At 45.1% G+C, this 144,179-nt stretch overlaps 5 protein-coding genes and 2 pseudogenes across 7 annotated transcripts; 4 read left to right on the plus strand and 3 right to left on the minus strand.

Annotated features, from left to right (window-relative positions):
• Window positions 1–31,673: 31,673 nt before the first annotated feature.
• Window positions 31,674–32,758, minus strand: LOC136470070 (rab GTPase-activating protein 22-like; annotated as a pseudogene).
• A 312-nt stretch (window positions 32,759–33,070) lies between these two features.
• On the plus strand, window positions 33,071–35,712 carry LOC136473823 (PLASMODESMATA CALLOSE-BINDING PROTEIN 1-like). 2 transcript variants are annotated; one of them, XM_066471464.1, is made up of 3 exons: window positions 33,071–33,483; window positions 34,810–34,843; window positions 35,443–35,712. In XM_066471464.1, exons 1-3 carry the CDS (start codon window positions 33,144–33,146, stop codon window positions 35,639–35,641), a joined length of 573 nt encoding a protein of 190 aa, XP_066327561.1. In that variant the 5' UTR covers window positions 33,071–33,143; the 3' UTR covers window positions 35,642–35,712. The 2 variants fall into 2 exon arrangements, with proteins under 2 accessions (XP_066327561.1, XP_066327562.1); XM_066471465.1 differs by having other exon boundaries at window positions 33,071–33,487; window positions 35,443–35,680.
• Window positions 35,713–58,087: 22,375 nt separating this feature from the next.
• On the plus strand, window positions 58,088–59,976 carry LOC136473824 (large ribosomal subunit protein uL29w). The gene is made up of 4 exons (XM_066471466.1): window positions 58,088–58,235; window positions 58,332–58,467; window positions 58,563–58,719; window positions 59,718–59,976. Exons 1-4 carry the CDS (start codon window positions 58,232–58,234, stop codon window positions 59,790–59,792), a joined length of 372 nt encoding a protein of 123 aa, XP_066327563.1. The 5' UTR covers window positions 58,088–58,231; the 3' UTR covers window positions 59,793–59,976.
• A 925-nt stretch (window positions 59,977–60,901) lies between these two features.
• Window positions 60,902–66,310, minus strand: LOC136473825 (3-oxoacyl-[acyl-carrier-protein] reductase 4-like; annotated as a pseudogene).
• A 5,342-nt stretch (window positions 66,311–71,652) lies between these two features.
• LOC136473826 (leucine aminopeptidase 2, chloroplastic-like) lies at window positions 71,653–75,440 on the minus strand. Its single transcript, XM_066471467.1, has 10 exons — window positions 75,282–75,440; window positions 74,680–75,112; window positions 74,354–74,533; window positions 73,998–74,226; window positions 73,745–73,871; window positions 73,560–73,655; window positions 73,022–73,099; window positions 72,571–72,631; window positions 72,166–72,359; window positions 71,653–72,040 (listed from the first exon to the last, which is right to left on the minus strand). The coding sequence occupies exons 1-10, from the start codon at window positions 75,351–75,353 to the stop codon at window positions 71,909–71,911; spliced, it is 1,602 nt and encodes a 533-aa protein (XP_066327564.1). The 5' UTR covers window positions 75,354–75,440; the 3' UTR covers window positions 71,653–71,908.
• A 23,105-nt stretch (window positions 75,441–98,545) lies between these two features.
• Window positions 98,546–101,900, plus strand: LOC136473829 (uncharacterized). 2 transcript variants are annotated; one of them, XM_066471469.1, is made up of 6 exons: window positions 98,546–99,153; window positions 99,270–99,459; window positions 99,561–99,641; window positions 100,708–100,815; window positions 100,897–101,172; window positions 101,508–101,900. In XM_066471469.1, the coding sequence occupies exons 1-6, from the start codon at window positions 98,642–98,644 to the stop codon at window positions 101,601–101,603; spliced, it is 1,263 nt and encodes a 420-aa protein (XP_066327566.1). In that variant the 5' UTR covers window positions 98,546–98,641; the 3' UTR covers window positions 101,604–101,900. The 2 variants fall into 2 exon arrangements, with proteins under 2 accessions (XP_066327566.1, XP_066327567.1); XM_066471470.1 differs by having other exon boundaries at window positions 98,548–99,153; window positions 100,903–101,172.
• Window positions 101,901–102,001: 101 nt separating this feature from the next.
• LOC136473827 (putative disease resistance RPP13-like protein 1) lies at window positions 102,002–105,589 on the plus strand. The gene is made up of 2 exons (XM_066471468.1): window positions 102,002–103,802; window positions 103,835–105,589. Exons 1-2 carry the CDS (start codon window positions 102,512–102,514, stop codon window positions 105,373–105,375), a joined length of 2,832 nt encoding a protein of 943 aa, XP_066327565.1. The 5' UTR covers window positions 102,002–102,511; the 3' UTR covers window positions 105,376–105,589.
• Window positions 105,590–144,179: the final 38,590 nt, after the last annotated feature.

Genomic DNA, 144,179 nt, shown 5'->3' on the forward strand with positions numbered 1-144,179 from the left:
TATGCTATTCTCCTGTAAGAACCTTGCAAAAGATCCAGGAACTTGGCCATATGGGGTATACCGACCGTAGTACTCCCCCCATGGTCGAACCTGACTATCTTAATCTTTAAATCATGTTGGTTTTCAACTTCTGCCTTAAATATCTTAAATTTATCCAATACTTCTGTTCTTTCTTTGATTGGATAAATGTAGCCATAATGGGAGTAATCATCTGTGAATGTTATGAATGAATCATAACCATCTACACTCTTTACAGGAAACGGACCACAGATGTCTATTTGAATAATCTGTAGAATTCCTACGTTTCGTTTGGCATCTTTCTTAATTTTCTTTATATACTTTCCTTTTATGCATTCTCTGCATTGTTCTAAATCTGAGAGCTCTAATGGAGGAAGAATATCATTTTTAACTAGTCTTTCTATTCTTTCCCTCGAAATATGGCCTAAACGACAGTGCTATAATTTCGACAACGCATCGTGAGCTCTCTTTCATTTTCTGTTTACATCCGCAGACGAGGATACATTCTCTTGTCGCACGCAACGTTCCCATCATCGCATACAACATTCACATCATCACGTAGTGATAACAAATAAAGCTCATTTTGTAAGATAGCAAGACCAACCACATGCATTTTATAATGTTTCTTACATTTGCCATTTCCAAAATGGCAATCATATCCATCATTGTCCAAGCATGAAACACTAATCAAGTTTCTCTGTAGGGAGGGAACAAATAGTACATCTTTGAGTAAAAGTGTGAAGCCATCAGCAAGCTCTAGAGAAAGATCGCCAACGACTTCGACATCTGCTCGGACTCCATTTGCATCTTTAACGTGTTTTTCGCTTCTTTGCGTAGTCCTCATTGAACGGAATCCCTATAAAGAATCAGCAACATGAACAGTTGCACCTAAGTCAATCCACCAAGTAGATTTTGAATACTGTACATATAGGGATCCATTTATGAACATAATAATATTATCACCTTTCTTTGCCATGATTATCTTTAAGTAATCAGAGCAATCTTTCTTATAATGTCCCGTCTTCTTGCAATAGAGACACTGATCTTTCTCTACCATGAACTTGTTCTACTAAGCCTGATGCAGTATGGGACCCTTTCCCTTTGACTTTGAGGAGGGGTTAGCATTATTATTTTTTTTCTTGTTATCTTTCACATAATTGATAGTGCCACCATTAGCAGCTTTCATTCTCTCCTTCTCTTACACATATATAGCCATGAGCCTCTCTAAGTCCCACTTCTTGGGCTGTATATTGTAGTTGACAATAAAAATGTCAAACTCCTTTGGCAAGAAAGCAAAAATCAGATGGATAAGGAACTCTTCCTTGAGAGCCAGATTCATTGGTTTTAGCTTAGATACCAAATTGCTCATCTTTAGTATGTGCTCTCTTATGCCACCATTTCCAGAGTACCTCTCTGTCACCAGCTACTTTATCGGCTGTGTAGCATATGTCTTTGAAGAGCTAGTGAATTGACTCTTTATTCTATCGAGGTACTCGGTAACAGTGTCACACTCTAGAATTGAGCCTACAAGGCTCAATCGTGTTCTTTATCACAGCCATATATTTTTTGTTGGCAGTGATCCATTTTCTATGCTCAAGGTCATAGGACATCTTTTCAGATGTAAAATTCCTCTCTCTGATTGCTCAAGCGGCATTAGCCTCGTTTGTCTCCCTCACCGGTGCCATAGGCTCAGTGGGACACGGTGAGGTGACTACCCAGTCCACCTCAGCCAAAATGAAGGCCAGGTCAATCTTTTTCTTCCACTCCGTGTAGTTATCACCTTTGAGAGTGGGAATCTCTTTGATACAACCCATCAAGTTGTATCCGCCTGAAAACACAATTCATATTGAGTGAGAACATAAATAATAACAATAACAATTGCATGCCTTAGTTCCAACGTTGGTTAAAATTAAAACATACAATCGTCCTCTACACTAATTCTATATCACCGTTGGGCAGAAATAGAATTAATGCATGACAAAACTCATCATAATATTGCCATTAATCAACGTTGGTTAGAATAACAACAATATTATAATAAGCTAAAAACATATCCATTTTTCAAAATTAAATTCTCTCATTGGTTTGAATTTAATAATGAAAATAATAACTTTAAATACGCAGCGGAAAAATAATCTCAATTTAGTGAATTTTACCCACAGGAAAATTCTCTTTTCTATTTTCTTTAAGTCATTTAACCATTTTCCAGAAAATAAATATTTACTGGAAAAAGAAAAACAAAAAATGACTCATTTTAGCACTGTTCATTGGCCCAGCAAGGAAAACTAGCTCAGCCCACTTCTCTACGCGCGCACTGCCCGCACCCAGGCCGCAACATGGGCCAGGGCCGGCAAAACCACGCGGCACGCTCGCCCACCTGGGTCGCGATGCGGCCCGTGCATCCGACGCCGTTGGATTCAATCGGACGGCCGAGCAGTGAGATCGGGTGAACAAAACCACCGACGCCGGCCTCCTCCCAAACCCTAACCCTCATTCGCGCCTCTCCTTCTCTCTCACACTCTCTCAGCCACAGCGAGCGCACCGAGCGAGTGAAGCAGTGGAGCAGGCAGCCATGGCGCCGTCGCCGGCCCCCTCACCGGCGTGCGTGCTCCCCAGCGGGTGAGCGCGCCGCCGTCGATCGGCCTGGCCGCGGCTCCCCCTTGGCCAAGCCCGGTGAGCAGCTCCCCGGCTCGACCCTTTCTTCTCCTCGCGCGCCGGTGAGGCAGCAGCACTACGCAGCGGCGAGATAAGCCAAAACGGCTCTTCCTCTTCTCCCTTTCCCCTTCTTTCTTCTGGGATTAACCTGATTTGGGGATGGGGTCAAAAATTAGGGTTAGGTTTTGGGATGGGGACTATTCTTCTTCCCCAAAGGGATTCTACGGATTTTAGGGTTCGGCATCGCGTGCCGGGCCCTCCTCTTCTTTCTTTCACCCAATTAGGGTTACGGTTACACCGAACCCTCTGTTCTTCTTAGACCCGCACTAGATCTAACCTTCTACTTCCTTTTCTAATCGGTTTCTAGCCTCTGCCGTGATCTACACCTTGCAAACCGGCTCCGATACCATTGTTAAAAATCTAAATCGTACTAGGGGTAGATCCAAGGGGCTACTCGCTATAGTGAGAACCAAAACCTAGGACACGTTCTAGACAGAGAGACATGGACACAGAGAGGATGAACAAAGGCTATTGAACCTGACACTCCAGAGGGGGAGGGTTCAGAGGACGCCATCACATTCGTTGGTGTAGTCTGCGCACGGGCAGCGACGGTCGGTGAAGAGGGCGATGAAGACGTCGATATCGATGGAGCGAGCGGCGCCGGCTGGTGGCTTCCCGTCACTGGTTGCGCCCCTCTCTGATCGGATTAGGGTTTAGGTGTCGGTGGGGAGCACGGCTCCGGTCAACCTCGTGATCCGTCGGCCCCACCTCTTTTTATAGCGCAGTGTGATAGGGGCCCTCCAGCCATGGTGGGCTGGGCGCCCCCGATCAGGGCGCGAATCAAAGACCCAACTGGACCGTTGGGTCCAGTTAGGATTAGAGATCAATCTAACACCGCCCTCTTCCTACAGCATGTGACCCCCGCTTCCTCCCGGAGGCACTGTACCCTCCACCTCCCTACCGTCGTCCCTTCTCCGTACTTTCATAAATTGGCCAACAATTCTTGCTTGTTGCTTAATTTACAGTCGTCGCTTCAGATTTGCAGCGGACCAAAATAAAAGAACTGATTTATATAATACTTCCGTGTATAATACTTCCGAACAAGCTTGAGGATATAAACTAGCGATTTGCGAGTTTAGGGATACAATACTTCCAAACAAGCTTGAGGATGCATTTTCGGTTGTGTAGTCCTCAACTCTATCATTTTCGGTTGTGTAGTACTAAATAGATCTGTCTTGTATAATACTTCCGTGTTCTACACACTACCTGTACTAATAATACTTCCCTGTTCTATACATGCACCAATGATGCTTTGTCTTTACATTCTTGTGTGTGTTAGCTGTTACATGCACCAACTCAGGTGTGGGCACTCTATTAACCAACTATAACTATTCCACCCTAAACATTACAACTTGAGTATACTGTTCTACAAGATTATTCTATTAACATGTAATTCTTTGTGCTTCTCGAGCACATGACTTACTCATATGATGTAGCTGCTGTTTTGGTTTGAAAACAAATAAAGAAAAGCTGAAAAACATCTAGTAATGTGTGCTGAGATTTCAGTTTGCAGTTCTGTTTTGGATAATGTATTCAGGTATTAAATGGACTTTCCTTCACAACTTAATAATACAAAAGTTATAGGGAATTCAGATATCCTTACTGCCATAAAATTTCATGGTCTTAGTCCTTAAGGTTTAGGAGATATGAATCTTAGAAGTAAACTGTCAGGTTTTGACCATGTTTGCGCAGCAATAGGTCTTTTTGGGAAGTTGTATGTCTGAAATTCTCTACATTATCCAACATTGTGTTGGTACATGTTGAAGCAAATATCTGATTTAATAAATTTAATTTAATTTAATTTCAGTGCAGCTAACTAGCGACCGATTTAACACTGAAAAACAGCCCCATGAAATTGTTCAAAGAGGAGCAGGAGCCGGATTTGAGGTCAGCTCTTATGATGCTTCTATCTCCTAGCCAATTGATTTTCTTTGAGGCAAGTTCTAAATTTCAGGAAACTGTTCTACTATTAGGCAACGAATATTTGAACATGCGCATGTCATTTCTAGAATCAAATGTTCCCAGAAATCTTACGACATCTTTTGACTGTGTCAAGATCATGACCAACCTTTGCACTGGATTCTTTGTTTGCTGGTAGGTTCATACTCCTAATTTTGTCCTCAGTAACCTGCAGTATTTTGTCCTGCTTCTGTACTAGCTGCTTTATTTATTGTTATAGTTTTGCTTTCAACACTGACTATTTATACTATGTCAACACTGCTATGCATGCCTCTGGTTATGACCGATTTATACTTCTATTCCTAACAATTTTCCTACTCTGAAACATTTATTTGTTCATCACTACAATGTACAACATGGTGCTTTATTAGAATCTGCACTTATCCATTTTGATGTTTGCTGATGTAAAATCTTACCATATTTTTGCTAATGTTGTCAATGTATTATTCATAAACAACTTTCACTTTTGACTTTGTTGAGGTGGGAGTTTGGGAGGAGGAAGATTTAACTTAGAGGAGGTGTGAGGATCTGAGGCATGAGGCAGGAGCATGAGGTGGTAGTGTGAAGCTTGATCCTGCCAACAACAAATAGATCACTAAGTGTGCTCAGCGATGCTATTTTGTTATTGAAGATTAGACATTTTTAGTGAACTTAATTAGATTGTATAAAGCAATATATGACTTGTGGTTGCTATTTGCTGACTATTTGTTTTTTCCTTTTGTAATAAAGTTGTACATTACACAGAAAATAAAGATGTACATTACAAATGTTGGCTTCATTGAAAATTTGAGATATGTTAATCTAGTTATATAGTTGATGTGTAATGTGAGCTTGTATGAATGTTGAATGGGCTTGAGATTATGTGGTGTGAAATTAATTGTATAAAGAGTAAAGTCCACTAGTGGTCCTTGAACTCCCTAAACTCGCAAATCGACCGTTTATGTCCTCAAACTTATTCATATGTGTCATCTAGGTCCCTAACCTCACAAATCGCTCGTTTATATCCTCAAATTTGTTCGGTTGTGTCATCCAGGTCCCTAAACATGCAAATCAGCTGTTTATGTCCTTAAACTTGTTCAGTTGTGTCATCTTAGTCCCTAAATGTTGTAAACTTGTAAATTCAATATATATTTACAGGACTGTCCAAATATTGTAAATCCAATTTTGTTAGACACATGGTACCATGTACATTTTTATGTGTTGTTCTGTGCTGTAAATAAATCTCATAAAATTACAGAAGTGTTGATTTCTTTTATTCTAATTTAAAGTACATGTTACCGGGAGTCTAACAAAATTGGATTTATAATTTTTGGACAGATCTATAAATATATATTGGATTTACAAGTTTAAAGCATTTATGGACTGAGATGACACAACCAAACAAGTTTAATTAAGGACCTAAACAACTAATTTGCAAGTTTAGGGACCTAGATGACACAAACCGAATAAGCTTGAGGATATAAACTAGCGATTTGTGAGTTTAGGGACCTAGATGACACAGATGAACAAGTTTGAGGACCTAAACGGTCGATTTGAGAGTTTAGGGACCGGGATAACACAGCTGAACAACTTCGAGGACTGCTAGCGGACTTTACTCTTATATAAATAACATAGCGATGGATTGTTGGTTGGTAAAAAGTTTCATATCCTCAAACAATTGGTTGCTAAAACTTGTAATAGATGATTGGTCGTCATAAATATCAGAATGCAAGTATCGGTTACTGTTACATCGGTCGGTATAACGTTATTGCGACTCTTTTACGGTCGCTACAGATTGCTTGTGCCATAGTGTAAGTGGTTGCAGGCATGTTGCTGCCTGTTGTGACAGTGGTGGTGTGGCGTTGGGCGACTGCATGTTGGTGTGGTCGCGTGGTCTTTGTCTTTGCCACCGCGGGGGGGGGGGGGGGGGGGGGTGTGGAACGACATACATACATATGTGGCTGGTTACCGTGGATAAAGGTATATCACGATGGCTTATTGGTCTAATCTCTTTGCTTTTGGCCCATGTGCATAATACGTAATGCCCACGAACAAGTTTTAATGGCAATATAACTCTTCTTGGAACCGCATATACTCCAATATAGCCACATATGAAGTTGGTGACAATATAACCTCAACGGATGCAACGAATGACTTTTTCGATGCAATATAATAAGATCTTTCGCAACACAGGGCAACACTCAGGCAACAAAGTTTCATCATGGCTATATCCTTAACTACATGCAACTAATCATTTTTTGGATGCAATATAGATCTGATCTATCGCAACGTACGTCAAAATTAAGACAACATAATCACTTTGTGGCCATATATGCAATTATTATCAACAAACTTTAAAATGGTGGCAACAACACCTAGCTATCGCAACGCAACATCAATATTATCACAACTCAACACTAGTTGTGGCAATAGGCACCCATACTCGCAACCACCTTTTCCACAGTGTCATTAGCACCTACCTCTTGCAACGGAGGTTATGACTAACGCAACACATAATTTTGGTAGATATAAGGCTGTAACACCATAAAATTTGAATTTCTGGAAATAGACCAAAAGAGATTTAATTTGGAATTTTTGTGCACATGAAATATAGGAAAATAAATTTTTTTCATTAAATTAAAATTCATCATAAGGTAGCAACATGTTTGAGCATACATGTCATTGCATTTGATTTATTCGGTTGAGTGGTTTTGATTGAAAATTCAAAATGGTTAAAATTGCTTTTGCAAATGAAATTAAAAATGGCTTTGAAACAAAAGAAAAGAAAATTAGAAAATGAAAGAATTTAAAAAGTTATTCTCGGAAAACTTACCCAAAATTTGTTCATTTATGTTTGAATTAAAAAGTGTATTTTAAATCATATTTATACTCGATTCGGTTCATATTTGAATTTGTTTTGAATTAAGAAAAGAAAAAGGATTTGGAAAAAAATAAAAAAGAAGAAAGATCTCCTCCCTCATTTTGGCCCGAAGGACCACGCTTCCTCTGGCCCGGCCCAGCCTCTTCTTCCCTTCCCTTCCTCCCGTGCACGGCCTTCCCGCTCATGGCCCGCTGCTCGCGCCCTTCCTCCGCTTCGCGTCGCCCGCGCGGCCTAGCTCGGCACCATGGCCTGCATCGGCCTGCCGCCAGCGCCCACGCCCGCATGTGCTTCGCCCTCCTCTCCCTCACTGCGTCGCTGGCCCCACCCATCAGCCGACCCCACTCCCTTCCTTCCCCTTCCTTTCCTTCCCCGCGCCTCCTTTCTTTTCTCACTGCCGGTGATGGCGCTGCCACCTACGGCAAGCCGCTGAGTCACCGCGCCCGTATGGCAGGCGTCCAAATCGCCCGAGTGCCCCACTTCCCTTCCATCTACCGCAGCACCGCTGGCCTATAAAGCCCCGAACCGAGCGCCTCCCTCTCCTTTTCCCCGTCCGCGCTCAAGCTCGCCACCGCCGTCGGCAATCCACCGCTCCCGCGCCTCAATCGCCGATGCCGACGCCTCTCAGAGCTCCACCGTGACCCACCGGTGCCGTAGGTATCTCCAATTCTTCGATTTGGATTTCAATTACTCGGATTCCACTCAACCGCGCCGTGGTTTCTCTCTCCAGCCACCGTCATAGTCGACCCACCCCTTTAGAGCCTTCTCGGACGCCGCAACCGTCGCCGTTGGACTCACGATGAGCTCTCGAACCTCCTCATCCCCTTCTTATCGCATTTGATGCCCTGGAGCACCATATCGGCAAGCTCCGGAGCCACCAAGCATGGCGCCGCCGCAGGGCTGTTGTCCCGATGCGCTTCCCTACCACTCCTTTGGGTCATATCAGACTCGCGTAGATGCACTCGTTGTTCTCGTGCCCTCGTCTTGGTCTGGGGTGGCCATAATCACCCGTACCAGCGTCATCGGTGAGCTCAGGCCACCAGCACCCATGGCGCCGCCGTTGTGAGCTTCTTCCTCGATGGCCCGCTACCCCCATCACGCCAGTGCCGTTGGATGCATGGTGGATGGTCGAGATCGCATGCCCCTTCGGGCTTACGTAATCGGTCCACCGTGGACCGTGGACACGGTGCACCGCGCTGATGTCAGTGAGTCCACCACACGCGTGGTGCACCGCGCCACTCACACGTTGGCGCGTGGTGGTCCAATCTGCAGCCACGGTCAACCCGCAGTCAAGCCATGCACATTTTGCATAAAAGCCCCTCGGTTTTCAGTAAATCAACCCGCAGTCCAAATCAGTTCAAATGAATTGTTTTTCAGTCCTGTTTTTATTCATTTTAGCCCCTATAGTTTTGAGTATTAGTACCCATAGTCCGGTTAGCATTTAAAATTCAGAATCAATTAGTTTAAATTCAAATTTGAGTTCATTTAATTACAGAAATGCCATCGAACTTGTTTAGGCCATAACTTTATCATTTTAACTCCGATTTGACTCGTTTGAATTGTGTTAGGACCGTATTTATGTTTTCTACATGTTTATACTACTGTTAGGCATGTTTTTAATGTTTAAAATTCATGGGTAGATTTAATCTATTATTTAACTAAAGGAAAACTTGTTTAAATCATGACTTATTCATTTTAACTCCGAAATAGTCCATTCAAGTTGCGTTGGATCCATAACGATGTGACCTACACATTAGTATCAATGTTTTCTATGTCAAAATCCCTGGAATTTCATGGTTTAAATCCCAACTTGAATAATAATTATGTCACTAGATTTATAAATAAAATGTAATATATTCCACTTCGATTTTTAAAACCAAATATAAGTTTGACTTAATTCAACTTAAGTATTTTCTCTAAAATATCATATACATGCTTTTATATAATAAAATAAATAAAGCTTATGGTTTTCCGTTTTATAAGCAAAATCTTCCGGTAGATGTATCTTTTCAACCGTAGCTCCGATTGGCGTACTTTCCGTGTCTGTGTGTTCGTAGCAATACGTAGATCTATTTCAAATACTTTTTCCACCAGTTGGTGTAATATTCTAATATAGCTATGTATGTATGTTATGTATGTCTGTTTGGATGCTTGTGTGGTGTTCTATGATCAAGTCCAGTCGGTGAGCTATACGTGGTGAGTCCAGAAGCAACTCTTGGAAGATTTGGACTAGAAGAAGATCTGATATGAGTTTAAGGCATGTATAGCATGGGACCATCCTTGATACCTATTCACCTTTAATCATTTAATTTAAGTTGCATGTGTCTCCTTGGTAACTGTAGTAATTTTCCTAGCTAATTGATATCCTGGATTCCTTGATACCTTTGGGTTATTGCATTGGGTAGTTTTTGCTAGTGCACAACCAAAACCATTATCTTGTAACTTGACTAATGGTATATGCAATAAACATTAAAACATGACTTTTTAGCAACATGGAAATAGGGGGGCTGGAGTGTTTAGCTACTTTCTAAATGCTCTAGATTTCTCTCCCTAAGGACTTATCTGTAAGTGATCATCCAGGACTTACAATACAACTATGAGGGCTATATGGATCTAGCTTTAGCATAGTATGAGGACCTTTTCTAGCTTGTTAGTGGTTACCTTTATAGTTCAAGAGGGGCTCCGACAGGTATGATCTCGGCCTACCAAGAGGGTGCATTTTGTTAGTCACTCCTTGGAGGGGGTTTTATGCTTATTGATGGGGAAACCTTAGCGGCCCTAACTTGTCAGACAAACCTTTGAAAGGCTTCATAGTGAACCCTGCCAACCTTCCTTGGTAGTGGGTCAAGCGGCTGATCACCTCAGGTGAAAGGGTAAATCACGACTCATAGTGAAAGTGTACAACCTCTGTAGAGTGTAAAACTATTATAACAGTCGTGCTCATGGACACGAGCAGCCTTGGAACCCTTATGGAATAGAGATGATCACTAATGATTAATTGTTTATGCTATTCATTATTCATGTTTACCTGATCATGTGTTTATGGGCTTATGATAAATTTGTTGCTACTCAATTGCTTAAAAAGATGACCTATTAAAAGCTAATCATAGTAAACCAGTGTCAACCTTTTGAGCCTCATGAACCCCATGTTATATTGCTGAGTACGATATGTACTTATGCTTGCTTTACTTTTCTATACTTTGGATAAAAATCTTGGATGGGTACCAGATTGCTAGTATGGAGGAGATTGGCTTGTGGTCAACTAGTCAGTTGTCCCTGTGGATTTGGAGTCTTTGCTTGAAGATTGGAGTTGTCTTTCCACTGTCTATACTCTGAGGTTATATTCCTTATACTAATATGTTATGTAATAAGTATTGTCTTTTGATATTACCCTTACTTGTGGCTATATGTGAGATTTGACTTCCTAGGCTCACATATAATGTATATCTAGTTTTGTCTTTAAAATCGAGTGCTACAAAGTGGTATCAGAGCAATGCTGACTGTAGGACGCAAGCCTAGTTAGAATTGGATGTCTTAGCATGCTTTCATCTCTGCTTAGTTCTTGCTTTCTCTCTAACCTTGTTATTTACTAAAAGTTATGCTCACTTCAGCCTCTGTTCTGTTATGAAAACCTTGTCTCTATTCTGAATCCTCTCTTTTCATCTAAATAGATGGGTCATAATGAAGAAACCACTAGCATTAGAGATCAGGAGGATCAAGCTATGTTGTCCTTGACTGCATTCGATAAGGAGAAGCTTGTAGCTATGCAACAATAAGTTCTTGAAGGAATGGCTCAACATGGGAGTTCTCAATAGTGCTTGCCACAAGGTCAAATCAACATACCAAAGGGGCCAGTGAAGAGACAAGTGGCAGAAGCTTGGAAGAAAATGAAGTCCAATGAAGGTGCTGGTAGCAAGACTCTTGGAAGACAGTATCGATGTCAATGTTGCATGCACTATGGTTTTCCCTATCTTCGAAACAAACCAAATCAAGGAAAAGTCGAGGTGAACCCAAGCTGTGAGACCAATGTAGATAAAAAGAGGAAAGCAAATTCACTAGAGCAAGTATTGGGAAGCAATCAACATTTGGATTTGTCACATCTAGCTCTAATCCCTAGTCAGATGAATCTAAACTGTAAAGAGTTAGAAGCTTCTCAAGCTAAAACTACTTCACATGAGGTATGCATAGATGGGTGGACTATCACCTATAAGGATTTTCAACCTTGAAAGACCAAGCAAGCTAGAAAATAGATCAGTCAAACCAAGATGAATCTTTAGAGTCAGAAAGCTAACAAAACACCAAGCAACAATTTCGTTGAGTATGACATCACAAAAAATCTAGCTAAGAGAAGGTGTCATCATTGCCAACAGGAAGGACATTATGTTAAATCTTGCCCATAGAAGAATCAGCAATTACACCATGGAAGTAGCCAGAGTCAGATCACTACCGGACTGCCACTAGGAAGTGTCAGTGATACCCAACCCGAAAGAAGCATTTGATGAAATTGATGTAGTGGATGACGTGTCACTCCCATGCAAGAGATGTTACCCCAATGTCCCTGTAATCATGCCATTCTTAAGAATTAGGAGTTTGTGTTCCTATGGAATAAAAGCGCTAGTATCGAAGTCGAGTCAAGTCAATAGTCCTTACGTGCGGCTTGTGAACCTTTAGTGCTAGATTGAATTGTCTTTATGATAATGCTTGAGTTGAATCTTTGTAATGAGTGCAATGATCTTGTGGGTTTTTTCCCATAGTTTTATTTAGTTTATAGGCCTAAGGTATAAGGATCAGTGCAATAAATAGTTGGGTTATGGTATTCTTCTGTTTCCTCTATCCTATCTTTTCAGAGCAGCCTGCACTCTTTGGCTTATATCTCTAATCTTAGATGACCAAAAATCATGAGAAAATTCTGGACAATATTAGACTTTAATATCTTTCTGTAAGCGCAAGAATCAGCCTAATATCTATTTTGGTTATGGAGATATGAAAATCTCAAGGCAACGCATCTGTGCTGTTTGGAACTTGGAGCTGTTTCTCTTGTGCACTTTTTTCGACCAACTGAACTGCGAAATATAGAAAAATGTTCTACATGGAAGTTGTAGAGGAATTGATGAGCTTTCCAATGGTATAAGCTAAAACTCTATTGGATTAACGGAATGTGAGTTACAACTATTTTATTGCACTACTATTTTCCTACTCTCGAGAATTCTCACACTAGATGTCCTTGCTTATGTAGAGGAGTTTCTCTAGAATGTCAGAACATCTTTATGTTAGTTAGCTCATTTTTAAGGAAGTGCAAGATATCCTTTTGTGTGCCCTAGTTGACTTTTGTTAAGGGGGTAGCCAAGTTGAAGGGTTTGCAAGATGAAGTGTTCTTGCATTCTAGTGTTTCATGTGGAAGAATTGGATATTTTGATGGTTGGGGTTTTCTCTAGTCTTTCATACTATCAATCCTATCTCATCATCTCTTGAAACTACAGTAAAGAATGCTATTAATGACTGAATCCTAATACATATATGTTGGAAACAGATGGCCTCTACTAGGAGAAGTGCTCCACAAGATGTTGGAAGGAATGTTCCCACTTCTAATCCATCGCCATCAAGTCCCCCAACTATAGAGCAAGCTTTGATGATGCAGACTCAGCTATTACAGACCACTGCTCAGAGTGTGTTGAACAATCCACAAGAAACACCACCTATTGATAAGCGTGGTGAATTTCTAATGGGACACCCACCGACATTCTCTCATGCAAGCGACCCACTAGAAGCTGATGGCTGGCTTAGAGCTGTGGAGCGACAACTAGACATAGCCCATTGTGATGACTAGGAGAAGGTGCTTTTTGCATCTAGCCAACTCCAGGGTGCATCACAAGACTGGTGGGAGTCCTACCAGTACAGACATCCCAACAATGCTGGACAGATCACCTGGTAGGAATTCATGGAGAATTTCAAGATGTACCACATTTCCGCAGGTGAGGTAGAACTCAAGCAAGATAAGTTTTAGGCTCTCAAGCAAGGATCCATATCAGTGTGTGAGTATCATAATCGGTTCACTCAATTGTCATGCTATGCTCCAGGAGAGGTAGATAGTGATGCTAAGAAATAGAAATGCTTTTTGAAAGGATTGAATGGTGATTTGCAACTACGTCGAGAGAGGGAAGAGAAGAAGAGAAAACATGATCTTCAATGCCAGTTAAGAAACACTCATCCTCAGTTTGCTACGCAACTAGAATATCAGTCACATCCTATGAATCTACTTGTGAGTATAGATCTAAATCAGTATTAGCAACCTGATGATGAAGTGCAACAAGTTAGCTCTCAAGAGCCATGTTTGTCATCTCCTACTATCACCTTCATGAAGACAAATACACCTACTAGTGAGAAAGGTTATGATTGTGGTGAGATTGAACATTATGAGAACAATTATCTTGAGAACTTTGTCAAAAACAATCAAGGCCAGAATCAACCGCAATAAGAGCCAGAACAGAATATCCATAGGAAGCAGGTGCATGGAAATAAGTTAAAGCAAAATTACATCCTTGGAAGTTTGAACAATGTGGATATGATTACCACTCATGGAGCTAAGGAGGTCATTTATGGATTGATTGCAGTAAGCTCAGCCACTGCTATGGTGATGTTTGACCTTAGTGTGTCACAATCGTTTATCTCTAGTGCATACGTAAAAGAACATAAGATAACTATGCTTTCAATAAGGAAACCAGTGATAGTTAAGTCCCCAGGAGGAGAAATGAAGGCAAACCGCATATGCCCAAGAGTTAGTCTCGACATAAAGGGGGTAAAATTTGAAGCAAACCCTATTTTATTAGAGTTAGTGGACATTGATGTTATTCTTGGAATGGGATGGATGTCTACATGTAAAGGAGTGATCAAGTATGCCCAGCGTTCGGTGCTTCTAACCACACCGTCAGAAGAAAGAATTGAGTATGAGGGTATTCAACCTTCACCTGAGGAATATGACAATGGGAATGATCTATTAGAAGGTGTGAACACTGAGGATAGTAAAGTGGACTATGAGTTTCTAGATGATGGTGTAGAGGAACAAACACCCTTAGAGGAGCTCTATCCAATAGATGATTATACTTATGATGATTATCCAGTTAGGATCTTAGAGAGAGCCTAGGGAACTCTTATGGGAAGAGTGTTTAAAGTGTGTGAAGTTTAAAGGAGTAACCAATCAGAGGATGATGCAACTTGGGAAAATAAGGATCAAGTGAAGATAGAATTTCCTCATCTCTTTCAGGTGTAACACAATCACATTAGAAGTCACCCACGGTGTCATATGAAGTTTGGTTATGCCCTTGAGTTTAAAGTTTCTATATTCAAGACAGTTGTATCCCTCAACTTAAGGGGGTAGTCCGTGCAGCCAAAACTTTTTGTTCTTGAGCTTTGGAGATGAGACATGTGTAACTTGTTAAGCTGGTTTGTAATGCAAGTTGAGATGTTGGAATGTTTATCTAAGTTCTATTCCTAGTTCTATCTCCCTTCCTTGTCCCTAGCCTTTTTTGAATCTCGGGACGAGATTCATCTTAAGGGGCTAAAATTTGAATTTCTAGAAATGGACCTAAAAAGATTTAATTTGGAATTTTTGTGCACATGAAATATAGGAAAATATATTTTTTCATTAAATTAAAATTCATCATAACGTAGCAACATGTTTGAGCATACATGCCATTGCATTTGATTTATTCGGTTGAGTGGTTTTGATTGAAAATTCAAAATGGTTAAAATTGCTTTTGCAAATGAAATTAAAAATGGCTTTGAAATAAAAGAAAAGAAAATTAGAAAATGAAAGAATTTAAAAAGTTATTCTCGGAAAACTTACCCAAAATTTGTTCATTTATGTTTGAATTAAAAAGTCTATTTTAAATCATATTTATACTCGATTCGGTTCATATTTGAATTTGTTTTGAATTAAGAAAAGAAAAAGGATTTGGAAAAAAATAAAAAGAAGAAAGATCTCCCTCATTTTGGCCCGAAGGCCCACGCTTCCTCTGGCCCGGCCTGCTCCTTTCCTCCTCTCCGCTGACCTAGCCTCTTCTTCCCTTCCCTTCCTCCCATGCACGGCCTTCCCGCTCATGGCCTATTGCTCGCGCCCTTCCTCCGCTTTGCGTCGCCCACGCGGCCAAGCTCGGCACCGCGGCCCACATCGGCTTGCCCCCAGCACCCATGCCCGCACGCACTTCGCCCTCCTCTCCCTCACTACATCGCCGGCCCCACCCATCAGCTAGCCCTACTCCCTTCCTTCCCCTTCCTTTCCTTCCCCGCGCCTCCTTTCTTTTCTCGCTGTCGGTGAGGGCGCTGCCACCACGGCAAGCCGCCGAGTCACCGTGCCCGTATGATAGGTGTCCAAATCGCCCGAGCACCCCACTTCCCTTCCATCTACCGTAGCACCGTTGGCCTATAAAGCCCTGAACCGAGTGCCTCCCTCTCCTTTTTCCCATCCACGCTCAAGCTCACCACCGCCGGCGGCAATCCACTGCTCTCGCGTCTCAATCGTTGATGCCGACGCCTCCCGGAGCTCCGTCGTGACCCGCCGGTGTCGTAGGTATCTCCAATTCTTCGATTAGACCTTCAATTGCTTGGATTCCACTCACCCACGCCGTGGTTTCTCTCTCCATCCACCATCGTCGTTGACCCGCCCCTTCAAAGCCTTCCCAGACGCCACGACCGTCGCCGTTGGACTCACGGTGAGCTCCTAAACCTCCTCATCCCCTTTTTGTCGTGTTTGATGCCCTGGAATGCCATATCGACAAGCTCTCGAGCTACCAAGCATGGCGCCGCCACGGGGCCATCGTCTCGATGTGCTTCCCCACCACTCCTTTGGGTCGTATTAGACTCGCGTAGATGCACTCGTTGTTCTCGTGCCCTCGTCTTGGTCTGGGGTGGCCGGAATCACCCGTACCAGCATCATCGGTGAGCTCGGGACACCGACACCCATGGCTCCACCATCGTGAGCTTCTTCCCCGGTGGCCCGCTGCCCCCATCACGCCAGCGCCGTCAGATGCGTGGTGGATGGCCGAGATCACGTGCCCCTTTGGGGTTACGTAATCGGTCCACCATGGACTGTGGACACGGTGCACCGCGCTGATGTCAGTGAGTCCACCGCACGCGTGGTGCACCGCGCCACTCACACGCTGGCGCGTGGTGGTCCAGTCAGCAACCATGGTCAACCCGCAGTCAAGCCGTGCACATTTTGCATAATAGCCCCTCGGTTTTCAGTAAATCAACCCACAGTCCAAATCAGTTCAAATGAATTGTTTTTTAGTCATGTTTTTATTCATTTTAGCCCCTATAGTTTTGAGTATTAGTACCCACAGTCCAGTTAGCATTTAAAATTCAGAATCAATTAGTTTAAATTCAAATTTGAGTTCATTTAATTACAGAAATGCCATCAAACTTGTTTAGGCCATAACTTTATCATTTTAACTCCGATTTGACCCGTTCGAATTGCGTTAGGACCGTATTTACATTTTCTATGTGTTTATACTACTGTTAGGCATGTTTTCAATATTTAAAATTCATAGGTAGATTTAATCTATTATTTAACTAAAGGAAAACTTGTTTAAATCATGACTTATTCATTTTAACTCTGAAATAGTCTGTTCAAGTTGCGTTGGATCCATAACAACGTGACCTACGCATTAGTATCAATGTTTTCTATGTCAAAATCCCTGAAATTTCATGGTTTAAATCCCAACTTGAATAATAATTATGTCACTAGATTTATAAATAAAATGTAATAAATTCCACTTCGATTTTTAAAACCAAATATAAGTTTGACTTAATTCAACTTAAGTATTTTCTCTAAAATATCATATACATGCTTTTAGATAATAAAATAAATAAAGCTTATGGTTTTCCGTTTTATAAGCAAAATCTTTCGGTAGATTATCTTTTCAATCGTAGCTCCGATTAGCGTGCTTTCCACGTCTGTGTGTTCGTAGCAATACGTAGATCTGTTTCAAATCCTTTTTCCACTAGTTGGTGTAATGTTCTAATATAGCTATGTATGTATGTTATGCATGTCTGTTTGGATGCTTGTGTGGTGTTCTATGATCAAGTCCAGTCGGTGAGCTATACGTGGTGAGTCCAGAGGCAATTCTTGGAAGATTTGGACCAAAAGAAGATCTGGTCTGAGTTTAAGGCAAGTATACCATGGGACCATCCTTGATACCTATTCACCTTTAATCATTTAATTCATGTTGCATGTGTCTACCTTGGTAATTGTAGTAATTTCCCTAGCTAATTGATATCCTAGATTCCTTGATACCTTTGGGTTATTGCATTGAGTAGTTTTTGCTAGTGCACAACCAAAACCATGATCTTGTAACTTGACTAATGGTATATGCAATAAACATTAAAACATGACTTTTTAGCAATATGGAAACAGGGGGCTAGAGTGTTTAGCTACTTTCTAAATGCTCTAGATTTCTCTCCCTAAGGACTTATCTATAAGTGATCATCCGAGACTTACAGTACAGCTGTGTGGGCTATATGGCTCTGGCTTTAGCTCAGTATGAGGACCTTTTCTAGCTTGTTAGTGGTTACCTTTATGGCGCAAGAGGGGCTCCGACAGGTATGATCTCGGCCTGCCAAGAGGGTGCACTTTGTTAGTCACTCCTTGGAGGGTGGTTTATGCTTATTGATGGGGAAACCTTTGCGGCCCTAACTTGTTAGATGAACCTTTGAAAGTCTTCATAGTGAACCCTGCCGACCTTCCTTAGTAGTGGGTCAAGAGGCTAATCACCTCAGGCGAAAGGGTAAATCATGACTCACAGTGAAAGTGTACAACCTCTGCAGAGTGTAAAACTATTATAACAACCGTGCTCACCGACACGAGCGGCCTTGGAACCCTTATGGAATAGAGATGATCACTAATGATTAATTGTTTATGCTATTCATTATTCATGTTTACCTGATCATGTGTTTATGGGCTTATGATAAATTCATTGCTACTCAATTGCTTAAAAAGATGACCTATTAAAAGCTAATCGCAGTAAATCAGTGTCAACCTTTTGAGCCTCATGAACCCCATGTTACATTGCTGAGTACGATATGTACTTACGCTTGCTTTACTTTTCTATACTTTGGATAAAAATCCCGGATGGGTACCAGATTGCTAGTATGGAAGAGATAGGCTTGTGGTCAACCAGTCAGTTATCCCTATGGATTTGGAGTCTTTGCCTGAAGATCGGAGTTGTCTTTCTGCTATCTATCCTCTGAGGTTACATTCCTTATACTAATACATTATGTAATAAGTATTGTCTTTTGATATTAACCTTATTTGTGGCTATATGTGAGATTTGACTTCCTGGGCTCACATATAGTGTGTATCTAGTTTTGTCTTTAAAACTTGGTGCTACAAAGGCCCATATATCGCTACCAATTATGACGTTGGTTGCCATAGAACCAAATATTACAACCAAATGTGTGGTGTTGTGAAAATCAGTGGTGTTATAAGGGTAAAATCCTTGTAGTAATTCTCCTTTATGCGGGTCCCATCGATGCTGTAGATGGTGACAGGGATGGCTCCACCATGTCAGGCTCCTATTCACCACTGGTGCCATGCCCTGGCGTCATTAGTTGGTCGTGGCATCCCATCCATCCCGATGGACAGCGTGGTGAACCGACGTGCTTGTTAGGGGCCCTACGGGGAGTGGGCAGCATAGTGACCATGCACCCATCATTGTTGGTGATGTGAACCCCCAAGCATGGGCTGGCATGGCCATGGGTCATGTCGAGATGTGCCCGCTTCCCTCCCGGTGTCAAAAGTTTAACCCTGGGGTCGTACACTTAGACCCATAGTGGTTGGAGGCAGTACAGGTCCCCATCGAGCGAGACGGAGCCCACACCCTAGGGGTCAGGCAACACGGAGCCCATGCCCTTAGGGTTAGGCGAGATGGCCCCTGTACCCCTAGGGTCAAGCGAGATGGAGCTTGTGCCCTCAGGGTCAGGCGAGACGGCTCCCGTACCCTTGGGGTCGGGCGACACGGGGCCCGTGCTCAAGGGGTCGGGCGAGACTGAAATATGTCCTTGATTATCTAGGCGAGTCATTATTCGTGGTCCTCAAATCTCTTCTTTGGGTATCTCTAATACTAATACCCGACAGTAGCCCCCGAGCCTGCGGAGGAGTAGGATACTCCTTCATAGGTTTTTTTGGATGGAGGGACTTCAAGGGCTTTGATCTTCTGCTATCCGCAGGATGCCTTGGTGGGTTGCAATTCCCTTCTGTCATGATTAGACTCCTTGGGAACATGTAGCTACAGGATTCTTGGGGCCAGAAAAGATTTCTCTTGATTTTGACCCCTCCCTAGGATTCGATCTATCCGCCATCATCATGCGAACGTGTATTTGGTCTCCTTGCGAGTCCAACTTCCCTTGAGCCCCCACGCATAGCAAGGGTCCCATTGAGGGGTCACCTCATCTTGTGATTGTCCTCCCTCAAGCATTTTTTTGATAAAACGAAGGGGCTGAGCCATGCCATGTTTTCCTCGATGGACGAATCATGGTGCTCGGTGGGCTATTAACGGGCTAGTCCGAGTGGAGCCCTGGCTTCCCATTCATGGGGTCCAGCATGGGTCAACTGGTGATCAACTCTAGATTCATGGCGGCCAATCCATATAGTTCCTAGGTCCGTTCGACCGGTCCCAAGGACTCGCTGATTTTCTTCGAGGAAAAACCATGGACTGTGAACCAACCAAGACTCGAACGTGGGCTAGGATGCCTACGGTGCTTCATGCGCCCAGGTACTGGCCACTAGCGGGCCCATCCCTTTCCACCCCTCACTCTAAAGGTGCCCTAGAGCGGTTGTGAACCCACCGGTGGGACCTAAATGGGCTGTGGGAGCATTTTCAGCTCCGTATCCCTCCTTACCTATGGCGGTTCTTGACCCACCGAATGGGGTGAACCATCATCCAGTGCGTCCTTCGAGGGAGCAGCCAGAGGTGGCATGCACATGTTTCTCAAAGAGGCGATGTGACACGGCATGGTGGGCACATAGATCTAGGTGGACGGTTCACCTCTCGCTTCACCCTGCCTTATAAATAGTGGCCTCCCCCTCCATGTTTCGGCACGCCTAACTATAGCCTCGCCTTCTCTGCTTCTCTACTGCCGACGTTCAGATCTATTGCCTTTGCTCTTCCTCCACCAGCGTAGCTCTTGTTCTTCGCCCTTGCCTCCCAATGAGACATGGTATCACTTTGACATCACCCATGCGCGCATGGAGGACCTTGTTAAGCATGGTCTTCTCTATGGGAGGACCAACATGGTGGAGTGGCTCATGCACGGTCGTGAGGATGCACTGGCACCGCCCGATGGCTATGTCGTGTTCTTCACACCCTTCCACGAGCGTAGACTCACGATTCCTCCCCATCCATTCTTCTAGGGACTACTGCACCACTACCAGATGGACCTACAGCATCTGAACCCCAATAGGATCCGGCACATCATGGCCTTCATCACGCTATGTGAGGGGTACCTAGGATCGAATTCCACTTCAAACTGTGGAGGTACTTCTTCTCCATCTCCCTACTTAAGAAGAGGGGTAGAGCCAGGGACATGCCGGTGCTGATGGGCTACATGGGCATCCACCTCCGGGGGCAGCGGTCTATCACGTATATGCCCTATCAGCTGTCGAGGTCCAACATGGGGGTGGTATGTGTAGTGGTTCTACATGAAGAACGATGTCGTTGCCCCCTTGTCGAACTTCACTAGACGCCTCATCGAAGAGGCACCGTCGGTGTCATCGTGGGGGCCTCCCAAGAAGGAAAAGAAGAGGATGCATGATATCCTCGATGCCATCATGTTCCTAAAGAACCATGGCCTCCATGGGGCTAGTGTCATCAGGGCATACCACGCAAGGAAGGTGGTGCTGCTAATGGCGCGCGCCCTCCCGCTATACGGGATGATGCCCAACGCATAGCTTGACGGGATGGTGCTCGCCCAAGGGCTGCTCCATGATAGCGAGGTCACGCAGCGCATCAAGGAGGCGACGGAGGAGTCTAATGCTATGTTCCTAATCCAGGGACATCCAGCAATGCGGGTGGACGTGGGCTTCATCGAGCTATCGGTGGGGTTGGGCTTTCGGGCCTCTATCGCGCCACTGCTAGAGCACGTGTTTGTGAGGGCGACAAACCATGCCATGGACAAGAAGAGGAAGAAGGAGAAGGATGATAAGGAGGCAAGGCGATGGGTGAAGCAGCGGGCGAGGCTGAACCGAGGAAAGCAGTGGCAAGGTTTGGAGGAGGAAGAGGAAGAAGAAGAAGAAGAAGAAGAAGAAGGTGACGGTTCTGGGTCACCCGTCCAATGGGATGAGCTGGGCAGCGGGGACGGCTTTAGGTCACCCATGCAATGGGATGAGCTGGGCGGTGGGGATAAGGATCCGTCTCTACCGTAGGCGGGGCCTTTCCCATGGCATGCCCTAGGGCAGGAGGGGGGGACGCACCCCTAGAGCCCACAGAATCAAGCCGCCCTACCCCATCTAGGCCTCCCATGACACCCCATCCATACCCTCTGAGTAGAGGGAGGGCTTGAAGCACAACATGCCAACAAGGAGCAGCCGGGGTCAGGCGGGCCGGCCCCAAAATGTCATCATCCAATGGCATCGATGTGAGTCAAGAGTTTTTTCGTCCTTTTGTTCTAACGAATTTTTACCGTAAACTAACCATCATGTCCTTTGTAGTGTCGAAGGACATGGGACTCTCCTAAGGCTTGCGCCAAAGAAGAGCCTCCTCTAGTAGACGTGCTAGGAGCTAGTTGGCATCATGCCAAAGGTGAGCGGGAGTGGTGCTGGGGCAGCCACGGGGTCGATCGGGGAGGCATAGCCAATGGTTGTGGTGGGCATGGCATGGCTAGGTGTGGCCACGATGTCATAGGTGGCAGCGGCATAGCCGGAGCCATCATCCGTGCGGGTGGCCGCCTCCCTGGTGGGGTGGATGGAGGAGGACATGCCCGAGGCGTCCTTAGCAGATGTGGCAACGGGGCAGGCCTCCGCATCCATGTCACCCGCCCCCTCTACCATCAGAGGGTCCGCTTTAGAGGAGTTGCTACCGCAAGAGGGGTCGGCACCGCTTGGGATCAGTGCGGAGCCATCCTGGTCTCTAGTCCAAGTGCGTGGCATCCCACATGAGCAGGGAGAATCCTAGACCCGATGGGCAAAATGGTGGGACCCAGCGGTGACGGTTTTTGCCCTCGATGATGTAGTGGAGGAGAGGGAATGGGGTAGCATCCACATAGAGGTTGGGATCACAATTCTTGCCCTGACCACCGCGCTGAGCTCACTGCATGACATTGTCGCCCTAGTTGGCCAGGTATGATATAACCGTGCTTTCGAGCCTCATTTTCCCTTTTTGCACCTCTAAGTCTTGTCCTCTCTACAGTCCCTTATGGTCCACAACCAGGAGAAGTCCCAATTCCTCATTGAGGAGATGTGGTGGAGTGAGAGGCTGGCCGCACAGCTCGCTGCCACTCATCTAGAGGTGGCTAAGCTTGCGCCCGCCGCCCGAGAGCTGGCCGACCTCTAAGTCAAAAAGAAGGATGCTCGTGATGATGCCCGCAAGGCTAGGGAGAAGCTCATGGCCCTGATTGAGAGGGTGCGCACGGATGTTGTGGAGGCCGAGCAGCTATGGAAGGAGCGGGATGATTTGCTCTAGGCCATAGAGGGGCTTCACATGGAGCATGACTTGGCTTGCCAGGAGTGCACCGATGCCCAGCAACAGATCGACCTCCTCGAGGGTGAGCTTAAGGGGGAGAGGGACCTGAAGGTTGTGGTCGAGGGCGTGTCTACCACGCTCACCACAGAGGTCGGTCAGCGCTAGGAAGAGGTCCAACGCTTGGAGGCCGAGGTGACCCGGCAGCGTGAGCAGCACTAGGAAGAGGTCTAGCGCCTAGAGGCCAAGGCGACCCAGCAGTGCGATGAGGTGTGCAGGCTTCGAGCAGACCTGGATGATAAGCCTCCAGTTTCCCTTGTTGTCTTTCTCCCTAGAATCTGTGGTAGGCCTTTGGACATGGTCTGTATGTGGCTTGGATAGGTCTTGATGACAAGCTTGACATGGAGGTGATGAAGAGCCATGGCCTAGAGAAGGAGCTCGACAAGGTGAAGGCCTCCCTCCTAAAGGAGTGCAATGAGCATGATGCCATGCGCATCACCATCCAACTGGTCTTTGACGGCCTCAAACTAGCCCTAGAGTAGGAGACGAGCTCGTACATGGTTCGCACCATCTGGATTATGGATTGAGCATGTGAGATTGTGAGGGACGTGCTTCAGTTCGACGTTCACTAATCATTCATGATCGCTCGCTCTCACTATGAGAACATCAATCTAGCGACGATGAGCCAAGGCTTCATGCCCGTCTACTCCGACACTAAGCTAGAGGACATTGAGAAGGAGGTGGCTCCTCTGGCACAGGACTTATCTATGAAGATAGAGGATGAGATCACCCCCCAAAAAATTAGTTAGTTAGATAAGCCAGGCGGTGAACTTGTAATATGTGGACAAGTTCTTAACTTTTGTTATGGTCGAACAGACTTTTGGCTCTTCTCCCTTTTTTATGTATAAAAAGGTTAATACATTCTGACCCTTTTCATTGTTAAGGCAGTAAAGCTCGAGGTGCGGGCAAAAAACTCTGATCACGCTAGTGAGCAAAAATGCCATAGCCGCTGGGGCGTAGGTTTCTTGCAGTCTGACTAGTTTTACTTAGCGTTTGTTTTTGCCACCCTTGCTTCTAGATCTTAACGAGAGAAAGGGTCAGGCATAGCAGTTGTTTCTAAATAGGTGTGCTCTTATCAGCCCCTGAATAAGGCCTGGCCCCTTGCCGTTGCTGGGGTCAGGTGTCACTAAAGATCAGGGAGATGATAGCGAAATCGATTAGAGAAAGTGTTTTTCTTTTCAAAAACACCATTTTTAATTTTCATAAGTACACGCATAGATTAGGGGTAAAAGCGATGTAGCTGCTCGATGTTCCAGGCGTTGATGAAGACTTCGCCGTTGATGGTCTTGAGCTTGTAGGTGCCCGATCAGAGCACCTCCGCAATGACCTACGGTCCCTCCCACGGTGGAGAGAGCTTGTGGCGGTTCTTGTTGCTCTAGACAAGGTAGAGCGTCAGGTCCCCGACGTTGAAGGCCCGACCTCGCATGTGATGGTTGTGGTACCGGCACAACACTTGCTGATACTTGGCCAAGCAGAGGAGGGCAACATTGCGCACTTCATTGTGCTGATCCATGGCATCCTCGAGGGACGCCTCGGCTCCCTGCTCATCGTATGCCCTGACCCTTGGCACTCTAGAGTCGAGGTCGGTCGAGAGGATAGCCTCAGAACCATAGACCATGAAGAAGGGTGTGTAGCCGATGGCCTGGCTAGGGTCATCCTCAGGCTCTAGAGCATCGCGAGGAACTCCGCGACCCATCATTCGCCAAACTTGTTCAACTGGTTGAAGATCCTAGGCTTGAGGCCTTGTAGGACCATGTGGTTCACGTGCTTGACCTGCTCATTCGTGTGGGGGTGCGCCACTACGGCCCAATCGACGCAGATGTGGCATTCATCACAGAATCAGAGGAACTTTTTCCCGGTGAACTGTGTACCGGCGATGATGGAGTTCAGAACTCCAAAGAGGTGGATGATGTCAAGGAAGCATAGCACGGCTTGCTCGGACTTAATCACAGAGATCGGTCGAGCCTCTATCCACTTTGTAAACTTGTCTACGGTGACAAGCAAGTGCATATAGCCCCCCGAGCGCTCTCTTGAGAGGTCCGACCATATCGATCCCCTAGACCGCGAATGGCCATATGATGGGGATTGTTTGGAGTGCTTGGGCTGGCAGGTGGGTCTATCGAGCGTAGTATTGACACCCTTCACAAGCGCACACAATCTGTTCAGTGTTGGCTACTACAGTCGGCCAGTAGAAGCCCTATCGGAACGCATTTTTGACTAGGGTCCTAGGTGCAGCATGGTGCCCGTAGACCCCACCATGGATATCTCTCAGCAACTGCTTCCCTTGTTCGATGGGGATGCAGCGCTGTAGGATCCCAGTGTGGCTTCACTTGTAGAGCTCCCCCTCAATAACGACAAAGGACTTGGCATGACACATGAGCTGCTGAGCCTCCATTTTGTCCATCGGTAGCATCTCATGGAGGAGGTAATAGAGGTAAGGCATCCTCTAGTCAGCTAGAGGGTCAGGCTCTGCTGTTGGATCTTCATCAAGCTCCATGACTTAAGGGTCAGAAGGAGCCGATGATCGATTAGCCCCTGAGCCTAGGGCAGGTGGCCCATCACCAGTCTATTTTGGCTCCTCGTAGCGGACCGAGGGCTTGTACTAATCGCTGGCGAAGACGCCCGTCAGCACCGGCTCTCGGCCGGATGCCATTTTTGCCAGCATGTCGGCCACCTCGTTGAGCTATCTCGGGATGTGGTTGAGTTTGAGGCCATCAAACTTGTCCTCCAGCTGGCAGACTTCTTGGCAATACACTGCCATCTTGGCATTGTGGCAGCTTGACACCTTCATGACTTGGTCGATGACAAGCTAGGAGTCACCCTGGACGTCAAGCCGTTGGATGCCTAGCTCAACAATGATGCATAGGCCATTGATGAGTGCCTCATACTCTGCCACATTGTTGGAGGTAGGGAAATGGATGTGAACCATGCACCTCATGTGCACCCCGAGGGGTGAAACAAAGACCAGCCCCACGCTAGTGCCTTTCTTCATCAATGACCCATCAAAGTACACCGTCCAGTACTCTTGGTCGATGGCTGCTGGTGGCATTTGGATCTCGGTCCATTCTGTAATGAAATCGGCCAGTACTTGGGACTTGATGGCCATCCGAGGGGCATACAAAATGCCCTGACCCATCAGCTCGAGTGCCCACTTCATGATTCTTCCTATGGCATCCTAGTTTTGGATGACCTCACTGAGAGGGAAGGACGTAATGACCATCACCGGGTGTAACTCAAAGTAGTAACACAACTTCCTCTTGGTGATTAGGACAGCGTATAGGAGTTTCTAGATTTGGGGGTAGCGAGTCTTGGAATCAGACCAGACCTCGCTAACGAAGTACACGTGATGCTGTACTTTGAGGGTGTGTCCCTCTTCTTCCCGCTCTACCACTAGGGCAGCACTGACCACATGCATAGTGGCCGCAATGAAGAGCAGGAGAGATTCCTCGTCGATTGGCGGGACCTAGATTGGGGCCATTGTCAGGAGCTACTTGACCTTATCAAGTGCCTTCTGGGCCTCGGGCGTCCATTCTAAATGGTCGGATTTCTTTAGATGCCAATAGAGGGAGAGACCTCATTCGTCGAGGCACGAGATAAAACGGCTAAGCGCAGCGAGGCACCCTGTAAGTCGTTGTACCCCCTTTATGTTCTGAATTGGGCCCATCCTTATGATGGCTGAGATCTTCTCTGGGTTGGCTTTGATGCCGCACTCGGAGACGATAAAACCCAGTAGCATACCCCTCGGGACCCCAAAAACACATTTCTTGGGGTTGAGTTTGATGCCATTTGCTCGAAGTTTCATGAAGGTCTGCTCTAGGTTGGCTTTGACCTAGTCAGCCCATTTGGACTTGACCATGATGTCATCTACGTAGGCCTCAATGATTTGCCTGATGAGTCCCTGAAACACTCGAGCATACAACGCTGATACATAGCCCCCACATTTTTAGACCAAACAACATTGTGATGTAGCAGGATGATCCGAACGGGGTGATGAAATACGTCGTGAGCTGGTCGGACTCTTTCATCGCGATTTGATGGTACCCAGAGTACGCATCAAGGAAGCAAAGGGTTTCGCACCCTGAGGTCGAGTCGACTACTTGGTCTATGCATGGCAAAGGAAACGGATCCTTTGAACATGCTTTGTTGAGACCCATGTAGTCAACACACATTCTCCATTTCCCACTCTTTTTTTCTTACAAGAACAGGATTGGCTAACCACTTAGGGTGATATACCTCCTTGATGAATCTGGCCGCCAAAAGCTTCGTAATCTCCTCACCGATGGCCCTGCGTTTCTCCTCGTCAAAGCAACACAGGCACTGCTTCACCGACTTGGAGCCTGGTCTGATCTTCAAGGCGTGCTCGGTGACTTCTCTCGGGATGCCTAGCATGTCCGAGGGTCTCCAGGCAAAGATGTCTCTGTTGGCGCGGAGGAAGTCGACGAGCGTGCTTTCCTATTTAGAGGAAAGTGTAATGTTGATGCACACCAGTTTGCCCTCAGAGCTGCTGGGGTCTATGAGGACCTCCTTAGCGCCCTCCACGAGCTTGAAAGACCTAGCCAACCGCTTGGGGTCAGGCGCTTCTTCGACGATCTCCTCCCTGATGGCCATGAGCTCTTTGGAGGTGACAATCACCATGGCATGTTCGTAGTATTCGACCTCACACTCATAGTCACGCTAGAAGGAGGTGCCGACGGTGATGACCCCGCACGGACCCAGCATGTTCAACTTTAGATAGGTGTAGTTGGGGTTGGCCATGAACTTTGTGTAGCATGGATGTCTCAAGATGGCATGGTAGGTCCTGTGGAACCCGACCACCTTGAAGGTAAGGGTCTCCATCCTGTAATTGGCTAGATTCCCAAAGGTGATGGGCAGATCGATCTACTCGAGTGGCACGACCTGCTTTCTAGGCACGATGCCGTGGAAAGGCACCCCAGTTTGCCGAATGTGCGATCGGTTGATGCCCATGGCGTCGAGCATCTCAGCGTACATAATGTTGAGGCCGTTGTCTCCATCCATCAGTACCTTGGTGAGCTGCTTCGTGCTGACGATCGGGTCGACCACGAACTGGTATCTTCTCGGCTGTGGGACGCTTTTCGGGTGGTCGGTCCGATCAAAGGTGATGGTGGACTTTGACCATCGGAGGAAGGAAGGCATCATTGGCTTGGCCATATAGACCCTCTGAAGATCATGAGGTAGCCATCCGGTGTTGGAAAGCCGCCATCCTTCCCCTTAGTGTCATCTGCCGCTAGCTTGGGCTCCTTCCTATGCTCCCCCTTGTTGGAGCCACTAGTCAGGAACCACTTCATGAGAGCGCAGTCTTTGTATAGGTGCTTGATGGGGAAGGCATGGTTCGGGCATGGCCCTTCAAGCAGCTTCTTGAAGTGGTCTTGGGTACCCTCGGCAGGCTTTCGACCCCCCCTTGCGATCGGCAGCGGCCATGAGTGAGCCCTTGTGCCGCTACTTGTTGTTCTTCTTGTTAGGGCGGTTGGAGGCGCCTTCATCGACGTTCTTGTCCCGCTTTGCTTTGCCCTTAGGGCGGTCAAAAATTACTCTGACCGCCCCCTCGCCCGAGGCATGGCTGGTGGTGATGTTGAGGAGCTCCTTGGAGGTTCGTGGGCCCTTGCATCCTAGCTTGTGAACCAGGGACTCACAGGTGGTCCTAGATAGGAAGGCTCCTATAATGTCGGCATCGGCGACGTCGGGCAGCTCATTGCACTACCGGGAGAAGCGTCGGATGTACTCATGAAGAGTTTCACCGAACTTCTGTCAGCAGTTTTTGAGATCCCACGGGTTTCCCAGGACGCACGTAGGTGCCCTAGAAGTTTCCTACGAAAATCTCCTTTAGGTCCGCCCAACTTTGAATCTGATTGGGCGGAAGGTACTCCAACCATGTTCGCGTCGAATCGGCCAGGAACAATGGAAGGTGGCGGATAATAAAACTATTACTATCTGCTCCACCGGCTTGGCAAGCAAGCCGGTAATCCTCGAGCCATAGTCCGAGGTTTGTTTCCTCAGAGTATTTCGGGATGTTGGTCGGCGGTCGATACTATGGTGGGAAGTCGACGTTGAGGATGTGTCAGCCAAAGACCTGAGGTCATGGTAGATCGAGGCTCAGGCTCCAGTCCTTGTCGCTGTCATAGCGTCCACCATGATGAGGGTGGTAGTCATGGCCGGCTTCCGCTCTCTTGTTGCTTTGTCCACGCCTATGAGCATCTAGGGTGTTTCATGCGTCATGGTAGAGGCCGAGATGCTCATGCATGGGGGCCACAGCGCTACCCCCTGCCGCCGCACAACGCCTGATGGACGAACACGTCCCTGACATGTCATCCCGAGGGCGCATGCTGACTGGCTTCGAGCTCGCATCACTAAGATAGCGAGCTCTTCGCCTGCTGCACCGCTGCACGCTCGAGCAGTGTGAGGATCTCACGATGGGCCCGATGATCCTCAGGTGTCGTGGGTTCCAGGAGCCCTTGAAGCAAGGCTGCCATGGCAGCGATGTTCTGGCTTGCCCAGGCGAAGTGTGGGAGGGCTCCATCGTCTTCGATGATCCTCCAGTTCATGTCGTGGGCCATGGCGCATGCACGCCCACTGTCTCCGTGGCGCTCAATCTCTTGCTCAAGCTCCGCGTGCTCCTGCTCTAGCTGGAGTCGCGCATCCTCGAGTTCCCTACGCCGCACCCTTAGCTGCTCCACCCGTAGGAGAGGTGGGGCCCTTGCATCTCCCTCAACCTCATCGTTGAGGTCGTTTGGTGGGGGTAGCCCCTCCCTTGTGGACGCTTTCGACACGTCCCTTGGGTGTACCTACCATAAAACATTCTCGCGAGGGGTGATGGCTCCCCCTGCTAGAGTTAGAGTCGGAAAGCAACTCTGGATCTCCTGCAAGAAGGTCGTGGAAAGATTCCACGACGTATTCGGTTATCCCCACGAACTCATTGTTCATAGGGGATAGGAGCATGCACTGCGCCATGAGGTGGCCAATGGTCTCTGCAGTGTTGCACAAACTAAATGGGAACGCTGTCGGGGCACTCTGGATGAGGTATTCCAAGAAGAGCGGTCGCCCCGGCAAGCTGCGTCATGACATTGGTGAACGAGAAGGTGAGGCAGCGCAGGTCCTCTCGGGAAGGTCGGGGTCCCAGGAAGATGTCGAGCTGGCGCTCAAGCCTCCCGTAGTTGAAGCCGAGGAGTCGGTTGCTCTCAGGGACACGGGCCTCCGGCGCATGCATCTATAGCTCCTCAAGTGCCTCGACGACCGCATTGAGGCCGACAGAGTGGAGAGGCTGGACGATGGCGGGAGCCTGCGCCAACTCTCGCTCCTTCATGATAATGAAGTCTAGGTTCCCGAAGCGCACGTGCACGCTCGGGACCTAGCTGATGCCGTGACTAGCCATCCTAGGCCTGAAGTGGACATCGAGACGCACAAAAAACCCCTACATGGCGCGCCAACTGTCGGTGTTTCGTATCACCGGCTAGTAAATTTGTATCTACACGTCTGGCCTGGATGGTGCGCTCGGAGGACACAAGGATTTATACTAGTTCGGGCGGAATGTCCCTACATCTAGTCTGTTGCTGCTCATGTTATCAGCACTAGTTTGTAAGTAGGGGTTACAAACAGGCGAGAGAGTGAGCGGATCCTAGGTCTCTGCTGGAAGGATTGGAGAGTGTTGAGAGTTTGTTCGGCTGTGTGCTGATTGCCCGTGTGCTCGTTGCCCCTTCTTGGGACGTCCTGCTTTTCCTTTATAGGTGAAGGGGAAGGCGCGGGTTATAGAGAGAAAGAAGGAGAAAAGCGAGGGAGAAGAAGACCTTCAGGGCCACCGGGTCCTTCTTCTCTTTTATACGGGTCCTGCCGATGCTGTAGATGGTGATGGGGATGGCTCCACGTTGGGCTCCTGTTCACGACTGATGCCATGCCCCGATGTCATCAGCTGGTCATGGCATCTCTCTGTCTTGGCGGACAACGTGGTGAACCGACGTGCCGATCGGTGGCCGTACGGTGAGTAGGCAGCACAGCGACCACGCACCCATCACTGTTGGCGATGTGAACCCTCGGGCGTGGCCTGGAGTGGCCATGGGTCACGTCGAGACGTGCCTGCTTCCCTCCCGGTGTCAGAAGTTTGACCCCGGGGTCGTATCCTTAGAGCCATAGTAGTTGGAGGCGGTACGAGTCCCCGTCGGGCGAGACAGAGCCCGCGCCCCAGGGGTCGGACGAGACAGAGCCCGTGCCCTCAGGGTTAGGAGAGACGGCCCTCGTACCCTTGGGGTTGAGTGACATGGGGCCCTTCATGAAGCTAGATTTTGGAAAGAATGGTAAAGGTAGCTTTGGAGTTTGGAGTCTTGCTTATTACGTTTTCCCGGACAATGACTTTTCTTTGTGTTTTGGGCTGAAACAAACCTAGGCACTCAAGGAGAGGATGCAAAAATGGAATCTGCATCCATATAGTAGAATGGCCATGCCCAACAAATCGCGGCCTGGTCAGCCCACATAACCCCCACAGACACATAGTCTGCTCAAAAGTGAGCTCCCTCCTGAAGAGAACCACCACCATTCGGTACAGAAAGAAGCATTCTTCGGCCTGAAGTTTCTGTGCAGGTGCCTATAGAGGTGTGAATCCTTGCGCTTTATGATCTGCGAGACGGTTTTCAGCTGTCTTCTTGTTCCAACCTCATCAAGCCTGAAGTTGTGTCTGGCTTTCCTCATGAAACCCACAAAGCACCAAAATGCTTCATGATCTTCCTCCATGACTGCAATTATTGTTGACGAGAGATCACTCATTCCTTGACAGTATCCGATCTCTGGATCATAGAGTGCATATGCCTCAAGCAGTGCAACTAATCGTGCAGCATGATAAATCACGTAAGGCTCCAAATGGTCAAAATCTTTCAACCCAACAGATATTGCAGACTGCAGTGCTTTCTCTTTAGAGACTTCAGCCTGGTTACGGGCAAATAGAACCCATTCTGTATTTGCTCGAATAGCATCTACAAGTATAATGCGCTGCCATGTGGCAAAATCCTCGGGAGTTCTGTCTCAAATAAAAATGTCTGACTTAGATGAAGCGATCCGGACAATTTTTGGTTTGGGACCACAGTTCTCTTCCATATTGGTAGAGACGGGTATTCTATCAGGGTCCTCTTCATATATAGGAAGACTCAGATTCAGAAGATTCTGATTCTACCATACATGGATCAATAGAAGTTAACTCACTTGTATCTTCATCTATGCATTCCACAGCATCCCAGTTAGAACTCTCTGAATCTTCTGCCTTACTGCCTAAAGATTTCAATTCTTTGGGCATCACACAAGCCCTCTTACTAGTACCATTTGAATATGGTGACTCTGAACCTTCAGCCCCATCAGAAAAGTCCTCATTCATGAACTCATTTATAACATTCAGGCCATTTCCTCTATTACAATGCAGAACGCTGTGGCACTGTCGCCTCAGTTTTTCATATTCTTTTCTGCACCAGAAGTTGAGGCAATTCATTTTATCAATAAACAAAGTATCGTTGTGAACAATACTAGTGTTATTGTGGCATTTTCTTCAGATAACAGGAAAACACAACATGTCTGATAGCAAAGGTGCACACTGCACAGAGCTGTAGCTAATAAGCCCAGCCCAACAACACAAACAACCACCCGTCCAAGCAAAGAAAGGAGAAAAGAAAGCAGCTTTGTGGGAGGGAGGAGCGCGAGAAGGAGATCCTCCTCCCCTCCCGCCGACCCGCCCCCGACTGTCTCGTCTCCTTCTTTCACATATCCCCACACCGACCGCCCTCTCGCTCCACATTCCCTTCCCACCACCTTTCCCCTCTCTCTCTCTCTCGCTCTTTCTCCCCGACCGCCGTTCCTTGCACCGTCCACCCCACCACATGCGGCGGCGCGGGCGCCTCCCCGCGGCGCTGTGGCTCGACGTTGCCGTGACGTTGGCGGCGCTGGTGCTCCTGGTGGCGCGGCCGGCGGGCGCGGCGTGGTGCATCGCGCGGAGCGGGGCGTCGGACAAGGCGCTGCAGTCGGCGCTGGACTACGCGTGCGGCCCCGCGGGGGGTGCGGCGGACTGCACGCCCATCCAGTCCAGCGGCCTCTGCTACCTGCCCAACACCCTCGCCGCGCACGCCTCCTACGCCTTCAACTCCATCTTCCAGCGCTCCCGCGCCGCGCCGGGGGCATGCGACTTCGCCGGCACCGCCACCGTCACGCTCAACGACCCCAGTCAGTACGCTTAACCAAACTTTCCGCCTAGCTTGTTCCATGTTCTTCACTGTGCCGTCTGTATCTGCGCATCAATCCATCTCCGGCATCCCTTTTGCTTTTGCTTTTCTGTTCGGTCTTGGAGTACGTCCTCTGTCTCTTTTGCTTTGCGCAACCATACTCTGCTAAACTGGTCGCTTTTCTTTTTCGGAACCTTTAGGGGTTATATATCCGTTTGTTTCTTGCATCATTTATTTAATTTCCTTCATCATCTCTGGCTAATTAATACTCTTTGGTTTCCTTCATTATTACTTTTGCTTTTGCTTAGCTCACTTCATATGAGAATAATAGTACATATTGATGTGATGATGTCATAGAAGAAAGTCGTTGGGTTGTGGCAATTAAAATTTTACCGCTACAATAATCGGGTGAAAATGAACGGCATCAACATTGCCGATAACCTATGGACCTGTTTTTCTTCTTTGTCCTATAGTCCATGGTGCACGATTTGCTGTAGCTTGTAACAACATTGCTCTAAACCCAAAAAAGCACTGCTTGATGCTAAACAGGGAGTGCGTTTAGTTGTGTATTTTACTGTGAGGTATATTTGGGTTGATACAATACATTTAAGCAAATGTGATTGCTGATTTGCTGTATACACGTAACATGAGGCAACTGTAATTCATGATAAATAAGTTATGTTAATTCTCAGTTTGGCTCTCACAGTCACAGTTATGTTCCAATTGTTCTAGGACTAAATTATACTACTTAATATCATGCGGGTTCTGGATTCTTTGTCTCTTATTGTGGTATATATGTTTGTCTGGAGTAAGAGAAGTTCCAGAGGACTTGAAGTGGAACTATTTCTAATACATACTATGATTATATATAAGGTTATAAACTACATGATTGTATATTTATATATAGTCGTCATTGTGATTAATGTGCTTGAAGAGAACTTTCACTGAAAAGGCGTAGCGATGATATGTTCCGCTGAACTATACAAACATACCAAACATTCAAATGGGACTATGGCCTTCATTCTACATAAAAAAACCGAGTTTGCACTTGCACACGTCTCATAGGTTTTTATTGCCTTTATTCTAATGTGATTACATACTTACATGTTAGTTTGGGCCCTGTTAGTTTTCATATTCTCTTTTGTAGTATTAGATTAAAGTTTCTTAAATGTGTGGTATTTGTGTTGCATGGTTGAAACCATCTTTGCACCCTCCGGTCCTCTCCTCTACCTTTTTTTTCAGTGAAACAGACATTTATCTTCTCAAAAATCTTACAAGTATGTGTGGAATCTACTTTTTCATCAAAAATATGTATTTTGCATTTCAGGTTATGGATCATGCACCTACCCTTCATCTCCAAGGTAAATGCATTAAATTTTACTAGCCTCCATTTGAAGTAGTGCAGAAATGATTCAGGCAGTGTGGAACTTCTAATTATATATAACTTTATCGATTCATTTCGTAACTTATTATGTTGTCGAAATTCAATATACCTAAGATATATAGACATTTATCAGATACATTACAAAAAAGATAAGTAGCAGCATGCCACCATCACTCATTTGTGAAAGTTAGCTCTGCTAAGCCTTTCATATTTTGCACCAACTCTTCAAGCTGCATTATAGCTGGAAATGTTTGCTCAACTTTAAGAAATAGGTTTGTTAGCAAGCATAGCACTACTTCTAGTAATGAATACAATGTGCATCTTGATGGAAGAAATGGTCATAAACTGTAAACTCTATTGCTCCTTATGGAACTCCCAAATATTGTGAGTTTTATGAAGCCTTTCGATGAAGATTCGATTGCTGGCTGAGTCCGTACTTTAGTTTTATTAATCTGATGACCCCACATAAATAGGTTGTGTAGCTTTTACAGTTTAGTATGCTTTATTTATGTACAGAACTTATACCCTCGTTTCTGAAACAGGGTCATATTGAGCATTTGTAATTCTTGTTTGCAGCACTGCCGGGCAAACAGGATCACCTGGTTCAACATCCATGCCAGGAACTCCCACGTCGCCAAAAGGAACTGGGAGCACTGGAGGATTGAGCCCACCTGACGTCGATTCGACCGACTCCAATGCTGAACATCTGGCGACTGCATCCCTCCCATCTCTTGCTCTGTCCTGTTTCATGTATATGTTCTTGCAGTTGTGGTGATGCATGGATGATCTAGTTAGGTTCAGTAGAGCATTGGGATGCAGCATTGTTGCACGTGATGTAAGAGACACCGCCACAGTTTTGTTTCAGGGAATTGGTTGGTTGGTGGTAGCCGTTGTAACCTGCCGTTCAAGTGAAAGGCAAGAGTGCCCGTCAGTTGGATTCTCTCAACTCATTATGCTTCTTTTGGTCTAAAAAATCATTATGCTGCTTTTTTTTCTTGGGGATCTGATTCTGTTTTATTCACAATCATAATTTTCTTTGGTTGATTTCAGGGACACTTTGTTAGGATTGAGCTCACCGGACATTTGGGTAATTGGTTTTCTTTTGCAGCTATCCCTTTGTTTTAAATTATAAAACGTTTTGGTTTTGTTCTAAATCAAACTTTTTAGCCTTGACCAAATTTTATAGAAAGATATATTAACATCTACGATATCAAATAAATGCATTATCAAACTATTTTTTGGTGTGTCTATTATAAATCTTGTTTGATAATTTTTGTCAAAACTAGGGAAGTTTGACTAAGGAAAAACCTAAAATGATTTGCAATTTAGATAAAGAGTATTATTTTGTATATTGATTTTGGAGAATGGATTAATAGGACACGGTTAAACAGAGGTAAGTGGAAGTATTGGTTAAGGTCTTGTTTGGATCATTAGTGCAATTGTTAGCTAGCAAATAACTGCTAACTATTAGCTAGCTAGTTAGTATGGTGTATGGAACTGTTTGAATTCGCCTGCTACTAATTGGTTGCAGATGCAAATGTACTGTAAGAGCAAAATAATTGTTAGCAGACCCTGCTAATGGTTAGCAGGTCTATTTTGTTAGCCATTTGTACTGGTGGATCCAAACATACGTAATTATACCGATTTGCGGTTTAGAATTGCTTTCATTCAAAATTTGGTATTTTCAAGATTTGTTAAGAGAGCTATTAGTGAAGTTGCAATTCATTTTTTTCCCAATTAATTTGCTGTCGTTATTAAAATCCACTTGAGTCTCGTTTAAGAAAAAATTGCAAACATAACACTAGTCAAACTCTACTTTACCATTTTACCACGAGCTGTGAGTCTTAGGGCCTGTTTGGTAGGGATTCGGATTCAGGAGCTTGGATCCACAAAAAAAAAATTCCAAACACTCCAGATCCACCAAATTCGGATTCAGCAAAATGGTGGATCTGGAGGTTGGATTCACCATTTTGGTGGATCTCCTCAGGGGGGTGCTCCACCAAATTTGGTGGATTTAGAAGAATTACCCACCAATATCACTCGTTACACAGAGTACTAGTTCGTTCTAATTTTTTCCGCCGTTCTTTTCTACCCTGACGCGCTCCTTCTTCCTCCCCAGCTTAGCCTCTCATGTCGCCGCCCCACGCTTGAAAGCCCTAGTTTGGTTTTGGCTAATTGATGAAACCTATTTAGACTAATCCTTGCATCTAAGTGTGTGACTAGATAGGATGGTCCAATCCAAGTGAAGGAGCTAGGTGGCACTCATGGATGGAGATGGCCACATGAAATGAAGTCCATGATGGCGGTGTGGACATGTGATGATGATCAAGCTCCAAAACTTGGAAAAGAAGAAAGAGAAAAATAAAATGGGCTCAAGGCAAAGGTGATAATCATAGGGCTATTTTGTTTTCGGTGATCGAGACACTATAGAAAGTATGATCACATTTAGGATAGATGGTCATACTATTAAGAGAGGAGCTCTTATCGGACAACTCGATCATCTAGTGCCACTAGGTGTTGGATAACTTGCATATGCACTTTAGGCCTAGTGCACAATCGGTGAGAAGTGAATAACCTTTGAAAAAATGATTGGGAAAATGCTAACACACTTGCACGTGATGGTGAAACACTTGGAGTGTTAGCATGTTTGCAAAGGTGGCGAAAAAGGTGAAGAAAAGGAGGCAAAACTTGGCTTGGGGGTGCTGCCCCGGGGGCACCGCCACCCCTTGTCTGGTGCATCGCTACCCCTGTGGCGGTGACCGGCTAGAGAGGCCGAGAAGAAGGTGCTCAGGTGGGGCACCGCCACCTTGTTCGGTGGCACCGCCACCCCTGGGGTGGTGCCCACCTAGACTCGGCCGTGAGCAGCAAAGTGTAGGTGGTCATCGGACACCACGGTGTAACACCGCCACGTGCACGACGGTGCACCGTCAGGTGTTGTCCGGTGCCACCGCCTCTTTTCACCAGAGAGCAGGGGAAGGAGAGCTAGGCACCACCGCGGGCACCGCCACCCTCTTTTCAACTGTGGAAGCAATGATCATCTTGTTGCTCAATGCCCATACAATAGTGACAATGATGATGATGACAAGAAGAGCAAGAAGAAGGACAAGGAGAAGAAGGACAAGATGACCTTCAAGAAGAAGAAGAAGCGTGGTTCATATGTGGTCACTTGGGATAGTGATGCTTCCTCAAGTGATGATGATGATAGTGATGATGACAAGATCACCAAGAAGAAGGCTCTTGCAAGCGTTGCCATACATGAAAAGTCTTCTCTCTTTGACACTCCATGCTTCATGGCTAAGGCTACTAAGGTACAAACTTGTGGTGATGGATGTGATGAGGAACATGATAATAAAAGTGAAAGTGATAATGATAATGAACCCACTAAAGATAAACTAATTGACATGTTGGAAGATGCTAAAGAACATTTTGACATTAAGAGAAGGAAATACAAAGACTTGCGAAAGGAACTAAAAGCCCTTAAGCAAGCCTTTGATGAGCTCAATGCATCTCATGAGAGTCTAAAGGAAGACCATGAGGAGCTTGGTAAGGCTCACAAGAAGCTTGAAAAAGCTCATTCATCTCTACTTAATGAGCAAAATGAGAAGGAGCATGTTGTAACATATGACAAAGGCTTAACTTGTGACATAATTAATGAATCATTCTATAAGCCTATTGTTGTTGCTCCCACTAACCCTTCATGTAGCTCATCATCCAGTTCCACTTCACCTATGAGTGATGGTTTCACTTGTGATGCCTCACTTATGGTTGAGAATGAGACCTTAAAGAAGGAGGTCAATGAGCTCACTCGTGCCTTAGGCAATGCCTATGGTGGCGAGGCCCGCTTGCTAAACTGCTTGGGTAGCCAAAGATTTTCTCTCAACAAAGAGAGATTGGACTATACCCCTAAGAAAGGCAAAGCGGCCTTTGCTCCTCACAAGACTAGTTTTGTGAAGAATAATGGTCGGTTTTGCAATAGATGCAAGCAAGTTAGGCATGTAGAGCAATATTGCAAGAACAAGAACAAGAACACTAATTATCCTCAATTAAGTTTGATTCCCCGGTGTAGAACATCGGGTGCTTTTGCTTACTAGAATTGTGTAGAAGCTCCCCGGTATGTAAAATACTAGTGGCATAGGTTTGTGTGACCTTGCTCATTGAATTAAATAGGTGAGCTCTAGCTAGCCTGGTATCTTTGTTGCTTAACTAGGATCTTAGCGAGGTGCTAGAGAACATAGATAGAGAGGTGTAGTCTTGGTTATACCGATAGTTTTAATTCTGCACTTGTTTCGGTTAGTCGGCATGATTAAGTTTTAGAAACAACTATTCACCCCCCCCTCTAGTTGCCATCTCGACCTTACATCGGGGTGGCACCGCCACACCGTGTCTGATGCCACCGCCGCCTGTCCAGTGCCCCAATGGCTAGTGGTGACCATTGGGAGGGGTACCGTCACCCCTTGTCCGGTGACCGCACCGCCCTGTTTGGTGCCCCCGCAGAAGCTGACTCAAAGGGGTAACGGATCTATTTACTTGGGCTTATCGATAGAGCTTGTAGCTGGCCTTGGCCACTCTCTTGGCACTTCTAACAGCTGCATATACCCTTTGGGAGCTGAGCACACCACTTCACTCACTTGCACACTTGATTTCATCATCTTGAGTGAGACTGGAGAGCCTCTAGTGCATTGCTTAGTGTTCTAGCATCTTGTGGCACTAGTTGGGCGATTTGGGTTGGTGGAGATCTTGTTGCTCTTGGTGTTTACCGACACCTAGACGGCCCGGTGATTGGTGGATCGTCGAGCGGAGGAAGGTGATTGTCTCCGACTCTGATCATTGTGATTGTGAGGAGTTCTCGTGCCTTCCCCGGTAGAGAACCAAAGGTAACTCTAGTGGATTGCACGTGGCTTGTGGACCCTCATCTTGTGTTGGTTGTGCGGCACTTGGTTGCAGGTTAGGCATGTATGCCTATTAGCGCGTAAACCTCCAAGTGAGTGAATCGCTACAACGGGAACTAGCTTGCTAGCAAGCAAGTGAACCTCGAAGAAAAAATTGATTGTGTCATCATTGTCTCCTTGGTATTCATTGGTATTCTTGATTGATCACTTGCCACGGCGGTATATCTTCTCCACTCTACCTTGCATTACTTTCCTAGTGTAGCTAAGCTCTTTAGTGTAGTTAGTTTTGAGAGCTAGCTTTCTTGCTTGTGTAGTTTGGTTAGTGAGGATCTTTAGTTAGTCTTTGAGAGCTCACTAACTTAGTGGTAGTCACCTATCCTTTGTGTGCTTAGAGACTATAACAACTAGAATTGTGGTAGGTGGCTTGCATTTTTAGTAGGCTAGCGCAAAACTTGTTTTGCCTCATATCTATCTAACTACTTGGCTTAGTGTTGTTGTAGAAATTTTTATAGGCTATTCACCCCCCTTAGCCATTAGGACCTTTCAACGTTGCCCATCCATGGCCGCCTGCCCGCCCAGCCCCGCCACCCCTAGCCGTGGCCTCCCCAGCCGGCCAGCCCCGCCGTCCCTAGCTACGGTCATCGCAAACCATCGGTGAGGAGGCACACATAGAGCGGGAGCTCATGCCTGATGCAAGACTCAATCCCCCAATGTCGCTCCTCCTCGAGGATCCTGATGCAGGACTCGATTCCCGCCGGTGCACCCTTGGCCGCCGCGGCCGCCATCCCTCCGGCGCTCCATCGTGTGCCCCTAATGCGCCCGCCCGCCCTGGCCCTGATGCGCCCTGTTCTGGTCGGCCCTGCTCTGGTCGTCCCAGCCCTCCTGATGCGCCCGCCCTGGCCGACCCCTGCTCCGGCCATGCCCTGCGCCCGTGCTGGAAGAAGAAAAAAAGTGCCCGGTGTTTTTTTCATCCTAAGCGTGGGTCCAGATGTTAGTGAGATAGGGAGAAACACCAGAGCCGTGGGAAAATCTGGCAATTCCAACGAAAATACCCTTTCGTGGATCTGAAGCTACTACATTTGCCAAACAGTTCACAGATAGATCCACGGTGGATCTAATCCACGATGAATCCTAGATCCAGATTCACTTTTTTCACGGTGAATCCCTGCCAAACAGGCGCTTAGTCTTACCTATCAATGAGACATCCGGTGCTGAAATAGCTAACTGAGGTTTGACCCAGTGGAATGTTTTCAAAATCTCCAATGTTTAGATGCATACTGGTCCAATTTTGTCTCATTGTCTGAAAATTCACTTATAAGATCACAAGTCTACTCTAGCATTGAAAAGTAGAGAAAATTTCCTATTTGACACCATAAATAATGTTGCTCTCCTATTTGACATCGAAACTGAAATTCTTTCATATATGTCCTCCACTCGAGTTTTTCTTTCCTATTTAACATTTCGGTCAATTTGAACTGCTAACAGTGTTAAGCCTAGGAGAAAAGTCTGTTTTACCCCTAGAGTTTTTTACCGGTCGTGACATTCCATGGTTGATATTGCTATCCTTTTTTTGAATGTGGTCGTGCCACCCTCCTCCGATGCCGCGCGTGTGGAAGTGGGGCTCCGTGGCCACCTTGATATAGGGTTACGGGGAGGGAGTCGCCCATACGAGCACGACTCCGGAGTTCAAACAATCGCGACTCCCAAAGATGACCGAGTTCATTTGCTTCCCTCAAAGGGCATTACGTTTTTTTCCCATTGCGTGACTTGGACAACCAATGGTGCTTGCTCACAGAATTGATAGAAATGTCAAATAGGAAAAAAAACTTGAGTAGAGGATATATAGGAAAAAATTTCAGTTTCGGTGTCAAACAGGAGAGCAGCATTATTTCTGGTGTCAAATAGGATATTTTTCTCAAGTTGATAAGGGACGACAGTTCAAAAAATCTGACACGGACATAAAATGAGACTGTAAAATAAAATAATTTGATCGCTGATACTGCAGCAATTCATGGACACATCATGTACCCGTCTATTATTCAAGAGAGAGAGCATCGTGCAAGATACAACCTTGTGCAATTTAAAATGAAGAAGAACACTGAACACAGTCTAAAAAGTCAAATAATACAAGCATTAACCATAACAATAATATAAGGAAAAAGTTCACATTGGCCTCGTTCAGCTGGCTGAAACTTGGATGAAAAATACTGTTTCGGCTGGTTTGTTGTGAGAGAAAAATATTGTTTGGCTGGCTTGATAAACAGTAAATTGAGAGGGAGATCAGCCGGCTGGCTGGTCTGATAAGACCAGCGAACGCAGCCATTATCTCCTTCAACTTTCGCGAAAGTCCGCTTTTCCTCCCAGAACTCTAAAACCGGACAAAACACCCCCTCAACTTTTAAAACAGTTCATCTTACCTGAAACAACCCTAATTTTCGCGAAAGAAAAACCACAGAGTTGAAGTGTAATAAGACCGTGGTGGATCATATTACCCAGATTCCAGTCGATATCACATCCAAACAACGATAATATCAGAGTACAAATCGTGCGGAATTATATAAATTATTACATCGCCGTATTGGCGGAATCAAAAGTAGCATTCATTCAGAACAGCTTGAAGATAAGATCGCCAAACTCGAGCGTAGGCACGAACCCCTCAAACGTCAAACTCCTCGGAGCTATACTCCTCAGCAGAACCTATATGCCAAAATTTATCAGTACGATTTGTACTGGCCACTCCCAACCCCATGAGCATTGCTTTGTGGAGATTAGATGCAAGTTGGATATAGTCAAAAGGAATCTATAAGGCTGGGGTTTCCTATGTATTTTAGCATATCAAGTATATAACAGTATAGTCAAGTTTTAACACCATTTCCACCCTATTCCACCCCATCTCCATTCCAGAGCTAGGTTTCGATCCTGGGATCGACATACCACCATCACCATACCATAACCATCCCATCACTCAGTCGATAGGCCAACTCCCTCTCAGCACTGTCTCAAGGCCAGTAGCCCATGGCTACGACCGAACACTCACTTCCAGGGGGAGAAAAGGACTCATCTCTCTATCTAGTTTAAGCGAAACCCAGAAAAGGTCCATAGCCGACAAGTCGGTACATGTATCGATCGATCAACCATACACTCTGTAGAGGTTTTACATAACCACAAGATATGCCTTCCTCGCTGACCGTCGTCAACTAGGCTGATTCCGGCCGCTTGCTAGCCTATGATAATGCCACTCTACCATTCAGCCCTGGTACACCCCAAGTCCAGTTTGGGGTGGCTAAAACTATGAGTCATGAGCCGGGTCCACAAGGTCTCCATGAAGTCTCGGAAGGGTGTGGGGGAAATCCTCCGCGTCCCGTACCTCCTTACACTGTCCACTATCAACCTAGCAGTAGTGGCAATATCCTACCAAATAGTCCAGCCGTCCCGCACCATATAGGGCGAGTGGTATGTAAGGCTTCCCGGTGAATCTGAGTACTAGTAAGTCCTTAGGGATGACCATGCCAGAATGTCTCCATCAGGGTTTCCATTTATCGTGCCACCACAGCACCTCCATCCCAGGCTCCTCCCATCACAGGTTCACACCCAGGACCACCTCATATACCATTTACCCACCACAGGTATCCATTCCAGGGGTGCCCAGGTAGCATCCCATGGTAAGACTTGCCCCAGGCTCATCGTATACTCCAACTTGATCGACACAACCCTCACCCTCCACGCACCCAAGTCACACACACAACACTCTCCCCATGGTCCAGATAACACCAGTTTCCACCACGCATCAATGTAGTGCAAGCGTAGTAGAAGTAATAAGCAATGAAATATAATAGCAAGCATGTGACTAGCCTAACAATAGGGTGAGCAGGGATAAGGTTGCATCAAGGCCATCAAGAAAGCATACTACCATGCAAGTCCTACCATAATGTGATCACGACAATAAAGTAAAGCACTAGCATTTCTATTTTAGCCATGCGTAATAGGTGCTACGAGATCGGGTGGGATGTGGCACCTTCAGTGTAGTCATCTCCGTACTCCTCACGGTACTCATGGTCCTCGTCTGTCTGTTTCTCCTCCGAGTCTGCAAACGATCATAATATAGTCGCGTTAGCGACGTCTATAGAATAGCACAAAGAAGCAATGAAAATTCAAAAGAGCCAAATGCACTCAAACATGGGTTCATTGCGTAGAGCTGGATTTTAAATGAATTTTGGTTCTGGTTTCATATTTTTCTGAGGTCATATGAATTAGTTATGAATTTCCGAAGTTTAAATCTATTTCTGAAAATGCAAAAAGGCTGAATTAATCCTGGGCTGACACATGTCATGCTGTGGTTGGTCCACGTGGCTTGCTGACGTTAGCATGACGTCAGCGTGACATTGTCTTCATGGTTCCGAGCTGACAGGTGGGGCCCAGCTGACGTCAGCATGACATCATCAACGTCGTCCACACCGACAGGTGGGACCAAAGGCTATTAGGTCACTGACAGGTGGGTCCGGTCAAAGTCAACATCGGTCAACGATGAGTCAACAGTCAACAGTCAATAGTTAAGGTCACTAACATGTGGGCCTAGGCTGCTGACGTCAGTAGCTGATATCAGCGTGACGTCACCTCGGCTGTGCTGGCTTCTGACATGTGGGCCCCACGTGACGTCATCATGACGTTAGCATCTGACGTGTGGGTCCAGGGTGTCCATGTCACTGACATGTGGGGCCAGGTCAACGGTTAGCGTTGACCAGTCAATGGTCAATACGGGCCGGGTCCGAACTGGGTCGGGCCGGGCCGAACACGTGGCACGCTGTGACGCTGGCCACGTCACGGCCGTGGGCTCTTATTGGGCTGTGGTCCATGGCTTGCGGTCTATGGTGGACTAAGTGATGCTGGTCCATGGACCGCAGACTGGTCTACGGTGGACCGAGTCCACCCTTCGTCTCCCAGGCTTGGTCCATGTACTCCGGTTGCACGCGCAGGTGGCTGGCGAGGGGGGGTGTTCCCCTATTTTTCTTCCGCGGTGGAGCTCCTGCCGGCGGTGAGCTGGCTGTGAGCCTCCGCGGCGAGGCTGGTGCCCAACTAGGGAGGGGACAGGCTACCCTAGGCCACGGCGATCATGATCCTAGGGCCCTAGTGGTGGCCGGGGTCTTCCAAGTCATTGGCCACGGCGGCTGGCGGCTCAGCGGTGCCCGCCGGTGGCAAAGTCGCGCACGCTGGCTCTCTAGTAACTAGGCTAGGCAGACGATGGCTCTGATGGTTTCGTGGGTGCACGACGAATGCGTCCAGGGCTCAAGCGGGGCCTCGGACTCCCAGGTGTCCGTTAGGGGCTCCAGCGGCCATGGCGACATGATGTCGATGGTGAGGCACGCGGTTCGCTACGGGCTCCACCGAGGTGGCCACAGACGTGTGCGTGGGTGCGGGTGTTCCCAGCAGCCGGAGACGGCCCTGGCCTACGCGCTCCCAGTGTGGAGCGCCATGGCCGACGTGGTATAGTCCGACGGCGAGCGTGGAGAGATCGAGAGGCTCACCGTAGGTGTCATGGGAGATAGGATGGCAGTGCCGTGTCGATTTGAGGCCATGAAGCTTTGGAAGCCGTGCAGTGCCGTGCCGAACCACGTTGGTGACGAAACGCCGACGCCGTCTTCGGCTCCGACGACCTCCTCCTCCTCCACGGCGGCTTCGACGTTTTCTCCCCTTCCCCTTTCTTCCCCTTCTCCCCCTTCTCCCTTGGTTCGGATGTGCTGTGGACGGCCACCAAAAGGCGGCGGGCAATGGACGATCGCTAGGGCACACCGAGGCCATGGCTTATAGCTGGAGCCCGAGCTCCAAGGCGGACGGCTATGGATTATGTCGAGCACATCGGCGGCATCGCGGTGTGGGGTGGTTGGCGCGGAGGTCACGTGGGGCAATGCACCAATGGGGAGACAGGACCATGCCCTGGGCATGACCCCTAGCTCGCCCCTGCCACCGCTGTCGGCGTTCTGTTGGAGGGGAGAATCGGCGTGGGTGTGGAGAAGATGAACAGCAAAAAAGGCTGACGAGTGGGGCCCGTTGGCAGCGGCTGTGGGCAAAGGGAACAGGGGCACGTGGGTGAACAGCGCGCGGCTGACGCGCGGGGCTAAGGTGGCAGCGACTGCTGGCGAGCTGAGGGCGCGCGGGCGACGCTGGGCCACAAGCTGGGCCACGCGCGCGCGCCGAGCGAATGCGGGTGTGGTTGGGCTGGCTAGGCTGTTGCGCGCTGGCGGGACGAGAAACCGAGCAGGCCTAGGCTGCGAGGCCTTCTCCTTTTCCTTTTTCCATTTTTCTTTCTTATCCATTATTTGAATTCAAATTTGGTTTAGAATTTGAATTCAAAACTGAGGCAACTTATTCGTTGGAATTTAGGGAATTTCGTTTAATAATAACTTTATGGGTTATTACTTTAATGGAATTGTTAAACATAGCATAAAGCAAATGAAAACCCAAATCACAATTTAAGTTAACATTGTATGCAACATGGTATTTGTTGAAAATTTAATAATCATAATTAACAAATGATATGCCATGCTTATGTGTTGACTTAGGTTGGGTTACTTCTAATGCAAATCTTAGGGTTGGCTCCTACAATGTCACTCATCATCACATGGGAGTTTTAAGAAAAATTTTGTAGTTGTGATTTTTGGTGTGTGGATTTCTAGGTTGTTACACTCCTACCCCCTTAACAGAATCTCGTCCCTGAGATTAAAGTGTAACGTACTCTTTAAAGAGGTAAGGATATTGTAGTCAGAGGTCCAACTTCTTCTCCCATGTTACTTCTCTCTCAGTGTGATTACTCCATTGGATCTTGCACATAGGAATAGTCTTACTTCGGGTTTCTTTGGTATCTCTGCCTAGAATTCTGATAGGATGTTCTCTATACTCAAGTGTATCTTGAATGTCAAGTGTATCAGTCGGGATCACTTCATCGGGCACTCTCAAACATTTGTGTAGCTAGGATACATGAAATACAGGATGTACACCTGTCAATTCCTCAGGTAGCTCAAGTTTGTAGGCGAGCTTTCCAATTCTCTTGCAAATCTTGTATGGGCCAACAAATCTAGGGGCAAGCTTGCCTTTCACATGGAATCTGACAGTCCCACGTAGCGGAGATACCTTGAGATAGACGAAGTCTCCCACATTGAACTCAAGTTCTCTTCTCCTTTTATCAGCATAGCTCTTGTATCGACTTTGAGCAATTCTCAAATTCTCCTTTACTTGAGCAACTCCTTCATCTGCATCTTGAATCTTAGCGGAGTTAAAGAACGATCTTTCTCCTGGTTGGGACCACATCAAAGGTGTCTTGCAAGGTCTGCCATACAGAGCTTCAAATGGCGACATCTTGATACTGGCTTGATAGCTGTTGTTGTAAGAGAACTCTGCATAGGGTAGGCATTTCTCCCAATCTGAGCCATAATTCAGTACACTAGCGCGAAGCATGTCTTCTAAGATCTGATTTACTCGTTCAGTCTATCCATCTGTCTGTGGATGATAAGTGGTACTAAAGTCAAGTTTAGTTCCAATGGACCTATGTAGGGCTTCCCAAAACCGAGACACAAACTGAGGGCCACAATCAGATATAATACTAGAGGGAGCTCCATGCAATCTAAGAATATGTTCAATGTATAGATCTGCTAGTTTTTCGACATTGGTCTTGGTCTTAACTGGTACAAAGTGAGCAACTTTGGTCAAGCGATCAACAATCACCCAGATGGAATCATTGCCTTTCTATGAATGGGGCAATCCAACTATGAAATCCATGGATATGCTCTCCCATTTCCACTCGGGAACGTCAAGAGGCTTTAGCAATCCTGCAGGCCTTTGATGTTCAGCCTTAACTCTATTACAGATGTCACATCGTGCCACATGTCCTGCAATGTCCATCTTTATGCCTTTCCACCAAAAGTATTTCTTCAAGTCTTGATACATCTTTGAATTCCCAGGGTGTATACAATACTTAGAATCATGGGCTTCTGATAGAATTTCCTCTCGTAGGGCTAGATCAGAAGGTACACAGATTCTATCCTTGAACTAGATGGTTCCTTGTTCATCCTCATGGTGGTTGGTCTTGTAGCCTAGTTTCATCAGACCACAGAGATATTCGATCTCTTCACAATTTTTCTGAGCTTGACGGATGCGATCTGTAAGATTATACTGTATGCGGAGTTCATTTAATAAGCCATGCGGTAGTATCTCAAGTTGGAAATCATCAATCTCTTCCTTGAGCTTAGGGGGTACGGATTCAGTGATCAAAGTGTGACAGTAACTCTTACGGCTGAGGGCATTTGCGACTACATTAGCCTTTCCTAGATGATAGTGAATTTTCAGGTCGTAGTCCTTGATCAATTCTAGCCATCGGCGTTGCCTCATATTCAGATCTTCTTGTGTGAAAAAGTACTTCAAGCTCTTGTGATCGGTGTAGATATTACACTTGTTGCCTATCAAGTAGTGCCTCTAGATTTTCAAGGCATGCACAACTGCTGCTAACTCAAGATCATGAGTAGGATAACAGTTCTTGTGTTCTTTCAACTATCGCGAAGAATAAGCTATTACTTTTCCATCTTGCATCAGTACACATCCAAGTCCTTGGCGGGATGCATCACAATAGACCACGAAATCTTTGCTGATATCAGGCAATGCTAGCATAAGAGTCGTGGTAAGCTTCTGTTTCAATTCTTGGAAGCTTTGCTCGCACTCGGGCGTCCATTCAAACTCCTTAGTCTTCTTTAGAAGGTTAGTCATTGGACAGGCTATCTTGGAGAAGTTTTCAATGAATCGGCGGTAATATCCAGCCAATCCCAAGAAACTTCTGACTTCTGTCACATTACGGGGTTGTTCCTATTCTTTCACAGCCTCAATCTTAGCCGGGTCAACTACAACACCTTCAGCTGATAGTACATGGCCTAGGAAGGCAACTTCCTATAACCAAAACTCACATTTGCTGAACTTTGCATAAAGCTGATGTTGGGCTAGTTTCTCAAGTACAGTTCTCAGATGATGTTCGTGTTCTTCAGCGGTGGATGAATAGACAAGGATGTCATCAATGAATATCACCATGAACTTATCCAGTTCATCCATGAAAACCTTATTCATCATGTTCATGAAGTATGCGGGAGCATTCGTGAGTCCAAAGGACACCACGGTGAACTCAAACTGACCATACCTAGTCACAAAAGCTGTCTTCGGGATGTCATTCTCTCGAATCTTCATCTGATGATAGCCAGATCTGAGATCAATCTTGGAGAAATACTTGGCACCTCAAAGCTGATCAAGCAGATCATCAATTCTTGGTAGGGGGTACTTGTTCTTGATGGTGACTGCGTTCAGGTTCCGGTAATCAATGCACATTCTCATTGAACCATCCTTCTTCTTAACAAATAGAATAGGGGATCCCTAGGGTGAAGCACAGGGTCTGATATATCCCTTCGAGATGAGCTCATCAAGCTATTTCTTGAGCTCGACTAGTTCATCAACTGACATGCGATAGGGTCTCTTGGCAATGGGTCCTGTTCCCAGCAACAGATCAATGATGAACTCTACATCACGGTCTGGTGGCATACCCGGTAATTTTTCAGGGAATACATCGGGATAGTCTCTGACTACTAGCACATCATGAACTATCTTCTCCTCTTTTTGTGATTCTAAACTTGCTTTAAGGGCGCATAGGATAGAGGTGGACTTTCTAGACTGGGGTTCACATCTAATGACTTGGCTTGATGGGTGGGTCACTTGGACGTATCTAGGTGAACATGATATGATACCTTGGTGAATGGTTAACCAATCCATACCTAGGATGATATCTAGGCTAGTGGAACGTAAAAGGGTTAGGTCTGCTTTAAAGACAAGACCCTCAATGGTGAGACTCACTCCCTTATAGATGTGGGTGCATTTTAGATCTCCTAAAGGTGAACTAGTGATGATAGACTTTTCACGTGGGGTTATAGGCAGGTCATGCTCTCGTGCAAACTTGGATGATATGTAAGAACAAGTTGCTCCAGAGTCAAATAGAATTGATGCAGTATTGCCATTAACTAAAAACATACCATACACCACGTCAAGGACAGTTTGTGCTTCCTCGACGTCCAGGTGGTTGAGACATCCACGAGTAGCTGATCCCTTGAATTGAGACTTCTAAGCAGCTAAGTTCTAAGGGCACTCAGTGGCTTTGTGACCTGGTTGGCCACAAGCAAAGCAGGTGAAAGGCGTACCGTCTATAGGGGTTGACGCAGGTGCCTTCTAGTTTCTAGTGCTTGGTGCTAAGCGGTTCTGTGCTGGTCGTTCATTCACTGTGCGGGGACAGTTGAAATGGTCCTAACTGTTGTGGTCCTGAGCATAACAGTCCCGGGTGTAACGATCCTGAGTAGGGTAGGAGTATTTGGCGGTGTAGCCTCCACTTCCCCTACTCGATCCAGGGTTGTCATCCTCGTTGTGACAAGAGCGTTCCCTGGATGGTGCATCTCTGTGGAACCTCTTGCGATCACGGCCACGGAAGGACTCCTCAGGCTTACGCTTCCTTTCCCTATACTCTTCTCTAGCTTCAGCATGATCTTTCTTCGATCTGGATGTAGCGATCCACCAGAAGCACGCAATGTGTTGCTCTCAATACCGCCAAACTTTAGCTTGATATGCGGGTTGAGTCCCTTGTGGTAATAGTACAGCTTCTCCTTCTCAGAGTTCACAATGTAAGAAGGTGCATAGCATAGAAGGTTGGTGAAACGAGTAGTGTACTCAGTCACCCTGTCCTTTCCCATCTTGATGTTGCGGAACTCCTCGGCTTTGGCCTCCATGATACCCTTGGGAATGTGATACTCAGTGAATGCTTCAGTGAACTCATCCCACGAGATGTGGGCAGGGTCCTCATGGGAATCACTAAAACTGTCCCACCAGGCGTGTGCTGCACCCATGAGCTGGTATGTGGCAGCTCCAACACACTCATCATCGGTGAAAGTAGTGAGGTCAAGCTTCTTCTCCATTTCCTTGAGCCAGTCATCGGCTATAAGCGGGTCAGGGTCAGTGCCATCATAGGTAGGTGGTCTTAGCTTCAGAAATCCCTCTAACTTCCTTTGGAAGTCATTCTGCTGACCTCCCTGGCGACGGTTTGCTCCTTGAACAAGAGCTGCAAGAAGCTAGGTCTGCTGTGCCATCACTTCTGCCAGGTTTGGTGGTGGTGGTGGAGGAATGTTCTCCTCAGGCGGCGGAGTATTCTCCAGGTGGAAGGGTATCCCTCCACGTCCACGGCCACGGCCACGGTTGTTGCCACCACGTCCCCCATTTAGTTCAACTGGTTTAGGGGTGGGCGCACGTCCATGGTTCATTAGGCGATTAGATCGGCGGTTCGGCATCTGCAACACAGATCATAGAGAATTTAGTGCTTGTGCCAAAAGTGCTTATAATTCGATATGATTACATGATTTTTGACGATTTAAAGAAAAGCATTTACACTATCCAACACTCATTACAAAGAAGCAATAAGATCCATAAGATGCAATAAGATCCAAAACATTCATTACATGGGTTTTATTACATAGCATCATCTCCAGTAGCTATACTTGAAGACGTGTGAGAATCGTTCTACGCATAGTGTCTCATAATACATCTCATAAGGGGTACATCATGGGGTACAACTTACGGAAGCTACTGACTTGACTCATGACCACGTAGGGTCATCTACTCTAACTCGTACACCGCAGCTAGGATACGGCTGTTCTCGATCTCAATCTCCTCGTTAGACTTGTGAAGTCAGGACACGTACTTCAAGGCTTCGGCGAGCTCCTCATTAGGCTTGGCTCCAAGGTAGGGTAGGGCAGGCGTCTAGGTTGAGGCGAGTCGGGGCTAACTCAAACTCCTCTATCCTAGGCTTCGTCTTACTGCGAATCTCCTTGGGTAGCTAATCCCACATACCCTTCATCTCCCTGAGGCACTTCCTGTCAGACTTCTGCCAAGCCTGCTAAGTCCTCTCACACTTGTCCTATAGGTACTCGTTCTGCCTGAGTGCCTCGATCAGGTGACCCTAGTTACGAATGGCCTTCTTCCTGAACTCCTCCAGCTCCTGTGTCATGGTCTTGTTCTTGGAATGGATCTTCAGCATATCAATCCCCTTGGACCTCTCTCTGTCTCCTCTATGGTTGAACTCGGCCTTTCTATCGTCCAACTCTCTCTACAACTCCAAGACCTTGCTGTCGAGGTAGCAGTTCCTGTTGCCTAGGTCGGCTGCTTTGTCCTGTAAGTCAGCGACCTCGGCTCTGTGGACCTCATCACGATGGTTGAGCTCGTCCTGTAACTTGGCAACTGTCTCAAGTAGACTAGCTCGCTCCTGTGCTCCCTACGAGTCTCGCTCCTAGGTACTCCCACTGAAGGGCCTGGTCCTGACGTCTCCTCTGCTCCAACTAGGTCACGTACTTGTCCTGCTCCTAGTAGGTGAATAGCTAAGACACGAAGGCATCTATCCTCCTTGGTAAGGATAACTCTGCCTGCTATGAAACTCTGCTCACTAGGGGTAAGGCTGAGGTCGAGGGCCTAGGGAAGTAGACGGAACTCTGTCATCTTCAGGTGCTCGTAGTGGTCCCTCATCACTCTACGAAGTGACTTGTGTGAGATAGCCTGCAGTCCCTCCTCGACTATGCCCTCTATAGTCAACTCGGTGCAAAGCTGGGACAGAAGGTAAGGTAGTGCTAGCTAGGATCTCCACTGAGGTGACAATCGGTTCCTTCGATTCCTCCTTCCTTAGCTAGGCTTCCCGGTGCAAGGTGACCTTGACCAGCTCGTCGGGGACACCTATCATGATGAGAACTCGGCAGAGGGTCTGTGCAAAACCCCCGAGCTCACATAGGTCAAAGGTAAGCTTAGCGTGGTCTAGAGGTAGCGGTCCTAGAGGCGGCCAGTCGACGTTCGTTGCCATCTACATGTTTCAAGGGGACAGGTGTTAGCAGGTCAATAAATAGATAAGCCTTGCATAAAAGTAAATGCAGGGTCGGTATATAACTGAAAGAAGGGTTGTCTATGTCCTATTCTATCATCCATTTCTGAGGGTTTCGTCCTATAGTCAAGTATGGCTCTGATACCAACTGAAACAACCCCTAATTTCCGTGAAGGGAAAACCACAGAGTTGAAGTATAATAAGACCGTGGTGGATCATATTACCCAGATTCCAGTCGATATCACATCCAAACAATGATAATATCAGAGTACAAATAGTGTGGAATTATATAAATTATTACATCGCCGCATTGACAGAATCAAAAGTAGCATTCATTCAGAACAGCTTGAAGATAAGATCACCAAACTCGAGCGTAGGCACGAACCCCTCAACCGTCAAACTCCTCGGAGCTATACTCCTTAGCAGAACCTATATGCCAAAATTTATCAGTACGATTTGTACTGGCCACTCCCAACCCCATGAGCATTGCTTTGTGGAGATTAGATGCAAGTTGGATATAGTCAAAAGGAGCCTATAAGGCTGGAGTTTCCTATGTATTTTAGCATATCAAGTATATAACAGTATAGTCTAGTTTTAACACCATTTCCACCCTATTCCACCCCATCTCCATTCCAGAGCCAGGTTTCGATCCTGGGATCGACATACCACCATCTCCACACTATCACCATACCATAACCATCTCATCACTCAGTCGACAGGCCAACTCCCTCTCAGCACTGTCTCAAGGCCCGTAGCCCCTGGCTACAATCGAACACTCACTTCCAGGGGAAGAAAAGAAGGACTCATCTCTCTATCTAGTTTAAGTGAAACCCAAGAAAGGTCCATAGCCGATAAGTCGGCACATGTATCGATCGATCAACCATACACTCTATAGAGGTTTTACATAACCACAAGATCTGCCTTCCTCGCTGACCGTCGTTAACTAGGCTGATTCTGGCCGCTTGCTAGCCTAGGATAATGCCATTCTACCATTCAGCCCTAGTACACCCCAAGTCCAATTTGGGGTGGCTGAAACTGTGAGTCATGAGCCAGGTCCATAAGGTCTCCATGAAGTCTCAGAAGGCTATGGGGGAAATCCTCCGTGCCCCGTACCTCCTTACACTGTCCGCTATCAACCTAGCAGTAGTGGCAATATCCTATCAAGTAGTCCAGCCGTTCCGCACCATATAGGGCGAGTGGTACGTAAGGCTTCCCGGTGAATCTGAGTACTAGTAAGTCCTTAGGGATGACCATGCTAGAATGTCTCCATCAGGGTTTCCATTTATCGTGCCACCACAGCACCTCCATCCCAGGCTCCTCCCATCACAGGTTCACACCCAGGACCACCTCATATACCATTTACCCACCATAGGTATCCATTCCAGGGGTGCCCAGGTAGCATCCCATGGTAAGACTTACCCTAGGCTCGTTGTATACTCCAACTTGGTCGACACAACCCTCACCCTCCACGCACCCAAGTCACACACACAGCACTCTCCCTATGGTCCAGATAACACCAGTTTCCACCATGCATCAATGTAGTGCAAGCATAGTAGAAGTAATAAGCAATGAAATATAATAGCAAGCGTGTGACTAGCCTAACAGTAGGGTGAGAAGGGATAAGGTTGCGTCAAGGCCATCAAGAAAGTATACTACCATGCAAGTCATACCATAGTGTGATCACGACAATAAAGTAAAGCACTAGCATTTCTATTTTAGCCATGCGTAATAGGTGCTACGAGATCAGGTGGGATATGGCACCTTCAGTGTAGTCATCTCTGTACTCCTTACGGTACTCACGGTCCTCGTCTGTCTATTTCTCCTCCGAGTCTGCAAACGATCGTAATATAGTCGCGTTAGCAACGTCTATAGAATAGCACAAAGAAGCAATGAAAATTCAAAAGAGCCAAATGCACTCAAACATGGGTTCATTGCGTAGAGCTTGATTTTAGATGAATTTTGGTCCTGGTTTCGTATTTTTCTGAGGTCATATGAATTAGTTATGAATTTCCAAAGTTTAAATCTATTTCTGAAAATGCAAAAAGGCTGAATTAATCCTGGGCTAACACGTGTCATGCTGTGGTTGGTCCACGTGGCTTGCTGACATCAGCGTGATGTTGTCTTCACGGTTCCGAGCTAATAGGTGGGGCCTAGTTGATGTTAGCATGACGTCATCAACGTCGTCCACACCGACAGGTGGGGCCAAAGGCTATTAGGTCACTGACAGGTGGGTCCGGTCAAAGTCAACGTCGGTCAACGATGAGTCAACAGTCAATGGTCAATGGTCAATAGTCAAGGTCACTGACATGTGGGCCTGGGCTGCTGACGTCAGCAGCTGATATCAGCGTGACGTCACCTCGGCTGTGCTGGCTTCTGACATGTGGGTCCCACGTGACGTCATCATGACGTCAGCATCTGACGTGTGGGTCCAGGGTGTCCGTGTCACTGACATGTGGGGCCAGGTCAACGGTCAACGTTGACCAGTCAACGGTCAATACGGGCCGGGTCCAAACTGGGCCGGTTGGGCTTCTAGTTGGGCCGGTCTAGGCCGGGCCGGGCCAAACATGTGGCACGCTGTGACGCTGCCACGTCACAGCCGTGGGCTCTTATTAGGCTGTGGTCCATGGCTTGCGGTCTATGGTGGACCAAGTGATGCTGGTCCATGGACCACAGACTAGTCTACGGTGGACCGAGTCCACCCTTCGTCTCCCAGGCTTGGTCCATGTACTCCGGGTGCACACACAGGTGGCCGGCGAGGGGGGTGTTCCCCTATTTTTCTTTCGCGGTGGAGCTCCTACCGGCGGCGAGCTGGCTGTGAGCCTCCGCGGCGAGGCTGGTGCCCAACTAGGGAGGGGAAAGGCTACCCTAGGCCATGGCGATCATGATCCTAGGGCCCTAGTGGTGGCCGGGGTCTTCCAAGTCATTGGCCATGGTGGCTGGCATCTCGGCGGTGCCCACCGGTGGCAAAGTCGCGCACGCCGGATCTCTAGTAACTAGGTTGGGCAGACGATGGCTCCGGTGGTTTCATGGGTGCACGACAAATGCGTCTAGGGCTCAAGCGGGGCCTTGGACTCCCAGGTGGCCGTTAGGGGCTCCAGCACCCATGGCGACATGATGTCGACGGTGAGGTGCGTGGTTCGCTACGGGCTCCAGCGAGGTGGTCACAGACGTGTGCGTGGGTGCGGGTGTTCCCAGCGGCCGAAGACGGCCCTGGCCTACGCGCTCCTGGTGTGGAGCGCCATGGCCGGCGTGGTATAGTCCGACGGCGAGCAGGGAGAGATCGGGAGGCTCACCGTAGGTGTCGTGGGAGATAGGATGGCGGTGCCGTGTCGATTCGAGGCCGTGAAGCTTCGAAAGTCGTGCAGTGCCGTGCCGAACCACGTCGGTGACGAAACGTCGGCGCCATCTTTGGCTCTGACGACCTCCTCCTCCACGGTGGCTTCGGCGTTTTCTCCCCTTTCTTCCCCTTCTCCCCCTTCTCCCTTGGTTCGGATGTGTTGTGGACAGCCACCAAAAGGCGGCGGGCGATGGACGATCGCTAGGGCAATCGAGGCTGTGGCTTTATAGCCGAAGCCCGAGCTCCAAGGCGGACGGCTGTGGATTGCGTCGAGCGCATCAGGCGGCATCGCGGCGTGGGGTGGTTGGCGCGGAAGTCACGTGGGCGATGCGCCTAGGGGGAGACAGGACCATGCCCCGGGCATGACCCCTGGCCTGCCCCCTACCACCGCTGTCGGCGTTCTGTTGGAGGGGAGAATCGGCGTGGGTGTGGAGAAGATGAACAGGGAAAAAGGCTAACGAGTGGGGCCCGTTGGCAGCGGCTGCGGGCGAAGGGAAGAGGGGCGGCGCGGGTGAACAGCGCGTGGCTGACGCGCGGGGCCAAGGTGGCAGCGACTGCTGGCGAGCTAAGGGCGCGTGGGCGACGCTGGGCCGCAAGCTAGGGCCGCGCGCGCGCACCGGGTGAATGCGGGTGTGGTTGGGCTGGCTGGGCTGCTGCGCGCTGGCGGGCCGAGAAGCCGAGCAGGCCTAGGCTGTGAGGCCTTCTCCTTTTCCTTTTTCATTTTTCTTTTCTTATCCATTATTTGAATTCAAATTTGGTTTAGAATTTGAATTCAAAACTGAGGCAACTTATTCGTTGGAATTTAGGGAATTTCGTTTAATAATAACTTTATGGGTTATTACTTTAATGGAATTATTAAACATAGCATAAAACAAATGAAAACCCAAATCACAATTTAAGTTAACATTGTATGCAACATGGTATTTGTTGAAAATTTAATAATCATAATTAACAAATGATATGTCATGCTTATATGTTGACTTAGGTTGGGTTACTTCTAATGCAAATCTTAGGGTTGGCTCCTACAATGTCACTCATCATCACATGGGAGTTTTAAGAAAAATTTGTAGTTGTGATTTTTGGTGTGTGGATTTCTGGGTTGTTACATTACCTCCCTGGCCTAATTATAAGCGGTTTTGAAGGTGATTTTGTCTTTTTCTTTTTTATTTATTTTGTCTAAATCTTTAAAAAATCATAGTAAATCACAGAAAAATTATAAAATGAAAAATCTAATTTTGTTGGACTCCACGTGAGTAGATCTACACAGTGAACATATAATATGATATGCTTTAGTACAAAGTTTTTGCTGTAGCTTTAGATCTATGTTTTTTTATAATTAAATATAATAATTCATAGATGCAGTTTCTATGGTTCAATTGTTCTAAAATTTTTATGGTGGGCTAATTATTGCATGCTTAAACTATAGTAAAATTTTCATACTTATTGGATCATGTATAACTTAGCTATAAATTTTATTTAGGTTTATACTTGTTAAATATAAATAAATCTATAACTAAGCTATACATGATCCAATGAGTATGAGATTTTTACTATAGTTCAATCATACAATAATTATCTCACCATAAAAATTTCATTACAATTGGACCATAAAACTGCAGCTATGAATTATTCCAACTAATTACAAAAAAGCATAGATCTAAAGCCACAACAAAAAAATTTGTACTAAAGCATACCATATTATATGTTAACTGTGTAGATCTACTCGTGTGGAGTCCAACAAAATTGGATTTTCTATTTTATGATTTTTCTGTGATTTACTATAATTTTTCAAAAATTCAGCCAAAATAAATAAAAAAGAAAAAGATAAAACCGCCTTCAAAACTGCTTATAATAGGACCAGAGAGGTAAGATGAACGGTTTTAAAAGTTGAGGGAGGTGTTTTGCTCGGTTTTGGAGTTTAGGGAGTAAAAGTGGATTTTCATGAAAGTTGAGGAGGTAATGTAGACTTTTTCATAATATAAAAAGCGAAAACCAAACTCTTATTGACTTCGACGCTATAGCCCAGTCGCATCCCCTTGAGCACAATTAGGCCCAGTCAGCCCACGCTATTCATCCTAGGGTTTTGTCTCCGCCACACGCTCCCCCCTCTCTTATATAAATCCTCCGCCGCCGCTACCCTTCCTCTTCCCCTCGCGCACCGCTCTTCCCCACCCCGCCGCCGCAGCAGCCGCCGTCGCAACTGCCACTGTCGCCATGGGTAAGACACCGCCAGGATTCCATCCTTCGTTGGAGTTATCCTCCTTATCTTCGCGCCGATCTGACACCCGTTTTGTTGTGTGGCGATGACTGGCAGCCCGGATCAAGGTGCACGAGCTCCGGGGGAAGAGCAAGACGGACCTGCAGGCGCAGCTCAAGGAGCTCAAGTCTGAGCTCTCCCTCCTCCGCGTCGCCAAGGTCACCGGCGGCGCACCCAACAAGCTGTCCAAGATGTGCGTACCTCCAGCCTCTATTTTCTCCTGCTATTCTCTGCTCCTGAACTGGACTGAATCGAATCGAATTGTACCCGTCCCCTGTGGTTCTTCAGCAAGGTGGTGCGTACCTCGATCGCGCGCGTACTTACGGTGATCTCGCAGAAGCAGAAGTCGGCGCTGCGGGAGGCTTACAAGAAGAAGAAGCTGCTCCCCCTCGACCTCCGCCCCAAGAAGACCCGTGCCATCCGCCGCCGCCTGACCAAGCACCAGGTATACACGCCATACTCCTACGACCACTGCCCCGTAATGTTAGAATATGGCGTTTTAATTGAAACACTTGCAGATGTTCTGCTATAACTTTCATTTGATACTAACATCATGACTTAGTGAAATTAGGTGGAACCTTGAGTATATAATTCCAGTGCACTTAGGCTGGAACCTTGAGTATATATTATTCCAGTGGCAATTATTTCTGATAATCTGTTGAGTTGTCATTCTGTAATTTGATTGTCTTGTTTACAATAAGTGGTATACAAGTTATTATGCTATGTTTCTTCCATGATGGGCAACTCCAAGAGCATTTTTATATCCTTTATAATTGATAGGAATAAATATCCTGATAATCTGTTGCATCAATTTGATTGGCTCTTTCAATAAGTGTTATATAAGTTATGTTATGTTCCTTGTTGGATGAATCATTAATTGAGTAACAGATTATTTCTTTTGAAATTCCTTTGAGCTTCATGAGCCAATAGATTTTGCGTATGGATGCAACTTTAGAATGTGAGTTATGTTTGCTGACTGAATATATGAGCTGAATAATGTTATTGCTCTTTGATGTGCAAAATCAAGGTTAGTGTTTGTGGTTGGTGATATTTTTCCTTCAATCTGTTCATATACGGTTTTAAGCATTTGCAGATACCTGATAACCCTCTCCATGTGGAGCTCAAGTTTGCAACCAGGTTTAGGTTTTAGGGTTATCAGGTGTCTGCAAGCACTAGCCAGTTGTGTTATCTTTCAATTGCTATGACACAGCACAAAATGGTGGTATATAATCAGTTTCTGAATGTTTGACATGTGGGCAAGTGACAATTGAAACAATAACTTGTTTAAAATGTGACACTGGAATTTCAATTGATTGATAGTCTGTTATCCATCACCAGCTGTTTGTAGCTGAAATTGCATGACATATTTCTCTGAGTGGTTGCTCTTTTGTGTTGGTTTTTTAACCATAGATGGCCTGACATTTTTCGCTGTTTGTCCTGCAGCTTTCTCTGAAGACGGAGAGGGAAAAGAAGCGTGAGAAGTACTTCCCCATGAGGAAGTATGCTATCAAGGCCTAGGTCAGAACTGTGAGATGCTGTGCTTAGCATATCATCAGCTGTTTCTTTCCCTAGGAAGTGTTTTAAGTTTTGATTTGTATGGACATTTGCTGTGTGTCGAAAGTACGATGTATTTCCTCTGTTACCACAAATGCCTAGATTGGTTTGACTGGCAATTCGTATTGGCGTTCATATTTGGTGGCAACTTCTTTTCGTCTACAATCATATCACTAGATGTTTAACGTTCATTATATCTGTGACCGTTTTAACCAATTGCGCTCATACTTCTTCTTCTTTCTTCTTCTTTTTTTTTTTTTTTTTTTTTTTTTGCAAAAGCAGTCATATCTCTGGTTGAGGAGCCATGCTAAGTTAGCAAGCTTCAAATTCTGTTCGAACCGAGTATAAATCCTGTGTGGTGCTTCTGAATTTGATTCACAAATTCCGTTCGAACCGAGTATAAACAATCCTGCGTGGGTGCTTCTGAATTTGATTCACAAATTCAGTTCGAACCGAGTATAAACACTGTGCGGTGGTTCTGAATTCAATTATGATGAGTCATGTTTGATGCATTCCTCGTGCTGCCACGGTAAATGGAAGCAGAAACTAGTCTCTTATGGTTAATATCGATCGGCCTGCTAAAAACAGCACCTTTGTTCCATCTATGTTTGATGCATTCCTCGTGCTGTGGCACTAAATGGAAAGAAACTTGCATGGTTAACATATCGACCAGCCTGCTAAAAACAGCACCTTTATTCCATCTGGGAGCCATCTTACTTCGAGCGTACTTTGTTCAGATCCAACCCAAGCACAGGTAAGTATGAATCTCGTGAGGCTTTTAATTTTCGCAAAACTGAACACGCGTGGAATTAAAAATGTAGAAACAGAAGAGAAACCAAACATTGGCCCAAGAGTAGGGGACCGAAAAGTTTTGGAAAGAGCGTGCCAATAAGGGATGCACATGACCAAAGGGCCTGTAGCACGTCAGGTACTGGGTTCAACTCGGGTCCGTTGTACTTTCAATGATATGAGATGTTCCTATCCATAGGTATATGACATTCCCATTAATCTCGAACATTTGCTGACTCAATCTTCGGAGATACTCATAGGGATAAGATTTACATGCACACGTTTGTAGAGGTGAGTGTACGTACGTTATGAGTATCTACGCTGTACTGTGTAATAAAAAAAACATGGCTGGAGCCGTAAGCAATTTGCCAATCGCTCAGAACGAAAGCTAAATATACGTCTGTAATCTCTAGTATCTCTTACAACTCTCCCTTCGTATCGAAGTAGATACAACAAATCGCTGTGGACAAAAAATCAACCCTTAAAACAATGACCCTCAAAACTAAATTACAATTTTTTTCTGCGACACATAATAGAGGCCGGAGGCACAAATTTGAAGCCTTACACCACCATGCCAACATCGATTGTAAGGACCTGCATGTTACATCACAAGGCAAAGGAGCTCGGTGAGAACGCATCAGAAGTTTCAAGAACCACGAAAAGATAACGCACACCATCTGTAACCAGACCTGTCCAGTGATGTAGCTTGCAGCAGGAAGAATTCCACCAGACCTGCTACATTCTCTGGACGACCATATCGCCCTAGGAATTTGTGTACACCCATTAGTTCCAGGAAAGTGATGCAATGAGATAATATCTGTATTTTTCCAATATTCACAAAACTGCATTATCCAACACTCATGTAATCATGTTTATTCATAGATCAGAGCACTACTAAGTTTTGACAAAGGTGAGAGCACTACACAGGAACATGCTATATAGTGAGTCAATCCAATCAGTCACCTTGTTTTCACAATCAGCATGTACTCTAAAATAACTGGAAGGTGGATATAGTAAGTCAAGCGACAGAAATCCCCAGTTCCATCATGAGTTCATGACACACCATATTTGAATCTGTAGCTGTCTTTAATTAATAACAATTAGGTGTATACACACCAGCCCAAAGAATGGTGTGTTTCAATTACTTTTCAAAGAGAACAAACTGCATTTAGTAAGCAACGTCGATACATGTGTTTTTTGGGCTTGTTGCTGCTTTCTCTATCTACATGTCTATCTGCTGTTGCTGATGAACTACATAGTAAATAAATCGTCAAAGTGACTTTCACTGGTAAATAAAATTCATAGATATAGATACACTTAGACAAGCCTGTTCCCCTCTCCAGCTTCAACTGAAGCCTCAGCTTGAAACCTAGCTTATCTAAGGGCTAAAACAAGCCAGTCAGCATTCATGTTGATCCCTAAAGGGCCTACCTATTCAAAAAGTTTTAGAAAGTCAAGTATTATTGGACCTTGAACCTATTAAAAAGTTTTAAAAACTCCAGTATGACTGACATGAACACTTGGACCTTCCACCTACCAGTAACAACAATGGATTCTTTGAGATTAAGGTTCAATATTTTGAAAGAGGTTTTGCGTGCGTGCGTGCGCGCGCGCGTGTGTGTTTCCTATCCTTAATGCTTGAATATGCTACAACGTATGAAGAATGCACGCAGTCAATAGCTAATAACCACACTGAAAGTATTTAGTAATAGTTAATTAATTATATTGTCATCATCTGTACTATGAAATAATATAAAAACACGAATTTGGCTGATACAGACTATGTCCCTACATTTTCATAAGCCAAATCAAAGGCAGTTAACATGAACTTCACACATGCACTGACTAGTAATAACAAGAAACAATTCAAAAATACAGACCAGCGCACTGCCCAAAAGGAGTGAAAAGCAGTAAGTAATGAACAGATTAATTAATGAAGAAACTAACCACATTGAATTAGACACTAAGGAATATTGGTTACAGCTTAGAATGCGAACATGTAAGTAATATTATACCTAAGGGAATAGTTGACAGAATTTTCTTCTCTAGCTCTTCACCAAGTTCAGCGGTCATATCTGATGCAATAAATCCAGGAGCCCCTGTTCGGCAGGACTGAAAAATACTGTTCCGGCTGATTGTTGTGAGAGGAAAATACTGTTCTGGCAGGACGTGAACAGTGATTTCGTGAGTTGGCTGGCCAGCCAGCCCGCCGGCTTAAAGCCAGCCGAACACGGCCGTGACATTTGCCTAAATAGAGAAGTTCAGAAATAGTTCACTAACTGCAAAACTGGATAAAAGCTTTGAGATGATGAATCAAAAGGTGTGCTCACATTAATATTTCTGCTGGCATACTCCCTAGCAACTGTTTTTGTGAACCCAATAACCCCAGCCTTGGCAGCAGCGTAATTAGCTTGTCCAGCATTACCAGTAAGACCAACAACCGATGCTATGTTGATAATTCTTCCCTGCATTGCAGTATGAAAATAAGAGTCTGGTATACAAAGTGAGATATATGCATAATAACAAAAAAACAGAAATAAAATATCAGTCTGACAATGAAAAACATTGCCAACCTTTTTCTTCTTCATCATTACTTTTGTTGCAGCCTGCAAAGTATATGTTGATGTGAGATGGTAACAATAACTGTTGCAGCAAAATGGGGAGAGAAGGGGGCAAAATACCTGCGTGCAAAGGAAAACACCTGTAAGATTCAAATCAATCACATCTTGCCACTGTGATTTCTTCATTCTCATCAACAACGTGTCCCGTGTGATTCCTATTATCAGTTTTTTGCTTCAAATTGTTGGAAGTGAAACAAATGGGAATAGTTGCAAAACAAAAAGTACATTTGGCAGTACCTGCATTATTTACTAGTACATCAATTGTTCCCCATGTATCAACAGCCTGCAAGTGCAAGATTTGCACATGGGTATTTGTCAGAATCGAAAAGGAGAAGAATTGATGTAAGAAACAACAAATTGGCAACTCAAAAATTCACTCCCAACTTACCTACCGTTTTTATCATTGATTCAACATCAGCCTCTTTGGAAACATCTCCTCCAAAGGTAATGGCTTGGCCTCCAGATGCTTCAATCTGTAAAAATATAGAAATATTAGTATGTGTTTAAGTTTGATATAGTTTGGTGCAAAATTAGACTGAAAATAAAATCTGCTCCCAAAAAAACATGGTGTGTTCTCCGTTCAAATAGTAAATTCATTGACAATCCCTTGAAACACCAACAGATGTCAAGCTATAGTTTATAAATATATGATGGTATGCAGATCTCCTGCGTGTTTGAGAAAAAATAGTTTATTAAATATATTTTTCTTGTCAATGACCAAAGGATATCAGGCTATAATTGAACTGTGACATCTGAAAAAAATTTGTTTCATTCGTAATCCTTATTGTTCCCCTAGGACCTAACACTAGTGCTAATGCCAGACCAGCAGCTAGAAACTGATTGGAGATTAGGGCAGGGCTACGTGAGCACCAAGGGAAACATTGATTATATTATAAGTAAATATTGAAACATGACCCATACCAATGAAACATTCCATTTTGGTACTAGATAAAAACTCATAAACTACATGCATTAGTATGTACTCCCTCCATTCCAAATTATAAGACGTTTTGGCTTTTCTAGATACATTGATTTTACTATGTATCTAGACATAGTGTATATTTAAGTGCATAGCAAAAGCTATGTATCTTTTTTCCGAAAAAACTCAAAAGCTATGTATCTAGACACCTAACGTTAGAGGTGGAATGTTATGTATAATTGAGAGAATGCTGAGACATACGGATTTGGATAACAGTTGCCCTAATAAAATACAATTACTGACATGACATTGTCATCTTAAATGTGTTGGAGATGGAAGAGCAACTAAGGATAACTTTTAGAATGACAGTAGGATCAACAATGTTTAATGGAATGCAAACGCTATATTGGTGGGGTGGGGTCTTTTTTTGAGTCATGTGTAATAGGGTAATAATTGATCATCAAGTACACTCATCTACACATGTATTTGCAGATAACCTACCATGCAAAAAAAAAGGGCAGACCCAGTGCCGGAGGCTCCCACATGAGTGGGGTCTGGGGAAGGGATAAACCGAGACAAGCCTTTCCTCCGCAAAATCTGCGGAGAGGCTGCTTCGAACCCACGACCTGGTGACTCAGTGAGACAGCTCTCACCACTGCACCAGGCCTGCCCTTCAACCTACCATGCAAAAAGAGAAAATAAAATCATCAGTGAGGTATCTATTGGTTATTTTGCCATATTAAAGTTGGCACTAGTATAATAAAAAATCCTATATCATATATTCATATATATTTAAATTTTTGAGCGATTTGCTCTAAGAGAAACATAAAGGATACTTCCAGAAGAAGCAGTAACTATTTCAATAGAAGTCCACAAACTTTGAGTGGATTGCAAGGAAACTTAACGAGAAATTAATTTATCAGTCACAATGCACGTTTAATGTAGATGGGAGCCTGGCAAATTTAATTTAAACATAGCATCCTGTCATTGCATTTAAGTCATTTTCTCTGCTTAACTCTTGTCTTTCAGGCATTGTTTGGGGAGCGAGCGCCAAAAAGAAAACAACAAGAAGAAGAAAGAACAGGAAACCAAAGTATTTTATTTAAGAGGCCACTTGCCACAATTGAAGCTTACCTCCTTGGAGACTTCTTCAGCCTCCTTTGAAGATCGGGCATAATTCACCAAGACCTGAAGTTTAATCACAGCTTTCATAATATTCTGAGGATAAAACCATTTATCCATTATGCATAATGGTCCATTTAAATTGGAAATCTAACAGCTTGCTCTAGCAATGGCCATTGTGGGCTTGAGGTTTGTGCAGAGTTTAAGAAGCACCATACACATTCGATAAACTTCTATATATTTATAAACAGATTACTTAAACTGCTAACCTTGCAGCCTGCTTTTCCAAGAGCCAATGCAGTGGCCTTTCCAATCCCCCTGGAAGCACCAGTAACAACAACCACAGGACCTTCCAACTTTGTCTCACCTTGTACAATGGCTTGATCCACAGCCGCAACATGAGTTCTTACACCTGCAAATACCATTTATTACTTAGTAAAAAAGAAAAAATATTAATTAATTTAGTTGTTGACAAAAGGAATTGAAATGATGTCATGTTCAAACTACAGTGTTTCCCTGTGAATGACCAGGCAAGGGCATCATCATATATGCCTTGTTCACACAAGTATACCAAATCCACACTCAAAGTTGTTACAAAGTGATGATATACGAACGCCGAGGAAGCACGCATTCGAAAGAGCAGGAACCCATTGTTCAAAATTCCAATACACTGCCAAGGTGAAACTTGAAATACCGAGGAATCCTTTCAATAGTATAATCGCCAGCAGCTTCCCAACGATGCAGAGCCTAAGAACCCACGAAATCAAAGCAAACTACTGCTATCACTCTAGAGGTGAGGTCGGCACGCCGTACCGGGGAGGGCGACGGCGCGGGAGCTGCGGTCGGGGCCGGAGCGGAGCGCAGGGGCGAAGCTGAAGAGGCCGCGGCGCACCGGCGATGCGCGGATGGCCGCCGGGGAGGCGAGCGCGGCGGCGGCGGCGGCAGCGGCCATGAGGGATCGGAGGGCGGCGATGGGAAGGAGTCGGGGAGCCAGCGAGGGGATTTTTAACTTTTCGCCGTGCAAATGACACTCCTCCGTTTGCCGACTCTACGTATGGTACTGTGTAATTGCCCTAGTAAATAAATAGTGAATCTCCTATGTTTTTGTCACTTTTACTGATGTGTCACGCCAGGTGCACATACCAGCGTGGCAGCGAGCTTGAGAATCTCTACCGGGCATGCAAAAATTATCAGTTTACCCCTGCTGTTTCTCTCTCCCGACATTCGCTGGCGTGTGGGACCTCTTTCTCCTCTCGCTGACGCGAGGGCCCCGCATGTCAGCTTCTCCTTCAAGCCCATCTCTTTTCCTCATCGCGCGCTCACCTCCATGGCCGTCATCGTTGCCGAAGCAGAGGACACCGGAGGGGCCTCGTTCGTCGCTCCTCTGCCCCTTTCGACTGCGCCACCGCCTCCACAGCACCGCGCCTCGCCGTTCGCGCCTCTCCTCCGGCCGGCTCGGCTCCTTCACCGCAGCGAGTGCACGCGGCCAGGCCACTGCGTGCCGTTCTAGGCTACGCAGAGAGCACCCACGGGCTCCGCGGGTGGTGGTGGTGCTTGCGCGCCACAGCTCGACGCCGGCCCCCACCTCCGTCAGCCGGGATCGGTCGGAGTCCAGTTCGTGCGTGAGTTCACCCGACTCGGCCTCCACCGATCCGTCAACGGCATCCTTGCCCTCGCGCGCAGGCGTAGAGGCGTCTCGTCCGGGGAGGAGGGGGCCAGGAAGCTCTGGCTCTAACGGCCCGTCCCTGCTCATGCTCTCGCGGGGAGAGCGCCACCGAGGCTTGGTCGCACCGCGGGAGTGGAACGCGCGGCTCATAGCCATGGAGGATCTGTTGCTCCCATCCTCGCTGTTGCCCGCGCTGACGGAGAATCCGAGGCTCGGGCCCAGCCTCGGCGGTAGCGGGATGATGCGGGACTCGACGGAGGCGGTGGAGGTCTCAGCCTCGGCGACGATAGACGCGTCATGCTTCCCCCTTGAAAGCTCTAGTTTGGTTTTAGTTAATTGATGAAACCCTAAGTGCTAACTTAGTTTATCAAAGTGATTATGAGATAGGTAGCACTATTTCAAGTGGTGAAGCAAATGAAGATCATGACATGATGATGGTGATTCCATGGTGATGATCAAGTGCTTGGACTTGGAAAAGGATAAAGGAAAACAAAAGGCTCAAGACAAAGATATAAGTGGTAGGAGCCTTTTTGTTTTGGTGATCAAGATACTTAGCGAGTGTGATCACATTTAGGTTCGATAGACGTACTATTAAGAGGGGTGCAACTCGTATCGAAATACGGTTATCTAAGTGCCACTAGATGCTCTAACTCATTGCATATGCATTTAGGATCTAGTGGAGTGCTAACATCCTTAAAAATGTTTGTGAAAATGTGCTAACACACATGCACAAAGGTGATACACATTGTGTTTAGCACTTGAGAGCAAGGGTTCGAAACTCCACCAGTGGAGTTTCCACCCATAGAGTGTGGACAGTTTGACGGTGCCACCGGCGCCCTGTATAGAAAAGACAGGGTTTTACATAGTGCACCGGACGCTGGTCAGGCAGTGACCGGACGCTAGGGTCCTACGTCTTGTCAGTAGCAGCAGTGAGCGCGCAATCTCGGTCTTATGATCGGACACTAGCGCAAAGTGTGACCGGACGCTCAAGGCCTGCGTCCGGTCAGTGCTGACGTACGCTGACGTGGCGGTGCACAGAGGAGACGGTGAGTGACCGGACGTTGGTGAGTCCGGTCGGGCGTGATCGGACGCGTCCGGTCGCGAATGGAACCTTACTAGAAATGACCAGACGCTAAGGTCTTGCATTTGGTCACTTCGAAACAGCGCGTTCGGTCACAACTTAAATGTACTGATGACCGTTGAGACCGGGCGATCAACGTTTGAAGCAGGGGCACGTAGCACGCATCGAGCGACCGGACGCTAGGGTCCAGCGTCCGGTTGCCCTGTTTTTCAGTGGACTGAGGAGCCAACGGCTTTATTTCGTGGGGGCTTCTATTTAAGCCCCATGGCCAGCTCAAGCTCACCCACTTGGCCATTTGCATTGACATAGCAACCTTGTGAGCTTAGCCAAAGCCCTCCCACTCATCTTCATCATTGACTCTTCATCTTTGTGAGATTGGGAGAGAATCCAAGTGCATTGCTTGAGTGATTGTATCTAGAGGCACTTGGTATTTGTGTTTCGCTGCGGGATTCACTTGTTTCTCTTAGTGGTTGCCGCCACCTAGATGGCTTGAATCAATGAGGATCGTCGAGCGGAGGTTGGTGATTGTCTCCGGCTCCTATTGTGGTGATTGTAAGGGGTCTTATGCCTTTCCTGGCGGAGCGCCGAAAGGTAACTCTAGTGGATTGCTCGTGTCATTGAGTTACCTCACTTGTGGGTAGGTTCTTGTGGTGTCCAATTGTGTGGACGAGGTTCATGCAACACCTCTTTGCCGGCGAACCACCAAGTGTTGGTCGACACAACGGGGACTAGTGTGCCAACAAACACATAAACCTCAGGAGAAAAATTGGTTGTCTCTTGCCCTTTGGTATTCTCCCAGTGATTGATTTAGTATTCATCTTGTGATTGGTTCACTTCTCTACATGGTGGTATAATCACCCTACTCACTCATTTATATTCTTACAAATTAGTTGTAGCAAGCTCTTTAGTGTCGCTAGAATTGAGAGCTTGCTTTGTAGTTTAAGTTCATCTAGTGGAGCTCTTTAGTATAGCAAGTATGAGAGCTCTTAGTGAGTAGTGACATATCAAATTATGTATTTAGTGATCATAGCAACTAGAATTGTTGGATAGATGGCTTGCAACCCTTGTAGAGCTAGAGCAAGTTTGTATTTCGCTATTTGTTATTCTAATCAAATTGCTCTAGTTGGTTTGTAGTTTTTTAATAGGCTATTCACCCCCTCTAGCCATATTAGGACCTTTCATCCCTAGGGGTGCCGGCGGTGGCGAAGGGCAACCAACGCTAGTGGAGCTGCACTCATCCAGGGAGGAGGGGGCCAGGAAGCTCTGGCGCTGGCGGCCACCATCACCGGCACTGACTTCTGCCATAAGAGATGGGGTTGAAGGAGAAGCACGCGTCAGCGAGAGGAGGGAGAGAGAAGCAGCAGGGGTAAACAAGTAATTTCGCATGCTTTGTAGAGATTCCCAGGCTCGCTGCCACGCTGGCATGCCCACTTGGTATGCCACATCAGCGAAAGTGATAAAAGCGTAGGAAGTTCAATGTTTGCGATGGCAATTATGTAGGAGCATACGTAAAACTGGCAAATGGATGAGTGACATCCGTAAGGATGGCAAAAAGTTAAAAATCCCTCCAGGGAGAGAGCCGTTTATAGAGGATGGCGTTGGGGGTGGGGGGTGGGGGGGGGGGGGGGGGGGCGGTGGTTGGCACGTTTGGTGTGCCTGCCGGGGTTTGCTTGCTTTGGCAGCTCCGATGGCGACGAGAGACGGGTGGCTTCTGGCTGAAGGCCACAATGATGGATGGGAGATTAGGGAAACATTAATTAAACTAGCAAATACAAGTATATTTGGCTGTTACAACTGAACGTACAATTTGTCGTGTGATGCTTGTACCAAAATTAATGAGCTAGCTATTTTTGTTGAATTTAATTAGATTTAATCTTAAATAATAAATTTCTAGGCTCATGATAAATGCTAATGCAACAAACAATAAATCACGTATGGAAGATTGACGGAAGACTGACTCAATTTAATTAAATGAGTGACTTTTGTGTGTATCTATTGGGAGTTTAACAAAGGTGCAAAGCGATGTGCATGGGTTCGGACAGTCGGCCATGATATGAGTGGTATGACACTAACAAAGATTTTTTTTAATCCAAACAAGGAGGTTAAGAGTGAGAGATGACATACTGAGACATAAATTGTCATATGTTTCTTCAGTAAAAGAGAACTTTATTAACTAGACATTGACATAAATACCTTAAGATAGATTACGCATACAACATTACTCCATATTATCTTCCTGACTCCACTTGATGCTCACTCGTATTGTTGCCCATGGTAGTTCCTGCAGTTTTAGAGCTAGATTGTAGGCACTCCTCACAGTAAACTCGTATCTTCTCCGAATGTCATGCCAAACAGTCCTTGGAGGATCGTATAAGAAGCTTTAAAGGTCCCTTTTAGAACGCATGAATAGAAAAAACACAAAATAAGAAAATATAAGATTAATGTAGGAATATATATGCAATCCTAAGTAATAAAAAACATAGGAATTATGTAGCATTATGCGTTTGGCTGTGTACAAGAAAAAGTGGGGAATTTTAAAGGAGTTTTAAGAACAAATTCATGTTACTTCTTTATTCACCTTGGTATTCTATCATAATACAATATACACCTGCTTGATTAGACACCAAGTGCAGTTATTAATCCCTTGCTTGTCCTTGTTCCTTGTGCACACAAAACTTTTCTTGAGGCGTAAGTGAAATATTTTCCTATCGAACCAGGGGAAAAGGATATTTCCTTTAGCCGCCCCCCCCCCCCCCCCCCGGACTACAAAAATTTTTCATGCTTTTGTGTTTTTTATGAAAAATAAACTGATTCCTATGAAATTCTTGCATTCCAAATGACCCTTAGTTTTACTGTGACCTATTACTATAAACCAAATGTTGTTGCAGGAACTACATCCCTAGAAATTAGAATCCTACATTTTTCCTGCGTTTCTCCTCCATTCCAAAGGGGGCCTATTTTTGATATACCATCAACATCTGGAGGGTTAAAAAGACCAACCCAAGGGGACCCTTTCATTGATATTGAACTTGAGTTGACTTTATATATGACAGTACATAGACTAATCGGTCTGAAATCTTTCGGAGACTCTAGAAGTGATACCTTTGTTATAAGCACAATAGATGTCTCATTTACCGCATAATGCCTATCATTTTTTTTTTGTTTCGAAATGCTGGTACAATATCTTGCTTCAGGTGTTTTTGCCAAAACGGGCTAGATATGCATCCGGTCAGGGGGCCTTTAGCGGCCCAATTTGAAAGAGGATGGGCATCTAGTTACGCTAGTGAAACTTTAAAAAACACTCATATTTAAGTAAAAAAGACACAAAACTATGTAGTTAATACTCGCTCTATCTATAAAAGAATGCAATGATCACTTTTTGAAAAGTCAAATGATCTAAAGTTTGACTAAAATTATATAAAAAATACTAATATTTATGATACAAAATAAGTACCATGAAATTATTATGAAATATGTTTTTTAGTAGATCTAGTTGCAAACATAAATGATAATACTATTCATTATAAACTTGATCAAAGTTATACAAGTTTGACTTATCCAATCCTATAATTATATCTTTTCTTAGACGGAGGAAGTACATGTATAGCAAAATTACAAAAGCTAATATCATTCATTACTCAAACATTGAGAATGCCTAGTTGTGCCGATGGATGGCAACATTCACCGATGATGTTTAATTAATTCTTTGCTTATTCTATCAGTGTGTCATGCAACGCTTTGGGCTTACAACTTGCGACGTCCGACAGTTCCGGCTAAACACGTACTGAACACCATATATATCACCGTGCTCTTTTGTTCTTTGCTTGATCCTGTCTTTAAAGAAAGGATGGGAGGGGATTTTTGAATTATTGAAGGGTTTCTTCAGGATGACGAGTTGTTGAGAACCCACTCCACCAAGGTGGTGGCTCCGAAGCCAGTACCCACCCGCTTCTTGTTGCTCCAGACTGTGCCGGCAATGTCGATGTGCATCCACTGAACCTTCTCATCAACAAACTGCAACACGTACATAGAACAGAGCATCAGTCAATTGTTTTGTTTCTACGAACATCTGATCCAATTTATATGGGTGCGTGCATAATAAACCATGATAAGCAAATAAAGATGGTTGCTGTAGGTACGTGTTTCAGGAACAATGCGGCAGTGATAGCGCCGGCCTTGGGTTGCAACGGGCCGGCGCTGAGCATATCAGCGATGCTGGACTTCATGGACTCCCAGTAGCTCTCCTCCATCGGCAGCCTCCAGAACTTCTCTCCGGAGACCTCATAGGCGGCCGCAAATTCCTCGGCTAGCTCATCGCTTGGTGTTAAAATCCCTGTGTACATATGGAATGGAAGGCGGTGTTAATTTCCTTTGCCTACTACTCCTATATGTAAAACATTCAAAAAGAAATCTGATGCCGTATTATTTTGGACACATGCATGCATACATGCTGTAAAACTTATTGTTATCTTTTTATATGCTAGTAAAACTTAATTATTAGCGGAGGTCAGGAGTGGAGCACCGGTCACGGTTAGTTATATTACCAGCAATGCTAGGCCCAAGTGCATCACGAATGGCCCCGGTTAATGTTGCCAGATCAATAATCTGCATACCATGATTACAATGGTCAGTAGATCAAGCAAGACACTCGCAAGATACAGTTGTTTATATACTTGCATAGTCTTCCACAAACAGACAGAAAATTACAACCTATGAATCCAAGGAATAGTGTGATAAAAGTGAAATCTACTTGTGTATTATCAATTCAGCATGATCATCTGCATTTTAGTATCTTATTCCTACACAAACTGACAAGCACAGCTGAATCACTAAATAAAGAATGAATTCATCATCACCTGAACAAATTTTCTTCCCTAATAAACAGAGAAAACCATGTTTCTCTAAATTATTGGCCTAGAAGTCCATGAACCATGATGCTAGTGCAAGAGGAAAACGCATTTAGCAACTGACATAGACCAAAGCGTAAGTTGTCACCTTGTCAACACCTTGGTTACAAGCATAGACCAAAGCGTCAGCAAGTGTAAGCCTCCCCTCCGCATCCATGTTATCTACCTGAAGAACAAGAAGAAGCATATATTTATATATGAAGACAAAATAATACTACAAGGCAGGATATATAGTCATTTTTTTTAAACGAACGGCAGGAGCTCTGCCTCTCAATTAAGAAAGGAATAAAGAAGGTTTATGTACAGCCACAACCCAAGGAGCTGTGCAAACGAACAGGGGTAAAAAACCCCTCCAAATCACGTATACAATCAAAATAGCCGGCTTGCTAGCCCCCTCCCTGGAATGCCCCTTGGAACGCTCTCTTCCTTTGCTCAATGTCTTCTTTAATTCTTGAAGCCACCTGCAATGCGCGATTCTTGAGCGCTATTGAAAATTCTTCGGTTTTTTTCCTTCCAAAGGTTCCAGCATGTGTAAGGATATATAGTCATCACACTACTACTATAGTACTATGCTTCATGGATCAAGTGAATTCTGAGCATTACTGTTACAAGAGAAATATATATACCTCGATTGTCTTTCCATTAGAAGCAGTCACGATGTCACTGGGTCTCATGCCTGAGCCACTAATCATATTTTCAGACGCAGCAGATATGAAATGAACCTGTCAGATTGAGATCATCAGAAAATACACTAAAACGTGAAGGCTGAATACTTGAACTAGCTAGCTAGCAACTGAATCTGAATCAGTACCTCAACTCCAGGAGGTTTGATCTGTCCCAAAACTTTTGCTGCACCAAAAACAGCTGCCGCACCTCCCATGTCCTTCTTCATAAGCTCAATGGTGGCGACTGGTACGGCCTTAATGTTGTAGCCACCACTGGAGACGACATAGGTGAAGCATTCAAAATCACTTATATAGTTATCATGACATTAATTCATTACTGAATTCCAGTAGTAAAAAGAATACCAATTATTCAGTTTTGAAAGTAGTATATATATAAACCTGTCAAATGTTATGCCCTTCCCAATAAGAGCCAGCTTTGTCTTGACATTACCACCAGGGGGTTTGTAACACAGGTGGATAAAGTAAGGTGGGTTTGTTTCAGAAGCCGCTGCAACTGCCAAGTAGGAGCCCATCTTCAGTTCTTTGCACTTCTCCGCATCTAATATTGTGGCTGTGAATACATCGCTGTATGTCGAAGCGATCTTCGTCGCCTCCTCCGCAAGAGAACCTGGAATGAATGATTAAGGACGAATGAGGACTACTCTGACAATTAATATGCCAAACATGTGGATGTAACACTGTCCTACTAATGTTTACTGAAAATTGAGGCTAATTCTACTGACTACTGTACTGACCCGGTGTAAGGACATTGGCAGGAGAGTTCACAAGATCTCTCACAAGCATGACGCCCGATGAAAGATGGTTACCATGGTGAAGTTTCTGATCGACCTCCGGACCAGATCCCAGCCCAATTAGGTCTACCTGTTTCAGATGCACCTTTTTCCATTCAGACTTGTATCTGCTGTCCTCGTACAGTCAAGCACAGTTCCTGCAATATACATACAATTCAAATTCAAATTCAAATTAAACAGAACAGAACAGAAAGAAAATTAACTAATCCAGCAAGCATGATGAAGTCAATTCGATCATTCCAGGAGCACAGCCAGACTGATATAATAATAACTACATACAGTACCAGAAGCAATTGCCGCGGCAGCATTCAGCTTCAACTCTTGTCGGATCACAGCGGGGGCGGCGAGAAGGATGGCGGCGCTGGTAGCCTGAGCGGCCCTGGCAAGTGACGCGACGGATTCACCTAGGCCCTGCAGGCAACCGGCGCTGCGGGCAACGAAACCGACGAGAGCCACCCTCTTGAACCTCTGCCCCTGCACGCGGAGCACCACCGACTGCCCGGGCTTGCCGGTGAACTCCTCCTCTGCCGCTGCGGCCCGCAGCAGGCCGCCGAGCTGGCCGTCGAGCTTCTTCAGGACGGCGTTCTCGAACTTGGTGGAGTCCGGGACCTGCGGCGGCTGCACCTCTTTCTCCGTCACGGCAACCGCGAGTATATCGCCATGCCAGTCCGAGAATTCGATGTCTTTAGCTGCAAAGCTAATCTGAAACAACAGGGAGGACAGCGTAGGTTGAGCTTACGACGGTAACACTGGATGGTGTGCTAAGCAGATGATCGAATCCATTCCACGGGGATCCAAATCAAAACACTAGATAGATAGGAATTAACAGGCCGATCCTGAGTCAAGTTTTAGCAAAACAAAATAGGCGCACCTGAGGCAATTCGACGGCGGCGTTGGGCCTGGTGAGGCCGAGAGTGGCGGCGGCAGTAGCGGTGTCACCCATCGGATCGGAGAGAAGAGGAAATGTGCCGGCCGGAATGTGAGAGGCGTGTGCTGAGAGCTAGCGTAGCGAGGACTCTGGGACTGTGGGTTAGGGAATTCGGTGCATCCCTGCTGTTGCTCACTGTGGACTTCACTCGCTAGAAGACGGGGACGTGGCCTAGAAAACGGTGGCAGGAGGAAGAAATTTCCAATCCTGGCGGTGGCGGCTAACTCGTTCATCCAAAACGTCGGGAGCGGGCCCGCAACGACGGATGGCTTCCGATCTTGACAAGTGACTAACAGACTGTTTGCTTATTGATTTTAGTCAGGGCTTATCAATTAGCTAACAATATTTTTCTCTCATAGCAAATCAATACCAGTAAGACTTATCAGCCCAGAAACTGATCAGCGAATAGGCTCACCGGTCGAAACTCGAAAGTGTGCAAGATAGACTGCCAAAGTGCCAAGGGAAACTTGAAATACAGTATTTCATATATAAAGACGTGGGAAACATGAAATCAAGTGAGTTCGCACTCAAAATCAAGTCTACCAGTCACCCATACCGGAAATCACGCTCCAAGTGAGCACTCATCAGTCACCACTCAGCTCCGACCTTCGATGGCTTTCTCTTGCTTGATGTTTTAGGTCTCAATTTTATCCCATCACCTTGCATCGTTGAGACTAATTAGTCATGTAGGAATTTCTTCTTATTAAGGCAGCGGAGCTCGGCGGCCAACCAGCCCATCCACGATAGTAAAAAAATTTCACACCGTCTGATCTTGTTTTGATGGCTCAGTATTACCCCCCACCGAACAATTACTGTTTACAGCCCACGCGTCATTGCCTAAGTGGCTCCATCCAAAATATCTTTCCTTCTCTTTCCCGTATATAGCCTCCTCTGCTTCTCCCTCCCGCATCGACGAGTGCTCCTCCGGTCCTCCTCTACGAATTAGGAGATAGAGGTGGAGGAAATTGTGCTGTCAGTCAATTCATCAGAGCCTGATGGCCGCGAACATCGCGCCGTCAGTGGCCGACCGTGCCTATATATGGCCATCGGGCCGGGCCGGCACGCCCTGGCCCGGGCACGGGCCAGGCACGGCCCGCAACTTCTCGGGCCGGCACGGCACGGCGAGCCAGCACGGGCCTCGTGCCTAGCATTCGGCCCAAGCACGGGCCTGCGGGCTGATTTTCGGGCCGTGCCAGCCCGGCGAAAATATCGGGCCGTGCCAGCCCACAGCCCGCAATTCTGTAAGCATAGCAAATTCAGCTCTAACTTCAGTTTTCAAATTTGGAATCAAATTTCACAGAAAATATAAAGGATAAGAGATCACAGATTCACAATCACAACTCACAGTGTCAGATCAAGAAACACATCAGATGTGGGTGGCCGCCGAGCTCGCTCTACGCCGCAGCTAGAAGAGGAAGCATCGGCTACCGACCTGCAGATCAAGAAACACATCAGATGACAGAATCAGATCAAGAAAGAAGATGCTAGGGTTAGGGTTTACCTGCGCAACTGGAGCCCGGTGCCGGAGAAGACGACGACCCCCGCAGAGAAGACGATAGACCGTTAGCAAGGACGGCGAGCGGCGGAGGAGGGATGACACTGACAGGAACACAAACTCACATATCACCAAGAGGGGAAGGGAAAGGAGGAGAGGAAGGAGATCAGGGAGGAGAAGGGAAAGGCTGGCCATCGGCAGAAGGCAGATCAAGGTCATCGGAGTCGATGAGGTCGGACGCCAAGGAGACGGCGGTGCGGCGAAGGCGAGGCGAAGATGAGAGCGGTGTGGGCGCTGCGCGGCGGGTGGAGTCGAATGGATTAGCCGATTAGGGTTAGGTGAGGAGAGGGGGCGGCCGACGGCCACGGCGTCCCTTATATATGAAGGGAGGGGCCGAGTGTGGGCTGATGATGGGCCAAAATGGCCATTGGGCTGGCGGTGGCGGGTAGCCATTGGGGGGGGGGGGCTGGCTACCTCGGGCCGCTGTCGGGCCTTCCTCCATTTCTCGTGCCAGGCCATGCTGGCCCACAGGCTTGGGGGTTAGCCCAAGCAAGGCCTAAGCAACGGGCCGGGCCAGCCCGAGCCCGAGTTTCATCGGGTCGTGCCGGGTTCGTGTCGGGCTTTTTTTCGTGCTTCGTGTCGTGCCGTCGTGCCTCGTGCTACATGGCCAAGTATAACCGTGCCAGGCCACGACCGCCACGTGCTGGCCGTACGCCGGCGACGGCCGGGCTGGTCGGGCCAGCGCGCGGACAAGAGGGCCGCACCCCTGCTGCTCCACTCCCACTCGCGCACCTTTGCAAAAACTTCATTAACAAAAGTTGTAGAGCTACATGTAAACTCCAACTTTGCTTTAAGGAGTAACATCTAATTCGTCATGGTTTTCAAAATACAAAGCTCCAAAGTAGGTCACATCGAAACTAAAATCAGCTTGAGACTTAGCAAATGTTTCTAAGTTTGAAAACAACATTTTGTTGATTTTTGTGAGCCCTATTTGACCATATTAGGCACTAAATTAGCTCATGACCCTTAAATAAAGTTTGTTCCACATAAGATAAGCTACAACTTTTATTAAGGGTGCACTGCCATGCAAACACTCTATGCTATAGTTCAACTTTGGTCAAAGTAAGATCATTAAAATTGAAGTTTCTAGAATAACTATGACTTGGGGGCTGTTTTGGTCCATGTCATGAATACCAAACTTGTTCCATGTACCATCCTAAGTGTGTCTAAGGTGTTTTAGTGATCAACATCAACCACTTGCATTAACAAGCATGACCATAAAGCATACACACGTTGCAACATAGAATAACAAAGGGTATGTTTCATATGTTTCATATGTTTATGCTCATATATGAATGAATGATGCTTATGCTCATGTAATGCAAGTGCAAAAGTGCAAGCCTAACACCTAGGGTGTTACATTGACAACTTCTAAATGTTCACTGGGCTTGATCCTAGGGAAAAAATGTTCTAATGTTATTCCTATCACATCTTGTGTGCATGCCTTGGCTATCTTGGACATTGATTGACGAATTACAGATGCTGATCAAGGAGCACCACACAGCTGAAGGGAGGTACATATATTATCTGTTTTGGTATCAAAGAAGGTGTATAATTAACAATTGCAATTATAAGTTCCTAAGCTTTTTTGGTTACTTGATGATCCAATTTTGAGAGTTCTCTGTGGTCCAAGCAGTTTTTTGTTTGTATGATGCACAATGAGCAATTCATGTTACTGTTTTTTTTCTAGCGCTTAATTTGATAACATTTTACATTGTGTCTTACTTTTTAGAAAAGGACATTGTGCTCTATTTTAGTTAATGTATTGTTCCTCTATGTGGAAAAAGGATCACCCTGCGTTGGTTTCTAGAAAAGGACATTGTGTTGAAGTTTAGTTATTGTATTCTTCCTCTATGGGGGAAAAGATACCCCCGCGTGGGTGATGGTGTTTGTTTGCAAATTTTAGAAAATATGCCAGTTTAGAAGTAAACCCCAAATTTGCTAATTTTTTTTAGACTTATCAGTCATGCTGTGTTGGTACCTTAAATTTCCACATATTACAGTTTGTGCAACAAGGAGGTGTCTGGGCAGTCTAGCAAGGCAATATGTCACCTAGCAGTTTTGTTGCAGTATCAAGGTATTATGGTCACCTAGCAGTTTTGTTGCAGTATCAAGGTATTATTGTTTCCCCTCGTTTCTTTGGTCTCTTAATCCCTTTACTTGATTTCCCTTACTATCTTGATCCCTTTTCATTTGTTTTGGCAGGACCCACTGGTTGATGATAATAATTTGGCTTTAGCAGTTTGAAAAATGTATGTCACAATGGGGTTTTATCTAATATTGTGGAGTTATTCCCTCCAGTTCACTAATTTTAGGGGGTTGTGTTTGCTTTGCAAACAGGTTTTGGTTTTTTAGCACACTTTTGATCAAACGCTCCTGTTAGTAGCTTCTTGGTAGTGGGAACCAGGAGATAAAGTGGCAGTAGCAAACTATATAAGAAAAATGTACTCCATTCGGAACTAGGAAATAAGTGCTAATAGGCAAACTACAGTCTAGAATTTGAGTGGCCAGACTTTGACCGCTAATCCGTGAACAGCCATTCAGATTGTTCATGTGAAAGAATTGGTACCATCAAATTTCTTACAAGACACATGAAAATGGATGGTCTTTGTTGTTAAGCTAAAAGTGCCTTTAGACCTAAATCATGGTTTTTACCATTTGCTTAATGATAAATACTGTTTTTTCTCACATTTCTTTTGTGCTGCTTGCATTTTCTTCAATCATGTATAAATAATTATCAATCAGAGCCCCCACAAAGAAATTTATTACTAGCGATGTTACATGTCTCACTTTACCAAAAGTCGTTGGCCTATGCAAAACAAATACAAGTTGTCGTGTCTTTTGTGTAGGTATATATCTTTGTCCTTTTCATACTACAACAGGAATCAATTGTAAGCTTCTTTCCTCATCTTTCAGTAATTTGCAACCACTTGCTAGCTTTTATTTTTTCTTATATGCTAGCTAATTTAACAGTGCAACAACTATAACAGCCAACATCTATGATAAATTGTGGATGAGCTTCCAGATGTACATCTAAAACCACCGATGAAAATAAGCAGTTATTTGTCTGGGGCAAATGGGCAATGTTGCCTTGCCAATCAAATCACAATTAGTAGTGCAACATTTTTACATGCTATTCCATCAATGAAATGCTCCTGCGAAAATTTCACTGATGGCGCCCTATTGTCTGCAAGTTGGCTTCCATTGGGGTGGTCACAATGGTGGGATTCCTGAATGTTCAATTGGAATTATATATGCATTTGGTTCCCACACATTGCATTTTACTGTTGAACATGGTGAAATTGTGTGGTCATGTGCTAACTATATCTGCCATGGCGTGGTCTTTACTGCTTGCCAACATGTACTTTTGATGTCTCTGTATTCCTGATGTGCTTACAAGCTTAGAGCAGGCTGGTATCCACATATTGTCACTTAGTTTGCTCATTACCTTAGTTGTCCTGTGCTACTGAAGGTCTAACTTCTATACCCAACTTATTGTTTCTATATATACTTCTTTTCCTGATTCTTATTTAGCAGCTTTTGATCTCCTTTTTGAAGGTGTCATGCATACTGTTTCTTTTATGTCATACATGTGATACATTATTCCTATTGGCTTAACATATTGAGCTCACTTTATGTCACAGATTACTCCAATGCTCCAAACTTTGAATTGACAAGAACCGGCCTCTAAGGGCAACACACTACGATCCCATATATATCTAACCATGCATTAACATTAACTATGTTAGACTTATCAAGTATGTTTGGCTTGAACTAATATTATATGCCTGTATAATATCCCTCCACCTTCATGATCTCCCTAATGAATTATATATGTATCTTTTATAATACCACTATTTGCCTCTCCTTATGAATTTATTCATATTAAATATCAAATTTGAATTGCAAATGGTCCGACGCTCGCAAGGGCGCACGCAATGTACTAGTATATATGACGTGAAGAAGAAAGAGAGAAAGGTGAGAAAAAGATATGACAATTTTGTAAAGCAACCACCTCATGAGCAAACATTAGCACTATGAAACAACTATTTCACCATTGTATAATTTAATCTCGTTATTCAACTTATAAAATAAAGAGAATTAAATTACTATAAGATAACTTAAAATTACTATAAGACAACTTAAAATAAAACCCATATATGAGTTGGTTGTTCAATCGTCTCATCGTCTCATGATTACATGGCACTCCATGTAACCATCTATAAGACAACACCAATGTACTTGCCGATAAAGATGGAAATGGGTTGACCTGTCCCTGGTCTTGGATCTAGCCTCGTAGACTCTGAGCCATTTCATCTAAAGGCTATGAACTCTCTAACCCAATGTGCTATAATCATAAGATACAAGATTTAAATGTACCATGATAACACATTAAGGTTATTTTTTTAGAAAGGACGACAAAAGCTTTGCCGCAATTTCTATTAGATGAAGAAAGGAAAAAAAAGGCAAATGTCCACTTAGTTTTTTGAATGGAAATTGGGCCCAAAAACCATACAACTGAGCAGAGTGCTCCACTCATCCTATACAACTTTGATACAGTAACCGGACAACTATCAAAATTCACTGCCCCTACTTGCTCCAACTTGGTTGAATCGACTCAACTAACAACTAACAAGGACTGGAGAAAACACGATGACCTGCCTAGCGACTGCCGAAACATCACAGCTTAGGGCCAGACGACAAGGAGCAACACATGAACTAGAAAGCCTAGCAATGCCTCCAAGGAGGAAACGACGCCAAGGGAGGGTTTTCACTTTCAACATCCAGTACATTAGGAGGAGAGGTAGTAAAGGACGCCTCCAAGAAGGTAACAGCGTCTGTAGACATCGTCGTCCAAGTTTAAGCCCCGACCTCAAGCAACCTCCACACTGTAGCCGTCGGAGCCCCAACCCTACTAGGGAGGCAGGGTGCGGCGATGGTTCAGCAGCAACCCACCCGGCCACCACCCATAGGGACACCTGTTAGGAGAAAACACCGAGAGAAGCCTGTCGGAGAGTCCACCCCCTACCGGAATAGGCAAAGCCAGCCAGCAGCAAGCGTATCTACCTAGCTCCGACATGAAGCCAGCCCAAGGAAGGGGGAAGGCAGATGGTGGGAAGAAGAGGGCTAGGATCAGAAGAAGCCCCAGTTGCCTAGCCCACCAATGTCCTAACCCTTGATGAGCTGGCCCCGCATCCACCATGCCACGCAAGGCTTTAGTAGCCTTCGCACCAAACCACGCTGCGCGTGGCCTCTGAGCCACCACTACTCGACACCCTTTGTCACTGCCAGAACTACCACCACACATGGCCATCGTTGTCACCATAGCTAGATCCACCCATGGGGACAACGGATCCAGCGAAGACAACCCTCGATGCGGCCACAGCAGCGCCAGAGCAGCTTCACCGGTGGTAGCACAACAGCGCATCCGAAAACCAGCACCCAAGTTGAAGCGGCCGAAAATGGACATCGACCAACTGCATCTAGTGTCTTCTTGCGTATCTGGCCAAGGGATGGCCAGATCTGCTCGCTGAAGGCCGAGGCCAGCCGTCGCCCGTCACCATGGCTAGAGCTTGAGATGGGTGTTAGACCTAATGCTCGAGCGTGAGATGGATGGAAGAGCCCCGCCACCACCTTCCTTGCGGTTGTATGGGCCTTCGGTGACCCGCTTGGGCAACGTCGAGGTAGAGGAGGGAGGGGTCTAGGCGGTGACGCTCAGGCCTAGAGTTCCGCCCGAGTCGCCCTTGAAAGCATCTAGGCCCCTAGTTGGGTTTTGGTGATTAATAACAATACATGATTACTATGACTAATGTGTGTTTTACAGAGACAATTAAGTTAGGTCATGGTAATGGCAATTGATTGGGCAATCATGGTTCTCATGCCCCTACGATGGAAATCATTTTAGTTTTTAAAGGATGGATGACAAGGTTAAGGATGGACTAGTTCTAAGTGTCGTTTTGTGTTGAAGAGACACTTATAGTAGTTTAGGACTTTGTTTTTCCTTTCGCCATACTATTAAGGGGGCATGGACTAGTAGCTTGACCTAGGTGAGTCTAGTGGGTTAGGTGTGGTGCACACTTGTCAAATCTAGCACTAGGTAGCTCAAGAGTAGCCCTAAGATCAATTAGAGTGAACTTCATTCACATATGATTTCGAGTTGAAAGTGAATAGAGGGTCAAATGTTGACCGGACGTTGAACCGGTTGAGACTAGACATTAGTAGTAGAGTCTGGTCAGTTCATTTGATCAAGCAGAAGTCATCTGATTGCGACCGAATGCTGAGTGAAATGAGACCGGACGCTGGGTGCTAGAATCCGGTCAACTCCAGTAAGGTTCTAGAGAGGGAGAATCTTGATCAGACATGTCCGGTTAGTGCTGACCGGACACTAGTCAGGTTCCGATTACTGACAGGACACTAAACAACAAAGTGACCAGACTCTAGGCGCTAGCGTCCAGTCAACATCAGTAAAGTTCTAGAGAGCAGTTTTCATGACCGAACATGTCCGGTCAGTGCTGACCGGACGTAGGTCAGAGTCCGGTCACAACTTAATAGCTCTGTGGCAGAGAGAACTGACCAAAGCGTCTGGTCACCTTGACTGGAGCGTCTGGTCACCTTGACCAGAGCATCCAGTCACCCCATAAAACGCTGACGCACCTCCTAACGGTTCGTTTTGAATGAGAGAGTATAAATACTTCCTCTATTCATCCAAGGGAGGCCTCTTGCCCATTTCAATAGCTGAGAAACACCCTTGAGAGTACTTAGGAGAGCAAGAGCCTAGTGAGGTGATTGAGATTTGAGAATCCAAGATCAAGGCCTCATTAGTGCAAGGAGAGTAGCAAGTGTGCATCCACCCATCTCATTAGGCTTGTTGTGGTCAAGTGAGAGTTTGTGCTTGTTACTCTTGGTGATCGCCATCACCTAGATGGCTTGGTGGTGATTGAGAGTTTGGTGATCATCCGGTGGAGCTTGTGGATGACCCAACTCAAGTTGTGAGTGGTTGTGGGTGATTCACCATGATGGAGTGTCGAAGGATCAGCCCATAGAGAGCACTTGATCCTTGCGCGGATCAAGGGGGAGCTACACCCTTATGCGGGTGCTCCAACGAGGACTAGTAGGGAGTGGCGACTCTCTGATACCTCGGCAAAACATCACCGCGTTCCTTCTCCTCTCTTTACTTTGAGCATTTATATTTGAGCAATTCAATTCTTGTCTTTACATTCTTAGAATTGCCATGCTAGAGTTGGATTGGAACTTAAGATGCTAAACTTTTGTGTGGTAGATCATTTAAATCACTTCTAGGCACAAGGGGTGAAGTGGGCTAAGTGTAGGGTTTAATTATTGCAAAGAATTTTAGAATTAGCCCAATTCACTCCCCCCCCCTCTTGGGCATCTTGATCCTTTCAATTGGTATTGGAGCCTCGTGCTCGCGTAATTAGGCTTAACCGCCTAGGAAAAGATATCCCATGGGGATGGACCACCTCCTATCTTTGAGGGAGATGATTTTCCTTATTGGAAAATCCGCATGGAGGCTTATTTAGAAGCCTTGGATGTTGGAATACTTAGAGCCGCCTCACAAGGCTATTCAAAACCTAGGGATCCCACGCACCTTCAAGGCGGTGAGGTCAATTATGAGAAATGGAATGCTAAGGCTAGAAATACCATCTTTAGAGGCCTTTGAAAGGATGTGTTTAACCATGTGCGGAACCACAAGGACACCCATGCACTATGGTCGAACATTTGTGCGCTCCATGAGGGAACAAAGAGTGAGCATGAGGAATGCTATCATCTTATCATGAAAAAGCTTAATTCATTTGAGATGCTTCTGAAAGAAAGTGCTAATGAAATGTACTCACACTTAAATGTTCTTGTAGAGGAAGTCAATGGGCTTGGACTCACACAAATGCAACCATCTGATGTTGTAAGAAAGATTTTGAGTGTCCTCCCCATTGACAAATATGGGTATATTGTGACCATGCTTCATCAAGGTGATCTTTCCACCACTATACCAACTCAAATCTTGGGAAAGATCAACACTCATGAGATGTACATGCACATCACACCACAAGATGGCTCTTCCTCTACCAAGAAGAAAGACAAAGACTTGGCATTCAAGGCTAGCCAAGAGAAGGGCAAAGCAAGAGTTGAATATGAGAGCTCAAGTGATGATGAAATTGATGATGCCAGTCTTGCTCTCATGGTGAGAAGAACCACCAAGATGCTAAAGAAGCTCAACAAGAACGGTATCAAGTTTGATGGCAAGAAAAAGAAGTTCTTCACTAGCAATAGAAGGAAGCCAATCTCTGAGATGGATTGCTATAATTGTAGAGAACTTGGTCATCTAGCTCATCAATGCCCCAAGCCAAAGAAAGACAAATACAAGAAGAAGTACAAGGGCAAGAAAGATGACTCAAGTGATGAAGATGAAGATGAGAAGAAGAAAACAAGCCATACAAGAAGAAGGATTTCCACAAGAAGAAAAATGGCAAGGCATACATCATCAGTGATTGGCTCACAGATATTGATTCATCAAGTTGCTCATCCAATGATGATAGTGAAATGAGAAGGTGGCCACTATTGTGATTGACTCCTCATCATCTTCACCGACACCACTACCATCATCCTCTACACACCTATGCCTTATGGCCAAGGGTGAATGAAAGGTATCAAATGATGATGAAAGTAGTGGTGATGAACATGCTAGCAATGATGATAGTGATAGTGATGATGATGAATTTAAATCACCTTCATATGATGATCATGTTAAATTTCTAAATCAATACACTAAGATCATTAGAAAGTCAAGAGCTAAGAATGAAAAGCTAGAACTTAAGAATGACTCTCTTTTAGCTAAATGTGACATAGCGGAAAAAGCTAATGTTGAGCTTAGAGAAGCAAATGATGCTATGTCATCCAAACTCAAGGAGCTCAAATCTTCTAAGAAAGAGCTTAAAGAAAAACATGATAAACTTGAGGGGGTGCATAAAGAGCTCATCACTAGCTACAACATGCTAAAAGAAGAATATACAAATCTTAAGATCAATTATGATAATCTTGTTGTCTCTAATGAGCTATTATCCAATGAGCCGCATGATGCTACTAACTATGTTGTTAAGATTGATATAGCTACATCATGTGATGATTTGATCATTGAGAGCATTGAGCAAGGTTCTAGTAGTAAATGCAAGCAAGTGGTTGAGTCCGACAACTATGATGAGTATGTCAAGATCAAGAATGAGAATGAGAAGCTTAAGAAAGATCTTAAAAAGCTATCAACCACCAACGCTATTGTGATAGAGAACCTTGACCACGATAGTGATCTAATTCTTGAGAATGAGAAGCTCAAAGAAGAGAACAAGAGACTCAAGAAAGAGAAAAATCATGATGAGCTCAAAGAAGCGAACAAGAAGCTCAAGTTAGAAAAAGAACATATCAAGACCGGGTTGAGCAAATTCACAAGGGGTCAACATCTTCAAAGTGAGCTACTCATGAACACCGTCATGAAGATAGATAGAAGTGGAATTGGATACTTGGCACATCAAGAGAAGAAAGCTCAAGCTCAACACCAACAACAATATAAGTCAAAGCCAAAGCCAAAGAGGTGTTTTGAATGTGGACAAGAAGGTCACTTTGCCCATAAGTGTCAAACTCCTCCATCACAACCCTTGCCCAAACATGCTAGACCTTTTACTTTCAATGCTCATTACATGCTTAGAAAGGATTCTAGTGGTAAAATGAAAGTCATGTTCTTAGGACCTCCCAACAAGAATAGGCCTAAGAAAATTTGGGTTGCAAAGTCACTTGTTGAGAAAATCAAGGGCCCTTAACAAGTTTGGGTCCCTAAACAAGCTTGATCTCTTGTGTGTAGGTGAACTACAAGACCGGTGGAAGTCATTGGGTAATTGATAGTGGTTGCACTCAACATATGACTGGTGATCCTCGTATGTTCACCTCACTAGATGAAGAAGTTGATGGTCAAGAAAGAATTACATTTGGTGATAATTCAAACGGCAAAGTTAAAGGATTGGGCAAAGTGGTAATATCAAATGATCATTCAATCTTAAATGTGCTATATGTTACTTCATTGAGCTTCAACTTGCTATCCATTGGTCAATTATGTGATCTTGACTTTCAATGCTTATTTACTAAGAAGGAAGTGGTTGTATCTAAGAAAGATGATGATCAAGTTATATTCAAGGGATTTAGATATAACAACCTATATCTAGTGGATTTCACCTCCAAAGATGCTAACTTGAAGACATGCCTATTCACCAAAACATCACTTGGGTGACTATAGCATAGAAGACTTGCTCCTATTGGGATGAGCTCACTTAACAAGCTTATGAAGAATGAATTGGTGAGAGGGTTGAAGGATGTGAAATTTAAGAAGGACAAGCTTTGTAGTGCATGTCAAGCTGGTAAGCAAGTTGCAAACACTCATCCTACAAAAGCTTTCATGTCAACAACAAGAATGCTAGAGATCCTTCACATGAACTTATTTGGACCAACAACTTACAAGAGTTTAGGAGAAAATCTTTATTGTCTTATGATTGTTGATGACTACTCTAGATATACATGGGTGTTCTATCTTCATGACAAGACCAAAGTTGCATCATGTTTTAAGAAGTTTGCCAAGAGAGCACAAAATGAGTTTGAAGTGAAGCTCAAGAAGATTAGAAGTAATAATGGAAAAGAGTTTGACAACACAAACATTGAAGCCTATTGTGATGAAGTTAGAATCAAGCATGAGGTCTCTACAACATACACTCCTTAACAAAATGGTGTAGTAGAGAGGAAGAACCAGACACTTATCACACTTGCTAGAACAATGCTTGATGAGTACAACACCCTCGAAGCTCTATGGGTGAAAGCTATTAACACCACATGTTATGCATCCAACTGCCTATTCCTTCAAAATTTTCTTAATAAGACACCTTATGAGTTGCTCAATGGGAAGAAGCCGGACGTCTCATTCTTCTAGGTGTTTGGTTACAAATGCTACATCTACAAGAAGCGGCACACCTAGGGAAGTTTCAAAGACATTGTGATATTGGTTTTCTTATTGGTTACTCATCAAAGTCCAAAGCATATCGAGTATTTAATCATGCTATCGGCTTGGTTGAAGAAACATATGATATGGAATTTGATAAATCTAACAGCTTCCAAGGAGCACATGAGAATCTTGATGATGTAGGTGATGAACCATTGAGGGAGGCTATGAAGAATATTCTGGTTGGAGACATCAAGTCTAAAGATGATATACAAGTGATTGATCCACCTTCTTCATCAAATGTGCCACAAGATGGTGATAAAAATGGGAGAGTAGAAAATAAATATACTCATATCTCTTATGATCAAATGGTGGCACAAGCATAAGATGTTGATGCTCCACAACCTCCCCCTCAAGTGATTGATAGAAGAAATTCACATATACTATAAGCTCATCCACAAGATCTCATCATAGGGAGTCCTTCAAAGGGTGTAATGACTCAATCTCAAAAACTTACTTCATTTATTGAACATCACTCTTTTGTCTCTTGTGTTGAACCTAAGAATGTAGAAGAAGCTCTTCAAGATTCAGATTGGATTAATGTCATGCATGAAGAGTTGAACAACTTCACTCGCAATGAAGTTTGAACTCTTGAAGAGCGATCACAAGGTGCAAGAGTCATTGGAACAAAGTGGGTGTTCCACAATAAGCAAGATGATCAAGGCGTTGTAGTGAGGAGCAAGGCAAGACTAGTTGCAAAGGGGTTCTCTCAAGTTGAAGGATTAGATTTTGGAGAGACCTTTGCACCGGTTGCAAGACTTAAAGTCATTCGTATCCTCCTTGCATATGCATTGCATCATGAAATGAAATTATATCAAATGGATGTTAAAAGTATATTTTTAAATGGCTTCATAAATAAACTAGTCTATGTTGATCAACCTCCCAGGTTTAAAGACCCTAGATATCCTAATCATGTTTATAGGTTGTCCAAGGCGCTATGTGGGCTTAAGCAAGCCCTAAGAGCTTGGTATGAACGCCTTTGGGATTTTCTTATTAAGAAGGGCTTCACCATTGGGAAGGTTGACACCACACTATTCACCAAGAAGCTTGATGGAGAAATCTTCATTTGTCAAGTATATGTTGATAATATCATCTTTAAATCATCAAATGAAGATTATTACAAAGAGTTTGGTGAATTGATGTCAAAAGAGTTTGAGATGTCTATGATTGGAGAGCTTACATTCTTTCTTGGTTTTCAAGTTAAGCAAATAAGAGAAGGGATTTTTATCTCTCAAGAAAAGTATACCAATAATCTACTCAAGAGGTTCAATATGAATGAATGTAAGCCAATCAAGACACCAATGCCATCTAATGGACATCTCAACCTAGATGAGGGAGGTAAAATGGTTGATCAAACTCTCTACCGCTCTATGATTGGTAGATTGCTATATTTGACCGCATCTAGGCCCGACATCATGTTTAGTGTGTGTATGTGTGCTAGATTTTAAGCTAATCCTAAGGAAGCTCATTTGGTAGCCGTTAAGAGAATCCTTAGGTACCTTAAGCACATACCAAGCATTGGTCTTTGGTATCCCAAAGGAGCTAGATTTTAATTAGTTGGCTACTCTGATTTGGATTATGCTAGTTGCAAAGTTGATAGGAAAAGCACATCTGGAGGGTGCCATTTGCTTGGTAGATCACTTGTGTCTTGGCCCTCTAAGAAGCAAAATAGTGTGGCTTTGTCTACCACCGAAGCAGAATACATTGCTGTGGGTGCTTGTTGTGCACAAATACTTTACATGAAGCAAACTTTGCTAGACTATGGTATAGTTCTAGAAAAAAGTACCACTTTTGTGTGACAATGAGAGTGCGGTAAAGCTTGCTAATAATCTAGTTCAACACTCTCGCACCAAGCACATAGATATCTACCATCACTTTCTTAGAGATCATGTTGCTAAGAATGATATTTCACTAGAAGGTGTAAGGACCGATGATCAATTGGCGAATATCTTCACTAAACCGCTCGATGAGGCGACATTTTGTCGGTTGAGGAATGAGCTCAATGTGCTTGATTTTAGTAACTTCACTAGAAAATGAGCTTATGTTGTCACTTGCATTGCATTGTAATATACAACATGTTTTAATTCTTGGTAATGCATTTAGGGCTTGTCTAACATGGTTAAGATAACTGCCAAAAAGTGAGTGAAGAAGCTTAACCTTGGATCAAACTTGACAAGCAACTAGAATTAATTTCAAGTATTGCATTGCACATGCATCAGTGTTGTTTTGTCGTTTCCCTTCGATCACCCTTTTATTGCCTATTTTCTTAAAAAGAATTATAGCCTAAGGCAAAATATTTTGAAAAAATTGAGGGTTTGAGAGAGGTCACTCATATCAGTTCTAGTTGGTGTTTATTTGAGTCTTATTGAAGTTGGGACTTGATTGGGCATAGGCAGCGCAAAGAAACTTTGAAGATCTACTGAAAAAAGGGCAATCAGACGCTGCATCGGACTCTGGATTCCAGCGTCCGATTAGTTCATAGGAGGTGAACAGAAGCGCAAAGGAGTGACCGGATGCTGAAACAGTGTTCTCCCTGCGTCCGATCAGATGGTGGTCCCATGTTCGGTCAAGCAAAGAAAAGGAACATAGGGTGGACCAGACTCTGGCTACGTCTGGTCAGGGTTAACTGAATGCGTTCGGTCGTGGCTTGGGAGGTTTTGGACCTCTTTGTTGTCGACCGGACTCCGGGTGGCAGCGTACAGTCGTTGCCATCGGAGCATTCGGTCAGTAGAAGTCAGTTGGATGTAGGACTCTATTTTGTTTCCTTTCTTAATCCATCACGGGGGGCACCATATAATCCAATTGTTGTACACGCCGCCTGACCTAACCCCACACCCACGTCGACATCACTGCTGCTCGCCCAAGTCACCACACCTCCACCATTTGTGCTCGCCTCACGCCCATGCCCTAGCCGTGCAGCAGTGCTCTAACGTGCCCACGCTGCTCCCACGTCGTCGCACGCTCTCGTGCCCATGTCGCTCTCGAGCCACGCCATCGCTGTAGCGCTGCTGTCCCGCGCCACACTACACCTCCCCATGCCTATAGCATACTAGCACTACCCACCACCAACACTACCGCCGTCCTGATCCACGTCAGAGCCCCTGCTACCATCACCAGTGCCTCCATCGCCGTGCCTACATTGCGTTGATCGGCCGCCGCATAGCAACCCTAACCCTAGGCGATTCCCAGTGGTTCCCCATGATTCATTCCTCTGCTCTTTGGTTCACCGGTTCATCAGGTAGCAAGCCATTGCCTCTAATTTCGTATCTATTGCTTGCTTATTAGGGTTTCGTATCTCTAGATGTATATTATAATTATTCATATATCCGATCTATTCTATCATACAGTGAGTCAGTGTTTTTAGGTCACTTTGGCAGTTGTCAGTCAACTCGGGGCTAAGCCCGTGAGTACCGATCGAGGCCAAGCCTCGGAAGTGTTAGTTGGTAGTCGGTTCTTGTCAGTGCCAGTAATTCTTTTCAGCTCCAGCAATGGCACATGTTAAGAATGCCAGAGGTGGTCCTAGTGATGAGGATCCAAGGCCTCCACCTCACTAGTGTGCTGAGGCAAAAAGGCAAGGCGAAGAAGCTTATGACAAAGAAGTGCACATTTGCAGATGTTGACAATGAGAGAGCAACAGTAGTTGTAGCCACCGAAGAACATGTAGAGAGAGGAGGAGCTCAAAGTGGTGTTCACATTGCAGACCAGCTTTCACCAGCTCAGAGGGCCACCATCGAGCAGGTTGAGCGACGTCATGGTAGTCCAGCTAGGACTGTCATGCTTGAAGGACGGTGGGTCATTTTAGAGGAGAGTCAACCTCATGGGGAGCCATAGCAGCAGACATAGCCAGCAGAGCAGTTAGAGGGCACCCAACAGACAGAGCAAACTTAGGAGGCAGAGCAGGCCAAGGAGACAGAGCAGGCACCTCAGCCACAGCTATGACGCTCTAGTCATACTCATGCTTAGGTGACACCGAGGCCAGAGACATAGCGGAGGGGTTCTTGTCCACCTCCTAGAACACAAGGTCCACCTCCAGTGACTCACCTTGATCTAAGGGCAGCCATAGCCAAGCAGGTGCAATAGCTCAGGTCGTGTAGTTCGAGGACTGGTTTTCGCCGAGGTGAGATAAGCGTGCTTCCGAGGGTTTTTATACACCACTACAGGAGAACTTCTACAATGCTTATCTGAACAGTGGTGTGGCTTTTAGATCTCAAAGGGTTTGCTTCCTTGAGTCAGTTATTGCAGCAGCAGGAGAGAAATTCCGCCCTCACCTCTCTTACTTGCCAGAATTGACAGACCTACTTGGACGAACTAGACGGTATGTTCCATCATGGGTCTATGAGTTCTGTGCTACACTTTGGATTGACCTGGGGCATAAGTTCATACACTTTGCATTTAGAGGCCGTGACTACAGGCTGATGAGCTTTAGGGTCAGAGAGATTCTTAGGATACTAGAGTCACTCATCCACCTTCATGAGGTTTGCTATGGTTAGACAGAGCCTCCTAGACGCCCTCATGGCGGTCTTGTGCCTCCTACTGATTTGGTTCGACCTTGCTTCATAGAGCCTTTTAGCGATGGGTTGAACATGACACCTAGAGATCTTACTCCTACAGCAAGGTTGCTTGATGCTATCATGAGAACCCTACTCCCTAGGATGGGTTATCACGAGGGATTGACTCGCATCCAATTATGGCTAGTGAACTCTCTGATCTAGCAGACAATGTTTGATATCTAGGATGTCATACTATCAGAGATGGAGGATACTCTTATAGAGGGGTTCAGAGGCCATAGACAGCTGCCTTATGCTCACTAGATTACATTCTTGATTCACAAGGTAGTTACAGTGAAGGCCCCAGAGACTATGGCTGAGTACACATGAGCTACTATAGAGTTTCCACCATATAACATGACTCAGATGCTCCATCATAGTGTAGCTAGGACACCTAGCTAGCCGTGCTATTGCCTAGAGGTGCCAGAGACTATAGCCCAGCAGGATGAGATCATCAGGAGTGTTGCAGCGACAAAGGAGCAGCTAGATGCTTAGCAGGAGGGTATGGTCGAGAGCAACCCTAGTGATAGTTTAGATGATGATTACCAGGATATCCCTGAGATGCCTCCTCGATGACATGATAGTGAGGTCAGTGGCTCTAGCTCAGCTCCACCACAACCATCACAGACAGACCCTGCTCTCCTTGCTATTCTAGAGCGGATGAGGCAGGATCAGGCACGTTAGGCCTAGGAGACTGTAGCAGCCCTAGCATAGGTTCAAACCAGACATGATGAGTTCTAGAGATAGCAGCATGCCATACAGCAACAACAATAGGCCATGCAGCAGCAGCTCCTAATCTAGCAGTAGTTACTTGGGTTCATACAACATGTCATTACTGCTATTGGATCTGCACCACCATAGTTTACACCTCAGCTCGGCCAGCCTATCACCACTACAGTGACTCTAGCTTTACAACCCAGTGGGCTTCAGAGTCAGGGATAGCCAACTACACAGTTTGCTTCACCGACAGAGCAGATGTCCTAGTGGTTTGCTTCTTCAGTGCCAGCCTAGGGTCCTTCTTTCACACCTATTATTTCAGGCTTCACTCTGGCTCAAAGCTCTTCAGTGCTTATATTGACACCCCAATTTCTAGGAGCCTTGGTGCTATATTCAGTGAGTTGATAGGGTAGCCTACACCGCCAGAGCTATGTGTCCCTGCTCCTTCCACAGTCGCTCCAGTTACTAGGACTATAGAGACGCTCCCTTCTTCTGTTGCATCATTAGAGCCAGCAACTATAGTGGTACCTACAGAGTCATAGGTTGCACCAGTCCCACAGCAGACCCAGACTGCTTCAGCTTCGCTTCCAGCGATAGAGGGTTAGACAGCTCAGAGCTCTAGATTAGAGGATGATGCTACATAGTTTTAGATCGCTCACCGCACCTTAGCACCCTACTCGTCTGCTCCTTCCCCATCGACAGACCCTTAGGTTTTGGTGCTTGATGCCAAAGGGGGAGAGGGTTCGAGTATGGTAGATTCAGGGGGAGCGATATATCTAGGGGGAGCATTATGATTTATTACATTTGGCTTTTTATGTGTGATACATTACTATGCATTCATGTTTACTTTCATGCATTGAACTACATACGTGTGATCGTGTTATTTATGTGATATGTGTGATACTTATGTAATATGTGACATGTGTGCTCTCTACTTTGATATGTATATATGTCATGTCACTTCATTATGCTCATTTGGTTTGCTTCCGCATTTTACTCCGATTCAAATGAGCTTTATTTCTTGTACTCATGCTTATTTCATATCTATTGAGTACATCATGTTGGCTTGGGTCATATAAGCATGCCTAACTCTTTTGTTCTTATTATCAAAAGCTTATATGAACCAAGCATGTTGAAAACCTCATCTCTTTTACAGACTCGAGGTTGTATTATCATCAATCACCAAAAAGGGGGAGATTGAAAGCATCTAGGCTCCTAGTTGGGTTTCGGTGATTAATGACAATACGTGATTACTATGACTAACGTGTGTTTTGCAGAGACAATTAAGTTAGGTCATGGTAATGGCAATTGATCGAGCAATCATGGTTGTTATGCCCCTACGATGGAAATCAATTCGGTTTTCAAAGGATGGACGACAAGGTTAAGGATGGACTAGTTCTAAGTGTCGTTTCGTGTTGAAGAGATACTTAGAGTAGTTTAGGATTTTGTTTTTCCTCTGGCCATACTATTAAGGGGGTATGGACTAGTAGCTTGACCTAGGTGAGTCTAGTGGGTTAGGTGTGGTGCACACTCATCAAATCTAGCACTAGGTAGCTTAGGAGTAGCCCTAAGATCAATTAGAGTGAACTTTATTCACATATGATTTTGAGTTGGAATTGAATGGAGGGTCAAATATTGACCGGACGCTGAATTGGTTGAGACTGGACGTCGACATTAGAGTCTGGTCAGTTCATTTGATCAAGCAGAAGTCGTCTGGTTGTGACTGGACGCTAAGTGAAATGTAATCGGATACTGGGTGCTAAAGTCCGGTCAACTATAGTAAGGTTCCAGAGAGGGAGAATCCTGATCAGACGTGTCCGGTTAGCGCTGACCAAACGATAGTCAGGTTTCGGTTACTGTTCGGACACTAAACAGCAAAGTGATCAAACTCTGGGCGCCAGCGTCCGGTCAACATCAGTAAGGTTCCAGAGAGTAGTTTTCGTGACCGGACGCGTCCGATCAGTGCTGACCGGACATAGGTCAGAGTCCGATCATAACTTAACGACTTTGTGGCGGGGAGAACTGACCAGAGCGTCCGATCACCTTGACTGGAGCGTCCGATCACCCCACAGAACATTGACGCACCTCCTAACAGTTCGTTTTGGATGAGGGGGTATAAATACTTCCTCCATTCATCCAAGGGAGGTCTCTTGCCCATTTCAACAGCTGAGAAACACCCTTGAGAGTGCTTAGGAGAGCAAGAGCCTAGTGAGGTGATTGAGATTTGGGAATCCAAGATTAAGGCCTCATTAGTGCAAGGAGAGTAGCAAGTGTGCATCCACCCATCTCATTAGGCTTGTTGTGGTCAAGTGAGAGTTCATGCTTGTTACTCTTGGTGATCGCCATCACCTAGACGGCATGGTGGTGATTGGGAGTTTGAGGATCATCCGGCGTAGCTTGTGGATGACCTAACTCAAGTTGTGAGCGGTTGTGGGTGATTCACCGTGATAGAGTATCAAAAATTAGCCCATAGAGAACACTTGACCCTTGCGCGGATCAAGGGGGAGCTACACCCTTGCATGGGTGCTCCAACAAGGACTAGTGGGGAGTGGCGACTCTCTGATACCTCGGCAAAACATCGCCGCGTTCCTTCTCTTCTCTTTACTTTGAGCATTTTTATTTGAGTAATTCAATTCTTGTCTTTACATTCTTAGAAATGCCATGTTAGAGTAGGATTGGAACTTAGGGTGCTAAACTTTTATGCGGTAGATCATTAAAATCACTTCTAGGCACAAGGGGTGAAGTGTGCTAAGTGTAGGGTTTAATTATTACAAAGAATTTTAGAATTAGCCCAATTCACCTCTCTCTTGGGCATTTTGATCCTTTCAGTCCCTGAGAAGGAGCGACGTGGGGCCGAGTTGGGTACTAGCCTTCATTCACACATTAACGTTATGAGGGTTTTACCTCTGTACCATTATAAAAGATAGCCCTTACCTACAGGTCACTAAAAAGTCCGGGCGCACTTAGGTACCATTCACCTAAACTTTTTTTTCCTTCTAAGCCATTCTATCCACTTCCCGTCTGGTTTTTGCCGTTTGCCAACCCTGACACATGGACCTGGCAAGTAAAAATATCCAAAATGCCATTCTCTTATAAGCCCATCCTCTACTTTCTCCCTCCATCGGGTGGGGCCAAGCTGTCAGTGACTCCAACACCTTCTTCCTCCTCAAGAAGAGCAGCGTGAGCAGCCTAAGCGTCTGGGCTAGCCATGCCAAGCTAGAAACAGAGAGGGGAGCGGCAGCTACCACCACCAGCCAGGCCGCGCGGGGCCCACAGCCCGGGCAGCGGCGACGGACGGCCTGACCTGCCTGCTCGTGCCCACGGCGGCAGTGGCCGCGGTGGGGCCTGGCCTGGATCCAGACCTGGTTCGCCCCCCAGCAGCCGAAGGTGGTCGGACCGGCACCTCCACTCTCGTGTGTGGCCAGGGGCGAGACTGACGATGGCCAAGCTCCGACGAGCACCCATCTACGCCAGCTGTCGGACGAGTCCCGCGCCGCCGGCCGCGACACCTCTAGTGTTGCCCTGTCCCCGCGCGCCCCGCCCCACGAGCTCCGGTCGCCATGGCCGCGTGCGCCCCTGCCCGCCATGGCCGTCGACCGCGAGACATGAGGCATCACCCTGGCCCTGCACGCCCCGCCTCGCGAGCTCCGACCGCCATGGCCGCACGACCGTGTGCTCCTCGAGCCGTGGGCGCCCATGCGTGCGCTCGTCGCACCCAGGGCCGCGCGGTCGGTAGCAGCCCGGCCTGTAGTGGACGCCGCTACTGCTGGCCGCGACGGCCTGCATAGCTGAGCCTCGCCGCCATGCCAAGCCGGGAGCCGACCCCGTCGTCTGCGACCTCGTCAAGCCGGCGTTCGGGTCCACGGCCACGCCACCTCGAGTCCGCCTCCCGCTCCACGCGCTCACGGCGTACCGCGTCAAGTGCTGCACGCGCGCCAGCGCGCTAGGCGACGGCCGCGCCGCACACGCATCCGTGATCAAGCTCGGCCTCGGCGCCGATGTGTGCACCGCCAACTTGCTCGCCTCGGCCTCGTTAGGGACGCCGAGGCTGGCGCTGGCGTGCTTCTGGGAGATGAACGACGCTTCCGCCTCCTTGGTCAGCTCCATGGCAGTCTGCGTGAGCACGTCCCTGTGCTCGTGCACGGCGGTGAGGCGGAGGTGCGGCGGGCCCTCGTGCCGCGCGGCCAGCGGGTGCAGCAACTCAAGCCCGACGCCCGGGGCAGGAGCAGCGCGCGGCGTAGGAGGTGGAGAGTCACACCGAAGAGCTCGCGCCGCGGCTGGACCGCCTGTTGCATGTCGTCGGTGGCGTGTTCTGCGCCGTGCTGGGCCTCCGCAAGATCGCAACGCCGAGCTCGGCAAGCTGTCTATCTAGCTTTATGACCTCACCATGAGGTCATGGTCAAATATACAGCCATTTTCCTTTAGAAAAATAAATTCAGAAATATTTTAGAAATACACTTGTACCAGGGTAGTTTAGACTTTTACAGCGTAGTTTAACACCGTCACCCGTGAAAGTGGACGGGATGGCCTAGGAGACGAAAAAAAGCTTAGGTGAATGGTACTTGGGTGCGTCCGAACTTTTTAGTAGCCTGTAGATAAGAGCTATCTTTTTTAATGGTACACAGGTAAAATCCTCTAACGTTATTCGTGTTGCATCATATTAAATAAGTTTGCAAGTGAATCATTATTTTAATTTTATCTATTTTCATTTTCAAAATATGATATCTCCTAATCTATTTCCAACCATGCTTATTCAGGAAAATAAAACTTCCAACCATGCTTATTCAGAAAAAAAGACCAATAAATAAAAAAGATTGCTATTTGACGACTAGATTGATCTATTATATCCATTGGGTCAATAGATTTTTTCTCTATTGGTCTATTTTAGAGTTTTTTTTATCTTGGATTCACTATCGAATAATGGCTTGGCCCATTTCTATTCCTATCTTTAGCTAATCTCATTGCGATACCAAGTGTTTACGTTAACTGTTCGTATTTTCTTATAACACGCGGCCATTTCACCTGTCTTTTCTATCTTTAATGTAAGCAAATCAGCTCAAATAGTGTCATTGAAGTGAACAATTTATATCCAATTGCACATAAACATTTCGTATAAGTTTTGATGGCGTATGAAACAAAATTAGATTTGGCACAGAAAGTGGGAATGAGACTTTTTTAGACGGAGTGTAACATTATTATTATGAGTATATTCAGACATGGATCCCATGCAAAATTTTGGTAGGGAAGCTTACACAGGAAACGCATGAATGGCAAAAGTTTTGCCAACGAAGCCTTCTTCTTCCACTCGTATTCCAAACCAAAAAAAAAAGAAAAAGAAATCAGTTTCCCCTAGTCCCCGCGGGCCGCGGCCCCCGCCTTCTCCAAAACCTCTTGGACGCCGCACCCGCATCGCAGCGCACGCCGGCGGGCAGCGGCCATGGCGTACCTCCCTCCCCACAAGCGGCACCCCAGCACCACCGCCTCCACGTCCACCCCCGCACCCAACCCACCACCTCCGTCCCTCTCTTCCTCCCTCCGCTCCCTCTCCCTCGCCTCCGCGCGCGGCCGCGGCCGCGGCGCCGGCGGACGCCACCCGCGCGCTTCTACAAAGATCATCCACGCCGCCGGCTGCATCTCCCGTTGGTCCCCGCTACCGCCCTTCTCCCCTGGCGGCGACGGCGAGGAGCACACCCTCCGCCTCGAGCCCTTCCCTTGCGCCCCCATCGAGCACAGGACCGGCGCCAAACCCCTTGCCCTCGTCGTCGCCTCCACCCCAGTACAAGGCTCCTCTGGCTCCACTGCGGTGGCTGTCACCGCCATCGCCGAGAGGTTCCTTCCCGACCTCCTTGCCGCCGCGGAGAGGACCAAGGCGGAAGGCGCGCCTAAGGATGAGTTGGTGAAGCTGAGTCTCGTGGCAAGGCTGGGAAAGGTGCTCTTCCAGTGCCAGCCGTGAGTCCTTTCTCCTCTTCTTGTTTTGCATCCCAGTTACATTTCTGGGACCTATGCTTCGCGCGATCTTGTGGTGAATGCTGAATTCGACGATTTACTGTGAATGATGTCTTCAGCGGTGGATCGCCCGTCTCACTGGACACACTCCGCCAGGCCGCTAAAGCAGGGGAAGATGGTTCCAAGAGCCAGCTGCGTAAATCGTTCTACACCAATGTGCCTAGTGAGTGTCTGGATGATATGGAGCGGTCCATGGTGAAGAGGATGGGGCTGGATTTTGATTCGTCCAAGGAGCAATACCATGTGAAGGTTTGGTCTTCTAATGCTCCAGTCCAAAGTGAATTGAACTACAAATTGTGTTGGGCTCAGATAAGTAAATGAGTTTATAAGGGTCTTCAATTTTGTGACAGGTTTTTGACAAGAATCAATGTGATTCTACAATATCTTGCAAATGCACCGTGGAGGAAGATGAGAGCCTTGCTATCCATAAGGTTAGTGTGCCATTAACCATCCCATCAGGACTCTGTTTGCTTTGTTATTTTGCAGCTCATTTCAACGATTTAGACTACCAGATTCCTTGGTCCACTTTGAGGCAGCAGCATGTCTTGATTGTTGTCTAATATCGAACGTGTTGATGCTTTCTAGTATAGCTGCTAGCTCCACAAAGTCGTGATTCCTGAGGATATTATACTTTTTTAATATTTTTAGCACTTGATGTTTAGGCACATCTAATCTAATTGCATGAATAACTGGTCCACAAAATCGTGAATTTTGGGGCTTTCACGTAACTTGATTCTAGCTATTCTAAATTTGTAATGCCATGTTCTGTACGAAAACTTGATAGCTGACATATTATGAGATGCAGAGACATGAACATGTTTACCTCAGACATCCTTATGGGCTGTTTACTTCTATATACAACTGAAAATCTCTGAACTTCATTATTGTAGCTTGACTTGTTTAGCTGATGCCTCCTCGAGAGTTGTGTGTCTGTCCAAGCTTGTATATCCTTTAGTAGAAATTCCCATGCATTACTTTTTATATCTAGATAATTTGATCATGCAAAATGTATTTAGCTGTACTTTCAGCTTTGCAGAAAACTGTTTATGCTACTTTCCACATGTCTTGTCAATATTTAGGATTGCCATAGATCAATTATCTTTATATGATTCCTGGCGTTCTTTGTTTTGTTAATTCAAAACCAGGAGTGAAAATTCGAACTCAACTGACCGCATCTATTGATTAGCCTTATTTTAAAAGGGTAGCAAAGAATGGAAGCAGGCTTTGCTACTGAATACTAACTACCTTATATTTAGTTGCTTGTCATTGCAATTCATTTCCCCCAATGAGTGCTACCGTATGTTATATTGTATTGCAGTAGGTGGATGGAAAAAATATGTGAATTTCTGGATTAACTGGTGATAGTTAGTTAGATTATAGGATGTGATATACTCCACATATTATGGGCCTTGCTATGTTCTTCAAATGTGATTAATTTCAACCAGCTATTCAAACCATACTTCAGGTTCTGATTCCTCAGTGCTGCCTTTTATGCAGGTTGAATTGAATCAGGTACGGCACTTGGTGGAAGACATATCCTGTCTTTTGAAAGGTCTTGATCTAAGGCTGATGTTGTGTAAGAAAAGGATCCTGAAAAACCTAGATGTAAGTACTCATTGAGAACACCTTGTTCCTTTCTGGTATTATGTTTTTTTTAATAAAGATTGTAGACTTATTTGATGTCAGCTGCAGTCTGAAGTGGAAATTGCTGTAAAGAGCTTGGTGTCTGCTGCTGTTATTGATCCTAATGTGAAAGGGGGAATTAGATGGCCACTTGGAAAGGAGTCAATTGGGGAGAGGTTCAGCATAGTTGGGGTGTGGCACACAAACTACAAAGCTTTCAGAAATGAAACCATGAGGCTCAAGCTAAGGCATGCTGACAGATTCGATCACCGGAGCTCGAGTGGGGAAGTTTCTAATGAAGTCACGTTCAAACTAACTGCCATTTCTCGCAAACTGGAGGTCAGTGAAATCTACTCGAAAGATTGTTGTGTTGTACTCTTCTGTAGCCACTTACTGTTAGGCTGTTAGGTTGCATATTTGTGTTTTTATGTTGATTTTGCTTGTGCAATATTTTCTTTATTGAAATAACTTGAAAGTGAGGAAAACACAGAGTTCTGAATCTGGTTGCAGTTTTTTTTTAGAGTAATTCGTTTTGTTAACATAGCAGGGGTACTCATAACTGTATTGTGGTCATCGTGATTTCTTCTAATTGGTGGTGCAGTTGGTGCCATCACAATCCCGTTTGACATTGAAGTAGACTGAAGCCCTGATTACGCCTTTTGTTAATTTCCCAGGAAGGTGAGCCGGTGGAGAACTCTGTGAAGGAGATGCTGGAGTCTGCGGTCCAAATGGTTTGGGACAATGCGCTGAACTACCAGATCGTGCCTTGAGCTCGGTTACGGTAATACAGACAATTGGAGATGCAATGCGAGTTGGTTTGTATACAGCGTCGTTTTGTCGTGATCTGTCATCTGCAGTCGTTAGACCTGAGTACTGTATTATGGAATTGGTTGGTTGGCAAGTTCTACTTGATCCAAGTCTGACCAGTGGCCACAATAATTGGGGTTGATTTCAGCACAACGTGTTGATTGCTTTGCTTGCGGTCGTATGTTTGGTATTGGGCTGTTGTAAACAGGCAGTGAACTCTCCGGGGTTTCCCCTCATTAGGTTTCAAAAAACTTTCTGGAGGATGGCCATGTAATCACAATTTCACAACTTTCTGTTCCCATTTCCCCGCACCCGCAGTTGCAATGCCCGTGCTGCCGGCGGCGGCATGGCTGGGCCCGGGCTCATCCACCTTCTCGTCCACGCACCTCCCGTTGGTCAGGTCACCAGTGTGGCCGTGCTACGTGTGGTCGACCAGATCCGGGGACTGGGAGCAGCCACGCCACGTTTTTCTCGAGCACGAGCTAGAATCAACGAACGATGCAACGCAAATTCAGCTATGGCGGAGAGTGTTAATTAAGATTATACAGAGATTTGTCATGGAGCCGGACAGTTGCAGCGAAGATCGATCTTCAAGAGAATCCACCTACATCTACATTACATGCCGTTGCTCCTGTTTCCTCTGTGCTGGATGCGTAGTCGCCCACAACCACCAGGTGGTCGACGAAATGCCGAAGAGAGCATCCATTGCATCAGGTGTATGTCAAATTGGAGCATCCTCTGGCCTCTGCCGACTGCCGACTGCTGCCTGGGCACTGGCCGGCCCACCGACAGCCTAGACGCCAAGCACCATCGCCCGTCGGTTGTCACTCTCAGGTTATCATATCTGTAAGATACAAGATACAAGATAGCAATGCAGGAAAAATGCCAGTCTTTGAAATTGAGTGGACTAGGAGAAACTGACCTTCTTGATCTACTGAACATGCATGCATTTTCTGGCGTTAATCCTGATGATTACAGAAATCTGCAGCAGATTAGCAAGAAAATGGTGGGAAAGCTCAGTGGTTCTCCATTGGCAGCAAAAGTTCTTGGTGGATTGTTGAACAGCAAAAGGGACAGTAGCACTTGGAACAGAATGTTCACATCAAGTATTTATAATATCGAACAGGGTAAGGAAGGGATCATGCGGGTATTAAGGTTAAGTTATCAGCATCTACAAACTCATTTGCAGGCATGTTTCAGGCACTGCAGCTTATTTCATAAAAACTATGAGTTCACAAAGAAAGAATTGGTGTACTTATGGATGGGATCAGGACTGATCCAACATGTGGTGGATGACAAGATGCCAGAGGATGTTGGAATGGAGTACTTGGATATATTAACCAAGAAATCTTTTTTTGATATCAAATCAAGGCCTCTATCTTTTCATGATATAAGATGCAATTTTAATGAATATGATGAAGAAAAATATGTTATTCATGATCTTTTGCATGAGTTGGCAGTTTCAGCTTCAGTAAAGGAATGTGTTAGAGTTGACAGGAATTTTTCTGAAATGAATCTAAAGACTGTTAGACACATGTACATTGAAATAATAAATCCTACTGTGGTTGAACAAATGTCTAAAGCAAAGAAATTGCGCACCTGTGTCATGCATTTTCAAGAGCAAGATCAAGCAGCACAAGAACTCATACTCAACAAAGTGTTGACTGTGGCCAAAACCTTGCGGGTGTTGTCCCTAACCACAAATTCTGTCTTCAAGCTGCCTAATGAATTTGGGCATCTAGTGCACCTTCGTTACTTGTCTCTCATTCGGAATGGACAAAGCATGACACATGTCTCCTGGTTCCCACAGTCCGTATACAAGTTATACAACCTGCAAATAATGAAGTACGATGATCCTCATCTTGCAGCTCCTGTAAGAGGAAAAATGGACAGTCTCTGTAATCTAGTTAATTTGCGTCATATGCAGTTACCATATTTTATAATGGCTATGATTCCTTACATAGGAAAGATGACTTCTCTACATGAACTATATGGTTTCTTCATCCAACAAAGAGATGGATATACTATTGGTGAACTAAAGAATCTAAAGAACCTCTGCTATTTGGATGTTTCAGGTCTTGACAAAGTAATGAACACAGAAGAAGCTGCTGAAGTTATGTTGAACCAGAAAGAGAATCTAGCTGCAATAGCGCTTATAGTTGGTCTCCACCAGGCCCTAGAGACCCACTAAAAGTTAGCCCAGTCTCTTCTGACTCATGTGACCCAAGCAAAGCTGAGCAACTTCTTGAAAAACTTCAACCACATCCTAACGCTTGTAAATTGAAGATTCAAGGATATCCTGGTTCTCGATCTCCATGTTGGCTGGAAATTCCCAAACTCATCAATTTGACATCTCTCTTTATATGTGATTGTAAAAGATTGCAGCGTCTTCCACCTATTGGGCAGCTACCTTCTCTCCAGTATCTCTATATAATTAATCTGGAATCAGTTGACCTTGTGGATTCTTCATTTTTTGGAAGTGAGAAACCTTATGGACTGCAATCCCTTAAGGTATTAGAGATTCAAGACATGCCTATATGCACTGAATGGGTTGGACCCGAGGGTGAGAACTTATTTCCCCAGCTTGACACACTTGTGGTGCGTGACTGTAAGGTGTTGAGACAACTACCAAATATACCTATTAGCATTCAACATGTTGAAATCTATAATGCTGGTCTACATGCTATACCGCTGCCACCAAGTTTAGGTGCAAGTTCCTCTTCATCGCCGAGGCTGGGCCTGTCTCTTTCAAAGTTAACAATTTCTTGCTGCCCAGATCTGTCAACTTTGTGGCAGGGGTACTCTCTTCCTGTTCTGGAGGAATTGTCCATCCAACAATGTGCGAGCCTGTCATACCTACCTGAGGATTCATTTTGTTCACCTTCTGCTCTGAAGACCTTTGATATAGTGAAGTGTCCAAATTTGAAGACAGGAGAGATCAGGTTGCCCCCTACGGTGAGATATTTCACTTTGGGATCGTGTGGTGATGCTGAAACTCCACTGATTTACTCATTGCAAGATCTCACATCACTGACGCGATTGTTTTTAAATGGGTGTGCAATGTCATTACTCCCTTCTAAAGTTTTTGCGTGTTTGACAGGCCTAACTTCTGTGGTGTTTAGTGACTGTGCAATGACATCCCTCCCCTCCGCACAAGACTTTGCAAGACTGACAAATCTTGAAAATCTAGACATCTGGGATTGCAAAGAGATACTTTCACTGGATGGAATTCAAGGGCTCAGCTCGCTCACATTCTTGGTAATCATTGGTTGTGACAGCCTTGTTCAAGATTTGCCTGACATATCAGGGGAGGGTGCTGATCTATCCGGTTGTGCCTTGGAGATCAGCGAGCTTGATATTGACCACCCATCTCTCTTACTCAAGGAGCCATTAAGGAGCATGGCCATTGTGAAGAGGCTCCGAATTTCTGGCGGTCCTGAACTAAGACTTTTACCTGGGGAATGGCTTATGCGCAACTGTCAAGCCCTAGAAGTGATTGTAGTGCGTGATGCTTCCCATTTGCAACGTTTACCACAAGAGATTGGAAGTCTGACCTCCCTGCAGTCATTGCAGAAATCCAATGCAAATCTGATTCAGATGCTTCCAGGTATGCCTGCATCTCTGAGTAATCTACACATCAACAATTGCCACACTGAGCTCAAGGAACGCTACAAAAAGAATGTAGGCTATGATTGGGGCAAGATTGCACACATTCATGATGTGGATATTTCCTAATACTATGTGGTACATGATGTCCCATGAGATCTGATAAAGAAAACCTTGTCTGAGTCTGTTTGTTTACTCTATATATATATGCATTGTGGCACTCGCTGGTGAAATGCATCAGTTGGTACGACTTGGAACTATGCAGTTCTCTATCACGCTTTTCCTTTTACATTCTGAATTGTAATTAATATATATTAGCATCACCAAGTATGTTTGCATTTTCATTTATGATAATCTATGGAGTATGGACCGCATTGTGTTCAATGATGACAAAGGTAGCGGAAATTTTCAATAGTAAGTTGTATGGCATGATTGAATATGCCTTTTAGTTTTGACTGTGAATTATTCCTGTTGGCATGCCATCATTGATCTTGTTATGATTATTGGCTAAACGTTCTAATCAACTCCCCCTGCAGTGCCACTGCCATTTCTGTTTTGTTAGTGGATACAGATCTTTAAGCTTCTTACAGTGTCATTTGTTATGTCTTGCAGGTAATTTCACTGAATGCACTTGCTTGAATTAGGTTCCAGGTATAGTTGAAGGCAGTCAGATGTCTGTCAATTTTTGGCATCTATCTTGCACCTCAATTTGCAAATTTAATGAAAAATAACGTAACACTCAGTGTCAGATGATACAATAAAAGAACCAAACCGGAGCATGCAACCCACCAATTCGAAGTATAAAATGTTGGCGTTGTCATAATTGTACAGGAACACGTTCATGATGTTGGTGTAAGGAAAAAAATTGAAATGTGGTATTGGATCGCTACCTAAGCATGCAGTCAGATGTACCGAGAGGTGGGAAACAAAACAAGAGGCTTATGTGAAACGACGATTCTAGCGTCCGGACGTCCGGCGCGCGAGTGCGCCCTGTCTACTTCCAAAACCCGTCCGTCCCCCGCGCGGAATAGAACGGAATCCCACCCCCCCCTGTATAGAACGGAACCCACCCCTGTCCTTCACTCCCCACCGTGCCCCGTCCCCCGTTCCCCAACGCAACCCGTCCCCCCACTGCGCCTCTGTCCCAAAAAAGCACGAAACACTTCAAGTGCAACATTGCAAATATATGGAAAAACTATGTAGTGCAACATCAAGATATAAAATACTTCAACATCGCAAAAATATGTATTGCAACATTGGAAAACATGCACTGCAACATCGAAAAATATGTACTGCAACAACAAAAAATATGTACTGCAACATCGAAAAAATATGTACTGCAACATCGAAAAACATGTATTGTAACATCGAAAACATGTACTGTAACATCAAAAATATATGTACTTATAGGATCTCTAGGAAGATAAATGAGGCCTAGAGGGGGGTGAATAGGCCTGTAAAAAATTCAACTCAAAACTTTATCAGAACAGAGGGTGGCACTGCCGGCCTAACAGGGCGGCACTGCCGCTCTACGAAAATAAATCTAACACAGCTGAGATTTTACAGAGATGAACTTGACCCCTTTATCTGCTTAATCCTGCAATAGAAAGATAAGATCCAATTCGAAGACTGAATATCACAGAACCTCCACGCAAGAGTGGATTGAGCAACCAAACCCTAACACCAGCTAGTAATGATTTAAACCAGCAAGTAAACAAGATGAAGCACGCGAGACACAAGATTTATCCCATGGTTCAGCTCATCACAAAGGTTTGCCTAAGTCCACGTTGTTGAGGAAGCCACAAAAGGCTTGGGCTTGCCACAAAGGCTTGCCTTACCCTCGTTCTCAAATCAAGAGGATGAACTCTTGAAGTGAGAGGTGATTTCTTAGCTTTGAGAATGGGGTTACAAACCTTCCAAGGCTGCCACACGAGTTGGCAAGCTTAAGGGCGACGCCTAGCCGGCTAGGAGCAAGCTCCAAGAGTAACAAACCCTAGAACCACCGGCCAAACGTGAACCAAATGCTCTTAGACTTTGGGAATCAGTAGATCTACTCTCCAATCGAGTTTTGCTGCCTTTTCTCTCAAGTTTTGATGGTTGGAATCAAGGATTTGCTTGGGGGATGAAGGAGAGAGGTGAGCTTTGGTTCTGTTCTGTTTCGAGTAGAATGACTGAGTGAAGAAGATAACCGTTGTGGGCTGGACCTGAAGGGTATAAATACCCCTTGGGTCCAACGGTCAGTTCAGGGCGACACTACCGCTCTTAACAGGGCGGCACTGCCGCCCTAGCCAAAACAGGTAAGTTGAAGTGAAATTTGGCTGGCTGTTTTGACTAGATGATAGGATGTGAATATGAGAATTTAAGCATCTGGTTCAACAGTTGACTAACTGTCCTAAAATCCCTCGTCATAGTACGGCTTTCCCTAAACTCGATTTCAAAACATAAAAGAATTTAAACCTCCTTTGAGCTAGGTCTAGCCACCTTTTGTAATTAGGACACCTGCAACCTGTACATCATCCTCATTTTTCGATTCCCTGCTTGTCATCTCGATAAATCTCATTAGTCCTCTAATTTGGTGGTCATCAATGCCAAAACCCACAATAGGGCTTGATTGCACTTATAATCTCCCCCTTTTTGGCGATTGATGATAACCCAATTAGAGCTTACAAAAGATATAAAATCAACATTGAGATTTTTGAACTATGGGTGTAGGAGCCTCCCCCTAAATATGTGAATAGAGATTTGAATTCTCAATTTGGCATGAAAGGCCATGATTCACATTTTAGGTGTGATGAGAACCTCCCCCTACATCCATGCCTGTTGTAGGGTGCTGAACAAAGTGTCATAGGAATAAACATGATGCATATAACAGGTTATATCAGTTCAAGCACACAAGACCCTGGTTGATACAGCACAGGGCGACACTGCTGTCCCCAGAGGGCGGCACTGCCGTCCTGACTATATTGGTCAGGTAGCAATCAGGTTCCTACAGCAGATCATATGAATATAAAATAATCTAAACTCGGAATATGACAAGCTAAACACAGTAACCAAGAATACATGTCCATATCCGAAGCAAATTAAGTCATAAAGTAGCATATTTCATAAAATAGAGTTTTGAGCGACTCTCAAACTCATAACCTAACAACTACTCTCATAGGATCTGAACATATAGCACAGCTGTAGAGAACTCATGGCGTCGAAAATCTATTGACCCCTCTAATTTTCTCCCCTTTGGCATCAAGTACCAAAAAGAGAAGAAAAGGAAGAAAAGTCACTTGTCACTATCGGAGTCGACGCGGGCATGTCCGGCGACGTGGGTGTGAGAAGTGAAGCGTGCTGAACGTCATGGAGGAGATGCCCCAGCTAAAGTAGAAGGACCTAGCTGATCCGTCGAAGGACACGGTCTCCTAGAATATGTGCGAAGCAGGACTGCCTGAACCTGTGGATCGGCCTCTATGGAGTGAATCTCTGCACCAAGGTCCTGCTGCCATGGGGGCTGCTCAAAATGCTGCCCCTGTGGGTACCCGTAGTACTGACTGAACGCCTTATATGAGTGCCCATACTGCTGATCATCTGGCTGTTCATAATGGTGCTCATGTGGCTGATCCTGCTCTTCGTCAGAGGAAGAAAGGCGAGGCAAGTTAGGAAACTGAGGTGGTGACTGCACTGGTGGAAGTGGTGGCAGCCCTGCCATCTCCCTAGCATGCCTCACTGCTTCCCTATTTTCCATTCTATCCTCATAAGCAGTCTATGACGCATATACACAATGAGTAAAGATTTCCTTCATCCATGCACTCATCTTCCCCCACTTTGACTTCTTCTTTTGTTCCCTAGCCCTAGACGGCTCAGGAATATCTCCATGTGCAGCTCTAGAAGAGTGAAAGCCTGCTGCCCCACTATCTCCATGTCCTCCAGAACAAGTGCACTGAGTGGCTGACCCAAGTCCTCCTAAGCCACCATGGGTCTTTTTTTATCTTGTAAATAGTGTGCTCACAATCCTTAGGGAACCACATACTAGTTACTGTCTCAATCACAAACATGAGGTAAGGAGCATAGGGCAAAGATTTCCTCCCATCATCCATGGCATATGCTAGCTCAACCCAAATAAACCTTGGAACATTAAACTTTTCACTACTAGGAAACCTAGACAATACATTAGTGATGTTGCCATTCAAATCTGTTGCATTGTCTTTGGGGTTAAGAGTGATCCTGAAAAGATTGTTCATGATGTAATAGAAGCTCTTGAGCTTGGTCCTTGACCAATCGGGAACTGCAAGATTTTGATTCTCCCACATGAAGCTTACTTCCATTGGCTCAAGACGACGTTCATTATGAATCCTCTCATGTCCCCTGTGGATATGTCCAAAACCAAGAATACGATAGAAGGTGACAAAATCAATGCGATAATGTCGCCCATTAGTCATCCAATGAAGCTCATCCACTTTCCTATTCTAATAGTAAGTGGCATGGAACTGTGCAAGAATCTCCCTGTTCCAATCATACCTAAAACTCATGATATCTGTCATCTCAAAGCGGTCACAGGTCTTGATGGCTGTAGCAAATCCATGATCATCCCTGCTCTCCAAGTCACCAAAATTAATGTACTGCATCTTGCTAATCTTGCCCTTTGGCCTAGATAGGATGGCTGTGGTATAAAAATCAGATTGGAAAGCATTCCAAAATCTATAATCAATGCCACTGGACCTATTAGAGGAGTAGGGATCAATCTCTCTAGCTTCACCTGTCTTCTTCCAACTCATGGAATAATCAAGAACTGTATGATTGTCACTATTTTGGAAAGGATTGAGGTTGAACCCATCAGTATTTTCTCTCATGTAGCTGCTATCAAACTCTAAAATGTGCAGAGGAGAATCAGGCCACACACGAATGGTCATTCCCATTCTCTAAATTCTTTCTTCTTTAGCAAGGTCTTCATCAAGATTTCTGTCACTAGGAATATAGCTTGCCTGTCCCCTGCCTCTCTTGACCTTTTGCTTAGTTGACATCACCTTCCTTTTTCCTCGGTCCATCTATGCAATTAAATGAGGCTTGATAAGAAACTATATAAGATAATGAGTTAGAGACAGTTGCAAGCAGGCTTTAACAAGAAAAAGAATTTTGAAAATGACATAGGAAGCTTTGCTAGATTTAGAATCAGCATGATAGGGCGGCACTGCCGCCCTCAGTTGCTTCACTAGTTCATTTTCAACTTTCTCGTTCTGGCTAAATTCTATTTCCAACAGTGTCTATCCATCATCATAATTTCATAATCACAGTCTAAACGAAAAATATATAAAACCCTAGCCATGGATTTGAAAGATTGAGTATGAAAAACTTTTAGAAACAATTTTTGATAAATGAATCCAATCAATTCTGAACTTCTAGATTAATGAGATTGAGTATAGCAGTTAGAATCTGCTAGGGGTACCGTTAATGGTCCCATGGGCGGCATTGCCGCTCTCCCCAAAATCATCCAACCGTTGAAACTCAAAATCATTTCGATTTACTTATCAAAAACCTTTCTAAACCCTTCATACTCCCCCTAGAAATAGAAATCCATGACTAAAACTTTCACATTGCATAGATCAAATGGGGTTAGGGTTTCACCTTGCTTCCAAAATGATGGAGTGGAGGGAGAAGAGGAGAAAGGGCTCGGCCAGGAGCTTCCTGCAGGGGGCCAATGACGAGGAGACTCAGCCAGCTGCCAGGGCGGCACTATCGGAGTGGCAGCCCGCAGGGAACGGCGACGGTGCGTGCTTGAGGGAGAAAGAAAGAGGAGCACGGGCATCGGTGTTGGCTGGGAGAGAAGGAGAGAGTTGAGTCGGGGGGCAAGGAATGAAATAGATAGAAGAGAATGGGCCCCGCAACCGAGCCAAAATTGGCAGAAAACGGTCTAGTTTTTAGAGGGCGGCACTGCCGGCCATTATAAGCGGCACTGTCGCCCTGCTAATTTTGTAGGGATTACACTGAAACTTTATGACCTTCTTTACCTCAGATATGGATACATATTATCTAAATATCATGACCAGTAAGCAATCAACAATACAAACAATGGTCATGACACTTAGTTGGCCTTTTAAATGGTTTTGAAACACAATGTAATATCCTTTTTAAATCATTTTCCTAAGTTGCTAGGTTGTCAAACAGAGGTATGCCATATTTCAAACCATGTTACGAGAATCAAGTATATTTAGCTCACTACGCAAAGCACAAAACCTTGACTCATCGAGAGGCTTAGTGAAAATATCGGCTAGTTGTTTTTCGGTGCTCACATGATGAATTTTGATATCTCCTTTGGTTTCGTGGTCTCTCAAGAAGTGATGTCGGATGTCTATATGTTTGGTTCTTGAGTGGCTTATGGGATTGTTTGCAAGCTTTATGGCACTTTCATTGTCACACAAGAGTGGGATTTTGGTGAATTGACATCTGAAATCATGAAGGGTTTGCCTCATCCAAAATAGTTGAGCACAACATGCACCGGCTACAACATACTCGGCCTCGGCGGTGGAAAGAGCTACACAATTTTGCTTCTTTGAACTCCAAGACACTAGGGACCATCCAAGGAATTGACATGTCCTCGAAGTGCTTTTTCTATCTACCTTGCAACCGGCATAATCGGAATTCGAATAGCCAAGTAGATTGAACTTGGAGCCCTTGGCATACCACAAGCCAAGGTTAGGAGTGTGTACTAAATATCTCAAGATTCTCTTAACAGCCACTAAATGACACTCTTTCGGGTTGGCTTGAAATCTAGCACATATGCACACACTAAGCATTATGTCTGGCCTAGATGCACATAAGTAAAGTAGAGAGCCGATCATGGAGTGATATACCTTGATGTCCTTGGCTTTCCCTTCTTCATTTAGATCAAGATGTCCATTGGTTGGCATGGGAGTTTTGATAGGCTTGGCATTCACCATTTTGAACTTTTTAAGCATATCATGGGTGTACTTGGTTTGGCTAATGAACGTCCCTTCCTTCATTTGCTTGATTTGAAATCCAAGGAAGAACTTCAGCTCACCCATCATGGACATCTCAAATCTCTTAGTCATGATCCTACTAAACTCATCACAATACACATGGTTAGTACTACCAAATATTATGTCATCGACATATATTTGGCACACAAATATATCATTTTCAACTTTGTGAGTAAAGAGTGTAGGGTCAGCTTTGCCTATTTCAAAGCCTTGCTTGAGCAAGAATTCCTTAAGGCATTTATACCATGCTCTTGGTGCTTGCTTAAGCCCATAGAGCGCCTTTTGGAGTTTATAGACATGGTTGGGGAACTTGGGATCTTCAAACCCCGGTGGCTGCTCTACATACACCAACTCTTGTATTGGGCCGTTGAGGAATGCATTCTTGACATCCATTTGGTACAGCTTGAAGTCATGATGGGCAGCAAAGGCTAGAAGCATTCGAATTGCTTCAAGTCTTGCCACCGGTACATATGTTTCTTCAAAGTCCAAGCCCTCTACTTGAGTGAAGCCTTGGGCTACCAATCTTGCCTTGTTCCTTGTTACCACGCCATTTTTATCTTGCTTGTTGCGGAAGACCCACTTGGTACCAATGACATTGGTATTGGGCCTTTCCATCAAGTTCCATACTTGATTTCTCTCGAAGTTGTTGAGCTCTTCTTGCATGGCCATGACCCAATCTAGATCTCCAAGTACTTGTTCTACCTTGAGAGGTTCCAAAGAGGAAACAAATGAGTAATATTGACAAAAATTTGCTAAATGTGAATGAGTTGTTACCCCCTTTCGAATGCTCCCAAAGATGTTGTCAACGGGGTGATCCCGTTGTATAGTTTGACGTAGCCTTGGATGCTCAACACCTCCTTGTTCTTCTTCTGGACCTTTAGCTTCTTGTTCAAAGATAGGTCCAAGTTGAGCCCTTGAAGTGGTGGAGTATGAGTTGAAGGAGCTGCTGCTGAGGTGGATGGGGTGGCACTGCCGCCCTGCTAATTTTCAGCAGGTGAGTGTTGCCCTTGTTGATGGAGTACGTCAGCGAAAATTTATGCAGCAACAGCTTGGGGATCCTCATCATCAGTGGCTTGATCTTCTTGTGGCCTAATGTCGCCTATAGCCATTTGCTTGATTGCCTCACATGGTGGATCCTTCTTTTCAACAACACTTGAATCAACTTGCTCCACTTGAGAGCCATTAGATTCATCAAATGTCACATCTACCATGACTTCAACTCTACCCATGGTTTTGTTGAAGACACGATAGGCATGCTCATTTGATCCATAACCAAGAAGAATGCCTTCATCAACTTTAGGTGCGAATTTAGAGGTTTTGGGTCTTTTGTTAAGTATAAAACACTTGCACCCAAACACTCTAAAGTATGACACCTTTGGTTTGTTACCGGTTAGAAGCTCATATGAAGTCTTCTTGAGTTTCTTGTGTAAGTAGAGGCAGTTGATGGCATGGCAAGCGGTGTTGACGGCGTCACTCCAAAAGAGGTCCGACGTCTTGTACTCATCTAGTATTGTCCTTGCCATATCAAGAAGTGTATGATTCTTCCTCTCTACTACACCATTTTGTTGAAAGGTGTAAAGAGTTGAAAACTCATGCTTGATGCCCTCATCATCAAGAAACTCTTCAACTAGAGTGTTCTTGAATTCAGTCCCATTATCACTTCTTATCTTCTTGATAGGAAGACCGAACTCCCTTTGTGCCATTCTCACAAATATCTTGACTTTCTCTTGCACCTAAGACTTATCATAAACAAAGAACACTCAAGTGAAATGGGAATAATCATCAACAATAACTAGACCATATTTGTTACCCCTGTTGCTTAGGTAGGCGACCGATCTAAAGAGATCCATGTGAATCAACTCCAACGGTTGTGTGGTGGTCATGATGCTCTTTGGTGGGTGAGGTACACCTACTTGCTTTCCGGCTTGGCAAGCACTATAAATCCTGTCGTTCTCAAATTGAATATTGGTTAGTCCAAGGATGTGGTTGTCTTTTAGGAGTTTGGCTAAGTTCCTCATCCCAACATGAGCTAGTCGGCAATGCCATAGCCAACCCATGCTAGATTTTGCCACTAAATATGTCTCAAGCTTAGCTTTACTTTTGCTAAAATCAACTAGGTAAAGCTTGTTCTTGAGATGACCCGTAAAGACAATAGAGGAATCCTCCCTCTTAGAGACTTCTACACCCTTATCCGTGAAGAGACAATTGTAGCTCATCTCACATAATTAAGAGATGAACAACAGATTGTACTTCAAGGAATCAACATGTAAGACATTTGTAATTGAATGATCAAGTGTAATAGCTACTTTACCAAGTCCAATCACACCCCCTTTTGAATTGTCACCAAATATGATATTCTCATCTGAATTTGTAGTTGGGGAATATGATGAGAATATACTCCTTTCTCTGGTCATATGATTTGTACAACCGTTGTCAAGTACCCAACTTGACCCACCAGAGGAGTATGCCCGCAACACAAGTTTAGTTCCTAGTTTTAGGTCCCCAAATATTCTTGAGGCCTTGCATGTTAGTCACAAGAACTTTAGGAACCCAAATGAAAGCATTATGATAAACATTTCGACCATTGCCAACAAACTTGGCAAACACTTCGCCCTTGCTGTTGTGCTGCAAAATAAAATTAGAATTCAAACATTGTTGAGGTGTTTTTGCCTTTGGTTGATAAGCATATCTATTTGGAGTGACCCAGATAGATTTCTTTGGTTTCTGAATAACCTGCTCAGGATGAGACACCTTCTTCTTGGGCTTGACATGAGCAGAGGAGGAGGAGGTGGTCTTCCCTTTTCTGTGGGGGGCGACACTGTCGCCCTTCACAGCGGCACTACCGCTCGTAGGCTATGGTGCTGCTCTGGGCTGGCCTTGTGCCACCATCTGTGCAGACCCATCTATACCTTCCTTCCCTTTGCTTATGAACTGAACACACTCATATCCATTGATTACCTTTCTCCCATTGGTTTTACCTCCATGAGTGTGCCCAAGCCCATCCTTGATGTGTGGATTTCTTCCACCTTTGTATTGCGGCCTCTTTGGTTGTTCAACTTTGCCACTAGCAGGTTTCTTGCCTTCCATGCACCTTTTGCCTAACATGGCATTGAGCCTAGCAATCTCCTTTTTCATAACCTCCATGTTTGCAAGGTTAGTGGAATAAACATTTAAGTCAAGATTATAGCATTTTCCACACCCTTGGCTAATGGAGGGAATAGAAGTGTCATTTGTGTTAGAGGGCAGTGGGGTGCTCTCGCATAGAAGATTATATTGCTCCTCAAGTTTGTTGTGCTTTTCAACTAAGACACAATACTTGTCATTGAGTGCAATATTTTCCTTCTTTGTGAGAGCATGTTCTCTTTGTTCTTCGGCCAAGGCCTTGTTCAAAGAGTCCACCTCACTTCTCTCTAACTCAAGAGCTTCCTTGCAGCCAATATACATCTTTTTGGTTTCCTCAAGATTTTCATCTCTATCGGCTAGCTTGGCTTTGACACTTTCTAATTCCTCCATTAGATTTATGATGAAGAGCTTGGTCTTAGGATCCAACTTTTTAGTTAATTTAGCATATTTCTCAACATCACTAGTTTCATCATCACTAGAATCACTAAGTTCACTACTAGAGATAGTCACTAGGAGGTGGAGGAGATTTGGCTTTTTAGTTTTACCTTCTCACCCTTTGCCATAAGACAAATGTGAGTGGAGTGGTGGTCATCATCATCGGAACATGTTGTTGAAGAGCCTTGGTGTAGAGGATGGCTTTTGAATGGCCACGGTTGCAACCTTCACATCCTCATCACTTGACCCCTTAGTTGAGTTCCCACTCATGCCCAATGTGTGCCTCTCCCATTTGCTTGTATCTCTTTTTGTGTTAATGCTTGCCTTCATTGTTGTCCCTCTTGTATTTGTTGTCTTTCTTCTCATAAGGACACTTAGCAATGAAATGCTCAGTGCTGCCACAATTATAGCAAGTCCTCTTCTTCTTGTTTGGGAACCTTCTTTGCACTATTTTATACCCATTCCTTTTCAGCCCCTTGTGATAGCTCTTCATGAACAAAGCCATGTCATCAATCTTCATGTAATCAGCCCCATCATCTTCATCTTCACTTGAGGATGAACTTGGATCATCATTTTGTGGAGTTGACTTGATTTCCTTAGGTTGACTTGTTGATGCTTGCTTGCTGCCCTTCGCCTTGTTGGAGGTACCTTGATTGCTTGATTTATTGGCCTTGAGAGCTACTTCCTTGATTTTCATGCCTTCTAGCTTGGCTTGCAACTCACCAAGTCTTCTCCTCTCATTGGCTTCTTCTCTTTGCATGTCAAATGTCAATAATCTTCCAAGCACATCATTTGGTGTGAAGTGCTCAAACTTCTTCTTATCTCTAATCAAGGTAACTATGGTCTCATTTCTTGGTGAGTAGGCTTCCAACATAACCTTCACCACTTTGTGATCATCAAGCTCATCACATCCATAGCCTCTAATCTTGCCCACCAAGTTCATTAATCTATCAAACATCTCTTGTGGCCCCTCTCCATCAACAATCACGAACCTATTGAGCTTAGCCATCAACAAATCAATCTTTGCTTTTCCTCACTTTATCAACACCTTCATGTGCTAGATGCAAAGTGTCCTAAATCTATTTTGCAACATTGACATTCATCACTCAGTTGTACTCATTTCCATCCAAGGCACTAAGAAGAATGCTTGTGGCTTGGCCATTGAGATGGACAGTAGCTAACTCTTCATTTGTTGGCGCTTTGGGATCTTCCAGTGGCTACAATCCATTCACCATAATCTCCCAAAGACTGAGGTAAAGACCTACAAGATAGGCACTCATCAAGTGCTTCCACTTGGCAAAGTTTGTCCCATCAAAATGAGGCAACTTGCCCACGGGTACATTGATAAAGGACCTTTTGTTATGGTTAGACAAATAAGAATAATTAAAGGATACAGCGGCATATTTGTTCTTGTTGTTGTTGCTACCCTTATCATCGCTATCCTTCTTCTTGTCCTTGCTCTTCACCTTCTTGCTATCTTTTGAAGCATGGTATGACACATCATCATCTCCATCATCCGAGCTACTAGAGAGCTCACTAGATGATGCATCATACTCATTCTTCTCTTGCTCTTGAGCTCTTGCTACCCTTCTCTTGGCTCTTGTCTCTCTTGTGATTCTTCTAGCTTCTTTTCTTTTCTTCTTGTCTTTGAGCCGCTGCTCTTCCTTCTTCTTTTCTCTTGTTGTGATCTTGGTGGCTTTTCTTTCTTTTCTTGCCTTTCTTCTTTTGGCATCGGTGGTCTTAGGTTATTTGATGGTGGCATCACTTGCTGTCGATATGGACAGCTCGCTGCTGCCTGTCGACATCCTTGAATGTGCACACCACTTGCGTCCGCATCGCGAACGGTCCTCGAACCTCCTCCTTCTTCCATACTTCACGCGGTGAAGCGTATACGAAGCAACCTTGCTCTGATACCAATTGTAGGATCTCTAGGAAGATAAAGGAGGCCTAGAGGGGGGGTGAATAGGCCTGTAAAAAATTCAACTCAAAACTTTGTCAGAACAGAGGGCGGCACTGCCGGCCTAACAGGGCGACACTATCGCTCTACAAAAATAAATCTAACATAGCTAAGATTTTACAGAGATGAACTTGACCCCTTTATCTGCTTAATCCTGCAATAGAAAGATAAGATCTAGTTCGAAGACTGAATATCACAGAACCTCCACACAAGAGTGGATTGAGCAACCAAACCCTAACACCAGCTAGTAATGAGCTAAACCAACAAGTAAACAAGATGAAGCACACGAGACACAAGATTTATCCCGTGGTTCAGCTCACCACAAAGGTTTGCCTAAGTCCACGTTGTTGAGAAAGCCACAAAAGGCTTGGGCTTGCCACAAAGGCTTGCCTTACCCTTGTTCTCAAATCAAGAGGATGAACTCTTGAAGTGAGAGGTGATTTCTTAGCTTTGAGAATGAGGTTACAAACCTCCCAAGGCTACCACACGAGTTGGCAAGCTCAAGGGCGACGCCTAGCCGGCTAGGAGCAAGCTCTAAGAGTAACAAACCCTAGAACCGCCTGCTAAACATGAACCAAATGCTCTTAGACTTTGGGAATCAGTGGATCTACTCTCCAATCGAGTTTTGCTGTCTTTTCTCTCAAGTTTTGATGGTTGGAATCAAGGATTTGCTTGAGGGATGAAGGAACAACAATAGAGGAGAGAGGTGAGCTTTGGTTATGTTCTGTTTCGAGCAGAATGACTGAGTGAAGAAGATACCTGTTGTGGGCTGGGCCTGAAGGGTATAAATACCCCTTGGGTCCAACGGTTAGTTAAGGGCGGCACTGCTGCTCTTAACAGGGCGGCATTGCCGCCCTAGCCAAAGCAGGTAAGTTGAAGTGAAATTTGGCTGGCTGTTTTGACTAGGTGTGAGAGGATGTAAATCTGAGAATTTGAGCATCTGGTTCAATAGTTGACCAACTGTCCTAAAATCCCTCTTAATAGTACGACTTTCCCTAAATTCGATTTCAAAACATAAAAGAATTTAAACCTCCTTTGAGCTAGGTCTAGCCACCTTTTGTAATTAGGACACCTGCAACCTGTACATCATCCTCATTTTTTGATTCCCTGCTTGTCATCTCGATAAATCTCATTAGTCCTCTAATTTGGTGGTCATCAATTCCAAAACCCACAATAGGGCTTGATTGCACTTACAGTACTGCAACATCAAAAATTATGTGCTGCAACATCGAAAAATATATACTGCAACATCAAGAAACATGTACTGCAACATCGAAAACATGTACTGCAACATCGAAAAAATATGTACTGCAACATCGAAAATTATATACTGCAACATCTCAAGCAGTAGTACTGCAACATCGTAAAAACATCTGTTGCAATGACCCAAAAATCTCATTGCAACATTTGAAAATCATCTGTTGCAACATAAAAAAAAATCCATTGCAACATGAGAGAAAACAGCAAAAAAAACTTACAAAATAGCCCTTGGCCCATCACCTTCGAGCTCGCCGGAGGGAGGAGGGAATAGGACCCTAGAGCTCGCCGGAACCCTATCCACCGCCGTGTCCCTTAGATCTAGAGGAGGAGGAGGATGAGCGCTTAGATCCAGAGGGGGTTGAGGAGGAGGGCTCAGATCCAGAGAAGGACCGACCTACCTCGTCAGAGCCGCCGCTATCGTCCTCCTCTCCGGTGGGGGTCGCATGGAGGTCGCGGAGGGAGGAGGGAGGGAGGGAGGGAGAGAGGGGCAGCAGTGACCTAGCACGCGGGTGCGGCATCCGTCCCGGTGGCGGCCCGGAGAACGGCGCAGCGCAATAACGAGTGGGGTGCGGAGGAGCGGGGGGGGGGGGGGGAAGCGGGCGAGCGGAGCGGCAAGTGGGCGCGGGGGGAGACGGGATGGGATAAGGAGTTGGTGGGCGCGCGCGGTGAGTCGTTCCATGTGTGGGTCCGTCCCGACGGGATGGACACCCGCATAGTATCATTATCGTATGTGAAAAACATTTATTTATTCACACTTCCTACATCTCAGTTGACTGAGATTGAGGAGACGTTCAGGTGACGGTGCTCGCGCTCCGTGCCCGCTCCCATGCGCCCACGTGCTCGACTAGTGCCCACGCCTGTGGTTAGGGTTCCGGTGACACCTCGCCGGCGTCGGGTAAGTTCAGCGCCCTCTCTCTTCGACTCTCCCTCTCTTCTTCTCCATCTCCGATGGGCATAGAAGGGCGGCCAGGCGGTAGGGACGGCGGCAGGGCGGTTTAGGGACCCTGGCAGCGGCAAAGGTGGTCAAGCCAAGTCGGGGCAGGGGAGCTCCATGGTCGGAGCTCGCAGCGGAAAGAAGGAGGGGGAGGGAGGGGAAGAAGGCAGCTGTCGTAGGCGTGCTAGGGTTTTGCTGAAGCTCCGCTGCCGCGGGCGAAACCCTAGCGCGTTGCGGCGGGGCGGTGGGCGGCTACGGGGGCGAAGAGCGGGCCGGTGTGGATGCCATGGCGAGAGGAGGAAGATGAACAATGCATCATTGGAGGAAGAAGAAAAGGCATGAGCCATTGAATGGGTATCAGACGGCTCATAATTGTCCCCTGAAACTGACGGCGTTTTAAGGTGCCTGAAGTATAGCATGTCCCTTATTTATTTTGCAAGGTACTCACTAGGAGGGACACTATCATGCGAATGTCAATAGCACTCACACATCATGGCTGGAACATTCAATCCAGTATCAAAACATTATTTGTTCCTGGGTTGTTCACATTATACATAGGGAATGAACGAGTAATAATATTATAGGGTGACTCAAATTCTACCAACATACAATCACTTTGGCAAAGGCAGAAACCGGGTTAAAGCTTTCTTGTATTGTCATCTAAGTCCAATTAATATTAACGGGATAATTTTTTGTAACCTTCCTAAGTCTCATGGATAAACTATAAGAATTCAGTGTCATCGTAAGCTCGTCTAAACGGACCTCTGCAGGCTTAAAAAGGATTTTGCTTGGATGGCTTGCTAACATAAACAAGCATGCGTACGTCACATCTCTGCGCCATAAATAATCACTGAACAATGAACATTATATCCTACCACCAAGAAAAACAAAGTACCCCTTTCTCTGCCGAGGACGGCACTCTTTTGAGTCACTGGCGCATACCTGCCCTCCCTCTTCTTCTCCTACCTCTCGTGCTCTTCTCACATTCTCGATTCTTCCTCGGATGGAATTGCCAGTATTCCATCGTCGTCGACCGGGATACGAAACTTTGGTGACAACCTAACAGATATTAGGCATATCAGCCACATACTGGCCGAATCGTATTCCTAGCTGGTAATTCACGCCCAGAAGGCCAGAACCTGTCAGTTTCTCTCCAAACGAACTAATCCTTCTTATAATCATGTTTACATATTGCCATCTGCTGCAATATTAACTTAACTACAAGTAAGAGGCTGTGATATTTGTTGCGGTACCAGCACCATGGCCAAAGGATACATGAATAATTAGGATGTGTTTGTTTGCCTGGACGTTTCTAGCCTAGCCGGCTCAGGAGAGCCAGGGTAGCACTGGACAGGCCCAGCAGGGGCAACACCTGCTTGTTTGGTTCGTTTTATCTCATAGGCATTGCATCGAGCAATTGGTTGGCATCCACCATGCACGCAAGCTGCTTCCAGCCACCATGTCAGGCACGAGTAGCAGGCCGTCCAGGAGGGAGATGGGTAGAAGCTTGACGCTACGGTAGCCGCCGGTGGCGCACATCAAGCTGCAACTGCCGCACGCCCCAGGCTATTCCGTGGCCGATCCACCGCGCCAGGCCGCCAGCTCCGTGCCGTACGCCCCCCGCGTCGCCGCTGCGCACGACGCTGCCACGCTCGCGCTCCACGGCGGCCCCGCGCAAGTGCCGGTGCCGCGTGGTTGCGCAGGCCGCGCGTCGGCGGTGGCTGGGCCCACGCGGCGTTGACGGGCACGTTGGGGAACGTTGGCCGCGCGTCGGATGGTGGCACTGGCCGCGCTCGGAAGGGGAGGGTGAGGACGGCGCTCGGATGCGCTGGTGCGAGGCCGCGCCGGAGATGCGTGCTTGGCCACCGGTGACGGGGTGGGAGAAGAGCAGAGGATGGACGGAGGGAGAACGCAGTGGGTGAGAGCAAGGGACGGTGACGCCAACCAGCCGAGCCTTTCGTTTCTCTTGAGCCGGGCTCCCAGCTGCTTTAAGCAGCGTGCTGGCCAGGCTCAAAACGCATCCAGGCAAACAAACCAGGCCGACTGCACCCCATGGGTCTGCATCTGGCCCGTGTCCACACAAATAAACACGCCTTTACTTACCTACCAGTCTTGGATCATCATTCACTAAAAGTAATTCTAATATATCAAGGCAGTTTACTTTGCCGGCCACGGTAGCCAAATAAATTTCGGCCGTTTGATCTTGTTTCGATGGCTGAGTTTTACTCCACCGGACGTTTACTGTGCACGACCACGCATCACATAGTAAATGGTTGTCCACAAAAAAATCTCATCGCCTCCCATCGCTCCAGCTCCTATCCGCGGCATTGCCTCATCTCCTCCGCTCTCTCCTCGTCACTATCGCCTCCCTCCCTCCCCCAGCGTGGGCTGTTGCAAGTGCTCCGCACGGATCCGTTGTTCCTCGTGTGTGTTCCCTTCCCCTCCCTCCCTCTCGCCCTCGCTCGTTGTCCCGATGGTCGCGGCTCCTCGCCCGCCCACGCGTCGCGGCAGCGCCCCTCCTTCTCCCCTGCACGGCGCGCCGGCCACGGCACCTCCCCCCGCTTTGGTTGTCCGGCCTCGAGCAGGCGCTTCGCGGAGACACACAGCGGCGCGCGCGCGGACCGTCCTGCTGGCCGTCCTCCGGTGAGGCGGCGCAACCGCGGCCGGGCCTCGCTGCTGGGCCCAACCACTACGCCTCCACCCCTACTCTGCGTGCGCATCTCTCTCTCCCCATGTCTCCTCTCCCAATGTGGCCGCCCATGGTGGGTGCCCTCGGTGCGACTGGGCCCCGCCGGTGCCGCCGTCGGCACACAGAGCATCAGTCTCAGGTGATGTTCATTGATTATGGTCCTACTTATCTATGTAGTTCTCTTTTTACGTTGTTATATACTTATATAGTGATGATGGCTTGTTGTTTTGTAGAGGTTCCGTTGTACCATTCGTTCCAAACCTGAATTCTAGATTCATTAGTACCAGTGTTCTATCAAGATGGCTGAAGTAGGTTCCCCATGGCCTCCTCTACAAGTAAATACTCTCAATTTCTTATAATTGTTTCCTCTGGTCATGCTTGTACACTAACTGATTGATTTGTTTTGAATTTTCAGGTTCATAGGCTCTTGATAATTAGATCTTGGGTTCTTGTCCAGTTGTTATATGTTGAATTAATGGATTGTATTATGGTGATTTAGTTTTAGCCAATTGTCTCATTACCAGCTATTGCATACCCTATCACTTTTTATCTTATATTTCACTTCATTCTAGCTCAGAGATTAATTGCATGCCCTATTGTTTTTCACTTTGCAAGTTCTGTTGGCCATTCTACTGATGATTGAGTGTTCTGATATTTTCTGGTTGTTATATCTTGAAGCCATGGGCAGTGCAGATTTGTATTGAAATTATACATTTACAAATTAAGGTGCTTCTCAAGACCAACTAGGTGTCAACTGATGAGTGCTTTTTCAGAATTTTGTTGATGAGAATGTAAATGTGCTCTGCTAACTTATTCTAAGTATCCATGGTCAGTTCTTGCCATTTCAGTAGTTCCTATTAGATTTTCTACAGATTAATGCACAAATTAGTCCCAAACTTAGATATGTACTGTCTGCGCGCGCATTGTCATCCTCTGTCCTATTTGGGTCGCTTAAAGTTTGAAATTCGTTGCTTTATCTTTCCGACAAATGGAAAATCAGTTCATCTGCATCTCCTAATTTACTGTTGTGAATACAAGGTTTTCTGGTTAAGCGAGGATAAAAAGTTCATTACCTGTCCAGTGTTGGAGCTTCTTGCCTAATCTAAATACAGCAGTGTTAGCAGAAACCGTGTTGCTATTGCAATGGAAAGTTCCGCGTCTCAATGCTTTGATACTTCTGGTTCATGCTTGTTCTTAGTGAATAGTTGTTCCCTCCCCCCCCCCCCCCCCCACAGCCTTTGGTACAGTCATCCAGCCAATTGCAGAGGCCATGACATGTGCCAAGAGCCCAATTCTACCTAGGTACAACCATCTTCAACTTGCTCCATTGCTCTACTACGTGCAATATGTCACGTAGGATTAAGTTGTTCAGTTAATGTTATGCACACTGTTGCAGTTACTGGTTTAGCCTTGCTCTGCTTTTTTCCTGGCAGCCTATTTCCACTCCAATTTGTGCAGCCGTTCTTTCGCTTTTAGCACTGTTTGCTTTTTCTTATTATTGTTGTTTATCGTATATGCATAGATAAATTTATGGCCTTAACTAGGTGATTTGACTGGCTGCGCACGAGGGCGCGTGTGATGGACTAGTAATAGATTAATGCAGTAAAGGTTTGGGACTGCTTCCAAATTTGGGCTCAAGCTCAACCATTTTTTGCCATCCAAGCTGAGGCCAGGCCTCCCACACTGCGCATGCTAGTTTTCTCTTTACATTCAACAATGTAGATGTTACCTACCATTAGACGACGACGACAACAACAAAGCCTTTAAGTCCCAAACAAGTTGGGGTAGGCTAGAGTTAAAATCCAGCAGAAGCAATCAAGGTTCAGGCACGTGAATAGCTGTCTTCCAAGCACTCCTATCTAAGGCTAAGTCTTTGGGTATATTCCATCTTTTCAAGTCTTCTTTTATTGCCTCTATCTAAGTCAACTTCGGTCTTCCTCTGCCTCTCGTCACTGTTACTATCCTGGCTTAGGATTCCTACTACGCACCGGTGCCTCTGGAGGTCTCCGTTGGACATGTCCAAACCATCTCAACCGGTGTTGGACAAGCTTTTCTTCAATTGGTGATTACCTCTAATCTATCACGTATATCATCGTTTCGAACTCAATCCCTTCTTGTATGACCGCAAATCCAACGCAACATACGCATTTTCGTGCCACTTATCTATTGAACATGTCATCTTTTTGTAGGCCAACATTCTGCACCATACAACATAACAGGTCTAATCGCCGTCCTATAAAACTTGCCTTTTAGCTTCTGTGGTACCCTTTTGTCACATAGGACACCAGATGCTTGCCGCCACTTCATCCACCCTGCTTTGATTCTATGGCTAACATCTTCATCAATATCCCCGTCTCTCTGTAGCATTGATCCTAAATATCGAAAGGTATCCTTCCTAGGCACTACTTGATCTTCCAAACTAATATCTTCCTCCTCCCGAGTAGTAGTGCCGAAGTCACATCTCATATACTCAGTTTTAGTTCTACTAAGTCTAAAACCTTTGGACTACAATGTCTTCCCGCCATAACTCCAGTTTCTGATTCACTCCTTGTCTGGCTTTCATCAACTAGCACTACATCGTCCGCGAAAAGCATACACCAAGGGATGTCCCCTTGTATGTCCCTTGTGACCTCGTCCATCACTAAGGCAAACAAATAAGGGCTCAAAGCTGACCCTTGATGTAGTCCTATCCTAATCGGAAGTCATCCGTGTCTCCATCACTTGTTCGAAACTCTAGTCACAACATTGTTGTACATAGTCCTTAATGAGCCCGACAGTACTTCGTTGGGACTTTATGTTTGTCTAAAGCCCACCACATAATATTCCTTGGTATTTTATCATAAGCCTTCTCCAAGTCAATAAAAACCATGTGTAGGTCTTTCTTCTTCTCCCTATACCGCTCCATAACTTGTCTTATTAAGAAAAATGGCTTCCATGGTTGACCTTCCGGGCATGAAACCAAATTGGTTCATAGAGACCCGCATTATTGCTCTCAAGCGATACTCGATAACTCTCTCCCATAGCTTCATAGTATGGCTTCATCAACTTAATTCCCCTGGTAATTAGTACAACTTTGAATATCCCCTTTATTCTTGTATATCGGTACCAATATACTTCTCCTCCACTCATCAGGCATCTTGTTCGATCGAAAAATATGGTTAAATAGCTTGGTTAGCCATACTATAGCTATGTCCCCGAGACATCTCCATACCTCAATTGGGATACCATCCTGGTCCCATCGCCTTACCTCCTTTCATCCTTTTCAACGCCTCTCTGACCTTAGATTCTTGGATTCTCCTGCACAAAGCGCCTATTGGTGTCATCAAAAGAGTCATCCAACTAAAGGTTGTGTTCGTATTCTCATCATTGAACAATTTGTCAAAATACTCTTGCCATCGATGTCAGGATCTCATCCTCCTTCACCAAGAGATGCTCCCTTTCATCCTTAATGCACTTAACTTGGTTGAAGTCCCTTGTCTTTCTCTCACAAACCCTAGCCATCCTATAAATGTCCTTCTCTCCTTCCTTCGTATTCAAACGTTGGTAAAGATCCTCGTACGCTCTACCCTTTTGCCACACTTACAGCTCGCTCTGCAGTCTTCTTTGCCACCTTGTACTTCTCTATGTTGTCCACACTCCTATCATGGTACAAGCGTCTATAACACTCTTTCTTCTCCTTAATAGCCCTTTGGACTTCCTCGTTCCACCACCAAGTATCTTTAGCCTCGCCTCCACTTCCTTTGGTTACTCCACACACCTCTGAGGCTACCTTTCGAATGTTGGTTGCCATCTTCTCCCACATGTTGTTTATGTCCTCTTCTTCCTTTCAAGAGCTCTCTTTGATAACCCTTTTCCTGAATACCTCTGACGTCTCCCCTTTCAATTTCCACCACTTTGTTCTTTCAATCTTAGCTTGTTTATCCCTATGGGCATGCACCTAAAAATGAAAGTTGGCCACCAAAAGCTTATGTTGAGAAACAACACACTCCCCTGGTATCACCTTGCACCCCAAGCATGATCATTTATCCTTTCTTCTTGTGAGGACAAAGTCAATCTGGCTAGAGTGTTGTCCGCTACTGAAGGTCACTAGATGAGATTCTCTCTTTTCTAAAGAAAGTGTTGGCTATCATTAGGTCAAAAGCTACCATGAAGTCTAGAACTTCCTCCCACTCCTGATTCCTACTACCATACCCAAAACCTCCATGAACTGTCTCGAAACCTATGCTTGTAGTACCTACATGCCCATTAAGATCTCCTCCTATAAAAAGCTTCTCACTACTAGGTACAACTCTAATCAGGCCATCTAAGTCTTCCTAGAACTGTCTCTTAGCACTCTCGTCGAGGCCTACTTGGGGGGCATACGCACTAATTACGTTCAAGACTATATCACCAATGACAAGCTTGACTAAGATAATCCTATCTCCTTGCCTTCTCACTCACACCACACTATTCTTGAGGCTCTTATCAATCAAAACTCCTACTTCATTTTTATTCACAACTGTCCTTGTGTACCAAAGCTTGAAACCTATATTGTCCACCTCCTTCGCCTTCTGACCCTTCCATTTAGTCTCTTGAACGCATAATATATTTACACGCCTCCTAGTCGCGGTATCAACTAATTCTCTTAACTTACCTGTAAGCGACCCTACATTCCAACTACCTAAACGGATCCTAGTTGGTTTGACTAGCTTCCTTACCCTTCGCACCCGTCGACTCAGATGTGAATACCCTTGCTCATTTTTTCACTACAACCGGGCGCCAATGTAGCACGCCACTAAGGATGCGACGACCCGATCCTTGCTCACTTGACACCGTGCCCAGATCGCGACACGGCATGTCACGGGGGTGATGACCCGGCCCTTGCTCATTTAACATCATACCCAGGTTCCGATATGGCGCGTCGCTAAGAGGGTTACGCCCCAACGGTTTTCTTTCGGGTTTCATCTCTATTAGAATGGCTAGATTTAACATTGGCTCACCATGCCTATCACAACCCTCCTCCTTTACTAGAGCTTGGGACCTGCTATATTGAGACAACATAGGTAGAGCAAAATTTTTCTATCTTTTTTTTAAATACAAGGGTACAGCATAAGAAGAAAATAAAATAGGATTCTATGCAAAAAAAGGCAGAGATGCATTGTACACAATATTTTCCAGGGTGCACAATAAAGTCTTTAGCCAAGGATGAAACAATGAGGTCTTTAGACAAGGATAAACAATTCATGTCCTTTATACAGTAACCATGCCGATTTCATACAATTCATTATACTATACAGCAGAGAATTTTGATAGATGCTTCATGCTACATATATGGCTCTTACCAAGCATCAATATCCTAGTTAGAAGAAACCCTCCATTCCTACTTGGCAGTGAGCATTTAGCACATTCACTATGTACTACTACCACATCAGTGTTCCACTATATTCTAGTACCTCATCAGTATTCACTATGTACTACTACCACATTAGTGTTCCGCGATGTTCTAGTACCTCGTCAGTGTTCTATGTGGGCGGCATCGTATTTGCAGATGAACTCAAAGAGGTGAAAGTATGGTTAGTAATTCAATATGACAATTGCTACATATATGTAAGATTGCTAGCATCAGTAGCCAGCCCACTTCTTCATGTTTCGCCACTTGACCATCAAATCAGATGGTAGGCGCTTCCTGTGAAACACATCACTGCCATATTCTAATATCTGAATCCATGGAATTTGCGCATCATTCCGTGGAGTGAAATTTGCCATCGCTTTCTAGGTCATCATAGTGAACAAATGATAGCCTGATGGCAACATCTCTGATGGCTGTGATGCACCTTTGTAGGAGATCTTAAGCAGATCTTATGATGTTGCCATATTATGAGCTGAAGCAAGCTGGTAATGACAACTCATGTCATGAAATAAGAGCTTCATCTCATAGAAGATGTGATCCTCCTTCAAATCAGGAGGTTGAAGCTGACCAGGAGGATGGTCCTTACAACTTCTAACCAAGCTGGTGGTTCTGATGAATTAGAAGCTACGTCTTCAAATGACTCTAGCGAGCGATCATCACCCCCTTGGCGTAATATGAGACACAGCAAAAAAAATATTGCAGGCGCTTCCTGTGAAACATATCACTGTCGTATTCTAATATCCGAATCCATGGAATTTGCGCATCATTCTGTGGAATGAATTTTGCCATCGCTTCCTAGATCATCACAATCAAAAGTATAAATACACACATCCAAGCAAGACATAATTACAAACTATAAACCTGGCCTAGGAATAGCCAGCGCAAAAGATGATGTTTCAACAATAAAATTTACATCCAAAGAATGATTACCCTAAAAAAAGCAGTAGCTTCTTCCGTTCAACAGAGTTTTCTAGTGTCTTCTAGTAGGTAGCAACAAGATTGGAACTACAGGACACATGTGCTCAGTTCTTGAAATAGAATTAAATGATACATTTTCAGAAATGAAATTTCCTATAATAGATGGAAAATGTGAATATATGGAGAAGTCAAGACCTGTAGTACTCAAAAAGACTAGTTAGCTCAACTTTTATGCTCTAGCCTCCTTTTTTTATATGAGCAGAATATTTTATCATGGCACAGGAACACAGGGTAATACCATCGGTGTGCATTCAACATTGCATAATAACGAAATACCAATGCTAAGTACCTATATTGGGATATTGCAATTAAGTGTGATCTAATTTGATATATCATAGAACTAACCATATGTATGTGAAAAACTCTCATAAGAATTTGAAAACAATGCATGGAAAATGAGGCTTTCCACAAAATCACTGTCATGAGCCATGACATAGTTAATGATCTCTCAAAAGGCCTAAGACCTTAAAAGTTCGAATAGTGTCAAAACTGATCACCACCATGTTATCCATGATACCGAGCTAACAGAATAATGGAAACTGTTTGAGCAAGAACAAAAGACCTGGTACATGCAAATGCCACCCCCACTAATATCCATGTAGAGTTTTATTATTTGCATATGTAGACCAGAACACTCAAATATGATTCAATCCTAAATCAGGTATAGACCTCAATCATGTTTAGTTAATCCAGCAGAGCTATACTGAATCACTGATTAATCTTTTTACTCTGTAAACACAACAATTGAGACTAAAGTCAAGAAAAGAAGTGGTACTGTAACTGCATTCTGACACTTACTAGCACTTTTGCGGGTGTATAGAATTTCTTTTTCTTGGTGAAGTAGGCATATGTTGATCCTACTTTGCAACAGGTTTTCTAGATTTACTTGATACAGCTGATTCCTTTTCTTGCAATATTTTTTTGTTGTGTCTCATATTACGCCAAGGGGTGATGATCGCTCGCTAGAGTCATTTGTAGATGTAGCTTCTAATTCATCAGAACCACCAGCTTGGTTAGAAGCTATAAGACCATCCTCCTGGTTAGCCTCAACCTCCTGATTTGAAGGAGGATCACATCTTCTATGAGATGAAGCTCTTGTTTCATGAGATGAGTTGTCATTACCAGCTTGCTTCAGCTCGTAATATGGCAACATCATAAGATCTGCTTAAGATCTCCTACAAAGGTGCATCACAGCCATCAGAGATGTTGCCATCAGGCTATCATTTATTCACTGTGATGATCTAGAAAGCGATGGCAAATTTCACTCCACTGGAATGATGCGCAAATTCCATGGATTCATATATTAGAATATGGTAGTGATGTGTTTCACAGGAAGCGCCTGCCATCTGATTTGATGGTCAAGTGGTGAAACATGAAGAAGTGGGCTGGCTACTGATGCTGGCAATCTTACATATATGTAGCAGTTGTCATATTGAATTACTAACCATACTTTCACCTCTTTGAGTTTATCTAGCAAATACTGATGCCGCCCACATAGAACACCTGACGAGGTACTAGAACATCGTGGAACACTAATGTGGTAGTAGGTACATAGTGAATACTGATGAGGTACTAGAATATAGTGGAACACTAATGTGGTAGTAGTACATAGTGAATGTGCTAAATGCTCACTGCCAAGTAGGAATGGAGGGTTTCTTCGATGTTGATGCTTGGTAAGAGTCATATATGTAGCATGAAGCGTCTGTCAAAATTCTCTGCTGTATAATATAATGAATTGTCTGAAATGTCCATGTACACTCGTGTGATAAATGATAAATTGATGGCAACGCTGAATTTCTGCAAAAAGGAAAAATATCAGGGAAACGTCCATCTTAAGGAGATGTAGTAGTCTTTTAGAACTTCACAATCATATATGCAGCAGAGTAGCAGAAATGTCACGTCAGCCATAACTAGTTCTATGATAATTGGTGCTAAGGCAGCACATTAATTGGCATAATAGGAGGAAGTAGCTATGGATTTTGCCAATGTTGGGGAATATCTCAGAGCACTGTCACCAGAATATAAATCACTATTGCTACCATGGAGAAGGATTCCTAAAAATTTAACACCAATATGTTTACATTTGTTTTCCTTTCAACAAGTTGTGATAATGACATTGTAGTAAGATAAGTTTGCAACGAGACATCCTGTCTAGATTTATACCAATCCCCAAGACCCCAACAGTCCAATACCAACAATCTAATTCCAGGACATATTCCATGGTCCATCCCAATGGATCTACCACCTACTGTTCTACCAACATACAACCCGAAGTAATAAAACAGCAACGCCAAATTAGGAACCGGGAGGCTACAAATAACTACCCACTGCCACTATTCCCTAGATGAAATGCTTCCAAACATGAACAGAAACAAATGCAAGCACTCAACAAAACTTCTGCGCTATCTAACAAGATTGGAAGGCGAATGTGGATCGCAAGAGTGCGCATCACAACATTTGAAAAACGCAACTCTCTGATAAACCAAAACAACACATCCTCGCATGACCGGGCGCCATCAACCCTAAGCACCCTCGACGTCACTGCGGCATCACCCCCAGCGGCTATCACGGACAACACCTCCTGCAGGCACCAGAGCGCGACCCGCTCACGCGTGGCCTCCGGGGCGCCCACAATGGGCTCCAACGTGGAGCCCACTAGCGCTGCAGACTAGCCCTGCTAGTGGGCTGAAATCCAACCTGTAACCACACCAATCCATACTAGTATTCAACAAAAAATAAAGCCACCCCAATCCTTTTTGTAGTCTACAGAAACCAACTCAACCCCCCCCCCCCCGACGTTATGTTATTTCAGCCCGTACTGTACCAAAGCATTGGCCAAAGTGTGGTTTAACCCACTAAGAAACCATCCCAACCCTTGACGTTATGTTATTTCTATTTCATTGCAAGGTATTATTTCATTATAGTATTCACAAGTACAAAATAATGACTTCAAGGGGAAAAAATGAGAACTATTTGTAGCTCTAATAATGAGGTAAACATATTTGCATTGACAGCTAGGATGGCTTATCAGGTAAAATATGTAGATGATGTTGGGAATATGCTCACTAATGGTTTGTCAGGCTATGGACTGGTTCCTTGCATGAGTTGAGCTAAAGCCCGAAATATCCTATGGCCCCATTCAGCTTGCTGAATCTTAGCTGAAATTAGTTGGAAAATACTGTTCGGCTGAAATGTTGTGAGAGAAAAATACTATTCCGACTGAAAAAAGAAGTCGAACAAGTCGGATATAGGGGTAAGCCGAACGGAAAGAATTTATTCATGGCACAAAACAAAATCATAAATCATGCACACCCAACAAATAAAACAAGAACCTCATCACCGTATCAAAAGGCTACAGAACTGGGCAACCTCTAACTCTTATTACAATTTCAAGAGGCAACCAATAACTAATTCGAATACAGAACTGCGTGCAAGCTCCAGAGCTGCATGCATGAAGCTAGCATCCTCTCCTTTTTTTATTTAAGGAATTGAAGCTAGCATGGCTCAAGCAACTCACGGATGAGACCAACGAGACCGAGTTCTCAGAGGCACAAGATCGAGGGTGTGCTCACCAAAGACGCTGTTGATGGGGATCATGGTGACCTGGTTATTGGCTGCATCTCCAATGAGAGAAATCCACCTCAGCAATGGCTACATCTCCATTAGGCGAGCTTGGGTAGTCCCATTCCCTCTCCTCGTCTTGATTTCCTTTACTATTGGCCCGTATAGTCCCATTCCCTCTCCATGAATACTCTTCACTGGCCCCGTTTCGCTTTGCTAAAAAACAAGCCAAAATATTGCTTTTAGCTGATTTGTTGTGAGAGAAAAACATTGTCCCGGCTGAAAAAACAAGCTGAAAAAAAAACAGATTATAAGAGAAGCGAACAGGGCCACTGCATTGATACAGTCGCAAGCCACCCTAAACTTGTGTGGTAGCAAGGTCTGATGCCAACGCCAAACCCTCCCGGCAAGCTATTATTTCCACTATTTTCGGGTTGGTTATGCCTTCCAACACTAGCACTGATGCTCCCAAAAAATTATCCGCTTCATCTCTCACACTGCAGTAGCGGCAGAAAGATCAGAGGCTCTTTGCCATTGTTGCATCAACATTTATTTTTGGGAGACCTAGGCGATGGGGGTAGCCATCTCGACGACGATGCCGGCAGTCCGCCCGTGTGCTCCCCTAAGCCAGCTTGGTCACCATGAGCTCTTCCAGATACCTCTCTGCAAAGAAGTGCGTGGATAATGGGCTCTAGAAAACATTCTCATGAATCACCATTCGCCTCGCATGCCTAGAGCTCTTCCAGATACCTCTCTACAAAGAAGTGCATGGATAATGGACTTTGGAAAACATTCTCGTGAATCACCATTCGCCTCACATGCCTAGAGCTCTTCCAGATACCTCTCTACAAAGAGCATATGCGTATCTGGAGCAGACGATGCAAACCATTCACCTAATCCGATTAGCACCCATGGGTTGGGAACGTATCTAGAACTGAAAAATCATAACTCCAACTAAACTAGCCCAATCCATTACCTCCTTAACCCCAAGCCAATCCAGCCCCAACGCACGTGAAATTCATTGTCCTAGCCTAGAGCCAATTGACATACACCCCAAATTGTTTAACCCATTCTAGCCTAATCCATTAGCAGTGCTCGTCAACAAGCCAATAACCCAATCCGGTGAGAGACAGAGACTAAAAGCGTCCAGGCGAACGACGAAGGAGGTTAGGGTTTGGAGCCTCACCCTTGAGCACGGAGACCTTGAGGGACTCGTCGACGGCCAGGATGTCAGCTATCCAGTGGGCCACGAAGCGGTTGGCGGTGGCAGAGACCGAAAAGGGCAGCATTGGCACAATACGAGAGGTGGAGCCTGGAGGAGTACCAACAATTGAGGGGCTAAACTACAAGATACAGTAACATCTACACGAGCACCTGTAGGTGGTGTTCGCTGGTCTGGACTCGTCCAGCTAGCCGGCTAATCCCCCTCACAAGTTACTGTTCATCAAACCAGCCAAACAGTGTTTTTCTCTCACAACAAACCAGCCAGAACAGTGTTTTTCATCCAAGTTTTAGACCAGCGAACGGGGCTGCAGTGTTGGCGAGGTTTGGAATGTCATCTCATTTTTTCTAGACATGTACTGTTAGGGCTTTTACTACAACTTTGAGTATATCTCTACACTCTAATCTCGAGCCAAGCTCAAGCAAATCATAAGGCCACGTCATCTACTTTCTATAGGGTCGTAACTCAATACCGCTAGTAGAAGCTCTTCTAGAAAATACAAGCACCATCACCTACCAACTACTGTCCCTTGGGCTCCCTATCTATTTCAATTAATCTATAGCACGCTTATCATGGGCGAAGATCATCTAAGAGGTAAATTTCTCTGATTCTAAATCGTTGCTGTAAAACAAGTAGCAATCATCTTGAACTTTCATGTACAAAATGCCCTCCTGCATTCTATCTCCCGGCTACCTCCTCCCTTCCTCATCTGAATCATATCACGGCCTCAAAGGACCCCACACCGTCCTGATTGGCTTGTTGTGGGTATATTTGGGCATGCAGCCCAAGGCACGACGACACGACACGAAGCTCGATTTTTAGCCCGACACGAGCATGGCATGGCATGGTGACATGTGGGCCCAGGCTGGCCCAGCCTGAGGTAGCAGGCCATGCTTGGGCCGCTGCTTAGGCCCGTGGACTGGCATAGCCTGGCCCGGCCTACGTCAGCTAGCCCGGTAGCGGCCCGACCCCCCCCTCGGCCCAGCACGCTGCTCGGCCCAGCCTCCGTCCCCGCCTCCCCCCTCCTCATATATAATACACGCCATGGCCGCGGTGGCTCACACCCGAAAACCCTAGCTCATTTCACTCGCTGACTCGCTCGCCTCGCCTCGCTCTCGCCTCACACCTCATAGTCTCGCTCTCGGCTTCGTCCTCCCCGACTCCGATGAGGTGACCTCGACGATCCGCCTACGGCCAGCGAGCAGCTCCCTACTCGATCCCCTCCCTGCTCCCTCTCTACCTCTCGCTTCTCCCTATCCCTATCTCCCCTCTAAATCTCAGTGACTATATGAGTTTGTGTCCCCGTCTACCCCTCCTCCGCCGCTTGTAGTCCTTCTAACTAGTGTGTTGTCTTCTTTGGTTGGCCCTCGTTTCTCTGGCACTAGGCTCTGGTTGCTTAGGTACATTCCTAACCCTAACCCTAACCCCGCCTGCCACCGGCGAGTAGCTCCCTACTACTCCTAAGTCCTACCTGATCCCCTCCCTGCTCCCTCTCCACCTCTCCCTTCTCCCTATCCCTATCTCCCCTCTAGATCTCGGTAACTATGTGAGTTCATGTCCCCGTCTGCCCCTCCTCCGCCGCTCGCTGTCCTTCTAAGCTTACTGTCGTCTTCTCCGGGTGGCCCTCGTCTTCTCTGGCACCGGGCTTCCGGTTGTGCAAGTACATCCTAAACCCTAACCCTAACTCTAACCCTAACCCTAACCATCCTTGTCTTCCATTAACGAATGGTTTGTGATCTATTATGATGTACTATTTTCCTCCTCCTCCATGTCTTTACACAGGTCGGTAGCCGATGTGTCGTCCTCTAGCTGTGGCCCCACACACCGTTGAGGAACAGTGCTAGAGAGCCCTCCGCGGTCGAGGGCGCCATGGCTAGTGCTGATGACAAGTTCGTCTGGCCACTCACCGACAATGACGATCTCATCGCCGTATGTGGCAGAACCTCCTAAATTATAGGGCCCACATGCACCTGTCACTGTCCAATGACCTCTGACGACTATGCATATGTTCCCAGTAACTTAAGAAGAATGTCGGGTGTCCACAGGGAACCCTGAATCATCCACAATTTCTGAGCAGGATCCCATTATAGAGTCATCGTAGTATTACAACATTTATTCAAATATCTACATCAGAGTAAAATAGCGGAAGTCTTACAGTAACTTAGTTTACAAACTAGTTGTTTCAAACCTTACAAACTAAGTTCGATTATTATTACAAACCATAGTAGTGGAGTGGCATTAGTAAAATAATACAAATACACAATATAAGTACCCTACTCAAGGGTCACACATTTACTTATCATCCTCGATTTGAACAACCATCATGCAGCACGGTCCCAGACAGACCTGCGCATGAGGCTCACCTGCAACAAGGGTCAACGAACCCTGAGTACAAAAGTACTCAACAAGACTTAACCGAAATAAAAACTGATAAGACTCAGGAATGCAGGCTCAGGGATTCAAGGTATGGCTTTAGCAATAAACAATGTTCTTTTGCATAAAAGCTCTTTAAAAAGATTCCTTCAACATTTAATTCTTCATAAAGACCATATATGAATCTACCATGATCCATAATGAGATCATGAACTTCATATCAAACTCTTTCTCAAAACTAGCTCAAGTTTTAGTTATTAACTACGATGATGAATAGTGAGTTGAGTCTCCATAACCGAGGAGCAACGACGATTCAAACCGATTATAACCCAGCTGGGGATTCCCAACCACATGACATATGTAGGTCCCCGACCTACATATACCAACCCACCCTCAGATCCTCTAAAATAAGAACAGATCTGCACCACCCGAGAATACAGTACTCCACTAATCTAGCCCATTGCCATATGGGTACACGCTACTCTTGCCATCTCTCCACTCCTAGTGCGTGAGTAGCCATTCTAGTAATAGAATAGCCAAGTTAAGGCTTACCGGCGTATGTGATCAGTACTACAAAATCTCATCTCATGCAATTCAACAACGGACGTGTCTTAATCGACATAGGCGGAAAGAACCCGCTCACAAGACCTCCATGTCTTGTGGCTCCCATACACCGAGTCCGCCTGGTCTCGATTTATTACTCCACATGCTCATATCTCATGATAACATAAGTAACCAATCGTAACCGAGAAACCATTTTATATCTCACAGGTGACCGGTGATCACCCAACTTTTATCGTTCTAAGCATGGTTAAGCATGAAATAAGCATACTCGGATTGAAACGGTTAACAAGGTTGGTATTGAAAAACAAGGTTGGTAATGCACCAATTAGGTTTTCACTCAACTCCTAATCACTTAATGCAGTATTGAAAAGCAAAAGTGATATAAATTTGTAAAACACAAGGTAGGCTTAAATGCATCTGGGGCTTGCCTTGATTAACGGAAAAGTCAGGTTCTGGAGACGTTCCACAATTATCAAACCCGACTTCAACAAATGGATTAACCTCCTCCTCAACTTGATTGACTACCATGTGCTCACTTTTGTTCACTACACATAGTAACAATGCCATGTTTAATATGATACGCGATATGAAACATGATGCTTGACAATGGATGCAAAAATTAATAACTTGAATACAACTTTCCTTCGCAGTACAGTTATAAGCCAAAACTAACTAAACCTTTTTCATAACTCAATTACTTACTTTAAGTACCAAGGATCATCTTATACTAATGACCCAAGGTCATCACTCAATCCAAAATTCAAACAAAAACCTAAATTATTAAGGTTTACTATTTGCTTTTATGAACTAATTATTTAATTAAAAGATATGAAATAAATCAACTTTCTCCAAATGAGCTCAAAATTTTTATGAAGGCTTATCACATGATAACTAAGTGGCAAACCAATTTTCATAATTTTTGGATAAATAATAAAGCCTAGAAAAATCATGGAAGCTCATTTATTAATTAATTAGAGAAATTTTATCACATTCAAAATGTACTGAAAATCAACATTTAATATTTTTCCTACATAGTTTACATCTTAGAGAGATCACACAAAACTTTTCATAATTTTTGGAGCTCTAATTAATTCTATACAAAAAAAAAACAAATCATAGCACTATTCATTCAATTCTGCAAAATAGAAAAATCCATTTTCAAATAACGGTCACTGACAACGGGGTCCCACATATCAGCGTCGTCCTCCCGTGCTCAATAGCGATGACCGCGCTCTGACCGGTGATTTCTCACCGCCGGTAAGATCAACGGCGACGGCGAGGATACCAACATGATCACTACTACGAGGCACACCTATTGGTGGCACTAATTGCACCAATTACAGCTCAAACCGAGCTCGACGCTGGCCATGGCGGACACGGCAGAGCGGCTACACTATGCCGGTGAAGGGAGGCTAGTAGCAGTTAAATAAAAGGCCTAGGAAGCATCAGGAGCTCACCCCAAACACTCACGGGCAGACAGATGGACAGGAGGAGCAACGGAGAAGCTCGTCGTCGGTCACAGCAATCACGGCGGCGCAAACGACGTCGGCGACGGTGCTCCGGTGGCTGCGGTGGACAAAATGGTCAAGCAACAAGGCACAAAGCATCATGACAACATGGAGAAGATGGAGCAACACTTCACAAGGACAGAGGCTAACCGTAGAACTCCGACCACGGTGAAGCGGGATCACCGGTGACGCTGCTGGCCGCGAGGAAGAAAAGCAATGAGCGACGCTTCCCGGCGAAGTCAAGCTACAAGGGCGGTTTGGCTGGGTTTGCAACTAATAGGCAAAGCTGAGACAGGCTTTGTTGAGGCTGGTATGCGCTATGGCGACGATGCGAGCTCGCGCGGAGCAGCACGGTGGCGATGGGAAAAGCAGAGGAGAAGAAAATAGAAGAACGGCGACGGCACAAGCTTTAAAGAGCGGCCAGGAAGCAAGAGGAAGCCATGTCGCGGCCTTCTCCATGCCAGCGCGAAGCCGAACGTGGCCACGAGCGCGCCTGGAAGCCAGAGGAAGGTCGCCGACGGTGACAGCTGCTCGCTGGTACTGTTCCAACTAATTACCGAATTACCACTCGTCTAATTTCTCAAATTACTCTCAAATTTATATAGAAACTCAAAAATCTCCAAAAATAAAAGTTGTTCCAAATTCAAAGTTCTACAACTTTACTTTAATAACCATACTCTAATTCGGTCTACATTTAGAAATGCAAGTTTAAAATCAAAAGGGGACACTTAAAGTACATTTCGCCTTTTCAAATTACTTCAAATTTTATATAACAACTTTGAAAACTCCAAAAACCAACTTTGTACACCTTGACATGCTCTACACTTTTTCTTTTAGGCTCAACCCCAAAATATGTTTAGATTTTGAATTAGGTTTTCAGGGTAGAATTTAAATACTGGAAATTAGGATTTTCGGAAATTCAATTCAATACAAAGATTTTGAACTCAATTCAAACCATACAAGTCAACACATATAACATAAAGGTAAACTTGTTTTAGTGTATGCATATCAAAATTTTCACTAACCCAAAATGATGTGCAATGCATATGATGACATGGCATGTTTTAGTATTTAAACACCCGTGGTGTTACAATCCTTCCCCCTAAAAGAAATCTCGTCCCAAGATTTAAAGTCCGAGGGTAAGTAATGGAAAAGGAAATGTGTCAATCCAAAAACATTCCAAACATAACCATAAAATAGCTCAGGTCCTTTTACAAAACATAGTTCATAACAACAGAGCACAACCACCATTATTCTATATTGACGCAAGAAATTCTGGAAACTGTTCTAGCAAGTAATCTTCGGATTCCCAAGTAGCTTCTTTCTTCTTCATAATGTTATTCCAAGCTGCTCGCTGGTACTGTTCCAACTAATTACCGAATTACCACTCGTCTAATTTCTCAAATTACTCTCAAATTTATATAGAAACTCAAAAATCTCCAAAAATAAAAGTTGTTCCAAATTCAAAGTTCTACAACTTTACTTTAATAACCATACTCTAATTCGGTCTACATTTAGAAATGCAAGTTTAAAATCAAAAGGGGACACTTAAAGTACATTTCGCCTTTTCAAATTACTTCAAATTTTATATAACAACTTTGAAAACTCCAAAAACCAACTTTGTACACCTTGACATGCTCTACACTTTTTCTTTTAGGCTCAACCCCAAAATATGTTTAGATTTTGAATTAGGTTTTCAGGGTAGAATTTAAATACTGGAAATTAGGATTTTCGGAAATTCAATTCAATACAAAGATTTTGAACTCAATTCAAACCATACAAGTCAACACATATAACATAAAGGTAAACTTGTTTTAGTGTATGCATATCAAAATTTTCACTAACCCAAAATGATGTGCAATGCATATGATGACATGGCATGTTTTAGTATTTAAACACCCGTGGTGTTACAATCCTTCCCCCTAAAAGAAATCTCGTCCCAAGATTTAAAGTCCGAGGGTAAGTAATGGAAAAGGAAATGTGTCAATCCAAAAACATTCCAAACATAACCATAAAATAGCTCAGGTCCTTTTACAAAACATAGTTCATAACAACAGAGCACAACCACCATTATTCTATATTGACGCAAGAAATTCTGGAAACTGTTCTAGCAAGTAATCTTCGGATTCCCAAGTAGCTTCTTCTTCAGAATGTTGATTCCATTGTATCTTGTAGAATTTGATTGTTCTCCTTCGAGTGACATGGTCTTTCTGATCCAGAACTCGGATAAGATATTCGAAATAGGTCAAATCAGGTTCAAGTTCCACTCCTTCAACCTCAACATTCTGCTCAGGCACTCGAAGACACTTCTTTAATTGAGAAACATGGAACACATCATGTATAACTGAGAGATGTTCTGGTAACTTCAAGCAATATGCCACCTTTCTATACCTCTCTAAAATTTGAAATGGTCCAATATAACGAGGTACCAACTTGCCTTTAACACCAAAATGAGTAACTCCCTTCATTGGTGATACCTTCAGATATACAAAATCTCCCTTATTAAACACCAATGGTCTACGTCGTTTATCTGCATAACTCTTTTGTCGGAACTAAGCTATCTTCAAATTACTTTATATCTGCCTAACCTTCCCTTCTGTTTCTTTCACCAGGTCAACTCCAAAGAAACATCTTTCCCCAGATTCAGACCAATTTAGTGATGTTCTGCATCTACGACCATAAAGTGCTTCAAACGGAGCCATTCTAATGCTCTCTTGATAACTATTGTTGTATGAGAACTCAGCCAAAGGCAAACATTCATCCCACTTATTGGAATAGTTAAGAACACAACATCTTAACATATCTTCAAGTACTTGATTGACCCTTTCAGTCTAACCATCAGTCTGTGGATGATAAGCTGTACTATACAGGAGTTTGGTACCCAACGAAGCATGCAATTGTTTCCAAAAGTTGAAGACAAACTATATACCTCTATCTGACACTATAGTCTTTGGTACTCCATGTAGGCTCACGATTCTTGCTAAATATATCTTGGCATATTAGATAGTAGGATACATACTCTTGACTGGAAGAAAATGTTCTGACTTAGTTAGTCGATCTACAATAACCCATATTGAGTCAAAACCTTTCGATGCCTTGGGTAGACTAACTATAAAATACATACTAATATCCTCCCACTTCCAAGCTAGAATAGGCAATGGTTGTAACTCCAGCGGACCTCAAATGTATAGCTTTTACCTTGTGACAAGTATGACACTTTGCTATATATCAAGCAATCTCTATCTTCATCTTGGTCCACCAAAATCTCTATTTCAAGTCATGGTACATTTTATTACTTCTAGGATGAATAGATAACCTAGTGGTATGCGCCTCTTCAAGAATTGACTGTCGCAACTCAGAAACCTTTGGTACCACAAGGCGATCCTTGAACCATAACACATCTACATCATCTATTCTAAAGCATGTCGCTTTTCCCTTCCTGACTCTTTCTTTGATATAGGCTATACCCTTGTTTTCTTTTTGAGCGGCAATAATCTGGTCTTGAATAGTTGATTCAACAGTTACATTGGTCAAACTACCTTGTTGAATTATCTCTACATTCAACTTCTTCATCTCTTGACATAAAGTCAGATCCATTGTTTTTACTACCAAACAATTGCAATGACTCTTACGACTGAGGGCATCTGCAACCACATTTGCCTTACCAGGATGGTAATGCACCTCCAAGTCATAATCTTTAATCAATTCTAACCATCTTCTTTGTCGCATGTTCAACTCTGATTGAGTAAAGATATATTTTAAATTTTTGTGATCTGTATAAATATGGCATGTATTACCAAGTAGGTAATGCCGCCAAATCTTCAAAGCATGGACAACCGCTGCTAACTCCAGATCATGAGTTGGATAATGTTCTTCATGTTGCTTAAGTTGTCTGGAAGTATAGGCAATGACTCAGCCTTCTTGCATCAATACACACCCAATCCAATACCCGAAGCATCACAATAAACGTCGAATGACTTCTCGATATCTGGCTATGCTAACACTGGTGCAGTGGTTAACAATTTCTTCAAAGTCTAGAAAGCTTCTTCATAATCAGATGACCAGACAAACTTGGCTTGGTTCTTCAACAACCCAGTGATGGACTTGGATATTCTAGAGAAATATGGAATAAAGCGACGGTAATAACCCGCCATTCCTAGAAAACTCCAAACTTGATGAACAGTGGTTGGTGGTTTCCAATCTAGTACATCCTTAACTTTGCTTGGATCCACAGCAACTCCTTTAGCTGACAACATATGTCCTAAAAATTGTACTTCCTTTAGCCAAAAGTCACACTTACTAAACTTGGCATATAACTGATGTTCTCTTAAACGTGTTAGAACAATTCTGAGATGTTCCGCATGTTCTTTCTTATTCTTAGAATATACTAAGATGTCATCAATAAACACCACTACAAACTTATCTAGCTCAGGCATGAATACTGAATTCATCAGATACATGAAATGAGCTGGGGCATTCATCAAACCAAAAGACATTACCAGGTATTCATATAATCCATATCTTGTGGTAAATGCTGTTTTGGGAATATCTTCAGGCTTAATTTTGATTTGGTGGTAACCTGACATCAAATCGATCTTAGAGAAAACTTTGGCTCCAGCCAGTTGATCAAAAAGTAAATCTATCCGAGGTAAGGGATACTTATTCTTAATGGTCACTTTATTCAATGGACAATAGTCAACACACAATCTCACGGTCTCATCTTTCTTCTTCACAAAAATTACAGGACATCCCTAAGGTGATGAACTAGGTTGGATAAACCATTTATCAATCAACTCCTGCAACTGAGTCTTCAATTTAGCTAATTCCTTAGGAGGCATCCTATAAGCTCTCTAACTGTTCTAGGCTTTAGATCTATGTTAAACTGAACATCCCTATCAGGTGGTAGACCGGGTAAATCTTCAGGAAAAACATCTGGAAATTCACCAACTACAGGGATATCTCTAATCTCCTTGATGGAAGTTGCACAAACTTTTTCCACTAATCTCCTTAAGGTTGGAAGTTGGATAAGAAGCTGAGAATTACTATCTGGCAAACTCAACTTTATTGTCCGATTCAAAGCATCTATAATAGCCTTATGCTGATACATCCAATTCATTTCCAAGATTACATCTATATCCTGATCCTTGAGAATAATCATGGTAGTGGGAAAAATATGCCCACCTAGGTTTATGAGTACCTGGTACACAATTTCCTTAGTACACCGATGTCCCCCGGGCGACTGTATAAAGAAATTTTCCTTAGTTGCCTCAATTGAAATTTCATGCTTTATGACAAAGGTTCTATTGATAAATGTATGAGATGCACCAGAATCAAAAAGCATAACTGCAGGATGATCGATGATAGGAAACATACCTAGCATCACGGGCTCCCCTTTTGGAATCTCCCCGGCCTGAATATAGAAAACCCGCCCCGTCTTCTTTTCATCTTTGCCCTTCTAAGCATTTTGGTTGTTGTTCTTGTTCTGAGCTTGACCTTGTTGTTGATTTCTAGGAGCCTTCTGAAAATTTGGATTATATTGCTTAGGATACGGACATTCCCTAGAGAAATGACTGGACTTCCCACAATTGAAATATGGGTAATGGTGGCCTTGGGGTGTTGGAGCACGAACACCAGGAACATTTGACTGTTGAGAGTTCTGGTTAGTTGTAGCAGGACTGACATTTTGTCGTTGACCGACTTGGAACTACGACGGACGATAAGGAGGACGATAGTGATTCACTGGATGATAGATTATCTTCTGTCTCTTTTGATTACCACCAAAAAATCCAGATGGCACACTCTTTTTCTTCTTAATCTCCTTATGTTGCCGATATTTTTCCTCTGAAGCAATAGCAATGTTGACTGCCTCATGATAGATGACATTGGTGCAGGTAGTCATCATTGTCTGAAGTTTGGTATTCAGACCTCGCATGAACCCGTTCTTCTTCTTGACATCT

This window comes from Miscanthus floridulus, chromosome 8 (genome assembly GCF_019320115.1).
Source record: "Miscanthus floridulus cultivar M001 chromosome 8, ASM1932011v1, whole genome shotgun sequence".
Lineage (NCBI taxonomy): Eukaryota > Viridiplantae > Streptophyta > Magnoliopsida > Poales > Poaceae > Miscanthus > Miscanthus floridulus.

Bases quoted from the DNA above. Each gene is read 5' to 3' on its own strand.
- LOC136473823 (XM_066471464.1), top strand. From the start codon at position 33,144: ATGCGGCGGCGCGGGCGCCTCCCCGCGGCGCTGTGGCTCGACGTTGCC. The intron at 33,484-34,809 runs GTCAGTACGCTT...TTTGCATTTCAG, and splicing joins CGTCACGCTCAACGACCCCA to GTTATGGATCATGCACCTAC. The intron at 34,844-35,442 runs GTAAATGCATTA...TCTTGTTTGCAG, and splicing joins ACCTACCCTTCATCTCCAAG to CACTGCCGGGCAAACAGGAT.
- LOC136473824 (XM_066471466.1), top strand. The intron at 58,468-58,562 runs GTGCGTACCTCC...GTGGTTCTTCAG, and splicing joins CCCAACAAGCTGTCCAAGAT to CAAGGTGGTGCGTACCTCGA. The intron at 58,720-59,717 runs GTATACACGCCA...TTTGTCCTGCAG, and splicing joins GCCGCCTGACCAAGCACCAG to CTTTCTCTGAAGACGGAGAG.
- LOC136473826 (XM_066471467.1), bottom strand. From the start codon at position 75,353: ATGGGTGACACCGCTACTGCCGCCGCCACTCTCGGCCTCACCAGGCCC. The intron at 75,113-75,281 runs GTGCGCCTATTT...CTGTTGTTTCAG, and splicing joins CCGCCGTCGAATTGCCTCAG to ATTAGCTTTGCAGCTAAAGA. The intron at 74,227-74,353 runs GTCAGTACAGTA...CATTCATTCCAG, and splicing joins TGCCAATGTCCTTACACCGG to GTTCTCTTGCGGAGGAGGCG.
- LOC136473829 (XM_066471469.1), top strand. From the start codon at position 98,642: ATGGCGTACCTCCCTCCCCACAAGCGGCACCCCAGCACCACCGCCTCC. The intron at 99,642-100,707 runs GTTAGTGTGCCA...CCTTTTATGCAG, and splicing joins AGAGCCTTGCTATCCATAAG to GTTGAATTGAATCAGGTACG. The intron at 100,816-100,896 runs GTAAGTACTCAT...ATTTGATGTCAG, and splicing joins GGATCCTGAAAAACCTAGAT to CTGCAGTCTGAAGTGGAAAT.
- LOC136473827 (XM_066471468.1), top strand. From the start codon at position 102,512: ATGCAGGAAAAATGCCAGTCTTTGAAATTGAGTGGACTAGGAGAAACT. The intron at 103,803-103,834 runs GTCTCCACCAGG...ACCCACTAAAAG, and splicing joins TGCAATAGCGCTTATAGTTG to TTAGCCCAGTCTCTTCTGAC.